The 137,345-nt window shown below is 39.1% G+C and overlaps 5 protein-coding genes across 5 annotated transcripts; 3 read left to right on the plus strand and 2 right to left on the minus strand.

The window, feature by feature from the left end:
• Positions 1-10,113: 10,113 nt before the first annotated feature.
• On the minus strand, positions 10,114-32,295 carry LOC134659878 (protein C-mannosyl-transferase DPY19L1). Its single transcript, XM_063515585.1, has 12 exons — positions 32,105-32,295; positions 30,353-30,603; positions 29,428-29,636; positions 28,428-28,485; positions 25,760-25,879; positions 23,990-24,649; positions 16,844-17,037; positions 16,241-16,347; positions 15,671-15,833; positions 12,107-12,232; positions 10,385-10,543; positions 10,114-10,282 (listed from the first exon to the last, which is right to left on the minus strand). Exons 1-12 carry the CDS (start codon positions 32,202-32,204, stop codon positions 10,114-10,116), a joined length of 2,316 nt encoding a protein of 771 aa, XP_063371655.1. The 5' UTR covers positions 32,205-32,295.
• A 999-nt stretch (positions 32,296-33,294) lies between these two features.
• Positions 33,295-48,547, minus strand: LOC134659879 (trypsin-like). Its single transcript, XM_063515586.1, has 10 exons — positions 48,538-48,547; positions 45,252-45,355; positions 43,893-43,990; positions 39,664-39,797; positions 38,634-38,785; positions 37,699-37,808; positions 36,543-36,695; positions 35,299-35,428; positions 34,477-34,608; positions 33,295-33,495 (listed from the first exon to the last, which is right to left on the minus strand). Exons 1-10 carry the CDS (start codon positions 48,545-48,547, stop codon positions 33,328-33,330), a joined length of 1,191 nt encoding a protein of 396 aa, XP_063371656.1. The 3' UTR covers positions 33,295-33,327.
• Positions 48,548-52,946: 4,399 nt separating this feature from the next.
• Positions 52,947-70,123, plus strand: LOC134659524 (uncharacterized). The gene is made up of 9 exons (XM_063515188.1): positions 52,947-52,969; positions 53,771-53,862; positions 54,206-54,344; positions 55,352-55,420; positions 56,501-56,611; positions 66,098-66,276; positions 67,460-67,599; positions 68,448-68,582; positions 69,972-70,123. The coding sequence occupies exons 1-9, from the start codon at positions 52,962-52,964 to the stop codon at positions 70,098-70,100; spliced, it is 1,002 nt and encodes a 333-aa protein (XP_063371258.1). The 5' UTR covers positions 52,947-52,961; the 3' UTR covers positions 70,101-70,123.
• Positions 70,124-83,741: 13,618 nt separating this feature from the next.
• LOC134659539 (uncharacterized) lies at positions 83,742-93,336 on the plus strand. Its single transcript, XM_063515204.1, has 3 exons — positions 83,742-83,768; positions 91,482-91,572; positions 92,988-93,336. The coding sequence occupies exons 1-3, from the start codon at positions 83,750-83,752 to the stop codon at positions 93,325-93,327; spliced, it is 450 nt and encodes a 149-aa protein (XP_063371274.1). The 5' UTR covers positions 83,742-83,749; the 3' UTR covers positions 93,328-93,336.
• A 10,021-nt stretch (positions 93,337-103,357) lies between these two features.
• Positions 103,358-133,294, plus strand: LOC134659521 (trypsin-1-like). The gene is made up of 10 exons (XM_063515184.1): positions 103,358-103,441; positions 104,150-104,256; positions 105,174-105,268; positions 112,911-113,035; positions 126,020-126,168; positions 129,090-129,202; positions 130,728-130,880; positions 131,509-131,635; positions 132,014-132,145; positions 133,123-133,294. The coding sequence occupies exons 1-10, from the start codon at positions 103,381-103,383 to the stop codon at positions 133,288-133,290; spliced, it is 1,230 nt and encodes a 409-aa protein (XP_063371254.1). The 5' UTR covers positions 103,358-103,380; the 3' UTR covers positions 133,291-133,294.
• Positions 133,295-137,345: the final 4,051 nt, after the last annotated feature.

The raw sequence follows: 137,345 nt of genomic DNA on the forward strand, positions 1-137,345 counted from the left end.
GTATATAATTATAATAACAGAACTATCAATACGAAAAATCAAGAAATTATTCATCCAGAATTAAGAATTTACCAAGGACCCATATGCCGGGATAATATTTTAATTTATTTTATAATATCCTTATCATATGAGAGTTTCTTATACTATACCGTGTTTGAATTAAAATGAGTGTTTTATTAATTACAAAATTCGTATTAAATGTACAAAAAACTAATTATTAATATAAAATAATTTATGTTAGAAACACTTATAATAATAATATAATAATAATAATATATTGTTTATTTCAAGTTTTAAACTCATACAGTACAATACAATAAATTACAACACTACAAAATAATATAAAATTTAAAATACAATGAAGCAGAAGTTATAAATGTCCCTTGTCAGATTTTTATACCTACATATTATTTGCCGTTTTCGTCCAGGTGCACGGCTGTCCAGTGCTTTAGGATCTTATTGCTCGGGTTGACTGTAAACAGCGCCAGAATATCATTATGCCCTTAAAGTCTCAGATTACGCAATTTTATACTGTCGGCATTGTCAAACTCATTGACTATTTTTGTTTTGATTTTAATATGTGGTCAGCCGTAAAATTCTTAGCATCAGCCTTAGGTATATTGATAAAATATATTTTCACCTCAGCAGCTCGAACAAGGGTACTTTGCTACTTAAAAACAGTGAGCAAAATCGCATTTTGCTCACTGAGTGAGACAAAATGACATTCAATGATTCAAGTGACCTTAATATTCAAATGTCATTTCAACATGCGGGCTCTAATACAAGTTCGAAATACTTGGATTCTATTATCTCTGTCCCTTTCACGTCTTTAGCAAAAAGAAAGAGACAAAAAAAGGTTCAAACTACATTCAACGGTACATTGACGGTTTATAATAGACCCCCGAAAAACGTCAGAACGCATCGTTCCAAAATACATACGAATATGGATTCTTAATAATTAATAAATGAAAATAAAATTTAAGATTTCATAAAAACTGAACGTACGTTATTTATTGTACGATTAAAATAATGAACTCAAAAAATACACAGAATATCACGTAAAATAAATAATGATAATTTTAAGAATCTCCACTATAGTTTACAAATACATAGTAAGTATCCGCAATTCGGACCGTATCTTACAATGTTTTTTTTTTACAAAAAAAAGTTGTCGATTGAAGGTCGTTGTTTCCATATATTACCTATTTAGGTAACTGAAATTTACTACGTTTTGTTTTTGTGTTTGATTGTGGCAATTCAACTTAATTGTTAGTATATCTTAAGAAAGCATGAGTGCATAGGTAAGTGATGAAGAAGGATTAAATTTTTCAGGTTGTCTAATATGTTCTCACTGCTGAGGTGAAAAGTTTTGTGAACTACACGAGATCAAAGTTATTTACATCTCGTGCGCTTTTGAGTCCCTTACTACGCTCAAGATTCTAAATTAGATTCACGAGCGTAGCGAGACTATAGAATCTTTCGCTTTCACGGGACTCAAAATAACCACTCGAAGAAATATCAAACTTTGATCTCTTGTTGTACAAATAACTAATTCTTTAAAAACATCATATTTCATGCTAAGTAACAGAAAACAGTCAAATATTATACCGGAAATGCTAGTCCCGAAAATCCCGAAAGAACCGGGATTTTGATTTTGAAATCCCGGTTCTTTGCTTGGCTCTAAATCGCGGGAATTCCCGGTACTTTCGGTTCCGGTATTTCCCGGGAGCAAACCCTAATCTCCACCGACAAGAGCAAATTTCTAAAGTTATGATGATGATGATGAAGTATATGAACGTTTCAGCGGCTCACTGTTTCTGGGACGATGAGGTGGGTGCGTTGCGTCCAGCAGTGTTCGCGGTGGCGGCGGGCAAGCTTCTCAGACCCTGGGAGACCGAGGGAGAGACCTACACGCAGCATTCAGACGTGAGTCCAACCTGATTCTGATTTTTATGGCGAGAACCGGAAACTCCCGTTTTTTTTTATAGATTTTGACTAGTACCATTACTTACTGGAAACACACTACGCTAGTCCAACCCACAAACTGATACGCGAGAATGGCAGCAGTCTTCGATAGGTACCTACTTAATTCTTAAGTGTTACTGGATTTGTCCCTCAGCCGGCGTATTATGGATATTTTTATCCACATGAAAAAATAACTGTCACCTTTTAACACCACGGGATAGAAAGTGACTGACACGGTTTTATCACGCTGTCACCACAGACAATCCAACCTCTAGACATAGCATAGTCGCGCTACCCCCTCTGCCATGTACATACGGTAGCGTTACTCCATCTTCGAGTCAATCCCGTGCCGTGATTGGTCCGTGTCTTTGAACGGACCAATCACGGCACGGGATTCGCTCACCTCTTCCCCCCGCACCCCCGTATTTTTGGCAGCATCGGTTTCATGAAAGAATTGGCCTAAGCTCAGTCTAGAGGTTGGATTGTCAGTGCGCTGTCACGTAGACAAGAACGACCATCATATCCGTATAGGACGGTACGAAATAGGACGCGTCCTCACACTGGACGAATTCCATAAAGTACCTAAAAGTAGGTCGGGATGTCAAGTGTACCTTTCGGCTGATTATATTGAATTTTCAGGTTAAAGACATTAAGATCCCTCCCCGTTTCCGCGGCAGTAAGACCAGCTTCCAGGACGACATCGCCATCGTCCTCCTGACCCAGTCGTTGAAGTACGCTCCAGGAGTCAGGCCTGTCTGCGTCAGCTTTGACCTTGACCTGGATGGGACGCATCTCACCAGCGGGAACCTAGGAAAGGTATGAATTCTTGCTAATAATAGTGGCTCTGTAAGGTGTAGAACAGAGGTATGTTGCGAATTGCCGCATCCGCATCTGCAACCGCGGAACTACCGCATAATTTTCAACATCCGCATCCGCATAAAATCGATGCGGAGTTTAATGCGGATGCGGATCTGGAATAGGTCACGTCTTAGCATCGGCGTAAGTGCTAGACTGCTAGGTAATTTAGTCATTAGCCAAAAAACCTATTAGAAATGAGCAGTCAAGCGTGAGTGGGACTTAATGTATGGAACGCTTGGAACCCGAGTCCGACTCGCACTTGGCCGGTTTATTGAAATAAAAATTACTAAAATGTAATATTTGACGTTTTTTATGTACCTATCTTGACATCCGCTTAAAAATCCGCATCCGCATCCGCCTTTTAAAGCCTGAACCGAAAAGGATATAGGATAGTTCTTAGTTAGTCGTAGACGAAGTCACGGACAGAAGCTAGTCCATAGTATTTAACCAGGGATTTCCTAGAATAGTAATTTTTGTGCATCCGCGGCCACGCTCCTTTGACTCCAAGTGTTGACCCTGTCGAACGATCCTCGTAATCGAAATATGTTAAGCGCTATTTTAATATCAATATTGTGTCTCCAATTTTCTACGTATCTAGATCGCTGGCTGGGGTCTAACGGAACCCAACGGCCCGCCGTCGCACCGTCTCAACTACCTCGAGCTACCTTATGTGGATATCGAGGAGTGTCTCCGCACGGCTGAAGACAGCTTCCTCAAGTACATCACTAGTGACAAGATCTGCGCGGGGGATCAGAAAACTGGTGAGTATTTCACAAGGATCTCGAAATTCGTTGAGACGAGTAATTTCTGGTATGGTGTGCATGCCAAAGAGATCAAAAGCTCTCCAGTACGGAAGTCAGCAGATTCTAACATAATTCTGTCTTTTAAATTTTCTGCTTCTTGGTCACAGACGTATAACTTGAAGCCTCCTTCCTTTATGGTCGCTGGTAGTGCCCATGCTATCTTTTTGGACAGGCTGTTTGCGCCCTGCCATAGAGAAAAAAATACATAGAGTGCTCACTCCATACATCAGTTTTAGTACCAAAAAGACTATTAGCATCTAGCATCGAGTAGCGGAACTATCAGTACTGCTACATCTATTGTCAAGTAGCAGTACTGATAATAGTTCCGCTACTCGATGCTAGATGTAGACACTGAAATTAAGTCTGAACTGATGTATGGAGTGAGCACTCTTGTCTTACTATATTTCTCTATGGCCCTGCCGACATCAGAATTCTTCTCCAACCTAGCGTTTTTCCGGCCTAGCGCCAGGGTCCGCTTTCCTGCTCAATCTTTTCCACTTTCCCGGTCTTCGGCATCCAGGTGTGAGATTGTTCACTTCTATGTCCGCTGTCACGACGTCTAGCCAGCGCTTAGCCAGATCTATGGCCTTGGACGGTGAGCTTGAGGCATCTATTTCCTACATAGTCTACCGGTCTGCGGCTTATATGGCCATACCATCGGAGACGACTTTCCTGCCGCTTAACCGCTACGTCACGGATTCCGAGGCTGCCACGGATGTGTTCGGTACGTATGCGATCTAGTCGCGTAACGCCACACATCAATCGCATCATCTTCACATCTCCGTGACGTGAAGCAGGACGTGCGTGAAGTTGCTGCTGTCTTCCGAGTACCATATATACACATACTTACTTGACTGGCGCGATGACCCAAAATGAGTCTTGGCCTCCAACACAAGAGCACGCCACTTTGCTCGGTCCAGAGCGGTATCACGCCAGCTTTCGCCGACGCCGAGCTCACGGAGATCTGCCTCCACTCTGTCCGCCCAACGATATTTAGGATGACCAACAGGACGGTGTCCCATTGGTCGACCCAAGTAAGCCCTTTTGGCTGCCCGATCTTCAACCATCCTTTCGAGATGGCCAAGCCACCGGAGACGATGCGCTTTGGTTTCACCTATTATGTTCGGCTCGGCTGTTAGCTGTTCTATTTCGGCATTCTTTCGGATCCTCTAACTGCCATCTTCTCTTATGACGGGTCCCAGAATCTTCCTTAACACCTTACATTCTGTGGCTAAAAGGCTATTGTATTTTAGGGTTCTATTATATAATACACATAATAGAATGTATCAATAAATTCTAAACTTGTGCTAAAGCCCTAAATATTTTCCAGGACGAGCCCTTTGCCGCGGCGACAGCGGCGGCGGTCTCATCTACTACACATCAAACATCCCTTACATACACGGTAAATGAAAATCTTTATTCTTCAACTAGCGAGCTTTGCACGGGTTAACAAATAACACATAAACCTTCCCCTTGAATCACTATCTATTAAAAAAAAACCGCATCAAAACCCGTTGCGTAGTTTTAAAGATCTAAACATACATGGGCGTTTTTTTTTGTTGTCCCTACACTTTTTTTTCAAATTTGGGATTTTTTATGTTATTTCTACTCAGAATCACGAGCTCTTTCTATCTTTCCAAGGTTTTTATTTCCATTCCGTCACCATTTTTCATAGACTTTGTATGGCGATGGCGGAAATCGCCATCGGATCGCGTAATGGAAAGATCGAAAAATGTATGGAAATTTTACCGCTTTAGTCGCTTCCCACATAGGGAAGCGACTTTGTTTTATACTATGTGTGATATATTATAGGTATAGCTTCAACTGCGCCACGTGACAATAACAAATGCAACGCGTACGCTGTTGCCAGCTTTACGCATGTGCAGGCGCACCGGCGGTTCCTGATTGGTCACGTGCCGGATATCAGGGAGGGGTGTGAAGAGTTGTACGTTAACAAAACTGCTGTTGAGCAGGTACGTAATAGTACATTACATACCTAGGGAGGTGAATTCGTGAATGCTCCAGATCGCAGGTGTTTGTGGCCCGAACCGAAGGCGAGGGCCATAAATATGCGATCTGGGGCTTTACGAATTACCGCCCCTGGTCTATCTAAAGTTTTACGTCTTGCCTTGGCCAGGAAGTAAGATTTTCTCCTCGCGTAGCGTAGCGGTGACGGAAAAAGTTTTGACTGTTTGAGCCGTAATCCGGGTAGCCTAGTGGTTATGGCGTCGAATTCAGATGCTGGTTGGATTCTAGAACACTTGGTCTTACACTTTTTTCGTCTATGACATTTATTTCTGTCTATAATTTAGGTATAATCTGGCACACACAGTTTGTCAGTAGAAAAAGGCGGTAAATTTAAAAAATGTACGCGTAAGGGTTGTCCTCCCATAGAAAATTAGAATTTCGCGCCTTATTCTACTGACAAACTGTGTGTGCCAGAGTATAGTAATGTGTCTAATCGTCAGGTGACAAGCAAAAGTCACTAAATACCACCACAAGTTCATAGCCATAGTGAACCATATTAGTACGAAAAGAAGGTTGATTTTTGTTTAAATATTTTATAGTAATTAGTGACTTTTGTTTGTCACCTGACGTAATTAGAATGACATTAAATCAAAATGTTTTACATAACAATTTGAGTAAGCTCGCCTACTGTCTTGTAATTTTCAAACAAACGTAAGGAAAATCGTAGTGTTTCATTATAAAACGGAGGTGCCTATACTGTTTAAATGTTATGTTATAAATTACAGAATGAAACAGAAATTAAACCAGAAGACGCCAGCCTAACGCCAAGTGATCCACAAGCTCAAGAGGAAGATAGAATATCGACGAACATTGCACTTGAAAATGGAATGTCAAATGTCTCTGATCCACAAATATTGGCAGCAAGTCAGAATGACAAAAACGAAGAGGCAAATACTGGAGAACCGATATCTTTGACAGTACCCAGTAAAAAGGACAAATATGGAGTGTCAAATATAGGAGAAACAATTTCAAATCCGACAGTATCGAGTCAAGATGAAAATAATGAGGAGTCAAATATTGGAGAACCGATATCTTTTACAGTACCCAGTGAGCATGACAAAAATGGAGTGTCAAATACAGGAGGCATAATTTCAAATCCGACAGTATCAAGTCAAGATGAAAATAATGAAGAGTCAAATATTGGAGAACCGATATCTTTGACAGTACCCAGTGAAAATGAAGAAAATGGAGTGTCAAATACAGGAGAAGCAATTTCAAATCCGACGATATCAAGTCAAGATGAAAATAATGAAGAGGAAAATATTGGAGAGCCGATATCTTTGGCAGTGTCGAGTGAGAATGACAAAAATGGAGTGTCAAATGCAGGAGATACAATTTTAAATCCGACAGTATCTAGTCAAGATGTCAATAATGAAGAGTCAAATGCTGAAGTACCAATATTCTTGATAGTACCGAGTCAGAACGCTGATAATAGAGAGTCAAATACAGGAGAAAATATATCAAATCTGACAGTATCTAGCCAGAATGACAAAAATAGAATGTCAAACATTGGTGAACCAATATCTTTGACAGTACCGAATCAGAATGACGATAGTAGAGAGTTTAATGCTGAAATACAAATATCAAACTTGACAGAAAGTCAGACCGATAGGAGACCAATATGGGAGACGAATGAAAAAGAGAAGGAGATAGTGATGAATGTGGGGATTGGAGAGAGAGGTGTAGCAAGAATATCGGTAGATAACACTACTAGGACTTTTTTATGCAACTGCTATTGTAATAAGTGAAAATAATAAATAGATTTGAATTAAATAAAGAACATAACTGTTAATTTTTTTTATTTTACGTGACAGCAAACGTAAAATTTTTGTAGACATTTTCTGGAAATAAAGCACATTAATTTATTAAGAAATTTAGCGACCCGCTCCGGCTTCGCACGGGTTAACAAATTATACATAAACCTTCCTCTTAAATCACTCTATCTATTAAAAAAACCGCATCAAAATCAGTTTCGTAGTTTTAAACAGATGTTTAAGATAAAAGATGTTTAGTTTTAAACAGATGTTTATGCTTATCTAAAGAAGTATACATAGGGACAGACAGCGGGAAGCGACTTTGTTTTATACTATGTTACATAGACTACAGTAGTGATGTAACATTTAAGCAATAAATTAAGCCCTAGGTACTAAAACAGAATTAAAGGAACTATCATAGGGATCAGGGATGATGCGGATATTTAAAGGCTCACATCCGCGGATGCGGATGTCAAGATTAGGTTCTTAGAAAACGTCAAATAATACATTTTTAGTATTTTTTTATTAAAAAAAAAAGCGAAACGTTTAGTATTTGAGCAAGAATATAGGTGCGTTATATTTAATAAACAGTAACTTGGCCGACTTTTCTGGATCTAGACGATTTCGTTATAGGTAATGACGAAATTACCTAGCACTTACGCCGCCGCTAAGACGTTCCTGTACCGACTTGTTCGACATCCGCATCCGCATAAGCTCCGCATCGATTTTATGCGGATGCGGATGTTGAAAATAATGCGGAAGTTCCGCGGTTGCGGATGCGGATGTTCGCAACATCCCTGATAGGGATCATCATTCGTAATGGTGTTTTATACAAAATAGCCACGCTCCTCCCCGCCCCGCACGGAATTAAAGTCAATACATCATTCGCCGCGTTAGGTATAGGTACTTATTTTGTGGTAGGTATATGTCTACCTACATATTGTTCTATACGCAAATAAAAAGACGAATGAAACTGAACAACCATTTAATTTAAGTACAAATAACCTTAACTTAGGTACCTACATTAATCACATCACGATTGGGTCACCCAGTATATGCTTTTATTTATATTCGAAGTAAAAAATTAAATGTAATACATATAATACAGTTTATATACTTTTGAAACTGAAGCTAAAACTAAATAGGTAAATAATTGTATTTTTATTTTTTTTCTTACTCTTGAAGCCATAAGACATTCTTTAGGCCATCTACTTAAGCTGTAAAACTATTTTGTTTATAAATCTGTCGACAACCCGCATATGACCCGTTTACAAAAATAAATATATAATTATAATATAACATATGTAATACTTATTCAATCTTACTTAAATGCGTTTTTATACACAACTTTATACAAGTAATTAAAAAGTTAATTAGTCAGAAAATTACGTAAAATTTCAACTCAAAATATTTCACAAAATTAGTATTTGAGGTGTCAAATTTTATATTTCGCAATAATTTACGCGCCTTAGTACGCACATGTGAATGTGACACCTCTCTGGTGTGAAGCGTCCATTACTGACAAAGTCGGAACGATCTTAGGGTGTTACTACACCAATCGATCGATGGCTTTGGTGTGGTAACACCCTTAGGATAGTAAGTAGGTTGAAAAAAACATATTCAACATTTTTGCAAATAAATAAAAAGTTGAAAAATTCACCGACTCGGGCGAGACTTGAAAAAACGACGACTTTTTTACAACTAATCTTCTACATCAAATTTGGCTATAGATAAATTGTAACACTTAAGAATTATTTTCATAGTTAGTCCTTTAAAAATATTAACACTTATTCACTATGCCCTTGAGAAAGAGAGAATGATAGACGCGTCTCACTCTAACTGGTGCGTGGCCAGATCGTCGATCCCGGCCGGCTGTCAAGTGTCAAAGCTACGAGGCATGTACCTGAAAAAGAAACAAATATACTATAAAACTAATTATTTACAAGCAAAGCTTTTCGCAAAAAAAATCTCCACTTTTTAAATTGGTTAAAACCTTTACAAGTGTCATAAAAACGAATGCATTGAATTCCCATTCTTCAGAATCAGCTCAGTAGTTTTGTGCGACCTATCTAAAGCTTTAGATTGTGTAAACCACAGTGTTTTTAAAACCTAAATAGATCAAAGGACTTGTGTTAGACCTCATTAAATCATATCAAGCACATAAATATCAAAAGGTCAAGTCAAAAGACCTGAGAAACCGAAATGAGAAGTTTTTGATTTTGTAAGCACTGCATCGGAGTACCACAAGGATCAGTTTTAGGCCTCGTGTATGTCATTGATGCGTCCAAGATGACATCGTAGAATGGAGTACCACGAGGAACTGTTTTAGGTCCAGTAATATTAATGTATTTTAATGACCAGAATAGAACCTAGACCTCAGATTGTGAATAATAGTAGTGGCTACCCTACGCAGAGTTTCGCGTAATATTCCCTATTCTCATTATGCAGAACCAGCTCAGTAGTTTTGTGCGACCTATCTAAAGCTTTCGATTGTGTAGACCACACAGCACTATGGGAGTGCCTCAACAAGGACCTGTTTTAGGTCCAGTAATGTTAATGTATTTTAATGTCCAGAATAGAACAGTACCTGACACTGTAGTCGTGGAGCCGGAACACGGCGTAGTGGTTGTTCCGGAACACGGGGTAGTTTTGTGCGACCTATCTAAAGCTTTCAATTGTGTAGACCACAGCACTATGGGAGTGCCTCAAGGACCTGTTTTAGGTCCGTTACTATTCGTCATGTATCTGATGGGACAGTACCTGACACTGTAGTCGTGGAGCCGGAACACGGCGTAGTGGTTGTTCCGGAACACGGGGTAGAAGTGGTCCTGGGTCCCCTGTAGCAGCGCGTGGCAGGCGGTAGTTTTGTGCGACCTATCTAAAGCTTTCGATTGTGTAGACCACAGCACTATGGGAGTGCCTCAAGGACCTATTTTAGGTCCGTTACTATTCGTCATGTAGCAGATGGGATAGTACCTGACACTGTAGTCGTGGAGCCGGAACACGGCGTAGTGGTTGTTCCGGAACACGGGGTAGAAGTGGTCCTGGGTCCCCTGTAGCAGCGCGTGGCAGGCGCGCGGCCCGCGCCTCCCTGGGTACTCCGACTCCCAGATGTCCTCGAACGAGCAGCCTTGCCTGTTATAGTTGGTCAAACCATAGAGAAAAAATACATAGAGTGCTCACTCCATACATCAGTTTTACTACTAAAAAGACTATTAGCATCTAGCATCGAGTAGCGGAACTATCAGTACTGCTACTTGACAATAGATGTAGCACCGACCGGAAAGTCTTATGCTGTTGAGATAAGACTTTCCGGTTGGTGCTACATCTATTGTCAAGTAGCAGTACTGATAGTTCCGCTACTCGATGCTAGATGTAGACACTGAAATTAATAGTGTGAACTTACTTAACTTACAATCTTACTACTTATAATCTTACAGTCTTACTATATTTCTATATGGTCAAACCAATTTGTCAGTAATTAAGAACAAAAAAAACTATACTCATCCTTTTCTTTTGGGTGCTAGTACTAGTGTAAAACAAAGATAGTATGATTAACTCTGTCTATGTTTGAAATGAGACAGTCCTTTGACAAAATATAGATTTTTTTTATAATTATTTATTTACTAACTTTTGCCCGCAACTTCGTCTGCGTGGAATTCGTTCCAGCAGTAAGAGTAAGTATAGCGCCTGGATAAAATGTAATGGCAATAGTTTTGAGCATAATATGCTTAATTGCTTACACCAATTACCAGGCAATTCATTAATTTTCTCATTGCCACTCCCCTTTTCACCCTCTTTAGGGATGACTTCCGACATAAAAACTATCATATGTCCTTCCCCGGGACTCAAACTATCTCTATGCCAAATTTAAACTAAATCCGTTCAGCGGTTTAAGCGTGAAGAAGTAACAGACAGACAGACAGACACACTTTCGCATTTACAATATTAGTATGGATATACATGGTGTCTCTGACCATGGGGCTTTAAATCCAGGGCTTGATTTTACTCTCTAAACTGAGCTGCTTTTACTATGGGACCAACCCTAAAATCGGGGAAAAATTTTTGGCTTTTCCATAAACGTCGACATTTGATTAGCCAAAATGTATGAAAAAGTAAAAAAATAATTCGGGATTTCGGGGTTGGTGCCATAATAAAAGTACTTAGCTCAGTTTAGCGAGTAGAATCGAGCCCTGGATTTAAAGCCCCATAGTCAGAGACACCCTGTATAGTATGGATTTGATCAGGACATGGGAAAGTCTTATGTTTAGGTACATATATATTCACGAAAATCAAGAATGAATTTGTCTATAGGAGAATAGTGATAAAATCGGTGCACCAACACTATGGACGTGGTCTGATATAAATATATTGTATTGTATTGTATTGTATTGTATTACCATAGAGAGATAGTAAGACAAGAGTGCTCACTCCATACATCAGTTCAGACTATTAATTTCAGTGTCTACATCTAGCATCGAGTAGCGGAACTATCAGTACCGCTACTTGACAATAGATGTAGCACCGACCGGAAAGTCTTATCTCAACAGCATAAGACTTTCCGGTCGGTGCTACATCTATTGTCAAGTAGCAGTACTGATAGTTCCGCTACTCGATGCTAGATGCTAATAGTCTTTTTGGTACTAAAACTGATGTATGGAGTGAGCACTCTATGTATTTTTTTCTCTATGGTATTACCGAGTCCTGCCGTAGCAGTACTTGTTCTCGACGATGAGGTAGATGGCCTTGAGAGCCGTCAACTCTTTATACAGATCATCGGTTGTGAATTTTCCATACGTTTTATATACGGCGTAAGCGCGGGCTCTGAAAAAAAAAATAGACACTAAGAAATCCCATTTCTGGGCAAAGATAATTGTAATAGAGAGGTAAAGTCTAAGAAAAAAACGTGCCCCTTAGTTCGACATCCAAAACAGATGGCGCTGCACTGCGCCATTTGTATCGAGGTCGCTGAATTGTCAAACGTCGATTTTTAGGGTTCCGTACCCAAAGGGTAAAAACGGGACCCTATTACTAAGACTCCGCTGTCCGTCCGTCCGTCCGTCTGTCACCAGGCTGTATCTCACGAACCGTGATAGCTAGACAGTTGAAATTTACATTTTTTTTAATAATTTTATTAAAAAAAATGTGTATTATTTTAATAAATTTACATCACAGATGATGTATTTCTGTTGCCGCTATAACAACAAATACTAAAAACAGAATAAAATAAAGATTTAAGTGGGGCTCCCATACAACAAACGTGATTTTTGACCGAATTTAAGCAACGTCGGGCGGGGTCAGTACTTGGATGGGTGACCGTTTTTTTGCTTGTTTTGCTCTATTTTTTGTTGATGGTGCGGAACCCTCCGTGCGCGAGTCCGACTCGCACTTGGCCGGTTTTTATTGACAGAGTTACCGCAAAATGTATGTACATCACCATCTCGTTTACATGTCAAATTTTAAGAACGAAATTGTCTTACATTTTACGCATCTTACTCATATAATGGGTCTCTTTTTGGGTCGGCGGTTAAAAAAATGCAATATAGAGTATTTATATTATATTGTATTGTATTATATTGTATTGTATTGTACCTTGCCTCCTTATTCTCGTAGTGTGGATGCGCCACTAAAATGTCATTCAATAGAACTTGCTAACTATGTAAACAAACCGCCATACTAAAATTGACACTAAATGTCAATTTACTAGTAACTTTTGTTTACAAAGTTAGCAAGTTCTATTGAATGACACTTTACGGGCCACCGCGTGGCTAGCATGACTGTGGCCAGTATGGGCATGGCTGTGTATTGTACTGTATTGTATTGTATTGTACCTCGCCTCGTTATTCTCGTAGTGAGGATGCGCCACTACGGGCCGCCGCGTGACTAGCATGACTGTGGCCAGTATGGGCATGGCTGTGTATTGTACTGTATTGTATTGTATTGTACCTCGTCTCCTTATCCTCGTAGTGTGGGTGCGCCACTACGGGCCGCCGCGTGACTAGCACGACTGTGGCCAGTATGGGCATGGCTGTGTATTGTACTGTATTGTATTGTACCTCGCCTCCTTATTCTCGTAGTGTGGATGCGCCACTACGGGCCGCCGCGTGACTAGCATGACAGTGGCCAGTATGGGCATGGCTGTGTATTGTACTGTATTGTATTGTATTGTACCTCACCTCCTTGTTCTCGTAGTGTGGGTGCGCCACTACGGGCCGCCGCGTGGCTAGCATGACTGTGGCCAGTATGGGCATGGCTGTGTATTGTACTGTATTGTAATGTATTGTATTGTATTGTACCTCGCCTGCTTATTCTCGTAGTGTGGATGCGCCACTACGGGCCGCCGCGTGACTAGCATGACTGTGGCCAGTATGGGCATGGCTGTGTATTGTACTGTATTGTAATGTATTGTATTGTATTGTACCTCGCCTGCTTATTCTCGTAGTGTGGGTGCGCCACTACGGGCCGCCGCGTGACTAGCATGACTGTGGCCAGTATGGGCATGGCTGTGTATTGTACTGTATTGTAATGTATTGTATTGTACCTCGCCTCCTTGTTCTCGTAGTGTGGATGCGCCACTACGGGCCGCCGCGTGACTAGCATGACTGTGGCCAGTATGGGCATGGCTGTGTATTGTACTGTATTGTATTGTATTGTATTGTATTGTATTGTACCTCGCCTGCTTATTCTCGTAGTGTGGGTGCGCCACTACGGGCCGCCGCGTGACTAGCATGACTGTGGCCAGTATGGGCATGGCTGTGTATTGTACTGTATTGTAATGTATTGTATTGTACCTCGCCTCCTTGTTCTCGTAGTGTGGATGCGCCACTACGGGCCGCCGCGTGACTAGCATGACTGTGGCCAGTATGGGCATGGCTGTGTATTGTACTGTATTGTATTGTATTGTATTGTATTGTACCTCGCCTGCTTATTCTCGTAGTGTGGGTGCGCCACTACGGGCCGCCGCGTGACTAGCATGACTGTGGCCAGTATGGGCATGGCTGTGTATTGTACTGTATTGTAATGTATTGTATTGTACCTCGCCTCCTTGTTCTCGTAGTGTGGATGCGCCACTACGGGCCGCCGCGTGACTAGCATGACTGTGGCCAGTATGGGCATGGCTGTGTATTGTACTGTATTGTAATGTATTGTATTGTACCTCGCCTCCTTGTTCTCGTAGTGTGGATGCGCCACTACGGGCCGCCGCGTGACTAGCATGACTGTGGCCAGTATGGGCATGGCTGTGTATTGTACTGTATTGTATTGTATTGTATTGTATTGTACCTCGCCTGCTTATTCTCGTAGTGTGGGTGCGCCACTACGGGCCGCCGCGTGACTAGCATGACTGTGGCCAGTATGGGCATGGCTGTGTATTGTACTGTATTGTAATGTATTGTATTGTACCTCGCCTCCTTGTTCTCGTAGTGTGGATGCGCCACTACGGGCCGCCGCGTGACTAGCATGACTGTGGCCAGTATGGGCATGGCTGTGTATTGTACTGTATTGTATTGTATTGTATTGTATTGTACCTCGCCTGCTTATTCTCGTAGTGTGGGTGCGCCACTACGGGCCGCCGCGTGACTAGCATGACTGTGGCCAGTATGGGCATGGCTGTGTATTGTACTGTATTGTAATGTATTGTATTGTACCTCGCCTCCTTGTTCTCGTAGTGTGGATGCGCCACTACGGGCCGCCGCGTGACTAGCATGACTGTGGCCAGTATGGGCATGGCTGTGTATTGTACTGTATTGTATTGTATTGTATTGTATTGTACCTCGCCTGCTTATTCTCGTAGTGTGGGTGCGCCACTACGGGCCGCCGCGTGACTAGCATGACTGTGGCCAGTATGGGCATGGCTGTGTATTGTACTGTATTGTAATGTATTGTATTGTACCTCGCCTCCTTGTTCTCGTAGTGTGGATGCGCCACTACGGGCCGCCGCGTGACTAGCATGACTGTGGCCAGTATGGGCATGGCTGTGTATTGTACTGTATTGTATTGTATTGTATTGTATTGTATTGTATTATACCTCGCCTGCTTATTCTCGTAGTGTGGGTGCGCCACTACGGGCCGCCGCGTGACTAGCATGACTGTGGCCAGTATGGGCATGGCTGTGTATTGTACTATTGTAATGTATTGTGTTGTACCTCGCCTCCTTGTTCTCGTAGTGTGGATGCGCCACTACGGGCCGCCGCGTGACTAGCATGACTGTGGCCAGTATGGGCATGGCTGTGTATTGTACTATTGTAATGTATTGTATTGTACCTCGCCTCCTTGTTCTCGTAGTGTGGATGCGCTACTACGGGCCGCCGCGTGACTAGCATGACTGTGGCCAGTATGGGCATGGATCCCGCAAAGGCCGCTTTTGCTCCTGTCTCTGTTGAGATCCAGTTGAGGAGTTCTTCTTGTTGGTAATCGCTGAATTCACCTGAAAATATACATTTACAGTAGGTACATATAGTGTTACTTTTCCGCACCAGTGCGGGAATTAGTACTTTCCGTGCTTATGTCGAAAGTATATATGGCCATATTTACTGTAAAACGTTGTAATCGTGTCGATTTAAAACACTCCCTTCGGTCGAGTTTTAATTCATCACTACTCGTTGCGAATTTCCTAATTTCCGCACTTGTATCGTAATAACTATTTTTTTGATAGTTATCAATATCAAAAAAATAGTTATTATTATTACTGCCCATCGGCAGTGACTTGGGATGCCGTGTTATATTTAGAAGGCGTTTATTTTAAGTTTATTTATAGATAGTTTGTATTATTATTTTTAAGCTTATTTAATGTTTCATGTTATAGTTATCATTAAGTATCAAAAAAAAAATTACCTATATGTGACATTTCAGCGCTCATATTGACGCTGAGGCGGTGCGCAAGCGCAGCGCAGCCCGCCACCCAGCACAGTGGCAAGTATTTTTGTACCGACAGAGGCACCCTGTTGAAAAACAACGCTGTTAGATACTTTTTACGATTATAAACTTTATTATTACGCCTTATCGTACATCGACAAATGCCAAACAAAAAGAAAAAAAAACCGGCCAAGTGCGAGTCGGACTCGCGCGCGAAGGGTTCCGTACTATTACGCAAAAAACAAACCTGATCGACTGATATCATTCATAAAAATTTGTAAATACCCTATTGAGCCACTTGGTATAATAATAAATAAATAAAGAATAAATATTATAGGACATTCTTACACAGATTGACTAAGTCCCACAGTAAGCTCAAGAAGGCTTGTGTTGTGGGTACTCAAACAACGATATATATAATATACAAATACATAAATACATAGAAAACACCCAAGACTCAAGAACAAATATCTATGTTAATCACACAAATAAATGCCCTTACCAGGATTCGAACCCAGGACAGCGGCTTAACAGGCAGGGCAAATATACTGTGTGTTGTGGTATACTGACTTAGATACGTACTTGTGGTTAGCGTTTACGGCGAGAGCGCTCACAACGCACAACTGCATACCCAACAGAAGTTTGAGCCGCATAACTAGAGCCGCTAGGATCGCGAACACACACAATTGAGCCACTTGGTACACCACGGCTGGCTCAACTTTGAGCCGACGCATATAACTCACTGTGGAATCGGTCATGTCCATTTCTACGTCGTTCTGCAATAGAAAACATCTATAGTATAGTATACACAAAATAGTTATTTAGGATACAAGTGCGGAAAAGAGGAAAATCGAAAATCGAGTGGCGATAAATTAAAACACGACCGAACGGAGTGTTTTAACCTTTTGGACGCCAATGACCGATATATCCGCACCGCAGGTTAAACGCCAAAGACCAATTAATCGGCACAGACCACAGAGCAACATCGACCTACGTGCATATGCATAACGTTCAATTTCAGTTTTGACACTTCGGTGACGTGGCGTGGCGTCAGCGTGACAGCTTTTGTGTTTGACACGGCGTCGAAAAGGTTAATTGCAATCCGGAGGTCGCGGGTTCAAACCCCGGTTCGTACCAATGAGTTTTTCGGAACTTATGTACGAAATATGATATTTACCAGTCGCTTTTCGGTGAAGGAAAACATCGTGGGGAAACCGGACTAATCCCAATAAGGTCTAGTTTAGCCTTATGTTGAAAGGTCAGATGGTAGTCGCTTTCGTAAAAACTAGTACCTATGCCAATTCTTGGGATTAGTTGCCAAGCGGACCTCAGGCTCCCATGAGCCATGGCCATAGAGAAAAAAATACATAGATTGCTCACTCCATACATCAGTTTTAGTACCAAAAAGACTATTAGCATCTAGCACAAGGACCGGAAAACCCCTCTTTACGCTTAATCCTATCCATTCGGTAACCCAATCAATTCGGTTACCTTATCATTCGGTAACCCTATCATACTGTTACCTGATTGTAACGGTAAGCTTATTGAAACGGTAACCTTAACCGTTAACCGAGTTAATCTCAAAACCCCATCGCGTTAGGGTTTTTGTTAGGGGTTTTTAACCGGTTTTTATTCAGTTATGGTAACCTTTATTATCGGTTGCTTATTGGTTTGCTACATTCGTATTTAGTGATGTGCCGTCAGTCAAATACTAACTAACTTAACTACATATTTTATAATAGTTTATTTTGTTATTTTTGTCAATTTTCTTAATTTTGCTTATTTTAATGTTTTTGTTTATTTTACTTATTTTGTTTATTTTTTTATTTTGTTTATTTTACTTATTTCATTCATTTTATTTGTTATTAATTTTGTTAATTTTATTAATTTTATTTATAATATTTATTGTATATATTGTATTTATTGTATTAATTTTAGTTTATTTATTTTATTTATTTTATTTATTTTATTTACTTTATTTACTTTATTTACTTCATTTACTTCATTTACTTCATTTACTTCATTTACTTCATTTACTTCATTTACTTCATTTACTTCATTTACTTCATTTACTTCATTTACTTCATTTACTTCATTTACTTCATTTACTTCATTTACTTCATTTACTTCATTTACTTCATTTACTTCATTTACTTCATTTACTTCATTTACTTCATTTACTTACTTTACTTACTTTACTTACTTTACTTTATTTACTTTATTTACTTTATTTACTTTATTTACTTTATTTACTTTATTTACTTTATTTACTTTATTTACTTTATTTACTTTATTTACTTTATTTACTTTATTTACTTTATTTACTTTATTTACTTTATTTACTTTATTTACTTTATTTACTTTATTTACTTTATTTACTTTATTTACTTTATTTACTTTATTTACTTTATTTACTTTATTTACTTTATTTACTTTATTTACTTTATTTTATTTATTTTATTTATTTATTTTATTTATTTTATTTATTTTATTTATTTTATTTATTTTATTTATTTTATTTTATTTATTTATTTTATTTATTTTATTTATTTTATTTATTTTATTTATTTTATTTATTTTATTTATTTTATTTATTTTATTTATTTTATTTATTTTATTTATTTTATTTATTTTATTTATTTTATTTATTTTATTTATTTTATTTATTTTATTTATTTTATTTATTTTATTTATTTTATTTATTTTATTTATTTTATTTATTTTATTTATTTTATTTATTTTATTTATTTTATTTATTTTATTTATTTATTTTATTTATTTTATTTATTTTATTTATTTTATTTATTTTATTTATTTTATTTATTTTATTTATTTTATTTATTTTATTTATTTTATTTATTTTATTTATTTTATTTATTTTATTTATTTTATTTATTTTATTTATTTTATTTATTTTATTTATTTTATTTATTTTATTTATTTTATTTATTTTATTTATTTTATTTATTTTATTTATTTTATTTATTTTATTTATTTTATTAATTTTGTTTATTAAACCTAACCTAACCATTGTTCATTAATTTTTGTCATAAGCATTTATTTATTTAATTTTATTGTTAAACATTTTTTTTTACTCTATTAAACATTTAGAAGACCTGACGTATTTTCCTTTAGGTATATAGTTAAATGTTCCCAAGTTTTAATTCAGGCGTTCTGGGTTTCTGGCTTATATTGATATAGCTTGCATTTTTATACTACATACATTACTACTTAATTCCTTTTACTCTTTCGGGTTTAAAAAAATCCCGTGAATTGGAGAAGAAAGTTTTGTTGGAATGTAAAAAGCATACTAAGTCTCAAGTCTCAGAGTTGGACTAAAAATAACTTGAATAAGAAGAAGAATAAGAACATACATTTTATTCTTATTCCAATCGATTTGAATAAGAATAATTCTTACACTCGTTATTTTAGAATAAAATAAAAGTTAATAAATCATGTCACTTTTATTTTATTAAATGAAAAATAAAAAACGGAATATTTATTCCAGGTGTAGGATTATTCTAAATAACGTTTTATTCAATTAGAATGTTAACTATAGATAGATAGTAAAATGAATGTTCGGTATTAAAACCTTCTCCGTTTAGTTATATTGATTTTATACATTTAAAACATTGACATATTAAAAGAGTGTGACTTTTCTATTTAGATTTGCACCAAAAACATGTATTCTTTATTAATAAATAAGAAACAACGATGATACGTGTTTAAATATACAATACATAATCCACTTCAATTTCACCCCTCTTTTCAATGGTCGGATTGATTTGATTTTTTTTTTAGCGTAAAAGATTTTATTGTGATAGATAGGTACATTTTTTGAAGTCTTCGAAACGGTGATGATAATTTTATAATGAAGCTACATATAAAGTAAACTGCGAAATTATAATTATGATGGTTCAATGTATATTTCTTTGCGTATTAAGTATGTATGTATTTTGTTTATGATTCCTATCAGCCTTGAGGTCATACGTGTGCTATCTCTTTCACACCTACGGAAAGTGAATGAGATAGTAAATTACTGCAGGTAAGAAAAGAGTCCTACGCTTATCACTAGATTTGCAGAAAGTTGCAGGCGTGTTTCCACTTGAGACCGTCATTTATTACTCATTGGTAATAACAATAGGATTAAGTCGTGGCGTGGTGAATTCTTTGTCAGCATTTGCTAAACACGTGCGGCAAGCGTTGTGTCAAACGATATTAATATCTGTTAATTTCCGTCTAAATAATAAATGCAAATTTTAAATATCAGAAGAACTTTTAAAAACACCATAAGTCTTGGTAGTAACTCGGACACTGAAACCACATACTAAACATAATTCGAAAACAGAAAATAAACATGAGTATTTTCCCCATTTGTTCCTGCCCAACGTGACCGCCGCGATACATGAGGCGGGGATATATGGGAATGATTTAAATGAAGCGCCTATTCCCATCTGTGCCCGGCGGGGAGAAATAGGAATACACCATATCGAGCCATTCCTTATCCTACCTTTAAAAACATCTTTCTTAGGGTTCCGTACCCAAAGGGTATAAACGGGACCCTATTACTAAGACTCCGCTGTCCATCTGTCTGTCACCAGGCTGTATCTCATGAACCATGATAGCTAGGCAGTTGAAATTTTCACAAATAATGAATTTCTATTGTTGCTATTACAACAAATACTAAAAACAGCATATAATAAATATCTAAGTGGGGCTCCCATACAACAAACGTTATTTTTTTGTTGGTTTTTGCGTAATGGTGCGGAACCCTTCCTGCGCTAGTCAGACTCGCACATGGCCGGTTTTTTTTATTCATAGCAGCTGAATTGTACCTGATGATTTAGATCACATTAAAAGAAATACGGGTATCGTCCAATACCAAGACTATGCGGCAGTAAATTAAATTTGTAAGATTTTATTGCATAAAATCAGGTATAAATTAGACAAGAAACATAGTAGTTTCTTGTCTAATTTACTTCTATCTATACGTAACGCCTATACGGCACCCAGACTGCATGTTTAATCTAGGAATATTATTTAGAATATAAAATCATGATCTTGGGGCACGGCAGTGCCCCCGCCAAGTCGAGCGCGAAGCAAACACTGCCGTACCATCCTTTACTGGAACCATTTCGCCGCATTTTCAGGCCCCTATTTGAGAACCTCTGGATAAGACCAGAACGCAGAAATTTTCGTCATCCAGTAAGTTATAATCACATACTTAAAATCCAATTTCAAGTCTGTAGGTCATTTAGTTCCGAAGTTAAGCGAAAGCAAAGTTTCGCATTTATGACACTCATTCACTCATGATCATCAGAATAGAACTAGTACTTCCCATAAACTCAGAGAGCTGAAATTTGGTACAGAGTTAGGATTTAATGGCCACATAAAGGGTACACCTAAAAATATTGCAATATCACTCACGTTTTAAAGATCTAAGAACTGCATAAGTAAGTTTGTAATCCCATATAAATATATGATATTACAAATTTACTGTTGCAGTTCATAAATGAAGATATATTTAGTTATGATATGTGTATACATAGTATGGGTATGAGTACCCGAAAAGAAGGACTGCCTACAAAAAGAGATGAGATCCCTTAAAAAAACATTACATGTAAAAAGGTGCAAGTCTCGCAACGCTTTTACTACAAAAAAGTTTTGAGATGTAATGTGAAACCAAGTCGGTTATTTCAATCAGTGCCAGGGGGTATTAAAACCGTATCAATAAGATATCTTTAATTTGTAATACATATAATGACTTGGCAATCGCACATAATGCTTTACTCGTACCGTACTCGTAAATATGTGTAATGCTCAAACTGCAATTAGCGCTAGCGTAATGTTCAATTAGAATTATTTTAATAGGTGACGATGATCCTTTTGCCATTATGCAGCCGTGCGATGGCCAAGTCATTATACGTATTACAAATTAAAGATATCTTATTGATACGGTTTTAACACCCCCTGGCACTGATTAAAATAACCGACTTGGTTTCACATTACATCTCAAAACTTTTTTGTAGTAAAAGCGTTGCGAGACTTGCACCTTTTTACATGTAATGTTTTTGATGGGATTACATTTATTTGATTAAGAATTATTCTTATTCAATTTTTTCACATACTAATTATTTCCGATCAAATTTATTTAAATAATTTTGACGGGAATAAAATCGACATGATTTTATTCTTAGGAATTCTTATTTAAATAATGATTTTATTCTTGAATGACCAACACTGCTTACTAAGTATGTATGTATCTATTTAATTTAAACAAAACTATTTCACCTAGCAATGTTATAGATACCCAATAAATATAATGAATTCTGGTATTAATGAAAGATTTGAAGTATTAAAATAAGTTTATTTATCACTGCTATAGATATATATTTTCTGATCGCTGCATTAAGCGGTACAAGGTAAATTACGGCTTTTAGCTCATACAAACTCACCGCATATGAAAACATTTTAAACTAAAGTCTATTTTTTTATTCGGTAGACTAAAATGACATTTCATAGTATGAATGAACATCATGTGTCATTTCATTTCATACTGTGAAATGTCATTTTAGTCTACCGGATAAAGAATAGACTTTAATTGCTTATTATAAAATAAGCTCGTAATAACTAGTACATATGTCATTTGTTAACAATGGTAAAATATCTACCACAATCCACTAGCGCATGTATCTTTATCACAAAGTGATTTTTTTTAATCACTCTATCTCTATTCTCTGGAATCTAAAGATAAATTATACCTAACTATGTACCAGTAAAATTACTAGTTAGGTAAAAATTTTTCTTTAAATCAGTCTTTAATCTGTAGGTACATACCAAGTGTGAACCCGAAAATAAAAATAATAATCTAAGTAGCATAAAATATAACTATGTAAATAATAGCAGATATTACTAGGATAGGATGTTGTTTACTTGCAACCCCTTTTCTAAACATTTCTAAACTAGAATTGCTCCGAAACACAACAATAGGAACACACAGGTATAAAGATAAACAAAGGAATAACCACGCTGCCTGCGGCTGTCGCTCCAAAATAATACTGTAATCGCTCACTTATGTTTTCAACTTTAGCTTAAGGACTCAAAGTGCAATATTGTTTGAATTGACAATAAGCGAAGTTACCGGCAAAAAAACTTGTTTGTGCTGGAGGCTTCATAGACCGCCCATGCCAACCACGGTTATTCAATAATGAGTTGAATTTAAGTCTGCGTAAAGATTACAATCGTTTGAACTGGTTCAAAACCTTATTATGAGGTAACAGAATCGACTGGGTTTTTATTTCGGTTACCGGTAACAGGGGTTAACTCGATCTGATACGGTTACCGAATCAAAGTGTTACCTTATCAGACGGTTACCGTTATGGTAGGGGTTTTTATAACCACTTCTAAAATAACCCTATGAAAAACCCCGGTTAAGGTAACCGGTTCCGGTCCCTGATCTAGCATCGAGTAGCGGAACTATCAGTACTGCTACTTGACAATAGATGTACCACCGACCGGAAAGTCTTATGCTGTTGAGATAAGACTTTCCGGTCGGTGCTACATCTATTGTCAAGTAGCAGAACTGATAGTTCCGCTACTCGATGCTAGATGTAGACACTGAAATTAATAGTCTAACTGATGTATGGAGTGAGCACTCTTGTCTTACTATATTTCTCTATGGCCATGGCAAACTGGGACAACGCGAGGCAGATGATGAATCATACGAACCTTTTCCTTGCTATCTGTATTATTTTCTATCCCGCTGTCTTCATCTTCTAGAACCTCCTTTTCCACAGTCTTTTTCTCTTCTCCAAACCACGAGTACACACGGACACACACACCAAACACAACCATAGGTATTAAACATGTTTTACACATATTCACAACAGTACTTAAAGGCAAAAAGTCAAATACTTCCGAACAAGTATATAATAAAGTGTGAAAATTTTTATAACTAGTGAATTTAGAATACAATATATCCCACACGTGAGTGTCGTCTTGTATTTCAAGAAAATCGCTTATCAAATGCTTTAAATATAGTGATGATGTGATTACTATTAGAAATCTTAGAATAACTAACCAAGATTCTACAAATAGATCGAACCTATTCTGCACTTTTATTCTAAACGAGCTGAAAAACAAACAATACGTGGAAACGACTAAGAAAAATGACGTGTACAAGGAAGTTTTCAGCATATCGTTCCCTTGTAACAGTAAGACGGCCATATGGAGACCGCAGAAGTGTGAGTGGAGGAAGATGCAGAGGGCCTTAAGGTCGATTATTCTGAGTTGCTCCATTAGGAAGAAAATTAGGGTTTGTGTGAGGAAGACGAATTGGGAGAACTGCCAGAATAGGAGACAGAGGCAGTTCAAAATGAAGATTGACACCTGAAAAAAAAATGATTTAATAAACTTTTATACAAAAAAAAACATTTTGGTCATGAGGGTCACTTTATTTAAAGTGTCCCCTACACTTTTTTTTTTCAAAATTGGGATTTTTTATGTTATTTCTACTCAGAATCATGAGCTCTTTTGATCCTAATAGGAGAAAAAGTGTCCCAAGATTTCCATACATATTTCGATCTTTCCATTCCGAAACCGCCATACAAAGTCTATGAAAAAATGGTAACGGAATGGGAAAAAACCTAGGGACACTTTTTTTTCTTTTTAAAGGAGCGGCCATGTTCTCATTAATATCTAGACAGATCTAGCAATAAGCTACGTTATTACTATGTGAATAAGGTCCATTTTACCTGGAGACGGCAGTACGTGCGACCATTCCGCAGTTGCGTTGCTTTTAGGCCCATAGTAACGGTGCGGCCATGTTTTCAATAATATCTAGACAGATCTAGCAATAAATCACCTTATTACTATGACAATAAGGTCCATTTTACCTGTAGACGGCAGTACGTGCGACCATTACGCAATTGCGTTGCTACTAGGCCCATCTGTAGTAGTAGTAACGGAGCGGCCATGTTTTCAATAATATCTAGACAGATCTAGGAATAAGCCACCTTATTACTATGACAATAAGGTCCATTTTACCTGTAGACGGCAGTAAGTGCGACCATTACGCAATTGCGTTGCCACTAGGCCCATCTGTAGTAGTAGTAACGGAGCGGCCATGTTTTCAACAATATCTAGACAGATCTAGCAATAAGCCACGTTATTATTATGTAAATAAGGTCCATTTTACCTGGAGACGGCAGTAATTGCGACCATTCCGCAATTGCGTTGCCACTAGGCCCATCTGTAGTAGTAATAAAGGAGCGGCCATGTTTTCAACAATATCTAGACAGATCTAGCAATAAGCCACCTTATTACTATGACAATAAGGTCCATTTTACCTGTAGACGGCAGTACGTGCGACCATTACGCAATTGCGTTGCCACTAGGCCCATCTGTAGTAGTAGTAACGGAGCGGCCATGTTTTCAATAATATCTAGACAGATCTAGCAATAAGCCACCTTATTACTATGACAATAAGGTCCATTTTACCTGTAGACGGCAGTACGTGCGACCATTACGCAATTGCGTTGCCACTAGGCCCATCTGTAGTAGTAGTAAAGGAGCGGCCATGTTTTCTCGCTCGTTCGGAGCCCACTGTACCCGGGTACACTTAAAACAAAATAAAAGTTCAATAAATACATATTGGTAATAAGTTCAACTAAAATAAGGACGTTCCGTGTTCCTAGGGTTCATCCACATAGTACGTCACAGCAACAGGGGGGGGGGGAAACCCAAGTGTGACAGTAGGTACGTATTACTACTAAAAAAATCGAAATTTTGTGTGATGTAATAGGGTATTTGACTGTATTTAAAATAAATTATTTTACAGTACATATGGTGCTACTTTCCCGAACTATTCGAACTAGGAACTAGTGCGGGAAATAGCACTTTCCGTGCGTATGTCGAAAATTTATAGTGCCATATGTGCTGTAAATAAACGTTGTACGATACACGTGCGAATAGGTAATTCGCAACTCGTGTCGATTTAAAACACTGTTTTAATTTATCGCCACTCGTTTCGAATTTCCTCTTTTCCGCACTTGTATCGTAAATAACTACATATTACACCATACATGACATACAGCACCAGAAGATTAATAGAAAAACGTAGACAGCAGTTATTTTTAGACACAATTTCTATTTTAAAACCCGTATAAGACTATAAAGAGTAGGTTATATGATTGTGACGTCACATGCTAGTGTTTCATATAAATTCCATAGAAGCAAAATCGTTTCGACAGTTCGAAATAAAACACTGATTTGACTAGTAGACAAATACCCTATTAATCGCTTCAAATCTTGTATCTTTTAGAACCACATATCGGTGTCTGATTGATCTGTTTGTAGTGTAGTGAATAACGCTCATTTCGAGGCTTAAAGACTCGAACCCTTAAAGGGGCCCACTGATTAACAGTCCCCTTAAGACTCTCGAGGCTTAACGCCTCAAAGGCGGCAAAGACGATTTCTTACATCGTAATAAATACAATTGTCAAAGTCAAGATGAGTCATTATTCGAGTCTTCAAGACTAACGAGTCTTGAGAGCTCGAGTCTTTAAGCCTAAAAATAAATTTTTGGCAAAAAATTCTTTTTTGGTACACGCTTTTATCGCTAACTGTACTTTTCTTACGACAGACAACTAATACTCATCGAGACAATTCTAAAAATCCCTAACACAATTAGGTTGCGTCCATTACATAGTTACATATAGGTCGACCTATAAAAGCGTGTTAATAAGCGCCATACACAACACTGTCTGTTTGGCATACTTCGGTATTTCCGATGACAACGTAATAATGCTAACATGGAGCTCATCTGATGTAGTCGGAAGGTAGCCAAAGGAATTCCTTTGTGGAAAATCGTAAACACGTTGGAAAAATTTGAAAACAAGCGCATTGCTCATTTGAACAATCCCGAGAAGTACTTGATATGAAATGAAATGCGTTTATTTACTCAACATTATGTATGGACATAGAGAAAAAAATACATAGATTGCTCACTCCATACATCAGTTTTAGTACCAAAAGACTATTAGCATCTAGCATCGAGTAGCGGAACTATCAATAAAGAAACTGCTACTTGACAATAGATGTAGCACCGACCGGAAAGTCTTATGCTGTTGAGATAAGTCTTTCCGGTCGGTGCTACATCTATTGTCAAGTAGCAGTACTGATAGTTCCGCTACTCGATGCTAGATGTAGACACTGAAATTAATAGTCTAACTGATGTATGGAGTGAGCACTCTTGTCTTACTATATTTATCTATGATAATGTCAATATGCAAAGTACAATCGACAATAAGAGTGTGTATCAAAATAGTGAATTTACGATATAAGTGCGAAAAATAGTGAAAATAGTGCGAGAAATTTGCAACGAGTGCCGAATTTTAAAACACAACCGAAGGGAGTGTTTTAAATCGACACGAGTTGCGAAGTACCTATTCGCACGTGTATCGTACGTTTTACAGTGCATATGGCAGTTTAAATTTTAGACATACGCACGGAAAGTGCTATTTCCCGCACTAGTTCGGGAATAAGCACTTTCCGTGCCTATGTCGAAAATTTTATGGGCCATATGTACTGTAAAACGTTGTACAGTACACGTGCGAATTTAGCAACTCGTGTCGATTTAAAACACTCCCTTCGGTTGTCTTTTAATGTAACCACTCGTTGCGAAGTTCCCACTTTTCGCACTTGTATCGTAAATAACTGTTAACAGTAACTTGTTATTCGTTCAGATTTTTGAAGTGAAAACTTCTTTAGCGGCGCTGTGCAATTTTTGAGGTGGGGAAAAAATATTAAACTCGAGACAGCGTAAGACGATCACGTGACCGTAAGATTTAGATGGCATTTAAATCAATAAAGAAAAACTCAATGACGTTACATGAAAAACTGTTACATGTAATGTCATTGAGTTTTTCTTTATTGATTTAAATGCCATCTAGTGAGTTTCGCTCCAACTGGTATTAATATAACTCGAGTACTAACAGTGATGTGCTTAGGGGTTTCAAGTAATTAACGCTAACTAACGCTAGATGGCGTTAACCTCAATTATACATAGTGCTGCAGACATTTTGCAGTAGTAATTGAGTTTTCACTTCTGCCGGCACTCCCGGAGTGCTACCCGTTGTTTTTTTTTAAGTACATTTATTTTATTTACCTCAATATGGTTCGCGAAGTACTGCGCAACGGCTAGTAGTCCGCCTAGGACGCTATTGCTGTAACAATAGAGGTCATTTTAGATCGCAGATCATATAAAACCGGCCAAGTGCGAGTCGGACTCGCGCACGAAGGGTTCCGTACCATTACGAAATATTTTTCAGCTTGTGAGATTTTTATTATTGTATGTATGTTAGTTTGTAAGGTATGTGTCTATGGGCTGTAGTTACCTGATAAATTGATAATAAATGTTTTTTTTTTTTTTTAATTATGAAAAAACGGCAAAAAAAAACACGTCTGTTGTATGGTATATTTAAATATTTATTTTATTCTGTTTTTAGTATTTGTTGTTATAGCGGTAACAGAAACAGAAATACATCATCTGTGAAAATTTCAACTGTGTAGCTATCACGGTTCATGGGATACAGCCTGGTGACAGACAGACGGATAGACAGATAGACAGACAGACAGACAGACGGACGGACAGCGAAGTTTTAGTAATAGGGTCCCGTTTTTTTCCCTTTGGGTATGGACCTGTAAAAAGCGTAGGTACCTACAATATTTTTATACCCACATAGTTTTATACATGTTTTACAAGGTACAGTCAGCAGCAGAAGTTGCTAAACGAGCGAGGTGTTAAAAATTACCTCGACACTTATTCTATTAACAATAAAGTCGCGTCAAGATCATTTTGAACACTTCGCCCGCTTAGCAACTTCTGCTGCTGACTGTACATACCTCAAACTATATGCCGAGAAGAACAGAAATGCATAAAGTCGCGTCAAGATCATTTTGAACACATCGCCCGCTTAGCAACTTCTGCTTTGCTACAGGTAGCTAAAAGTACATCCGTTCGGCCCCAATTTTGGGGAAAGCCATAAGCCGCGCGTGGCGCTGTCGCCACCTAGCGGCCATATCTGTGCTGATCGTAGCAGACGCGTTTTGTTAGAGAGTGAGTCTTCTGTACTTAGTACTATTATTTATTCTGTGACTGTACATACCTCAAACTATATGCTGAGAAGAATAGAGCTGCTACCAACAACCCGGCCAACCACCAAACAGCCTCCAAATAAAACAGAATAGGTTCGCCCAGGCCCACACAGCTTTGCACCGGTTCTATTTCATCACCGCGGTACACCAAGTGACACTGCCGATACGTCGAGGTGTTCAACCACGGTTCTAGGTAGCGGTACATCGCTCCTATCAGGACCTGGAAAAAATTGTCAATGTTGAATTTGTAGTAGTAACAGTTGTAGTAACACATGAGTTAATTTACAAAGTGAAGTTTAAATTAATTTTTAAAAAGCAGAAACGTCTGCGAACGATGCTATTAAGCTTAGAATAACCCCTAGAACCATATGGTGGAAGATTTGCTGATATAGACATAGAGACATATAGTAAGACAAGAGTGCTCATTCCATACATCAGTTTTGGTACCAAAAAGACTATTATTTTCAGTCTACATCTAGTATCGAGATCTAATGCTCAACAACATAAGACTTTCCAGTCGGTGCTACATCTAGTGTCAAGTAGCAGTACTGATAATTCCGCTACTCGATGCTAGATGTCGACTATGAAAATAATAGTCTTTATGGTACCAAAACTGATGTATTGAGTGAGCAATCTATGTATTTTTTTCTCTATGAGGTCTTTGTGGCTCAGTTGGCAGAGCGCTGGAGTATCAATTAGAGATGCACCAGATATTCCGTTACTATCCGGTATCCGGCCTATCCAGCCCTTATTTTAATATCCGGCTGGATACCGGATATTTTAATATACTATCCGGCCGGATACCAACTTTGCTTGATTTCGGATTAAACAAATTGGATTTAAGAAACATTCAATGTTTATCGCGATAATTATCAAATACTATAATTAACTGGATAATTTCGAACCCTGCCTAAAGCGATTACTGTATTAACTTACCTCCGGAGCGATGTTGAATCTGTTAAACGCATTAACCTCCTTTGGGAACTCTACGAGCCGATCATACATGAGTTTAGACACTCCGGCGATGAACGGTCTCTCTTCAACCACGGTCTTGTAGTACGAGTAGTAGAAGCCCATCTCGGTGCGGAGTGCGATCTCCCGCTCCATGGTCGAGAGATGAGAGAAGTTGAAGTTGTTCTCGAAGATTGTTGAGACGTACAGGTAGTGGAGATAGCCGAGGGACAGAGCTGGAATGATGAGTTACATTAGAAACATTGACATAGATATCTAGGGACTGGCTTTACGGGCAATAATAATGAGGCATGACAGGGGCCAGTACAGCGGTGTGAAACCGCTACAACGCGATTGGTTGATGAGTTCGCATCACGCGCGCGATTGGTTGACGAGTTCGCATTACGCGCGCTATTGGTCGCAACTATTCACCTAATCTTTTATCTAAGATTTCGATTTGATGTCCTAATCGGCGAACTCGCTCCACAAACCTTTTTGCAATTGACTTTGGGCGCACTACGTATGCAAGAAATAGCTTCTTAGCTAGAGCGTGTAGAACTTATAATGAAAAATTTGCTGATATAGATATATTTCATTTATCATTACAACAGTTTGTTTCTGCAATAAAAAGTACAGTTAATAATAAAAATAATATCCATTAGTAATTATATTATTACATCATACTTGCCAACGTTTACATGTTGTTGTTATGTGTGTTTTTTCAATAATTCAAGTTAGGTATTTGAGTTTTGCATGTTGTAAATTCTATTAATGTTAAAATAGGTTTAAGTTTAAATTGTATTAATGTTAGCTTCTGAGCAGCATAACTGTTACTATTCATTAGTGGAAACTGTGTGGCTTGTCAATGTGTTATCTGATTTACTATGTGTGTTGTTTTTGCCTGTTTGTTTCCCAAAGGTTTAAATAAATAAATAAATAAACTAGTCGCGTCAGACTGCACGATTGGCTGGAATTCGTGGGTAGCACCGCTGAACTAGTACGATGTTTAGTGCCCCATTAGCCCGTCCTTAGATATTATACTTCAATGAGAAACCAGCTTTTGCCAAGAAAGGAGGGTGGGGTGATTTGGCTATTTGACCAATAAGGGCAAGTGTGTCACCGGATAGGTTATTCTAAGTTGTATCAGGCGTGTCTCACTCCGCGATTTCGGCGCTTTCCTACAGGTAGCTAAAAGTACATCCGTTCGGCCCCAATTTTGGGGAAAGCCATAAGCCGCACGTGGCGCTGTCGCCACCTAGCGGCCATTTCTGTGCTGATTGTAACAGACGTGTTTTGTTAGAGAGTGAGTCTTCTGTACTTAGTACTATTATTTATTCTGGTGGTTGTATAACTTTTACTATAGCATGTAGTCTGAAATCTTTGTGTGAAAAAAGTCATTGCCGCAAAAAGTACAATACAATACATTTGATATTTACATATAAACATGGTGAGGAAACCGGAATAATCCCAATAAGGGCCGGACCGGATAATCTCTAGTTTACCCACTGGGTTAAAAGGTCAGATGGCAGTCGCTTTTGTAAAAACTAGTGCTCACGCCAATTCCTGGGATTAGTTACCAAGCGGACCCCAGGCTCCCATGAACCGTGGCAAAAATGCCGGGGCAACGCGAGGAAGATGATGTACAAATAAGATTAGAAGGTGAAAAGGCTCTCCAAAGTTCAAGGCTCTCTAAAAAACTAAATTAGACTCAAAACAAACATAATTATAATTACTTACCAATCAGACCAACTAAAGTGTATCGTATAATTTTCTCAACCGAATATCGGACAGGTTTTTTTACGCTCTCGGCATTAGCCGGAATTTCTTCCTTTTCCATGGCTGGTTTTTATTTAAAACATTTTATTTTCAAAGCAAATATTATAACAAATATCAGGTGATTTTTATTGTATTTGATGGACGATTTGACACTAATGAATGAATGTCAGAATGTCAATGTCACTGATGTGACTGATATATAGCTTTTAAATCAAACAGGGGAAAATGCATACAACAATACATTGCTGTTAGGTACTCAGTTTTGACAACAGTGACATCTGTGTTTTAGATCTCGAGCAAAGTTTTCCTCGAAAAAATAGATTAAAAAAAAAGAGTAACAGTTAATGTCACTTTATGCATGTAACATCCATGTTTAAGCATGATTCTATTTTAGCGCGATGGTTAAACACAAATTTCTTTAAAATAATCTATTTAAGAAAACAGTTTAAAATACAAAAATAAGATGGCGCCACATTTGCATACGATCGTATGATAGTGATGTCAACATGCAGCATGTACAACATATGTACAAACATTATTTACCTGTGGAATCTCAAACAGCGTTTATAAAGTTTGCTACTCTTTAATTACCAATTTCATGAATCATGAAATGAAAAAAATATATAAAAGCACTTGTTTTTACACGTATAAGTATGTATATATTTTAAAACAAGTAAATATTTCTACTTAATAAATTGCTTGGATTTAACGTTTAATTAGGTAATTATGGCCTCTTTTCTTACCTAAATAAATTCTGGCACAATATAAAATAGTTTTAAAATAAAAAAAGAAAACTTAACTTTTTTAGTGGCTTCCAAGAATTATTTTGACGGGAAATGGCCAGTTAATATAAATATTTAAACCGTAAATCAAAAAGGTTGAATAACAAATGCAGTTAGCTGAAGTGAAGGGCAACACAGAACTATTTATGATTTATAGTTTGGGGACTGATTCATTTCAAATAAAGATAGAGAGAATCATACTGTATCCCCATTTAGTAAATTTCATCGAAATCGTTAGAGCCGTTTCCGAGATCCCCGAAATATATAAGTATATAAATAAATAAACAAGAATTGCTCGTTTAAAGGTACCTATATAAGATAAGGTAAGAACTTAATAATTATATAGGATAGGAACAATGAAACGACCGGTTTTTCTTATAAATTGTAATTTATTATAGGACCTCAAGGCCACACAATGCTTTCGATCCAGCTAGCGTAATGTGACACCCTGGTATACATGCCGGGCCTGCCGACCTGCCCGCAGTACTTTCCGAATGACGTCACACCGATCACGGTGTACATGCAGTGGATGCGCGCGTTGTTTATCTGGAGAGGGCCTCCGCTGTCACCCTACAAAATGAAAAAAAAAAAAATTAATTATAGGACATTCTTACACGGATTGACTGTCCCACAGTAAGCTCAAGAAGGCTTGTGTTGTGGGTACTCAGACAACGATATATAATATACAAACAAATAGAAAACACCCAAGACTCGGGAACAAATATTTGTGCTCATAACACAAATAAATGCCCTTACCGGGATTCGAACCCAGCCGCGGCTTCACAGGCAGGGTCACTAACCCACTAGGCCAGACCAGTTATCAAAAATAAGTCAGTCAGTTGTCAGTTGTAATAAGTTTTTGGCAAAAAATAAATTTTTGGTACCTACAAGCTTTTGTCGCTGACTGTACTATACTTACCACAGGCAACTAATACTCATTGAGACAATCCTAAAACCCCCAAAACACAATTAGGTTACGTTATTGTTTCATCACAGAGTTCCTATGGCCAGCTCGTCTCCATCATTTAAATGTTACAAGGAAGCATAGCCTTTTACAAAATGGCATTCCGGAAAATCGCTTGTAAAATCGCAATATGAAGTTAATGACTAAAACTACCTGACAGGTATCCTTATTGTCTTCATTCCCATGCTTGGCGTAGCTAGGCATGGGTGAAAGGGGCTTTCGCCCACGGCCTCGCACTTAGGGGGGCCTCGCAAAGCCAACCTGTTTATTACCTTGGGAAAACACATTGAAAAGGGCCTCGCAGATGTGGTTTTCGCCAACGGCTAGATTGAATCACTGGTCCCATGGATACCAGATCTGTGTGCGTTGATTATAAAGACTTTTACAAGATGGCGGCCGTTCCGGAACTTCCGTAAAATCGCTTATGAATTTCAAGTTTATGACTAAAACTACCTGACAGGTATCCTTCTTCTCCTCATGGCCGCCATAACAGATTTGCTTGCGTTCATCATAGCCTTACAAGATGGCGGCCGTTCCGGAATTTCCGGGATATCGCTTGTGAATAAGAAGTTAATGACTAAAACTACCTGACAGGTATCCTTTTTCTCCTCATGGTCGCCATAACAGATCTGCGTGCGTTCATCGTAGCCTTGTGTGAGATGGCGGACGTTTCGGAATTTCTCCGTGCACTCTTGCGGGGTGAACTTTTGCAGTGTCACCTGAAAATAAAATTATAATAATAATAGGCCTTTACCATCTGTGTCAGATGTTTAAGCAGCATCCCGGTTACGACACTTGTGTTCGTGGCTGTAAAGCCCTATACGAGAGAGGATCCCTCGGCCACACACGCAGCAGGTGTATGCTCCCCCAGGTGGGCGGGGGTTGGAGGCCTGCTCGTGGCGCCTCATGCGTTTTTCTTTTAATGAGGAAAACCAGGCATCGTCGTGCTTGGATTGACCATCATGAATAGCACGACGCCACATGGGTCGGTCTTCGGCCAGTTTCTGCCATTGGTTGCATGAGATGTTAAAAGCAACCATGTCACGTTTCGCGCAATCTTTAAAGCGCAGTATTGGCCGCCCGACCGGTCTTTTTGCATCCGCAACCTCTCCTAGCAAGATTTGGCGTGGCAAACGAGTTCGTTCCATTCGATACACATGCCCAAGCCACCTCAATCGTCTCTTCTTCAGTGTGGCTGTGATACTGGGGAGCTGTGCCTCTGTACTACTTAGTTCTATAGATAGTTGGTCCAACCCAACCAATTCGTCAGTTAATAGAAACAAAAAAACTATAGGTACTCATCCTTTTCTTTTGGGTATGAAAATAGTATGATTCTCTCTATGTTTGAAATGAGACAGTCCTTTGACAAACTATATATCTACATCTGTAGTATTTTATGTGGAACTCACCTTCTGCAGAACGTCTAGAACTTCCCCCAAACTTTTGTTGTGCCCCCAACCCGTGGCGGCGGCGCGCGAGTCGTCCACCGTCTCACCGATGTCGAGGCAGGCTGGGATCGCGTTAGGGCCCAAAATTATCCTGAAATAGGTATAGATACAAATGATAAAATATATATAATAATAGGGAGATACTGCAATGACACGCTGCAAAGATTGTCAGATGTAATTTTTCGCTTAGGTTAGCAAGTTGAAAATTATTCTTTATAAATGATTGTGGAAGTGGAAGGTAAACGTGCCTTTAATATACTTCAAATAATAAAATTGCGAAGGAGAAAGAGCGAAAGCAAAACTAGCGGAATAAAATATTTTATATTGACATTAAGAATAACAAGTAATTAACAACCTCTACATGTCTCTAGCGACTCAATGCGCTTGCGGGCGGCGAGTGTAATAGGTACTTTACAAAATTTGTTAGTAATAAAATACAATCATCATCATAACCACATGATCAATGGCCAGCATGGGGTACATCTTCGAATGAGCAATGGGGTCTTGGTTGAATTATTGAATAAATTAGATAAATCTATTGACGTATATCTCAGGACGGGCCACCGGCACTAAAAATGGTTATAGTTCAGCGGTGTCACTCACGAATTTGAGCCAATCATGCAGTCGAACGCAACTAGTTGCGACCAGGGATCGGAACCGGTTTTTTGCAAAAACATAGAAATAACCATATTTTTCGAATTATTTTATACTCGAAATGTAGCACTCAGTTGTGTTTTTAGGTAACGACTTCGTATTATTAGATTGCCCAATTAGAAATGAAGTAATTAGCAAAGAACGAAAAAATACCGTTTCCGTTCCCATACAAAAAATACCGGTATCCGATCCCTGGTTGCGACGAATCGCGCGCGTGTTGCTAACTCATCAACCAATTGCATTGTACCGGTGTCACACCGCTGTACTAGCTTCATTCATGCCCCATTTTTATTGCCCAAAAGCACTGGGCGGACACGCTATACATCAAAAATCATTTGCGTTTATGTATGCGCGGCACGTCTGTACACGCGTCATTGTGTATGTGTGGCGGGTAAGTCGCTTACTGAGAGCACGGCAGAAGTCCGCCAGATTCATGTCGCGGGGCGAGGTAATGCGAGTCGGGGCGGAACGGTGCGTGGCCGTTCTGTATGATGATACTATTACTTATTCTGTGCCGAAAGGTCAGTCCGTCATGATTAAAGGCTACTTACGGCGTCTCAGTCTCCAGCAAGGCGATGTCGTGGTACTTGGAAGGCGCCTTGTACTGAGGGTGTTTGATGATCCGCTTGACGCGATGCTCGCGGCGCGAGGGAACGTCCTCCGTCATGCGGAGCAGCCCTACCTTCACCGTTGTTACATCTCCACTGTAAAATTGTAAGTGTAAGCGGAGCGGGGCGTGCGGCGTGCATGTTAAACAAATGCAAGCGTATAGGAGCGGCCTTAGTGCACGCTGCTCACATCACGCGTGAGCCCGACGCCACGCTGCACGCCCCGCCGAACGCTCCGCTTCGAGCGTTCACTCAGGCCTTACACTAAGTCAATTGATAAACAAGACGAATACTGTGTGTCGACTTAGTGACATCCCTCGTCAAAAGTTGATTAAATAAGACCATGTGTTGGTAGTTTGAAAAATTTACGCAGCTAGATGTTGATGTCAACTTTAGCTAGGCTTTCTTGTCTAATACAGGGTCATTTTTGAACCGTTAGCCATATTGTGCGAGGTGATTAGGTAGGTCATAAACGGTTCTATGGGACCAACCGTCGAAACGTCGACATCCACTCGACCAAAATGTATAAAACTGGTCCCATAGAGAAAGTTGTTCAGTATAGCCTACCTAATCACCTCGCAAAATATGGCTAACGGTCCAAAAATTACCCTGTATAACCCGGCAACCTTCAAATCAAGGGCGAACAGGTACCTTCTGGGCAGTCTCGCTCCATCGTAGGCCACGTCTTCGCCTCGGCTAGTCTGTGGCCATGAGTAAGCCCATTTATAATAAATAAATGTATAGGGTGGCATTCAGTATAGTATAAAAAAATTAGTTCCAGTGAAATTCCGCAACATGGCGCGTGATAATATATTCCTGATCAGGCTTTACACCTGGCGGCCTCTGCGCTGTTGTCTTCGGTCCCACACGCGCCTCCCAAAGGTCCGGGATGCCCTGGTCTCGAGACATATAGATTGTCATAGGACTGCCTCATTTCAAACATAGACAGAGAGATACTATCTTTGTCTTACACTAGTACTAGGACCCAAAAGAAATGGATGAGTATAGTTTTTTTGTTCTTACTTACTGACAATTTGGTTTATCCAACTTATAAAGACATAATAGTAGGGATAGGGATATGAAAGCAAAACACACTCACATTCTAGGTGCAAAAGTACAGTGTCCGGCCGTCAATATGAAGTTCTCACTGATGATAGTTCCGCCGCATACTGTGGAAGTCGAGGAACCGTCTCCGTGACTCAGCAGCGCCTGCGTAAAAAAATATGTTGGTAGGTACATGAAGCGCTGGTGGCCTAGTGGTAAGAGCGTGTGACTTTCAATCCGGAGGTCGCGGGTTCAAACCCCGGCTCGTACCAAAGAGTTTTTCGGAACTTATCTGCGAAATATCATTTGATATTTACTTTACCAGTCGCTTTTCGGTGAAGGTAAACATTGTAAGGAAACTGGACTAATCCCAATAAGGCCTAGTTTCCCCTCTGGGGTGGAAGGTCGGATGGCAGTCGCTTTCGTAAAAACTAGTGCCTGCGTCAATTCTTGGGGTAAGTTGTCAAGCGGACCCCAGGCTCCCATGAGCCGTGGCAAAATGCCGGGACAACGCGAGGAAGAAAAAGAACACAAATCTGGTGAGTACTAAGTATTCTCGTTTCGCATACAGCGACGAAATCTATATAGACTCTCAGTACCTTTTGACTTCTAATAAGTTTTTGGAAAAACTTTCATTTTTGGTACAAGCTTTTACCGCTGACTGTACTTTTCTTCCCACAGGCAACTAATACTCATCGAGACAATTATAAAACCCCAAACACAGTTAGGTTTCGTTGTTTTATCACTGAGTTCCTAAGCCCACCTCCTGTCTCCATCAGAAATACATACCTTATTGGTAAATATAAACATAGTACATTTTACACGCCATAAACTTAAAACTATTGAGTACTTAATTATGTTCATTAGATCAGTTGTGCGAGTATTAGTTGCCGCGGCCCGTGGAGTCCACGCCACGCTCGCACGGGTACACCAGCTGCTCGCACTACTCTATGCATGCGATCAGAGCGCCCAGCACTACTGCTAGCTCACCATGTGCGGGAACTCGTCCCGCTTGGCATCCTTCCCACCAACGATGAGCTCGTCTGCGTTGTGCGAGCAGTAGTTACCGCGACTCTTCTTACCCGTGTAGTCCACGCCGCGCTCGCACGGGTACACTAGTTGCTCTTGGTATTCTATGCACTCTGAAATTTTTGAAATGAATCATAGGGTAACATTCCTGCTGCACTACTGGTACTGAACGCGTTGCTGTTACTGTCAATTTCCATAGTAAAATGAACAGTAGTCCAGCTGCGGTTGGAAATGGACTGTCACCTTTAGTCTACTTCAATCGTGGTTGCGTAACATCCGAGATTGGACCGGGATTAAAAGGGTGGCCGAACACTTTCGCCTCGCCAAGGACAAACAAAATTATGCGGAGCTGACTGCTAACCTTAGGGCAGCGGTCGGCAACCTTTTAGCAGCCAAGGGCCACATAGTAGCTAACGAACTTGACGCGGGCCGCACTTTGTTAATATTTATGACTTTATCAGACATTGTCGTTTGTCAATATTACATACAAAATAGCCAGGGAGGCTCGCGGGCCGCAAGTGAGAGGTTCGCGGGCCGCATGCGGCCCGCGGGCCGCCGGTTGCCGACCGCTGCCTTAGGGTAACACCAGTGGGGCGACATTCCTTCTTTCGGGCATTCTCGGCTCCGTTCGGCTCAGCACATCACAACTTGACGTCCCTATACGTGCACGACCACAGATAAGATAATGAATTTTGACAACCCTAAATAGCTGAAAGGGATAGTGTCATACATTAGAAGGACAGCATGATTCGGCCCTGAATCGCTGTCAAACTTCGGTTTTGTAGGAAGTGTCCTTTCTGTACGTATAGGTAGTACTATTATTTATTCTGTAGTAAACAGAATTAGGGCTAAATTAGACGGCGCGCGAACTTGTATACGATTTTAGTAACATTGCGGACCATTGAGGTCCAAAAATTCAGCCGACCGATCAAATAACGCAATGTAATAAAACTCGCATGCAAGTTCTCGCACCGTCTAAATGAGCCCTTACTGTCAAAAGCCTTCCTCCCAGTTTTGGCCACGGTATCTTTCTGAGGTACGGGGGCGCACGTGCCCTCCCCTATGGCTCCAGGGACCAGCTCCTTATAGTCAGCAATGGGGGGCGTGTATTCCGTAGTGGTGGACCTATAACATGTCATAAATCACTGCATAGTATGAAACAAAGTCGCTTCCCGCTGTCTGTCTGTCCCTATGTATGCTTAGATCAACGGATTTTGATGCGGTTTTTTTTAGTAGATAGAGTGATTTAAGAGGAGGGTTTATGTATAATTTGTTAACCCGTGCGAAGCGGGGCGGGTCGCTAGTGTATAATTAATTAAACTGTAACTGAGCTGGAACCAGTCATATTTACCGGACAGTCATATTTACCGCACAGTCATATTTGACGACTAGTCTGGCTTAGTGGGTAGTGACCCTGCCTGTAAAGCCGCCGCGGTCCTGGGTTAACCCGATAAGGGCATTTATTTGTGTGATGAGCACATATATATGTTCCTGAGTCCAGCCAGCCTATTATGGATAGCTTTATCCATCTTTATCCACGTGATAAAATAACTGTCACTGTTTAACACCGTGGGAAAGAAAGTGACGGACACCGTTTTATCACGCTGTCACGTAGACAAGAACGACCATCATATCCGTACTGATCGTTTTCTATGTATTTATCTATATATATATATATAAATGCACGTGTCCTGACTGATTGACTGACTGACTGACTGACTGACTCATCAACGTAGAGCCGAAACTACAAATGCTAGAAAGTTGAAATTTGGACACTAGGTTGCATTTATAAAATGTATAAGAGCTAAGGAGCGATTTTGAGAAATTCAACCCCTAAGGGGGTTAAAAAGGGGATGAAAGTTTGTATGGGGTTCAAGTTTTATTTTAAGCTAGGAAATTGAAACTTTGTAAAAATATACTATATTAAAAAAACAAGAAAATTAATTTCTGCGTTTTCGAAAATTCATCCCCCAAGGTGGTGAAAAAGGGGTTGAAAGTTTATATGGAGATCAAATATTTTTGTGAGTGTTGGACTTGAAACTTTGTATATGGGGATATTATTATAAGACAGGAAAAGTAATTTCAGCGTTTTTGAAAATTCATCCCCTAACAGGGTTAAAAAGGGGTTGAAAGTTTGAATCCATTACAAATGCTTTGAAACTTCTTAGAAAGGCATAATAGCCGATGACAAAAAAAAGTAATTGCGACGTTTTAGGTAATTCAACCTCTAAGGGGGTAAAAAAGGGGATGAAACTTTTTCCTGGGGTGCAAATTTTATTTTAAGCTAGGACCTTGAAACTTCGTAAAAAGGTATTAAATTAAAAAACAAGAAAATTAATTTCTGCATTTTCGAAAGTTCATCCCCGAAGGTGGTGAAAAAGGGGTTGAAAGTTTGTATGGAGATCAAATATTTTTGTGAGTGTTGGACTTGAAACTTTGTATATGGGGATATCATTATAAGACAGGAAAAGTAATTTCAGCGTTTTTGAAAATTCATCCCCTAACAGGGTTAAAAAGGGGTTGAAAGTTTGAATCCATTACAAATGCTTTGAAACTTCTTAGAAAGGCATAATAGCCGATGACAAAAAAAAGTAATTGCGACGTTTTAGGTAATTCAACCTCTAAGGGGGTAAAAAAGGGGATGAAACTTTGTCCTGGGGTGCAAATTTCATTTTAAGCTAGGACCTTGAAACTTCGTAAAAAGGTATTAAATTAAAAAACAAGAAAACTAATTTCAGCGTTTTTAAAAATTCATCCCCCAAGGTGGTAAAAAAGGGGTTGAAAATTTGTACGGAGATCAAATATTTTTGAGAGTGCGGGACTTGAATCTTTGTATTTGGGGATATTATTAAAATACAGGAAAAGTAATTTCAGCGTTTTGTAAAATTCATCCCCTAACAGGGTTAAACAGGGGTTGAAAGATTGAATCCATTACAAATGCTTTGAAACTTCTTAGAAAGGCATAATAGCCGATGACAAAAAAAAGTAATTGCGACGTTTTATGTAATTCAACCTCTAAGGGGGTAAAAAAGGGGATGAAACTTTGTCCTGGGGTGCAAATTTTATTTTAAGCTAGGACCTTGAAACTTCGTAAAAAGGTATTAAATTAAAAAACAAGAAAACTAATTTCAGCGTTTTTAAAAATTCATCCCCCAAGGTGGTAAAAAAGGGGTTGAAAATTTGTACGGAGATCAAATATTTTTGAGAGTGCGGGACTTGAATCTTTGTATTTGGGGATATTATTAAAATACAGGAAAAGTAATTTCAGCGTTTTGTAAAATTCATCCCCTAACAGGGTTAAACAGGGGTTGAAAGTTTGAATCCATTACAAATGCTTTGAAACTTCTTAGAAAGGCATAATAGCCGATAACAAAAAAAAAGTAATTGCAACGTTTTTGGAAATTCAACCCCTAAGGGGGTTAAAAAAGGGATGAAAGTTCGTCTTAGGGTGCAAATTTTATTTTAAGCTACGAACTTGAAACTTTGCAAATAGGTATTAAATTAAGATACAAGAAAACAAATTTCAGCGTTTTTAAAAATTCATCCCCCAAGGTGGTAAAACATGGGGTTAAAAATTTGTACGGATATCAAATATTTTTGAGAGTGCGGGACTTGAATCGTTGTATTTGGGGATATTATTAGAAGACAGGAAAAGTTATTTCAGCGTTTGGTAAAATTCATCCCCTAACAGGGTTAAAAAGGGGTTGAAAGTTTGTATGGCGTTCAAATTTTATTTTAAGCTAGGAACTTGAAACGTCGTCAAAATATATGTTATTAAAATACAAGAAAACTAATTTCAGCGTTTTTGAATATTCATCCCCTAAAGTGGTGAAAAAGGGGTTGAAACTTTGTATGGATATCAAACAATTTTTCGAACGCGGGACTTGAATCTTTGCATTTCGGGATATTATTAAAATACAGGAAAAGTAATTTCAGCGTTTTGTAAAATTCATCCCCTAACAGGGTTAAACAGGGGTTGAAAGTTTGAATCCATTACAAATGCTTTGAAACTTCTTAGAAAGGCATAATAGCCGATAACAAAAAAAAAGTAATTGCAACGTTTTTGGAAATTCAACCCCTAAGGGGGTTAAAAAGGGGATTAAAGTTCGTCTTAGGGTGCAAATTTTATTTTAAGCTAGGAACTTGAAACTTTGCAAAAAGGTATTGAATTAAGATACAAGAAAACAAATTTCAGCGTTTTTAAAAATTCATCCCCCAAGGTGGTAAAACATGGGGTTGAAAATTTGTACGGATATCAAATATTTTTGAGAGTGCGGGACTTGAATCTTTGTATTTGGGGATATTATTAGAAGACAGGTTAAGTTATTTCAGCGTTCATCCCCTAACAGGGTTAAAAAGGGTTGAAAGTTTGTATGGAGTTCAAATTTTATTTTAAGCTAGGAACTTGATACTTCGTAAAAATATATGTTATTAAAATACAAGAAAACTAATTTCAGCGATTTGAATATTCATCCCCTAAAGTGGTGAAAAAGGGGTTGAAAGTTTGTATGGATATTAAACATTTTTTCGAACGCGGGACTTGAATCTTTGTATTTCGGGATATTATTAAAATACAGGGAAAGTAATTTCAGCGTTTTGTATAATTCATCCCCTAACAGGGTTAAACAGGGGTTGAATGTTTGAATCCATTACAAATGCTTTGAAACTTCTTAGAAAGGCATAATAGCCGATTACAAAAAAAGTAATTGCAACGTTTTTGGAAATTCAACCCCTAAGGGGGTTAAAAAGGGGATGAAAGTTCGTCTTAGGGTGCAAATTTTATTTAAAGCTAGGAACTTGAAACTTCGTAAATAGGTAGTTAGGTAGTAGGTTTTATTAAATAGAGGACATGAAAATCTTCTAAGGGGGTTTAGAGGGATTACATCGAGGACAATTTTATTCAGTTAGGGGCTTGAAACTTCGTAGGTTGTGAAAGACAAGTCTCATGCGTCGTATAATATTAATAATTAAGAAATGATTAACCGTCCTACCGCAATCTCTTGCTGCATAATGTTCTAAGCTAATGTAGAATATATAACCACCAATATACAAATCCACGCGTACGAAGTCGCGGGCAACAGCTAGTATATTATACATATCGTTGTTTGAGTACCCACAACACAAGCCTTCTTGAGCTTACTGTCGGACTTAGTCAATCTGTGTAAGAATGTCCTATATATAATATTTATTTATTTATATTTACCACACAGTCATATTTACCGGATGAAAGGCGTGGTGGCCACGAAGCGGTCCTCGGTCCCGCCGACATCACGATCAGTGCAGCAGATTATGGGCTCTCGACCCTTGAATCCGCATCGCTGGAAAAAACAAACACAAAAAAAATTAAGGTCTAAAATATATGAGATAAATACACTACCATAATATCCGTATATGTCTTTATGTAACGTCTTTTATAAACGACTGTATCAAAACCATAAAACAAAAATACGTAAAAAAGGTAAATTTATACAAAAAGTACAACGTCAATGTGGCAAATTCCGTCATAGGGACTATTCCGTCCACGAGCGTATATTTCTTTGATTTTTTAATCGTAGGAAAAAAAAACATCTGCTTTTGATTGCTGAAACTAAAAGCAATCGCTGCTTTGTCGATGAAATTATCCATTTTGTTCGTTGTTCGAGAAAAACGCTAGTAGACGGAATAGTCTCTATGACGGAATTAGCCACATTGACCTTATATATGACACCGTAAGATTGTGAACCCGTTAGTTTATAATCTAACGTAGGTTTGGTTAGGTTAGATTATAATCTCCCTACCGTCAGTTTATAATGTAACTAGCGAGATTATAATATGACGAGTGTTTACAATTTTACGGTGACATATATAAATAAACACTTATATGAGTAGAAAACATCCATAACTCAGGAAATATATTTATGATAAACACAAAAATAAATGCCCTTACCAGGATTCGAACCCGGGACCTCATGTTTCAGGCAGTTTTTGAAAAAGGAAACACCAAAATTTTGTTCCTATATCGCCCGTCCTAATGTTGTTAATAAAATGTCAAAAAATCAAAAATAAAACTAACACTTATAGACATCTCAACCGGCCCCATAAAACTTATGCATGTAAATTGATTATTACTTATTAGTAACCAATTTTTAAGTATTTTTCCTGATATTCGTAACTTGTTTGTTTAGATTTATTTAGTTTAAAAATAAAACGATCCTGCATACATAATGTATTCCGATGAATTAGTTACAGTCAGCAGCAGAAGTTGCTAAGCGGGCGAGGCGTTCATAATTACCTTGACACGCTCTTATTCTCTTAACAATAAAGTCGCGTCAAGATTATTTTGAACACCTCGCCCGCTTAGCAACTATTGCTGCTGACTGTACAGTCAAAGAATTTAATTTCCGTACCATTTCGTACCTTGTCACAGTGACCATCCATATGAAGTCGCTATTATAGGGACCTTAAAGGTGACAGTCCATTTCCAACGAAAGCTGCACTACTGTTCATTTTACTATGGAAATTGACAGTAACAGCGACGCGTTCAGTACCAGTAGTGCAGCTGCGGTCAGAAATGGAATGTTACCCTAATGGTAAACATACCTTCGCACCCCTCAATTTCCATCGATCCGCCAACACGGACGGGCAACCGTCAGCGAGTAAGCAGACACCAGGGACGCCATCATGGTTGCAGTTGTCACCTAAACCTAGAATCAGTCAACTTATTTAGGCTCTAGGTTTTTTTGTGTACCTACCAAAAAGTTAAGGTTAGGGGGGGGGGGGTTAGGGGTAGGTTAAGTTAAGGGCATCGTGTTACCGATAAAATGGAGGTGCGAACGTTAGGATACCAATTCATCATGTTCCTTGCGTTGTCCCGGCATTTTGCCACGGCACATGGGAGCCTGGGGTCCGCTTGGCAACTAATCCCAAGTATTGGCGTAGGCACTGTTTTTACGAAAGCGACTGCCATCTGACCTTCCAACCCAGAGGGTAAACTAAGCCTTATTGAGGGCGTTGGAATACTAATTGTGACGCTTGTATTCGCGTTTGACCCCAACGACATTTTTAGGGTTTTGTACCTCAAAATGAGAAAACCCTTACCACTTTTTTGTCCGTCCATTCGTCCGTCTGTCATGACCCTATATACCGGGAACGCGTGGAGGTATCGAGTTTTTTTAATTGTAGACTGATGCCATTTCTTTTCTGATCAAATCGGTCGATTTTTTCATCCCGTTGGGGGCCGATTTTTGAAATTCGATCGCTTGATTTCGTCACTCGAAAATCGGTGGAAAACGGCGACATGCTGATTATTGAAATACGAGCGATAGAAATTTGGAATCTAGTGGTATTGGCCACTCGATTTCAATTCTATTAGTAGAATTAAAAATGCCTAGTAGTGGTTCAGGCGGAGTATGTCACTTTCTTAGGACGTCACATTCTGAGTTTGTCACTTTCTGACTTTGTCACTTTCTGAGATCGTCACATTCTGAGTTCGTCACTTTCTGACTTTGTCACTTTCTGAGATCGTCACTTTCTGAGTACGACACTTTCTGAGGACGTCACTTTCTGAGTACGTCACTTTCTGAGAACGCCACTTTCTGAGGACGTCACTTTCTGAGTTCGTCACTCTCTGAGTTCGTCACTTTTTTAGCATAGGTACGATTTAACAGTATAATATACCTGCACGAAAGATGTATACTGCCAGCAACCAGATTAGCTGCCGCTGTGACATACGGTCGTTTTTATATCCTACATACCAATACCAATCTCTGTTTGTCTTACGCCTGACTGGTAGAGAATTCCATTTGGCAAAACGTCCTATGTGTCGTGCAATAAAGTGAAAATAGAGAAATAAATAATAATAAAAAACAATCTAATTATGTTTCAATCAGAGTATTTAATTCAGAATAAGTACTTAGAAACTACAACCACCAAAACATTTAGCCACAGATTGGAGTTAGGCCGGCAACAGCTTCGATTCAATACACATAAATGTTTCGCACAGTAGGAACCATGATTTTATCATTCGCCGCTGTGATTAGCTCGTGAAGGTATCACGGCAAGCTCGCTGACACCAGTAGAAGGTCATTCCAATATATTTACATTTAAACGGACTGCCGCTCCTTTCGTGACAACATATTCTTCAGCATACCGCGTCTTCTGTCATGTCTCCATAAACTCAAACGTCTTTTTTTCTGATGATAGTGTAAATTTTGGATACCTATCTGCGTATAAAATCAGCATTGCAGTTTTGTTTCAGACAATATTTCTTCTCGTGTCATCTGTGGAGAATAGGCGTCAATGGATTTTCTCTTCAAAGCGTTGCCGAATTTCAGAATATATGTTCAGCCATCAATCACTTCTGCGTATGGAGTGATCCATACTCTCATAGTTCTCATGTTCTTTATTTGTTTGTTTTCTTCCTATATGGGTTACACGATGAATTTTTAAATTATTATTACATTATACTTTTAGCCTGACAATAAAAATCTAGCATGTCGCCGATTTGACATCGCTGATTTTTTTCTATTTAAAATGCGAAACTACAAAAAGGTTATATATAAGTAGTTTGTCAAAGGACAGTCTCATTTCAAACATAGACAGAGATAATCGTACTATCTTTGTCTTACTCTAGTACTAGCACCCAAAAGAAAAGGATGAGTATAGTTCCAACTATAATTAGATAATATGGTGCGCTAGCTTCGACCCGCGACTTCATCTGCGTGGAAATATGATGATGATAATAATTATGTCCTTCCCCGGGCCTCAAATCATATTCATGCCGAATTTGGCCTACCATTCGATAAGCATGCTATATACCTACACGATAAATTTAATCATATTTCTTAGAATGTCATACATATATTCGATTCCAAGGGACACTTTTTAGTAACGAGAATAAGTTAAAGAGTAATTAAACCAAATCAACACATCCCACGCCATTACATAGAATGAATGACATTTTATAAATGGACGTCTAGAGCCAAACAAAAAAGTATGGCAGCAAAATACTTTTCCACGATGCTCCTGTTGATGGTAACAACGCTCACTTCAAAAAAAAAAACATTCAAACCACTAACGACATACTGTTTTAAACACTAAGTATCAAAATTGCAAAAAGAACTGCGATACAGTAAAAACTTTTTATTCCAATGACTTTAATTGTAACATACCCAAATGACTTATGTCAAAAGTGAATAGCGAACGAATATGGAATGAATAGAGTCGCTATGGATTATGTTTCCATATTCATTATTAAGTACATATTTATTAGATGGTATTGTATGAAATCTAGAAGAGCACCAATTTACAATTAGCTTACGTGATTGATCTAATAAAACAAAAGGTAAAACTACGCTCAATTACCAGGGAAAGTTTGTGTAAAAAATGAAGCGATAATTCACCACGAGCTATCCCTAAAAGTAATTGGTTTTTCAGGTGTAAAAAGTGGTGGTGCTGTGTCTACGGAAAATAAAGAACTAAAATATGACTATTAGTCCTGCCAAATTGTTCTTGTGTTCATAATAATAAAGCTATATTGTTTCTAGACATTTAATAAATGGCATCGAAGAATTTTGGGAGGAAGTGGTTGATTCAATAAATAAGTATTCGCAGTAAAGTGTCAATTATTATGTTTCTGTTTCTATCGATAATATGCATAATTGAGACATTGCAGTAACTTTTAATATTTTGGCCTGACGTTTCAAGTCTGCTTGTGACCTTGAACGTTACGTCACGTCACGCCAAATATTATTTAAAAGTAAGTGCACTCGTTTAAGTCGATCGACCAAATACCGGTGTCGAAAGGTGTCATTCATAAGAGAATTAAAAAAAAAATCATTGTTTGAATAAAATATAGTTTTATTCACTTCTCTATTCCAAAACATACAGAACACCATTTTGCTTAGTTCTTTCATTACTTCTACATACTTCACACAGTAGGTAGCATTTTTTACTAAAACTTTACTAATTCTCCAAGGCTAAAATTCTCATACATTTCACGACTCTTCTCTTTCCGTAGAGACTTTAGAGTTAGACCAAGATAAGTCTGATGGTAACCGTACTGTTCGGAAAGAGAAGAGTCGTGAATGTATTGGGCCCTATACAATATAGTCAATATACATTCCACGACTCTTCTCTTTCCGTACAGAGTCTATATAAGTTACGGTTTGAGCTGTATATTATACTACTCTTTGTGCTGTACTCTGGCGGCAGAACATTTCAGTAACTCACTATTTATATTTACATAAAATTATGTATGGATGTGATTTGAGGCCCTGGGAAGGACCTAATTATTGTTTATAAATCATCATCATCATCATTATATTTCCACGCAGATGAAGTCGCGGGTCGAAGCTAGCGCAACATATTATCTACAGTTCGTTAACTCTAATGACCTTCGGATTTTAGAAAGATACTTACATCGGGTATCGGCGGTAACACGCGAAAGTGATACTGCTGTTCTGCTTTCTTACTCACTCACAAAAAGTTTTAAACTTACCGCAAAAAGTTAGGGATACCTATTGTCTCAACGTAAAATAAGCCCTAATTTAATGACGTTATCCTTAATTTTTGGTTGATGACTATATTGATATTTGAGTTTTTGTCATATTCTATATAAAATAGAATCAGAATTTGAAAGCAGAACGTCACACCGTCATTTACTACTTCTGGCTGAAATTATATAGAGTTGTAATAACAGTCACATTTTTTTTGTAGGTAAGTAAGTATATTTTATAGTTTGTGTTTTTTATTTTATCTCTAGTTTTAATTCAAATTTACTCTAAAATAAAAGAATAAATTAAAACAATAATTTTAAATTTAATTTGTAAATATAGTAAATACTTAAAAGTCACATATTTTAATATGAATTTAAATATTTACTTACCTACTAGTTATGGTGGTATTAACTACTCTATACAAGGTGGTACAAACCACGATGTCCTAAAAAGATTCAGTACACTTTTTCGCTAGGATCAATGTTTTAAAATATATTAAAGTGGGAAAGTCACGTATAATTTATTCTAAGGTTGTTATTTTTTAGTTATTCGTAAATAACTCGTAAACGGTAGCCCACAGCAAAAAAATATATTTTACGTAAATAATCTATTTGAGATTTCTTATAAAATAATGCTACTTTTTTTCGCTAGGATCAACATTAAAAAAGATATTTTCTATTTTCTATTACGCGATTACGTCCGATTTTACCCGAAAAACGAAGTTCATTCTGAGAGTTAACGGACTGTAAAGTATAGTTGGTCAAACCAATTTGTCATTAAATAAGAACAATACAAAATATACTCATCCTTTTCTATTGGGTGCTAGTACGTAGTAGTAGTAGTAAGACAAAGATAGTATGATTATCTCTGTCTATGTTTGAAATGAGACAGTCCTTTGACAAACTACTTATATATAACCTTTTTGTAGTTTCGCATTTTAAATAGAAAAAAAATCAGCGATGTCAAATCGGCGACATGCTAGATTTTTATTGTCAGGCTAAAAGTATAATGTAATAATAATTTAAAAATTCATCGCGTAACCTATATAGGAAGAAAACAAACAAATAAAGAACATGAGAACTATGAGAGTATGGATCACTCCATACGCAGAAGTGATTGATGGCTGAACATATATTCTGAAATTCGGCAACGCTTTGAAGAAAAAATCCATTGACGCCTATTCTCCACAAATGACACGAGAAGAAATATTGTCTGAAACAAAACTGCAATGCCGATTTTATACGCAGATAGGTATCCAAAATTTACACTATCATCAGAAAAAAAGACGTTTGAGTTTATGGAGACATGACAGAAGACGCGGTATGCTGAAGAATATGTTGTCACGAAAGGAGCGGCAGTCCGTTTAAATGTAAATATGTTGGAATGACCTTCTACTGGTGTCAGCGAGCTTGCCGTGATACCTTCACGAGCTAATCACAGCGGCGAATGATAAAATCATGGTTCCTACTGTGCGAAACATTTATGTGTATTGAATCGAAGCTGTTGCCGGCCTAACTCCAATCTGTGGCTAAATGTTTTGGTGCTTGTAGTTTCAAAGTACTTATTCTGAATTAAATACTCTGATTGAAACATAATTAGATTGTTTTTTATTATTATTTATTTCTCTATTTTCATTTTATTGCACGACACATAGGACGTTTTGCCAAATGGAATTCTCTACCAGTCAGGCGTAAGGCAAACAGAGATTGGTATTGGTATGTAGGATATAAAAGCGACCGTATGTCGAACAGCTAATCTGGTTGCTGGCAGTATACATCTTTCGTGCAGGTATATTATACTGTTAAATCGTACCTATGCTAAAAAAGTGACGAACTCAGAAAGTGACGAACTCAGAAAGTGACGTCCTCAGAAAGTGGCATTCTCAGAAAGTGACGTCCTCAGAAAGTGTCGTACTCAGAAAGTGACGATCTCAGAAAGTGACAAAGTCAGAAAGTGACGAACTCAGAATGTGACGATCTCAGAAAGTGACAAAGTCAGAAAGTGACAAACTCAGAATGTGACGTCCTAAGAAAGTGACATACTCCGCCTGAACCCTAGTAGTGGAGATATTATTGAACGTAATAATACACGAAATCGAGAGGTCGATATTCAAAAATTGGCCCCCTGGACTAGCCGTTACCCTTGTGCCTATTTATTAGGGTTCCGTACCCAAAGGGTAAAAACGGGACCCTATTACTAAGACTCCGCTATCCGTCCGTCCGTCCGTCCGTCCGTCCGTCCGTCTGTCACCACTGTCACCAGGCTGTATCTCACGAACCGTGATAGCTAGACAGTTGAAATTTTCACAGATGATGTATTTCTGTGGCCGCTATAACAACAAATACTAAAAACAGAATAAAATAAAAATTTACGTGGGGCTCCCATACAACAAACGTGTTATTTGACCGAAGTTAAGCAACGTCGGGTGGGGTCAGTACTTGGATGGGTGACCATTTTTTTACTTGTTTTTTTGCTTGTTTTGCTCTATTTTTTGTTGATGGTGCGGAACCCTCCGTGCGCGAGTCCGACTCGCACTTGGCCGGTTTTTTTTTACTTATTCCAAAGCATACCTTGCGCTAATCCGTGCCCCACACACAAACACAACCACACGAGATAAACAAACATGTTACTAAAGACAAGTTGCGCATGCGCAGGATCTTGTGCGACTGACCTCACGCAAGGATACCTACAGGTCTTTCGGAAGATGCTGTTTTCTGTAGGGTTCCGTAGCTTTCATTGACGTATATATATCTCAGGACTGGCCTTACGGGCAATAAGAATGGGGCATGAATGGGGCCAGTACAGCGGTGTGACACCGCTACAACGCGATTGGTTGTTGAGTTCGCATCACGCGCGATTGGTCGCAATCGCAACTAGTTGCGTTAGACTGTAGGATTAGCTCGAATTCGTGAGTGACACCGCTGAACTAGTACCATTTTTAGTGCACCGAGTGCACGTCCTGAGATATATGTCAATGGTAGCTTTAGATTTTTTTCTACTTCAGCGGTTGTCAATGGGGTATTTGAGTGTGTTTAATATAAATAATTTTACACCATGCATGAAATAAAGCATCAGAAGATTAATAGCAGTTATTTTTAGACACGATTTCTATTTTAAAACTATAAAGAGTAGGTCATTTGATTGTGACGTCACATGCTAGTGTTTCATATAAATTCCAAAGTTAGCAAAATCGTTTTGCAAGTTCGAAAAAAGAAACTGACTTGACTGGTAGTCAAATACCTTATTAAATACTGCCAGGACTATCTAAATTCAGAACCAAACATTCGGCCGAATATTCGTATTCGGCATATCTCTAGTTTTATTTTAATTGTTTTATTCGTGATTTATCCTTAACTCATTACCCATATTAAACTCGGAGTCGGTTAGACCGGCTATTTAAATGACCAGTGCTCATCTCTTGCACTTATCAATATGTATAATGTCAAACCCTATTCCCAATTCTACCTTAAACCTTTAAAATAAGGTTCAAAACAGCTTAAATCCAGTGCCCGCTATTGCATGAAGTTGCTAATACGCGAACAAGTCCCAAACCAGAAATATATAACCAGTTACACTTATACATCCATAAAGATTTTGTCAAGCTAAAATCAACCTTAATTATGGAAAATTAAGATTGTTATAAGTTTTTACAAGTGTATTAAGGTAAGTTTGTGTTATATAGGGAAAACAAAACACCGATTCTGTTATTTTAGCTTCAATTACCTATACGAGTAATAATAAGTCTGAGATGGCCATGAGTGGACAATATTAGTGTATTTAGTTTAGTGATTAAGTATACATTTAACTGTGAAAAATGATCAGGTAAAGTCAATTTAATTAATAACATAACCTCAATTGAAGTAGGAAAAACCTGTATGAACTTTGTTAAGGAAATAACTAATATTATTTTAATGTATGCTACGATATTTATGATGTTGTATCATTTGTTATTGTATGTACTTCTGTAGATATATACCAGTACTGTTATGTGTAGGTATATGTGTGTATGAAGAAATGGTAATCATCATCATATTAATTGAAATTGTCTAATAGCTACATTGTATACATAAAAACAAAAAATAAAATGTAGGCAGCACATAGGTACTTTTGAACGCGCACTGTAAATATATTATAATCCTGTAAGTTTTTTTTTTTCAACTGTAATATTCTGTGAACTGAGAAACTTACTATGGGGCTAAGTTGGTCGACCAGGTCCTACTTTATTAGAGATGTATACAGTCTCTAAATGTCGAATTACACTATAAAAAAATATATACAAACAACAGACAAATAGGTACCTAGTTACTAAGATTCTTTAGAGATGTAAAAGTCTCTAAGTGTCAGATATAAAATATTATATGTATAATAAAAAATCGATCATCAAATTATCCTTAGAGATGTAAAGGGTCTCCAAGATTTTGAATTGAATCCTAAACTTGCAGGTTAACTCTCTTCAGCGATAAGGCCGCCTGTTGTTTACCTGTTTACCTCTGTCTTCATGTATTATTTGCGTTTCCATGTACATTTATTCTGAGGTTATGCAATAAAGAGGATTTGTATTGTATTCTATTGTACTGTACTGTACTGTATTGTATTGTATTGTTATCTATTCGTATCTTCCAGGCTCTTGGCGGTGCTGGCGGTGGTCCAGTATGCTGTGGCTGTTACGGAACCCTCGCTGGATGAGATTATTAACGAGATCTTCGGGATATCAGGTGGGAACAGTGGAGTCGCGTGAACCGAATTTCGCAAATGCGGGCATTTTTCTCTGTCACTCTAATTACGCCTTCATTGGAGTAAAAGAGAGAGACTTGCGAAATTCGGCCCGACGGCAATAGCGCCAATAGCGACTAAAAATCCAAATGAGTGAAACCGTTGTCGTCTAAACAGTTTAAAATATGTCTCACGAAAGTTAAATTTCGGGAACTTTCGAATTGGAAACTTGCGTGAAAAGTTTCTCATGGACGTTTCCAGAAATTTCGGAAATTTTGAGAATGATCCGCTCCTTGCACATTGCTAAACACCCCACTCTTTTCATTTTGCTCTGATCGTTTTCAGAAGACGAAGATGACAGCAAAGTGGGGCTCCCGGGCTGCAACGACCTCGAGGGCTCCGGACGCGGCTGTCAGGAGTGCTATTTCTGCAACCACAGCCTCATACAGGACAGCAGAATCAAAGGAGGTCATGTGGAACTGCAGTACGTATAGTTAGCATCTAGGTCTAAGCTTGAGCTAGCTCTCATCGTGTCCTGTGTCAACCTTGAGGGCTCAGACCGAGGCTACCAGGAAATTCTGTAAACACTCCCTCATCCAGGACAGCAGGATTAACTGAGGTCATGTGGAACTGCAGTAAGTATAGTTAGCATCTAGGTCTAAGGCTAGGTCTAATGCGTTTCCTGTGTTGACCTTAAGGGCTGTCAGGAATATTAGTAGTAATAGTAGTAAAACACTTCATTGTACAAAAATCAGAACAAAACAGGAAAAATAACATTCGTCATTAGTACAAAGGCGAACTTATCTCTTTAAGGGATCTCTTCAAGTTAACCTTACAATAATATTTCCGTAACCACTCCCTCATACAGCAGAATCAAAGGAGGACAGGTGGAACTGCAGTACGTATAGTTAGCATCTAGGTCTAAGCTTGAGCTAGCTCTCATCGTGTCCTGTGTCAACCTTGAGGGCTCAGACCGAGGCTACCAGGAAATTCTGTAAACACTCCCTCATCCAGGACAGCAGGATTAACTGAGGTCATGTGGAACTGCAGTAAGTATAGTTAGCATCTAGGTCTAAGGCTAGGTCTAATGCCTTTCCTGTGTTGACCTTAAGGGCTGTCAGGAATGTTACTTCCGTAACCACTCCCTCATACAGCAGAATCAAAGGAGGACAGGTGGAACTGCAGTACATATAGTTAGCATCTAGGTCTCAGGCTATAGGTCTTGTGTTGACCTTAAGGGCTGTCAGGAATGTTACTTCCGTAACCACACCCTCATACAAGACAGCAGGATTAAAGGAGGGCATGTATAAGTACTCTGTAGGTACTAGTATATTGTCTGCTTCAAACCCTCTGGTGTTACAGTATCAATCGCTTACCACATTTCCCCGTATTATCGCCATGTCCATCCGTCTGTCTGTCTGACTGTCAGTCACTTGACTATTGTGTTATTCAGATAATAACTAATTTTACTTGTTTTTCCATAATTTTCAGATTAAAAGATTCGTCATGCGCCACCACCCAGATATGCTGCGTCCAGCAACAAGACCTTGTCAACTACAGGTACTCGGCTTTAATCAAAATAGGTATATCGATAATACGTTAGATTTGAATTTTGAATCATAAGTTGGGAGATTTTTGTCTATAGCATAGAAAAAAAATACATAGATTGCTCACTCCATACATCAGTCTTATGTTGTTGAGCATAAGACTTTCCGGTCGGTGCTACATATTTTTAGACACTGAAATTAATAGTCTTTTTGGTACCAAAACCATAGAGAAAAAAATACATAGATTGCTCACTCCATACATCAGTTTTAGTACCAAAAAGACTATTAGCATCTAGCATCGAGTAGCGGGACTATCAGTATTGCTACTTGACAATAGATGTAGCACCGACCGGAAAGTCTTATGCTGTTGAGATAAGACTTTCCGGTCGGTGCTACATCTATTGTCAAGTAGCAGTACTGATAGTTCCGCTACTCGATGCTAGATGTAGACACTGAAATTATTAGTCTGAACATATGATGATACATCAGTATGGAGTGAGCACTCTTGTCTTATTATATTTCTCTATGCCAAAACTGATGTATGGAGTGAGCACTCTTGTCTTTATATTTCTCTATGTCTATAGGTAGGTTCTTATGGTACTATGCTTACAAATAAATCTGGCGGCCTAGCGTAGGTGACTAAGCGCTCTCACTTCGACAACGAAACGCTTTGTGTCTCTCTATCACTCTTCTATATTAGTGTGACAGTGACAGTTGCGTTTCGCTCGCTACGGAGCGTTAGCGATTGGCATGTTGTCTACGGGACCTGTATATTTTATACATAACATACATATACTGTATGTATACATACATACATACATATAATCACGCCTATTTCCCTAAGGAGTAGGCAGAGACCACGGATTTCCACTTGCTACGATCCTGACATACCTCTTTCGCTTCCGTTACTTTCATAACATTCCTCATACATGCTCGCCGGTTTAGGGTGCTCTTGACCTGGCTTTTCTTCAGGATTTCCCCGATCTGAGAAAGTCCGCCGAGGTCTGCCCCTTCCAACTCCCTCTTCTACTTCTCCCTTATACACTCTTTGTCTGTCATATTTTATACCTATAAATATTACGTTTATACGCAGATTAAGCGACGCGTGCGGCATAAATAATCCAGACGGCAAGCCCCGCAAGCGGCGCTCCGCCCCCCGCGCTGTGTTACAAGGAGAGTTCCCTTGGCGGGCCTGGGTTTACAAGTACGTATATCTCTCGTTAAAGGATGACTCCCGTTAGACCGGGCCGTGTCCGGGCCGGAGCTTCCGGAGCTTCGTTTTCTATGGGAAGCATCACGTGATCACCTGTCATAGAAAAGTAAGCGCCGGAAGCTCTGGCCCGGATACGGCCCGGTCTAACGTATAGCTACAGAAAACTGTCTACACCTATGTGTGTGTCTATATCTAACTATTCCTAGTAAGTAGGTCTGTTCGTATTCCTCACATAGGTATTCATAAAATAAAATAAAATAAAAATAAAAATAAAAAGCCTTTTATTTCATGAACATTTAAAAATTGTTTACATACCTATTTGATTTATGTTTTAAATAGTTATTTAAGAACCCCGTGTTCACAGGTGAAGGCCTCCTCCAAAGCCCTCCATGGCATAGCTGAGAGCATCTATGCTCTTTGTGTGTTGTTGTGGCTGGTCGTATACCTATTGCCTAATATTAACCTAAATTGTTCATTACAAAACCCGCAAACTAGAAAGAAATACCTTGAATACTAAGATCCCCTTCAGTCGCGTATTTCGTACATGATTCCAATGGATAGTGTAACAATTACAACTTGAAGCACACTTTTTCATATTTTGCCACTTGTGGTCTCGTTAAATATATAACCCACTATAAATTTTTTGCTGTTTAGATTAATAACTTGCGTAAAATAACTATCACAAGTTGAAACTAACCCAAATATGTGAACTTTTGGCATTAGAATAACAGTGACATTGACAGTGTGACGTTCGGTCGTATTGAAGTCTGAACTCCTAGTACAGCGTTAATACAAACAGTCCAAAAACTCCTAAGATTTTAAACTTCCCGCTATGTTTTGAGTATGTTTGCTACTGGTGAACGTAGAATACTTCCACACGGGAGTGTTTTTCGGAAAGAGACTAAAAGTATCCCAAAGTAAAATAATGCTTGCAGGTTCGTGCGTGTAGAGGGGCCATAAAGCGTTCCTTTTTATTACAATTTAGTCTACTCAAACTGACTACCCGATTATTGCCTGTGAATGTGGGCGTAGACGTCATTGAGAATATCTCCGTCTTTCTCTAAGACGCAAGCGTGAAAGGGATAGATCTTGGTAGCATCGAACTTTAAGACTTTTGACCTCTTCCTCGGTTATGGTAGCCTGGTACTTTTGGTAAACATTTGTCTTAATAAATCACTGGTCGTCGGTTGCATATCGCTAATAGGTACGGGGCAAATAACCTCTTCCTCAGTCATGGTATCCTGGTACTTTCTGATTAATGTTTGTCCCAGTATGTCGCCGTTATGTCGCCATTATGTCGCCGTTATGTCGCCATTATGTCGCCAGTATGTCGCCAGTATGTCGCCATTATGTCGCCAGTCGCCAGTATGTCGCCGGTATGTCGCCAGTCGCCAGTATGTCGCCATTATGTCGCCATTATATCGCCAGTATGTCGCTAGTATGTCGCCAGTATGTCGCCGTTATGTCGCCATTATGTCGCCGTTATGTCGCCATTATGTCGCCAGTATGTCGCCATTATGTCGCCGTTATGTCGCCAGTATGTCGCCATTATGTCGCCGTTATGTCGCCAGTATGTCGCCAGTATGTCGCCATTATGTCGCCAGTATGTCGCCATTATGTCGCCATTATGTCGCCAGTATGTCGCCGTTATGTCGCCGGTATGTCGCCATTATGTCGCCATTATGTCGCCAGTCGCCAGTATGTCGCCAGTATGTCGCCAGTCGCCAGTATGTCGCTATTATGTCGCCAGTATGTCGCCATTATGTCGCCGTTATGTCGCCGTTATGTCGCCGTTATGTCGCCAGTATGTCGCCGTTATGTCGCCAGTATGTCGCCGTTATGTCGCCAGTATGTCGCCGTTATGTCGCCAGTATGTCGCCAGTATGTCGCCAGTATGTCGCCAGTATGTCGCCAGTATGTCGCCAGTATGTCGCCAGTATGTCGCCAGTATGTCGCCAGTATGTCGCCAGTATGTCGCCAGTATGTCGCCAGTATGTCGCCATTATGTCGCCAGTATGTCGCCAGTAAAAGAGTATAAAAGGCAGGAGCGGACCGCCGGTATTCATTCATTCTTCATAGTTAAGGTTTTAAGTAACAAAAAAAGGTCGAACCTTTTTTTGCTTGATTAAAGCATGAAACTTGGCACAGTTGTTCCTTATATCAAAATAAGCCGATTAAAATCGGTAGCCCGAGGGACCCACCGCTTAAGCCCGAGAGGGGGGGGGGGGTCAAGTAGCGCCCCGCCCGGCTTCATTCTAAAAATTCTAACAGGCCCCGTTTAGCTAATAGGTCATATTTGGTATCAATTTCGGATAAATAAATAACGTAGAATTCATTTCTGGTATAAAAAATTGCAATTTGTTGAAAAAAATAATAAAAAAACACAAAAAATCTAATTTTTCAAGTGTAATTTTTGTTTTTTATTTATTGTCAAAATTAAACTGCTTGGTTTTTCTACATACAAAAAATATAACGATAAAGACTATTTAATGTAGATTTTAAAAACATAACTTTTACTTACCTTTATGAAAAAGAAATTGCATTAAAAAAACATATATCGTCCCGCGCCGGTGAATATCTTGTTACCGACGTAGCCATCGATATAGACAACATCCGAAGTACACACTCTGGAGACCGACTAAATGTGTTTTTTATTATTGTAGATCATATATTAAAGATAGAAAGCCGTACATAATATTTGATTAGAAAAAAAAATGTGTCGTTCAGTGAAAAAAGGGACCTTGGAAAAATTTATCATAGAGCCTCTCTTTTGTATAGAAGCATAGTTAATTTCAACCACTCCATGGACTCCATGGTCCCTGTTCTCAATGAATAAGAAGTAAACTGTAAGTATTATTTAATCTACTTACTTATTACATTATAGAATAATTTGCCAGTAACTGGCCGCTTTAATAACTAGCCGCTCTAAACTAAAAATGAATTCTATTCACCTATAAGCAGAATTCATTTTAGTATAAGGTTCCAAAAACTGGCCAGCTTTCAATAACTGGCCACTGGCTAGCCTAAAATGAATTTTTGGTTTTGGGTGGCCAGTTACTAAAAGTGGCCAGTTACTGGCGAATTACCCTACCACACTAATTTTGCGTCTTGTGTCGTAATAGAGTTCCTTCCCCAGACACATAAATGCGTACATTTCATCATTCATGTAGTTGCATCGCGTTTTCTATTCCGGTTTGCATTTACTTCTGGTCAGTTTCAACCATATTCTGACCAAAGCAGGTGTCAGACCAGTGTGGAACCCGTCGTCTGCTTCTTGCTTCCATTCCCAAGAAGTCACACGGACTGAGCAAGTTTGACGACGAACTAACGTCTGAACCTAAACATCAACCCCTCGGTACACTGCGCGTAATAGGGCATTTATATGGCTCCCTTTTGTTAGAAGTAGGTATACATTATGGAATTTAATAATAAAATAATTTAGCAGTGACTTAATCTCATAGAACAGGTATAACATTATACAACTCTTCATTTCAATATCCCGGTATAACTTGCCTTCTTCAATATTGCAATATTACCGATCATATAATAACATTTTAGTATTTTAGGGGAATGCTTTTAGCCACTGCTATTGCTCCATCTTGTAAGAGCTTGAATCCTTGTAGTGGTTTGGTTGAACTCTGAACAGATTCCATGCTTCGAATTCACTTTTTCTCCCCTTTCCACTGAATGCTCGAAACAGGGGTAAGACTTCCGCTCTTTTAGGGTAAATAAAAGATAGTTTACTTAGCTTATAGAATAGATAATTTTATTAGCTTAAAATATAATTCCCTGACCTGGATGCAATGGTGTGTCATGTGATATAATTGTGTTTTCCACTGTGTCAACGTGAGCCCACAATTCCTGTAGTTGGGGAAATATTCGTACGCATGAATCTAGTCTAGCTGCTATGACTACGTTCGTGTCTACTGTGCGTATCAATACCTTGCAATGACTGTTTTACAGCATCTGCAACTAGGGCCATCATATTAAATGAATCGGACTTTTCATGGTTCTTGGAGTATTCGGAATCTCACGAGGAACATTACTTGTGACATGTTTCTCTACACAATTTCGCGATGGCATAAATAAGGACTTTTAACTCTTCGAAGTTTTGTCAACACAGTGTCTCAAAATGATATACCTAGTGGTAAAGAAATGAGTTTCACTAAAAGATCAATGGTTATAAGTGAAGCTTACCGTCATGGTAAATTAAACTCTTATTTATTTATATTGGGCCCTGAAAAACCAGGAGTCGTACTCGTATTCCAAGCATTCTCTCGATCGACCATGTAATACTGTAAGCTCAATAAGACTTGTGATGTGGGTACTACATGATATATATCATATATATTTGATACATATACTCAAAACATCCATAGGTAATTCAGGAACAAGTATTCACGATAAACAGACAAATAAATGCCTTCTAGAATTTGAACCCGGGTTCCCTATTTAATATAAGGTGTATAAAAGTGAGATCTAAGCATGGACCCTTTTTAGCCTGGCCGATACAAGGATTCAAGCTCCTACAGGATGGAGCAATAGCAGTAAATAAATAGCATTCGCCAAAACTTTATTATACCTTTATATGATGATAGGTGAAATAACCTTGTAAAGCAAAGTAAAGTGATACTTACAGATAAAGCCGTTGCTAAATAATTAAAAAATGCCCGAAATAATTCTTTACATGAATCGACTACTGAAATAGAAGCAGCCTTATCAGGATAGGATTATATATTTGGGGTCAGACTTTAGTTCCTCTTTAAACTTGCTCAGTCCATCTTCTTGGGAATGAAAACAAGGAGCAGACGACTGTTTCCAAACTGTTCTGACAACCCTACTGTGGCCAGAATATAGTTGAAACTGACATATATACGTGAATGACGAAATGTACCCATTCATGTGTCGGGGGAAGGAACTGTATTAATACACAAGACGCAAAATTAAAGTGTGGTATAATGTAATAAGCAAGTATATTAAAGAATACTTACAGTTTACTTCTTATTAATTGAGAACAGGGACCATGGAGTCCATGGAGTGGCTGGCACTAACTAAATACGAGTATGCTTCTATACAAACACGAGGCTGGCTGTGATAATTTTTTTAAGGTCCCTTTTTCACTGAACGACACATTAAAAAAAATTGTACGCTTTTCTATCTTTATAATAGAATCTACAACAATAAACAATACATTTAATCGGTCTCCAGAGTGTGCACTTCGGATGTTGTCTATATCGATGCCGATGTCGGTAAAAAGATATTCACCGGCGCGAGACGATATAAGTTTTTTTTATGCAATTTCCTTTTAATAAAGGTTAGTAAAAGTTATGTTTTTAAAATCTGCATTAAATAGGCTTTATTGTCATATTTTTTGTATGTAGAAAAACCAAGCAGTTTAATTTTGACAATAAATAAAAAACAAAAATTACACTTGAAAAATTAGATTTTTTGTGTTTTTTTATTATTTTTTTCAACAAATTGCAATTTTTTATACCAGAAATGAATTCTACGTTATTTATTTATCCGAAATTGATACCAAATATGACCTATTAGCTAAACGGGGCCTGTTAGAATTTTTAGAATGAAGCCGGGCGGGGCGCTACTTGACCCCCCCCCCCCCTCTCGGGCTTAAGCGGGGGGTCCCTCGGGCTACCGATCTTAATCGGCTTATTTTGATATAAGGAACAACTGTGCCAAGTTTCATGCTTTAATCAAGCAAAAAAAGGTCATTTCACTTAACACCCTCACTATCAACCATCGGCTAGCAGTGACTCTGGTTCTCGGGCGTTTAAATATTCGGTGAGCAAAGTTCCTCTACTACTGTTACTATGTTTGTTTTTGCCGGGAATTATCCTGGTGAATTTAAACGTGGAAATGGTGTCTGTGTTTGGTTTTACGGGGACAATATCGTCGTAAAGCTGATCTTAGACTTTTGTGGAGATTCTTTGTTACCGTGTACGGGATTTAAATATAGTGAAGTTTCCTACGCAGTGTTTTTCTAAGTGCCGCCACGTTATGCAGGGACAATATCGTTGCATAGCAGGGACTTGGAAAGCGTGTCTGTGTTTAGTTTTACGGGGACAATATCGTCGTAAAACTGAACTTGGGCTATTGCGGGGATTCTTTGCTACTGTGTGTTGTTATAGTGAAGTTTTCTACACTGTGTTTTCTAAGTGCCGTCACGTTATGCAGGGACAATATCATTGCATAACAGGGGCTTGGAAAGCGTGTCTGTGTTTGGTTTTGTGGGGACAATATCGTCATAAAACTGAACTTAGATAGCGGTGTTTAAGGGAATTTCACTTCTGTGTTTAGTTAGTTTGATTTTGTGAGTAGTTTGGTTCGTAAAATTGAACCTAGTTATTTTTAGTGTTTTACTATGGGGTCTTTTGCTATATAGTTTAAAACCAGATCATTGTTTGGACTGACTGTTTGTCCGACTGGACCGCTCACCCCTTGCGGTGTTAAATGTGAGCTGTCTAGGAGTCTTTTTGCTCCAAGATGAGGGTTATCTTGGCACCTTCTCTTTACCAACATAGAAGGTGAAAAACGTCTCCCTCCTTAGCTCTCCAATGTCCAGCTGTTAGATGAATAATGGGGATGTCACGTGCGCATCATCCGGAGTAATCTGGGCCCATTTGAAATCTACAGTATTTGGAGGCTTCGTATATTAAATATATTTATTTATACCACTTATATACATAATAGGGCCCTGTCTTACCCATGTTGCCACCCTGCCTTTGTGCAACCCGCCATGGGGGGAGACAAGTCCACGAGCTGTTAGGTTGCATTCTCGGAATCGCTCGCCGAACTCTTACAGCTTCTTAGTAGGGATACACTTGCGTATATTCCAAAGTACCAGGTCGATGGTAAGTACGAACTGTGCTTTGGTTATACTAGAGTAGGGACAAGGGTAGGTTTAGGGTAAATTCACACACTAATTATTCGGAATTTAGGGTTCGTTTTAGTCTTGGTCTGTAAAACTGATGTATTTTTCTTCTTAAGGGACTTCAACTACGGTCTCGCTATACTAAAATTGTGCGTAAATAGGTATAGGGTTTGAATTGCTTAGATCTTCCAATATTTAAATTATTTGGGGAAAATAATTAACGTAAAATCTTATCTCTATTTTTATTTATGAAGTTCTGGTTTTCTGGTGTAAAGACGAGGTACTGAGTATTACAATCATGTTTCTAAGGTATTTACACAATAAAATCATAAATATCAAGTTGGGATTAGGAACACAGTCTATTCGGAGATAGGAAATCGACGACTAGCTGTTTTAGGGAACCTTTGGCAGGCAAGAGTAATCCAAAGGATATTTTGAGTGAAATAATGCTCATCTTGATATTTCAGTCTCATAAAATATAGTATATTTTTAATAAATAAACTTAGTACTTCGTTTATACTTCTAAAAGACTAGAAATACAGTTTATATTTTAGTTCTGGGGAATGGAAATGGGATTCGCATCCCTAGTTTTTGTAATAAAAAGAATAGTAATTTTGATGACTGATGGATACTTTGACACTTCTTTCCATAGCCATCTAGGTACGCATAGGTTCCGAAGTGTTGGTCATAGCCCGTCTGGCTAAAGAGTAGGGTAGGAGTTCCAATTGACCTTGCTGATTGGACTAGGAGCCCCCAGTCCTGCATCGAGCGTATGGGTAGCATATTTCGTATAGAAGCTGGTAGTTAATAATATTAACTTGAAATGCTAGGTGTAAATGGGCTTACCCCAGGAGTGCTACTCATATGTTATCCCTGAGGCTTAATAGATTGTAGCAGGCTTCTACCAACCCCATTTTTAAACTCATTTTACCAAATATATTTCTTTTATATCAGTATCATCATATATGCTGCATTTACCTAAATAATATCATTTGAAGTAAAATATAACTCCATTTACATTACACTAATAAATTCTGGTAACTTTTGGTACTATTTCTGTATTTTATCAAGTTATTCATTAACATCATAATAAGCGTGCTTCCAATATCATAATATACTTTTCCTAAAGTCCAGGTAATTGTAAATAAAATCAGAGTCCAAAATTTAGCTGATACTCATTAAAGAACTTAGGGTACCGCGGTTCACTTCGAGGGGTCCTAACGCTAGACTAGACGATCTCGACTAAATCACATGGCCAAATTTCAGGGGTAAATCTAAAGGGGTTGTTTATATTATGGTTACTTAAGTAAGTATTTAGTAGGTAGTGGGGGGTTACATTGTCTTATTTTTGTATGGTTAATCTTTTGTATTTTTTTGATGTTTAGCATACTGCGCTCCATTCCGCGCTGGCGAGTCCTTAATTTTTCCATAGCTTTTTGAGTAAACCTCCACGTCTGACAGCCGTATGTCAGACAAGGTAATAAGCATGTATTCATGACTTTAGTCTTCAAGGTATTCATTAAGCAACCATAAATAACAAACAATCCTGGTGGCAAGCCCCGCAAGCGGGGCTCCGCCCCCCGCGCTCTGCTACAAGGAGAGTTCCCTTGACGGGCCTGGGTTTACAAGTAAGTATCCATCATCTTCTCTTCTCTCCTTTAGCTCGTTGGATGGTAATTGCTGGATGCTGAGTATATGCAATCTTCCAATGCACTAATCATGTAAATCAATCAACAAATAAGAGGATTTGTTTTCTACCTACCAGCTGTTTTGAACAAGCTGCTATTTCGCTAGTCTTGGCGATATAATAGCGATATCCACAGATTAGATCTTGTCATCTTATATCAGCTGAAATACACAAATTTCTACAATTACCGATCTGCACTGACTTCATTCAACTATTCCATGCAATAGGGATGATGACACATGTTGAATTTTATAACAAAATCTAGTAAAATATATAGCAAACGAGCAATTTATCACAATAATGTGGATATTAAAATAAAATATTGAAAAATTACAAAAATACAGGACCTGAAAGTTTCAAAATTTAAGTTTTTTTTAACTTCCAAAAACTATAAAAGTAAGGGTACCATTCGATTCCTTACATTTCATCCAAAAAAATATTGTATAGCAACTATATACATAAACGCAATATTTCACCGACAAAAACGCAATTTTCTTGTTTTGTCCATACTACAAGATGGGCTCCCAGAGACCTTGACGTCACGTTCCCTTGCCGTTTTGTATAGGGCGTTTCGCGAGTGAAGTGCGACTGTCAGCCTTTGACTACAATTTCTGACTTTTGTGTTACTTTAATGCAATGGGTCCCATATAGACATTTGATCCTAAAAACAAACCCGATCGATTGATGCCATAAATGAAAATTAGTCATGTAGCCTATTCCTGGTAATCAGAAGCTTAGAATATGGGCTCAAACAGCGTTAGTATGTCAAACCTGACAATATGTGTGTAAGCTAGAGTCTGTGCGGAAAGAGAAGAGTCGTGGAATGCATTGGGCCCCATACATTCCACGACTCTTCTCTTCCCGCACAGACTACATATTTTGCCTTTTTTGTTGTTTTCAGAAAGAACTCCCTCACCCCGCTCTGCGCCGCGTCATTTGTCCACGAAGACAGCATGGCGCTCCTGACCCTGGCTTCTTGCGTCCAGGGTCTGTCTGCCGAGGGTCTGGATGTGTCGTTCGTGAAAGGAGGCCAGCGAGCTGCTGTCGGCAAAGTCACTGTACATAGCGGCTATAAAGCAGGTTAGGATTTTGAGTAAGCATTCCAGAGTGTCGGGTACGTGACGCTCTTTTTTACTAAGGTAACTAATTTAACCATCTTCCAAGGATCGTAGCGTCATGAAAATTGGCAGCTGTATGTAGTTCTGATGACAATACAATAATATGGTACTGTCGAACTGATCTGATGATGGAGACAGGAGGCGGCCATAGGAACTCTGTGATGAAACAACGCAACCTAATTGTGTTAGGGGTTTTTAAAATTGTCTCGATGAGTATTAGTTGTCTGTCGTAAGAAAAGTATAGTGAGCGATAAAAGCTTGTACCAAAAATTAAATTTTTGCCAAAAACTTATTCACACTTCTGATAACACTAATAAGCCGATATTTGTGGCATTATCTATGAAAAGGGACCTTATTGTCGATGGCGGTTACGCCGCACAGCGTCGCGCGGCATTGTATTTATATCGGAGCATCGTTAATAATGGCGTAAGCGCCATCAACAATAGGGTCCCTTTTCATGGATAACGACACATTTGGAAGATAAAATTTGATTAAACTTCTAAATTCAAAGGTATAGGTATAACACATATTTCTGCAGGTTATTAAGGTACAGTCGCCATCAGATATATCGGAGCGGCCAAGGTGTTCACAATGTCTGAACACGCACTCTAACGCCTTGACAATAGAGGCGTGTTCAGATATTTGTGAGCGCCTTTACTGCTCCGATATATCTGTTGGCGACTGTAGGTAGTTGCCATACGAGTCACGTCCCCGAAAAAGGAACGGCGTCTTTTTCAGGATTTCTGGTACATTCGCTGACTCAGGAACTGTTACTTATCCTCTAGCCCAGCGGTTCTGAATCTTATTTTTTTTACGGAACCCTTTTGGAAAGCGAAATACTTGATGGAACCCTACAATACGGTCGCGGCATAGTCAAATTTTTCGAGGCGACTAAAGCATAGTGTTCTAAATTCTTGCGGAACCCCTGCAGGGGTGTCGCGGAACCCTAGGGTTCCGCGGAACACACTTAGAGTATGGCTGCTCTAGCCGCCCAGTGACCTATAAAAAGGTCTCCTGTTCCATTCTAATTTGAACTTTGTGTTGACAAAATAAAATTTCATTTTGCTTGGCAAGGTTTGACGTATGGGCGGTTAGAGGTTATAGTAAACTGTTAAATAACGTTTATGTTGTTGATTATGTTCCAGGTCAAGACACCAACAACATAGCCATCCTGAAGCTCCTCTCACTAGAATCGACACCGGCTTGGGCCTCCCCGGCCTGTCTGCCTCTGGCCCCGCCTTCGCATGCGGCCCCCTGCCTCACCACCTCTGACAAGGATATCCGTGTAAGTGTAAGGCCTGAGTGGACGCTCGAGTTGGGCGTGCAGCGGGGCGGGGCGTGCGGCGTGCATGTTATACAAATGCAAGCGTATAGGAGCGGCCTTAGTGCACGCTGCTCACATCACGCGTGAGCCCACAGCCACGCTGCACGCCCCGCCGAACGCTCCGCTTCGAGCGTCCACTCAGGCCTTACACTAAGTACTGTAACTTGATGATCTGGAAGTTGGCACCTGGCGGCCTAGCCAAGGTGACAATCGCTATCGCTTCGCCATCGAATCGCTTTGTGTCTCTCTATCACTCTTCCGTATTAGTATGACAGTGACAGTTGCGTTTCGATCGCTACGGAGCGTAAGCGATTGGTATGTTGTCTACGGGGCCTGGCGGCCTAGCCAAGGTGACAATCGCTATCGCTTTGCCATCGAATCGCTTTGTGTTTCTATCACTCTCCCACATTAGTGTGACAGTGATATTTGCTTTTCGTTCGCTACGGAGCGTTAGCGATTGGCAACGTTGGCTACGCGGCCTGGTCACGGAATTACCACAGATTATGATATTTTAAAACCGCCATTACTCAAAATGTTACTAAAGTGACTAGACATGTTCTTTCCGTGTACCCTTTACCTAATATCACAGAATAAATAATAGTACTAGGTACAGAAGACTCACTCTCTAACAAAACGCGTCTGTTACGATCAGCACAGATATGGCCGCTAGGTCCTGGTGGCGACAGCGCCACGCGCGGCTTGGCTAGCCACCAAAATTGGTGTGGAACGGATGTACTTTTAGCTACCTGTAGCAAAGCAACGAAATCGCGGAGTGAGCCACGCCTGCTAATATTTATATTCCGTTTCAGCTAAACACCATAATACCTCTCCGCACAGCATGCACGGAGGCCCACGAAGCCCCGCCGGACTCCCTGACATGTGCCGTGGCACCACCCAAGGACTATGAACCGGAGAAGGCTGCAGGCCTCTTCTGCAAAGAGCAGGTACTTACTTCGGCATAAAAATAAACAAGTTTCAATTGCGGAATAAAAATCATGTTTCAGGCACTAAGTAGATAGATAGAATCCTCACCTCAGTAAAAAGATACACAAGAAAAGAACAATTGATTAAATATAGAGGCAGACAACAGGCGGTCTTATCGCTAAAGAGCGATCTCTTCCAGACAACCTTTGGGTAGCGGAAAACAGAGAAATAATCGAAAAAGTAGGTGTTGCAAAAACATTATGGAGCCTACGTTTACATATCACACACAATCACATTGAATAAACATATACATATACGAAATACAAATAAGTATATACCTATGTCATAAGTAGTATTTTGTAAATCGAGACCAGTACGGCTACCACCAGTTTGGCACTGACATAAACGCCGTCGAGAACGTAATTTACTTTCTATACATCTCGCTCGTACTCGCATATTAGTGCAAACGAGATGTATAGAAATTAGAAAGTAAATTACGTTCTTGATAGCGTAAATGTCAGTTTTGACACTGTCAGTGACTCATGGTACGGGCTCAGGGGCCCGTTTCTTAAAAGCTTGTTACTTGTAATACAAGCGGATGTCACTTTTCGATAGATTTCATTAGAAAGGGACTTCCACTTGTATTATTTACAAGTTACAAGCTTTTGAGAAACGTGCTAATCGTCAATCGTCTAACGCAACTAAGTTGCGACCAATCGCGCGCGTGATGCGAACTCATCAACCAATCGCATTGTAGCGGTGTCACACCGCTGTACTGGCCCCATTCATGCCCCATTCTTATTTCCCGTAAGGCCGTCTAGCATTTTTTTTAAATTCAGTATTCAATTCTTTATTTGCGAATATAGACAAAAGCCATGCAAATACAATAATAAAATATCAAATAAATACTTAATCAATCAGTCAACAATAAAAACATAAAAACAATAACAAAAACAAACAAAGAAGAAATCCAGAAATAAAACATTACCAACAATTAACAAATAAATTAGAATGCTTAATTAATTGTAAGTATAAATAAAGAGAGATTGTCAAAACAGTTATAATTTGGTCCAGAATTTCATAAAATATTCGTATCAATAAGAAGGATTTAGGACTAGGATTTTACCCTATATGAGCCTATATGAGTGTCCCACTGCTGGGCAAAGGCCTCTCCCCTTGATTTCCACGACTCCCGGTTTGGTGTTTCCTCCGGCCAGTTGTTCAGGAAGTTGTCCAGGTCGTCCCGCCATCTCCGTTTGGATCTGCCACGTCCACGTCGCTCTACCGGCATCCACTTGGTGGCTAAGCTAACCCGTCAAGCATTAGGTATATCAAATTTATATGTAGGTAATATGTAATTGTCATCGATATTTTTTGTTTTTAATACTTAACATGACCGTTTGTTTCAGCATGTGACGACCCCGTTATACATCCTTCACGGCCTAGCCATATCGAGACAGGATGACTCGGTGACCACCTACGTCAACGTGTGGCATTTTACCGACTGGCTCAAGAACCAGCTTGGGATCGCTCATTAAATTAGTTTACACCTTTATAGTTACATGCTGCACGGCCTAGCCATATCGAGACAGGATGACTCGGTGACCACCTACGTCAACGTGTGGCATTTTACCGACTGGCTCAAGAACCAGCTTCGGATCGCTCATTAAATTAGTTAACACCTTTAGTGTAAGGCCTGAGTGGACGCTCGAGTTGGGCGTGCAGCGGAGCGGGGCGTGCGGCGTGCATGTTAAACAAATGCAAGCGTATAAGAGCGGCCTTAGTGCACGCTGCTCAAATCCCTTGGGAGCTCGACGCCACGCTGCAAGCCCCGCCGAACGCTCCGCTTCGAGAGTTACATTATGCACGGCCTAGCCATGTAGAGACAGGATGACTTAGGACTTAGAACTACCCATGCACTATGTCAATGTGTGGCATTTTACCGACTGGCTCAAGAACCAGCTCGGGATCGCTCATTAAATTAGTTTACACTTTTATAGTTACATCTTGCACGGCCTAGCCATATCGAGGCAGGAATGACTTAGGGACTACCTACTATGTCAACGTGTGGCATTTCACCAACTGGGTCAAGAGTCTCAAGAGCCAGCTTGGGGATCGCTCATTAAATTAAATTTAGCTATTTTAAATCTATAAACCTGTGTCAGTTTAAAAATAAATGATTTTAAAGGAATGTAATAAATATATATTTCTTTCTATTTTTATATAAGTACCTAGTAGGCTAGTAGCTATATCTAGGCAGGATGATTCGGTGACCACCTACGTCAACGTGTGGCATTTTACCGACTGGCTCAAGAACCAGCTTGGGATCGCTCATTAAATTAGTTTACACCTTTATAGTTACATGCTGCACGGCCTAGCCATATCGAGGCAGGATGACTCGGTGGCCACCTACGTCAACGTGTGGCATTTTACCGACTGGCTCAAGAACCAGCTTGGGATCGCTTATTAAATTAGTTAACACCTTTAGTGTAAGGCCTGAGTGGACGCTCGAGTTGGGCGTGCAGCGGAGCGGGGCGTGCGGCGTGCATGTTAAACAAATGCAAGCGTACAGAAGCGGCCTTAGTGCACGCTGCTCAAATCCCTTGGGAGCTCGACGCTACGCTGCACGCCCCGCCGAACGCTCCGCTTCGAGCGTCCACTCAGGCCTTACACAGTTACATTATGCACGGCCTAGCCATGTAAAGACAGGATAACTTAGGGACTACCTACTATGTCAACGTGTGGCATTTTACCGACTGGCTCAAGAACCAGCTCGGGATCGCTCATTAAATTAAATTTAGACCGTTTCTAATGGTTTTACTTACGTAAGTAGGGACACAGCTATACTAGAGAATGAGAGATGAATATCGTTATCTCATTCTAACAAATAGCTTTGTCCCTACTTACGTAAGTAAAACTTACAAGTGTAATTCAGGCCTTAGCTATTTTAAATCTAAACACCTGTATCAGTTTAAAAATAAAATATTTAAAAGTATTTCTAAAGGTCTTTTATTTTAATATTTTTTTCTGAGTTATGAATGCTTCTATGTGGGGTTAGGGTTTGGGGGTTTTCAGTATCTGGTATCTTTATTTATTTTTTTCGAAAAACCATCAATTATGGATTATTTAGACTCAGAATCACTAGTAGCTATAGAATGAAAAAAAGTGTCCCTACTTTTCCATAAAAATTTTGGATGTCAGTTTTATCAACGGTCCATATAAAATATATGTGAAAATGCGTTACAAAACTGTCATTTTTTTGACGCTTTTTTTTAATCGATAGTCCTCATGATTCTGAGTAGAAATACCTAAAGCAAAAATTATTGATATTTGAAGAAAAGTAAATGGTAACCTTAAGCCCTTGCTACACGGTCGCCGACAAGCCTTCTAACCGTCTGACCTTGGTCTGTCCTTGATCAGTTTTGGTCAAATTTTGTTGGAAACAACTGTCTACACGGTCCGTCCAAACCAAGGCCACGCGGTCTGAGGGGCTTGTCGGCGACCGTGTAGCAAGGGCTTTATTCTTATTCTTAATTGAAAATGCCCATATACCTACAGGGTCAAAGATTAAATAGTATTTTATGCAACCGTTGTTTAAGAGAGGTCAAAAAAGGCGAGTGGCGTGACTAACAATTTGAGGCGAAGCCGAAAATTGTTAATAAAGACGCCACGAGTATTTTTTGACTCAGTTAACAACGTTGCATACAATACTTTTTCTACGACCAAGCACTTTGAAATAAAATTGTAAATTTAACAAATATTTTTAATTCAAGAAGTAGCAAAAATACCCTCCATTTTTCACGGGCGGGAAAATAATGAATGAATGAATGAAATAAAAAAAAAACATGTCTATGGTTCACTTATTTGTCAGAGATGACATTTAAAATAAGGTTGGCAACACTGTATTTCATTGAATATTTTTTAAGTGGTCATTACACGAAGTATCGTAAAATCGCCAAAAAGATAGGTACTGCGTGTATGCACAAATTCTTTTTTGGGGAACAGACTAAAGACTTGTCTTGACTGTAGGGTTTTAAAGGTGTGTGCACGACCCTTTAAATGACAAATAAAAGTACGGGAGTAGAAAAAGTATTTTAATGTACAATACAAAACAAACCCAATAGTTACATATAAGGAAAGCCCTAATCGCGGCCATTAGGCTCGGTGGAATCCGCCGCAACATTGCATTTCGTAACTAGCATAGCATAGAAGTCATAGAACAGCTAGTCCACTTTATCACAGACAACATAAGATTTTTTCTGGTACCTTGTTGTACATTTTGCTGCATTTGTCACCCTCTTTTCACTTTCTCCTCTCATCTACTCAAAGGTTAACTGGAAGAGATCCCTCAAAGGGATAATTTCGCCTTTGTACTTCTTACTAATTGTATGTTATTTTTAATATGTCTTTTTGTACAATAAAGAGTTTACTACTACTACTACTACTACGACATATAAACGTTTAATTGGATGTTTTAATAGGTTTTTGTTGTAATATACTAAGTAAATTAGAATTATAGATGTTAATTAAAAAATTGGCATGATTTCAAATAACATAAATATCGATTTAGACCCAATGGTGCTTTGAGTGACATCTCTTGAATTTTTCTGGAACTAATCGAGACTTGTATGGGTCTGATACTCTATTATATAATTACTTTATGACTTTATACAGGTTTGGTTATAGCTGACCAAACTCTTGAGGTCATACTGAACAACTTTTACTATGGGGCCAACCCCGAAATCGCGAAAACTATCTGCTGTCTCATACATTTCGGTAAATCAGTCAATGTTTTCTATAAAACAGCTGATTTATTTTCGCAATTTCGGGATTTGCTCCATATAGTTGGTCAAACCAATTTGTCAGTCAGTAAGAACCAGGTAAACTATACTTATCCTTCTTTGACGAACTATAAACTGTATGGCTACCATCAGTTTGGCACTGACATAAACGCCGTCGAGAACGTAATTTACTTTCTATAGGTACATCTCGCTCGTACTCGCATATTAGTGCAAACGAGATGTATAGAAATTAAATTACGTTCTCGATAGCGTAAATGTCAGTTTTGACACTGTCAGTGACTCATGGTATAAGTCTCATGGTATGGTGAATGTTTGCGCCACGTATTAAATACTTAACCTATGAATTCTGACCTCCTTGTCGGGTTTTCAATATAGACGGCAAGGCGATAATAAAAAGAGAAAAAATGTCACATGTCACATCAATACATGTAAAATAAAACTCGATTCGATATATTGTGTGTTGAAGAAAATGAAACCAAAGGGATCCCTATAATTAAGTATACATACAACAAAATAAAGTGCCGCCGAATCAGTGGAGACTGGAGACTCTATAAGGAGGAAAACGCAGAACCAGTGCATGTAAGTTTTTCCGCATCCCCATTTTTTGGTCCTTCGAACCGGATTCCAAATTTACCTTTAAAAATATTACATAATAACCTTGTTGCTCACTGAATCGCGTAGGTACAAAATATAATTTCGGATTTCCTTTCGGTTTCTTAATTTTCAAAAAAATGTTCCCGTCATAATTCTATTTCAAAGTACGGTCAGTAAACTAATTTATTTTTATTGTCTGTTATTTTATTTAATATTTCATTTACGCGTAGCGTGTGGGATTATTCATCACGCTACCTTATAAATGCGTTACAAATAAATTTCGTATTTTATAACTGTCATATTGTGACATAATTTTCACGGAACATTTTCTGCATGCCATTTTCGTTATATAATTTCAGTGTATTTTAAGTTACTAAATACACTCAACTAAACTGAAAGCTACGGGTAAATTATTCCTGAAAGCCTCAGTTTTTCATAAACTGTAATTAACCTATTGCGAAGGTTACACTTGTATTAAGGTATTATACAAGCGGAACGTTCGTATTTACTTCATTTTCCTTCGACTTGCATTAAGGTATTATACAAGTTGAATATAATTTATAATTATTTGTGCATCTTAGCACAAATTGTTCATATTTTTTCGTGCTGTCATAGTAATAACTAGGTAACCATGGCAACGCGACTTAAGCTCGCGGAAGCAAAACGTGCTCAATGTTTCATGCGTTTACAAAATATTTATGACATGATTCCAAAGTTAAGCAGTGACAAGAAGGCTTTCTCGCAGTTCATCGCGCAAGCTCGATTGGTCGATCAACTGAGAAAAGAATTTATAGAGTTGATGGATGAAGTCAATCTTCTGAACTTGGAGTTGGACCCGGAGTACATCGTCAACTACAACGCAATGAATGCGTTTGAAGATCTCTACTGCGTAATCAAATGTCAAATTTCAAAAATTGATGCACCTGCTCCGAGCCCTTCGACATCCAGGGATTCGAGCCATTCATGTAAGGACGACTCCATTAAAATCCCTCGGATTGAACTTCCTTCTTTCGATGGAGATATTCAAAACTTCCCATTCTTCTATGAAACATTTAAGCGTGTCATACATGAGAATAAAAAACTTACGGATTCTGAGCGTGTTCATTATTTGTTTAGTCATTTGACAGGAAAGGCAAAGTCGATCTGTGCGGGAGTTATACCTGCCGCAGAAAATTACAACACAGTTTGGGAAGCATTGATCGCGAAATATGATGATAAACGCGCATTAGCTACGTCATATTTAAACCAGCTGTTTTCGATGAAACCTGTCAACATCAACGGTCCTTCGGCATCTAATTTAGAAAAAATAATTGATTCGTTTGCTGCTACTATTTCAGCAATAAGACAACTCAAGCTCGAAAACTTAAGTGACTTTATTTTCATTCACCTGGGTCTTAAGTTATTAGATTCAGATACCACAAAGAATTTCGAGATGTCTATTCGGAATTCTTCTACAATGCCTACATATGACGAATTCATTTGTTTCGTTAGGGAACAAGTGAAGATTTTATATCGGACATCGCAACGAACGCCAATTAAGGCTGAAAGCGGCTCCGCTGCCAACACTAGCAGCGTGCGAGCTCCCCTCCCTCGCACGCCCCAAGCGTATGTTAGCACGCAAGGGCATGACAACGGAAGTTCATGTGCTATGTGCAAGAGTAATGATCACTCGCAACTTTATAATTGCAATAATTTCATGAAACTCACGCCTAACGAAAAATTTAATTTCGTTAAGGAAACTCACGCGTGCACTAATTGTCTGAACACGCATCATACTGCATCGAAATGTTCCTCGAAGAAAACTTGTCGTAAATGTAAAGGCAAACATCATACAACGTTACACTTCGAAAACTCAAAACCTGCAATGAATAACAACGAGTCCAAGTCTTCATCTAAGGATGATAGTGAAGCTAGCACAAGTTCATCCGTAAAGGACAACGGTGCCTCTGTATGTACTCATTCGGCATCGGGACAGACTACATCACCCTTGACGGAAATTCTCGCCACTGCTCAGGTACTCGCTAGTGGGCGTAACGGCAAGGACAAGGTTTTGAGATGTCTGCTGGATCCAGGATCACAGAAACATTACGTTACATTGAAGTGCTGCAAGAATTTAGGTCTTCCTGTACACAGCAGCCCAGTGACGTCAATAAATGGATTAGGTGGAACAACGATAACACAACCCATCCGAGGAAATGTCAACTTAACATTTAGGTCAAGATATGATCCTAAACATCAATATACTATCGAAGCGCTTGTTTTAGATGAGATCACGCCTGATTTACCGACCTGTCATATTGATCAATCTGCAACTGATCTGTTTGATAATTTACATCTAGCAGATGACTCTTGGGCGATTCCAGGTGAAATTGACGTACTTCTTGGTGTTAAGTTATTCACCAAATTGTTAATGTCAGATAAAATTGAAAACGAGCCTGGTTTGCCTGACGCTTTAGAAACTACACTGGGGTACATCATACTAGGCGATGCTCCCGCAGTTAACGCCTCCTACTCAGCAGCTGGGTATTTTACTTCGGTTGATGTCGGAAATTTAATGCAAAAATTCTGGGAAATTGAAGATTTGGATGGAGGAGTGATTCATAGTCCAGACGAGAAAAAAGCTGAAGATATTTTCAAGAATACAATCAATCGTTTGGAAGACGGACGTTATGAAGTAGCACTTCCGTTTAAATTGGACCCAAGCAATTTAGGCGATTCTTACAAGACTGCTGAACGCAGATTTTTAGCGCTTGAAAGAAAATTCGTCAAGCAACCTGAATTAAAACCAGCTTATGATGAAGTTATCCGTGAACATATTGATAAAAAATATTTATCTGAGGTTCCAAATGATAAGTCAAATGATGCTTATCACATACCCCACCACGCAATTGTCAAAATTGACAGAATAACCACAAAGGTTAGAATTGTGCTGGACGCTAGTGCACAGACCACAAGCGGTTTATCGTTAAATGACATACTTCACGCAGGACCAAGTCTTCAAGCTGACTTGTTCTGCATTCTCCTAAACTTACGATTGTTTGGTATTGCTATCACGTCTGATGTACGTCAAATGTATCTGTGTATTGACGTACGGGGGGAGGATCGTCCTTATCAGCGTATACTTTATAGGTTTAATCCTGAAGAAACTATAAAGGTATTTCAGTATAATAGGGTAGCCTTCGGTCTACGTAGCAGTCCTTTTCTGGCACTGCGAACTGTTAAACAGTTAGTAGCTGATGAAGGTGATAAATACCCACTCGCAAAGGAAATTGCATCTCGTGATATTTATATGGATGATGTAGCCAGTTCCGTTATTGATGAAGACCAAGCTATGCAAGCGACTAAACAACTGCTGGATTTGTTCTTGAAAGGTGGATTCCAACTGGCAAAGTGGTCGTCAAATTCTACAGCTGTTCTGAAAGAAATACCGAAAGGACTACATTTATCCCAAAGTGTCACCTTCGACGATGATACAACGTTGAAGATTTTAGGTCTGCGTTGGTATCCTGGTGAAGATGTATTCAAGTTCCAGGTTAGTCCCGACGATCGACCGTGTAGTAAAAGAAACATTCTTTCATCGGTAGCTCGACTATTCGATGTTCTGGGCCTAGTTGCCCCTGTAATTGTGTTCGCTAAGCTTCTAATAAAGGAGTTATGGCTTTTGAAAATTGATTGGGACGAATTGCCGCCTGATCATATTGTACGCCAATGGCAACAGTTCCAAGGTGAACTACCGCTACTATCTAACATTAGCATTCCCAGACATATTGGTGTCATTGAAAACTGTTCATTAACTATAGTCGGCTTTTCAGATGCTAGTGAAAGAGCTTATGGTGGAGTGGTTTATGCCTACGTCACTTTTCCTAATGATGACCGAGGTGTCATTAATTTAATTTGCGCTAAATCTAAGATAGCGCCCGTGAAGGTTGTCAGCCTAGCAAGACTGGAATTATGCGCAGCATTGCTATTGTCACAACTTATAAAAAGGGTGGTTGATACCTACTCAACCAGATACCCAATCGACTCTGTGTTGGCCTTCTCCGATTCAACAGTGACACTCTGTTGGATTCATTCGTCGCCTCATCGATGGCAAACTTTTGTGGCCAATCGAATTACCAAGATCCAAGATAACTTATCAAGCGATCATTTTTATCATATTAAGGGAACAGAAAATCCAAGCGACTGCCTGTCTAGAGGCTTAACTCCAGCTCAACTGGTGATCCATCCTCTATGGCTATCAGGCCCTCCATGGATGAAACTCCCGAAAAACGAATGGCCGATTCAGGCGTTTATACCAGACGAAGTCAACGTTCCTGAAGAAAAAACGGTTTCTTTAGTGACTTGTGACAATTCGAACGACAACTTAATTTATGATTTGTCTAAACGGTTCTCGTCATGGGTTAAATATGTACGCACAGTTGCCTATATCTTAAAATTTATAAAACGATTACCTAAAGGCCCTATTAGTGCTGATGACTTAACAGCAGCCGAATTAGAAATCGTACGAGCTCTACAAAGAGTTTATTTCAGTCAACATATTTTAGATATGACCCTGAAAAAAGGGTTTACAAAAGCTTTAGCAAGCCTGAAGCCATTTATTCAAGATGGAATCCTTCGCGTCGGAGGACGTCTCAGTAATTCTGATGAAGATTACGATTATAAACATCCTTTGTTATTGCCACGTCGTGATCACATCATTAACCTACTGGTCGATTATTATCATCGACACCATTTACATGCAGGACCTGAAACTCTTATATCTATTATACGACATCGATTCTGGATCATAGCAGCTCGATGTATTATTCGTCATCGCATTCATTTATGCAATTACTGCTTCCGGACCAAGCCAAAGGCTAACTCCCCAATGATGGCAGATTTACCAGCGTGCAGGGTAAATCAAGTTGAGAAAGCCTTTATACATACTGGCTGTGATTACGCTGGTCCGTTGTATTGTACACCTGTTCGACGAAGAGGCGTGAAGAGTCAAAAGGTTTATTTGTGCTTATTCACATGTCTCACAACGCGAGCAATTCATTTAGAACTTGCAACTGACTTAAGTACAGCAAGCTTTATGTCAGCATTTAAGCGGTTTTTATCCAGACGTGGTCCTGTAAAATATATGTACAGCGATAACGGAACCAACTTCCAGGGAGCCAATACATATTTGCAAGAACTTCATAATTTCCTTGCGAATGAGTATCGAGACGCTTGGGAAACTGAACTATCAGCCAATAAAATAATTTGGCGATTTATTCCCCCCAGTGCTCCACATTTTGGAGGATGTTGGGAAAGTAACGTTAAATGCGTCAAATCACATTTGTTTCGTACGATAGGTAAACAAATCTTGTCATTTCAGGAATTAATGACAATTCTATGTGAAATTGAGGCTTTATTAAATTCTAGACCGCTATCCGTGTTAAGCTCTGATCCAGCTGAACCTTCCGCATTGACGCCAGCTCATTTTCTTAATGTTACTCCATTGAAATATCTTCCAGCTGCGTCTGTTGCGGAGGTAACATCTGATCATCTTTTGCAAAGATATCAATTATTAGATCGCTTAACGCAATCATTTTGGAAGAGGTGGCGCGATGAGTATTTGCACACGTTGCAAACCAGACAAAAATGGAATACTCCTTCTCAGCCTATTAAGGAAGGAACTGTTGTAGTCATCCTTCAAGATAATGTTATGCCTCTACATTGGCCGTTAGGTCTTATAACTCAACTCTTTCCAGGCAAGGACGGTATTGCCAGAGTTGCTTTGGTTAAAACAAAATCAGGCACACTTAAAAGACCTTTGGTCAAATTATGTCCTTTGCCTTCTCAATAATATAATTTCATATTTCTATTAGTATTTAGTTATCTCTCTCAAGTTATGGAGGCTTCATATGTTTATGTCAATTTAGTTTTCTCTGAGCAATAAGGATGCTATTATGTAGTAAATGATTTATTTTAAATAACTTTTTGAAAGCTATTCCTTTCAAGGCCGGGGGAATGTTTGCGCCACGTATTAAATACTTAACCTATGAATTCTGACCTCCTTGTCGGGTTTTCAATATAGACGGCAAGGCGATAATAAAAAGAGAAAAAATGTCACATGTCACATCAATACATGTAAAATAAAACTCGATTCGATATATTGTGTGTTGAAGAAAATGAAACCAAAGGGATCCCTATAATTAAGTATACATACAACAAAATAAAGTGCCGCCGAATCAGTGGAGACTGGAGACTCTATAAGGAGGAAAACGCAGAACCAGTGCATGTAAGTTTTTCCGCATCCCCAGTGACTCAAGCTGTACTATACAGGCTCTGAAGTAATTACTCAAACAATTTATTTTTAAACATACTAAACAATACAGCCCTTATCAGGCGCCGACACAAAAATAACAAATATATTTTATTATAATTAGAATTTCAAATACGGAATTTAATTATTTTTATTTGAACCTGCTAATTGGTTTCTTAAATGATTGTTTAACATGTTAATTACTCTTTGTTTACATCTTAAACGTAAATACCTATAGGTAATACAAATTTTACATTGTTATAGTGACTTCCCAATTATCGATTGATATTAAATAAATAAATTATCCATACTCATATTATAAAAGGAAGTCTGTCTGTTACCTCTTCACGCTTAAGCCGCTGAACCGATTTAAGTAGATGAAATTTGGTATAAAGATTGTTTAAGTCCCAAAAAAAGACATAGGACAGTTTTTATGCCAGAAATCAGCCCTTAAAGAGATGGAATTTTGTATGGGGATTTAAAAACAACTGCATAACAAACTTTTCGATAGGAACTGTCACTCCCGCGCGGTCTAGCACCGGCGCTGATGCACGATATAGTTACACGACGACGGCGACGATATACATGTTTATATAGATAAATACATACTTACTTATATACATAGAAAACACCCATGGCTCAGGAACACATTTTTGTGATAAACACACAAATAAATGCCCTTACCAGGATTCGAACCCGGGACCTCCAGATTCGTAGGCAGGGTCACTACCGACTAGGCTAATAGGTTGTTAACGCTTAGAGAGAGTGCCCGAGCTGTTCTCAGCTGTGTTCGTTGCGCAAATGCGCAAGCGGCTACGGTCAAATAGCAAAATGATGTAACTTACATATGTGGTTTTTCTAGTTTTTTTGTACGAAACTGCGTTATTCCGGCATTTTCAATTCAATTCAAATAATTTATTTTGAAACATATGTCCAATACTTGTTAGTAACAAAAGTTTACTTAGAGCTAGTGTTTTGCCACGGCTCATGGGAGCCAGGGGTCCGCTTAACAACTAATCGCAAGAATTGACGTAGGCACTAGTTTTTACGAAAGCGACTGCCATCTGACGCAGAGGGGGAACTAGGACTTGTTGGGATTAGTCCGGTTTCCTCACGATGTTTTCCTTTACCAAAAAGCAACTGGTAAATATCAAATGATATTTCGTACATAAGATCCGAAAAACTCATTGGTACGAACCGAGGTTTGAACCCGCGACCTCTGGATTGAAATTCACACATTCATACCGCTAGCTAGCCTACATCAAATAAAACGAATACCTAACATACCCATATGCACTAACATTACTAACATAAAACCATTTTGCATAATATGTATAACAAAATAATTGCCATAAAGGTTAGATTAGCCTAACCTTTAAGGCAAGTCTTTTGTTTTATTCACAACATAACTACTTAAGGTAGGTAATTATCGTAAATAACATTTATTAACCACGTAATTATTTCGCAGTCTATAATTAATAGCATAAGGACGGAATTTCCTTCTTTGCAACTTTAAAATAAGTACCTAATTTAGCAATTACTCTAACTGTATTTGGGTCATTATTTGATTTGGTGTAAATTGGCAGGTCCACGGTAAAAATTACTCTAATTAGTATGTAATTTATTTTGTAAGAAACGTCTGTGAACGATGGTATTAAGCTTAAATGGTTATTTACGATACAAGTGCGGAAAAGAGGAAATTCGCACGTGTATCGTACAACGTTTTACAGTACATATGGCACTTGAAACTTTCGGCATACGCACGGAAAGTATGATATTTCCCGCACTAGTTCGGGAAAGTAGCACCATATGTACCTACTGTAAAACAAATTTAAAGTGGAATAATTCAATGTCTTGGGTGGGTTAGGGCTTCCGAAAGGCTTATATAAGTTATATATGATGGCAATATTTGCTGTATTGGACCTAATCGATAATAATAATAACCTACACAGAGGCCTCGGGCGACCAAAGGGCTGGCCACTATTTCGCACAGCGAATTAATATTGAGCTATACAGCGAGGAAATGCGGCCAGCCTTCTGGGCACCCTGCCCGTTGACGGAGATTTAGGCCAAATTGTTTACCTGTAGCATAAGTTTGTAAGTTAGTGTAGTGTAGTGGGTTTAGTAATATAAACTAAGAAAATATAAACTAGGGGGCAATACAATTTAAGCAAGGACCCAACGAATGTTTTATGAAATATATATATAAAAGAAATTATAACTTAAAACAACATAAATCATTCATTAAATAAGAAATGTATTTGGTCCTTAATTGCATTTTTATATATTTTTTTACTTGTAGCGTTTTGCTGTTTGACGGCAGCGCGGGAGTCGATCATGATCGCACGCAACTACAACACGGCTGTTACGAGAGCTAGGGCTGCACATGTTGTCGATAAATCGCTGGGTGAGAATACGTTTGTGCCATACGCCACTTACATTGGTTTAGGAGAGCGAAAAGAAGCAAAAAAATACATTTCTCGAAAAGTTTTACATTTAGGAAATATTGAACTTATTTATCATTTAGGCACATATGTTTACTATTTATAGTACTAAACAAATATTGTGAATATAGTGGTAATCATGAAATAAAAGCACTTTTATTATTGCCATATCCGTTTTTGATGAGTAAATGTTAAACGTACAATGTATGATATGACACAAAAGTTTTGGATATGTCACATTTTTGTGATAATTTTCTGTTAATAGAGTGTAATTATCCTATAGTAAAATGCGGATATGGCACAATTTTTTTGAAAGATATGTTTTTTCAAAAACCGATTAGTGTCAATTATAGCATATTTTTTGTTATTTTAGAAATCATTAAAAAATGATTTTGCTCAAAAATAGATATGGCACAAACGTATTCTCAGCCGGCGAAATAATCGATGGATTCTCATTGTACTTGTATTCATTATCCCCTGAACCATAGGCGATATACGTGTGTAGAAACGGCGTACAATTTTAAGTTATTAATGTTGTCAATGTCATGTGAGTATTAAGATGTATAATTTGTTAACCCGTGCGATTCCGGGGCGGGTGACTAGTGTGTAAAAAATTGGAATTTATTGTAAATCAATGGACTAGTTTAACTTGGTATATTTTATTACTTTACGTTTTACTGTTGGATGACTGGATGTCAGATTATTTCATATAAATATTCCAATCATCGTTTTCTTTTTTACCAGAAAACTTTAGGTACAGTCGACGTCAAAGATGTTTATTTTTTTGCACCTTAACTCCTTTTTAATAAGGCGAAAAATATAAACCTATCTTTGACGTCGGCTGTAGGTACATATTTAAAAAATACCTAATTATAAAATCGCGCACATCATTATGTTTATTATTATCGATAATATCGGTGACATCACTACCGATTAATCGTTGAACTCTCGCTATCGTGCGCTCAGTTTGTTTATATCTTGAGGAACACGAACTCGCACCGATATTGTCATAACAATTATTAACAATAATACCGATATTCATTGTTGGGATTCGTGAAATGGACTTGGACATTTGCAGTAAGTTTTTTTAATTTATAAATATTTATAATTATAAATAAATATATTAGGGGACATCTTACACTGATCAACCTGGCCCCAAACTAAGCAAAGCTTGTACTATGGGTGCTAGGCGACGATATACCTACTTATATAGATAAATACATACATACATAGAAAACACCCATGACTCAGGAACAAATATTTGTGTTCATCACACAAATAAATGCCCTTACCGGGAATCGAACCTAGGACCTCGGCTTCACAGGCAGGGACACTACCCACTAGGCCAGACCGGTCATCACAAACTATTATGTGAAACTGTTTATTTACCTACATAATACATATACATAATATATGTAAAGTGAGTCGTGAGGAAACCGGATAATCCTAATAAGGCCTAGTTTACCCTCTGGGTTGGGCAGTCGCTTTCGTAAAACAAGTGCCTACGCGAATTCTTGGGATTACTTGCCAAGCGGACCCCAGGCCCCCATGAGCCGTGGCCAAAAGCCGGGATAACGCGAGGAAGATGATGCATGATACAGGGCTATAACCGCGAAAATCGAATATTTTGTCCTTTTAAATGGACATCAGGACTTAGGAGGATAATCACTACATAACATTGACTTTAACTTTTTTTTTTCAATTACATGAATGTGTTTTTATTGACAAGCAAACAAACTTTAACTTGTCAGTCGGCTATACAGGGTGATTCATGAGACGTGAGCAGGACTAAGCCTACACAATCAGTAAATGTAAAAGAATCGTTCACCACAAAATTTAAGTAAAACAATCACGCTTTTTTTCTGTTATTATACTTTTTGGTAACGACAAATTTCATTATCTACAATCATGGATACCCTACAACATTTAATTAACAAAGATAAAACCTTTTTAACCGTTATGACAGCACTTTGAATATGAAGAAAATAAAATGTCACACTTGAGTGATATACGATTTTTCAAAAGTAACCAGACTCCGATGACATTCAATTTGGCACTTGTTTTGGATTAAACAAAGAGGGTGACCATAAATGTCGTAAATAAATTAAAAATTTTTTTTAACAGTATTAAAATAAATTAAAGTTAATCTCATAAATACTGGTCCGAAACAGTTGTTTATAACTTACTGTATGCCTAGGCTTGATCCTGCTCACGTCTCTTGAATCACCCTGTATACAAATCTTGTTGACTCTATCTGAGGGCACCGACGCAATTAAAAAAAAAACCATAGCGTCAATGACTTTTGACGTCATCGTGTTTTGAGACTTTGTCCTACAAATGCTGTCGGTTTTTGGGGTTCCATACCGACAATGTTCGAGAAGCACTTTTTTAGATTCAAAGAATTTATATGCATAGAACACATGCAGTTATGAGAAGGTGTTACAAAATAAAAGATTTCCGTGCATTCCGTCTGCATGCAGTAAATATTGTAAAAACAGGCAATATTTATACAAAAGCATAAAATAATATAAATGGGTCAATCAACTGTTTCTTGTTGTTATTCTGTCGCATCAGCGACGAGACAATAGTAGCATAGATTGTTAGAAGAACTGCTGTACCATATTCTACTAACACGCTCAGTAGATGTCCCATTATGGGAAGGTCTTATAACTACCATAAAATGCAAGTTTGGTTCATTTAAACACGAAAAACCTAGAATTTTAAGAGTGACTCAGGAGACCGTAACCATAGCAACGTGTGACAAGAAAAAGTTGATTAACCCAAATATAGGCAAAAATGGATTAATCAATGTCAAGCTTCGATCAACACGGGCTTCCGACAGGTCGGAAGGGATAGGCCCAAGCGATATCTTGACATTCAAATCATTCTGCCATTTTTCGCGGGGGGGAACGTGCACACAGTCGCACTTCTCACACACTTGCATACAAAATCCAATCTGTAATGACGACACAAATACATAGAAAATGATACCCTACACAGACAAATCTTGCACACCTCGATCTGTTTTTGTGTACGGACGAGTCACAAGTGTCACAACACGCACACTAACACATTTTCGTCAAGAGATGAGAAGTCGGATTTCTTGCTCGACCGATCCGCAATTTGTACTGGGCGAGAAAAATCGATAAATCCAGCAATTACATGAGACTAAAATATAATAATTGTGTTTAAATATAATTAAACGTATGGCATATAAAAAAAATATTACGTGTGAAATATAACACCTTCTTTTTGTAAATTTGATGTCCCCGATCTCTTTTTACAACAAAAAACCGAGCAATTAGGCATTTTTTCTGCTGCTGTGTTCACTCGCGCGTCTGGACTCGGTCTAGTTAAAAATCCGAGCGCAACTAGTTTTATTACCCGCGCTAGATCAGTTGATCTTGTACCTAGGCAGAGGGGAAACAGTGCGAATGCCGCATCCCTTCAAGTCTTTAGGGTTCCGTACCTCAAATAATAAATTATAAATAATAATTCGAACTATGAAATTTGGCAAGTTAAATATTGTCTTACACTACAAGTACAGGGATAAAATCGGCTGTATTGGGACTTTGTCCAGTCCTCTCTTGTACGTTTATAATGTATGGAGACTCCTCTACCATCTTAATAGTTTCTCTAATCCATACTAATATTATAAATGCGAAAGTGTGTCTGTCTGTCTGTCTGTTACCTCTTCACGCTTAAACCGCTGAACAGATTTAGTTGAAATTTGGTATGAAGATAGTTTGAGTCCCGGGGAAGGACATAGGATACTTTTTATCTCAGAACTCACCCCTTAAGGGGGTGAAAAGGGGGTGGAAATTTGTATGGGCAATCAATAACCGCTGAACCGATTTAGTTGGAATTTGGAATGGAGATAGTTTGAGTCCCGGGGAATGACGTAGGGTAGTTTTTATCCCAAAAATCTCCCTTTAAGGGGGTGAAAAGGGGGGTGGAAGTTTGTATGGGGAATCGTTAAAAAGCAGATTGGGTAAAAATATATAAGATACCCAAATTACTAACTCCACGCAGACGAAGTCGCGGGCAAAAGCTAGTCAAAGAATAGTTACGGTTAAATACCAGTTTCTATTATGACAGTTTGATCTTTAGATATGTTTGTAAGATAGCAAAGTTGCAACACGCAGACCTTGTACAGATTTATTAAACAACCAGTTTATAAACGAGTTAAAAGTCAACTCTTATTCCGTAATTCTATAACGTCACCTTATACGTTTATTTTAACTAGAAATGGGCCGAATGTTCGGTAATTATTAGGCGTTCGGCAAGTTTTCTAATGTTCGGCTGAATTCGGTTAAAGTGCCGAATCATTTTTTGACTTTCACTGTGTGTCTAATTTGAATTAAATTCTCAAACATCGAATTTTTGGGGCCGAAAATTTAAAATGATACTAAGGGACTGTAGGGAGTCCCTATAACGATAGATTGATTATTTTTTACTTTACCAACTAAATTAATAAAAATGTGGCCGCCATTTTCCGTTTAGTTGAAAAAAAAACCTGACAAAGACCAAAAGTTGGGGAATTAGTGGGACAACAATAGTAAAAATAATTATACCTCATTTATACAGAAATTAATTGGTTTATTAGAAAACATAATTCCCCCAGATTCCCAATGAGCCACTGAACGGTCGACGTCTTAAAGGATAAGTTTTTAATAAAATAAACTATACTTAAATAAAAAACAATAAAGCTTTTTTAAGCAAGACATATAATATATTTTTTCTACTCCCATACTTTTATTTGTCATTTAAAAGGTCTTGCACACACCTTTAAAACCCTACCTTATAGTTGTTAAGACAAGTCTTTAGTCTATTCCCCAAAAAAGCATTTGTGCATACACGCAGTATCTTTTTGGCGCTTTTACGATGCTTCGTGTAATGACCACTTAAAAAATATTGAATGAAATACATTGTTGCCAACCTTGTTTTAAATGTCATCTCTGACAAATAAATGAACCATAGACATGCTTTTTTTTAAATTATCTCGCATTCTTTTTCCGCTCGCACCCTCCATTTTTGCTACTTCTTGAATGAAAAATATTTGTTAAATTTACAATTTTATCTCAAAGTAAGTGCTTGGTCGTAGAAAAAGTATTGTATGCAACGTTGTTTAATAACCGAGTTAAAGTTAAAAAATACTCGTGGCGTCTTTATTATCAATTTTCGGCTACGCCTCAAATTGTTACTCACGCCACTCGCCTTTTTCGACCTCTCTTAAACAATGGTTGCATAAAATAGGTACTATAATATCATAAAAAACCTCATACTTAATCCAAGACATTCATTTCCAGCGCCTTAAATGGAAACAGGAAATGGGTAGCATTTTTAAGAGCAGACTTGCGGATTTTAATTAAATATGACCCTGCTAAAGCACTTGTTTGTGACCTCAGTAACCTCAGTTAAATATCACGAGTTTATTCAGAAATAAATAAACATTATAGGACATTACACAAATTGACTAATCCGAGCTACTGCTCAGAACACAAGCCAAGTCAAGCTCAGTCAAGAACACAAGCCTTCTTAAGCTTACTAGCTTAAGAAGGCTTGTATTCTAGGTACTCAGACAACGATGTATATATTATGTATATACAAATACATAGAAAAACACCCAAGACTCAGGAACATATATATCTGTGTTCATCACACAAATAAATTCCCTTACCGGGATTCGAACCCAGAACATAGGCAGTGTCACTACCGACTAAGCCAGACCTGTCGTCGAAAGTTATAGAGTCGCCATCCTGTCGCCAGATATATCGAAACTGCCAAGGTGCCCACAAATATCTGAACACGCCTCTATTGTCAAGGCGTTAGAGTGTGTGTTGCTGTGTTGACATATTTATGAGGACCTCAGCCGCTCCAGTTTGTCTTATTTATTTAACCGTATGTCGTATATACATAAACATTCTCAAACAATATGTAAGCAGCTAAATAAAGTAGCTAAGTTTGTCTGATAGCGACTGTACAATAGATTATTTACTTAATTATTTGCATCGCAACTGATTATGATAATGATTGATTACAATAATTATATTTACCTACTTATTACACAACTAGTAGGTATATTTTTATATCTCTCTGACGACAAAGAAAAAACAACGTTATCAAACTATGTGGGGCATTATCTATGAAAAGGGACCTTATTGTCGATGGCGCTTACGCCGCACAGCGTCGCGCGGCATTGTATTTATATCGGAGCATCGTTAATAATGGCGTAATCGCCATCGACAATAAGGTCCCTTTTCATAGATAACGTCACATATGTATCATTGTTTTTGTATCGACGAATAAATATGAATGACGCTGCTTTTGTTTATATTAAACAATTAACAACAAACCCGTTATTGTATACGAATGTATCTTTGTTGAATGTTAAATAGGTTCATTATTATTTTTACCATACGGTCGAAGGAGGGTAATATTTTTTACGTCACCCTAGGCTCGTAAGTGGGACTTTGTTCCCGCTACGCGAGAAGGAAATCTCACTTCCTGGCCAAGGCAAGACGTAAAATTTTATACAAACCACGGGCGATTCGTAATTAAAAGTTAATTAAGTCAAATTAATTAAGTATCGAGACATTACCTTACTGGTTTACCGATACTTTTGTAATTTTAAGTTTAGTTATAAAAAAAAAACATAAAGCCCCAGATCGCATATAACACCTGCGATCTGAAGCATTTACGAATTCACCTCCATACCTAGTATGTAATGTGCTATTGAACTTAATCTATTAATGTATACTTGTATAGTTACCTATAGTTAAGAGTAGTAAAGTAGTGTAAAAGCCTCGAACTACTTGAATGTTGTTACGCACCGTGCATATATATTATACATGTCTACTGTACATACTTATGTAATTAACTTTACTTACTTTGTGTATGAATGAATGAATGAAAGTTTATTTCAGGCACTAGTGGCCCATACATAAACATGTACCTTAAAACTAGCATACATAGTTATTATAAAATATAGTTATGTTATTATATAACATAGTTATTAGGTATGTACTGTAATTGGTGTGTCTTATGAAATAAATAAATAAAATAAAATACACATAATGGATTTATAACCTTTTCGCCGCCACGTCAATGAAGTACCTAATGTGTCATCAAAGCCACGTCAAAAATTGCATGTAAACAAACCTGACCAAAACCACGACTTGATATGAAGTCTTGGCGTCTGGGGCACGAAATGTACTGACTTTATATCAAGTCAATGACGGCGAAAAGACCAAATGGGGCACCGGCCCGTGCTGCTACAAAATAGTCCTAAAAGACCTTTCCTAATGACTTTTTCGTTTCCAAGTATAAGTAATGAACTTTCGCAATCGCATTTTTGTTATAATCTTTCTTTATCTTTATTACATTTGTGATGATTTAAAGATTTGTTATAATCACGTTTGAGATAAGGATATATTCATGTTGCAATAAAGTAAGTACCTATTGTTTTCACCTCAGCAGCTTGCATAGTGTCCATGGACATTAATTCAATATGATTTTGCCCTTAAAAAAACCGGCCAAGTGCGAGTCGGACTCGCGCACGGAGGGTTCCGCACCATCAACAAACAATAGAGCAAAACAAGCAAAAAAACGGTCACCCATCCAAGTACTGACTCCGCCCAACGTTGCTTAACTTCGGTCAAAAATCACGTTTGTTGTATGGGAGCCCCACTTAAATCTTTATTTTATTCTGTTTTTAATATTTGTTGTTATAGCGGCAACAGAATACATCATCTGTGAAAATTTCAACTGTCTGGCTATCACGGTTCGTGAGATACAGCCTGGTGACAGACGGACGGACGGACGGACAACGGAGTCTTAGTAATAGGGTCCCGTTTTTACCCTTTGGGTACGGAACCCTAAAAAGCATGCCTTAACCTTTTCGACGCCGTGTCAAACACAAAAGCTGTCACGCTGACGCCACGTCACCGAAGTGTCAAAACTGAAATTGAACTTTATGCATATGCACGTAGGTCTACGTTGCTCTGTGATATGTGACCGAGTAATCGAACTTTGGCGTTGAACCTACGGTGCGGATATATCGGTCATTGGCGTCCAAAAGGTTAATAAAGGCATTATAAATATTGTAAATACTCGTATTTATCATCTGTATGTTCATCACAAATAGGTAAATGTTGTCTAAGTAAATAAACAAGTATTTAAATATAACAATATAATATATTAAATCGTCGTCTAGTACCCACAACACAAGCATTATTGAGCTTATTGTGGGACTAGATCGATCTGTGTAAAATTATGTATAGGATATTTAATGATTAATCTTCCTATAAACCCTACCTACACCTTATAAAACAAAATCCCCCGCCGCGTCTGTCTGTCTGTATGTTCACGATAAACACATAAAATACTGAAGGGATTCATACAGTTTTACCTATCAATAGTGATTGTTGAGAAAGGTTTTTTTCATCACACTCGCTCAGTAAATGTGGAATTGCGCGCAGGCTTAGCGGGAGTAATAGAAAAAGCGTTTTCCCTAGGGAGTAATGAAGTTTCTAGTACCATAATTAACCGTTTTTTGTCTTTATACTTCATTTTTGTATCGCAAGTGTGATGAAAAACATTGTGTGTAACTCGGGGCGTAAAAATATTGCAAACTTGAGTCTATAAATCGCTCCGGTAAGCCGTCGCGATTTAACTTACCTACTCTCATTTGCAATATTTAACTTACGCCCAATGTACTATTGTGTTAACTCGTACGAAGCCGGGGCGGGCCAGATTTATAAAAAATGTATATTGTTTTGTTTTTGACAGATATGCTGACGTCACCAGAAGGTCTGCAGGATTGGTTCACGGAGTTCGATGGTTGGGTATGCAGGTTCAATGCCAGCTTCAGGTTGTCAAGGTAAATTATAGCTGGGCAAACCAAACTGTCAGTAAATAAGAACAAAAATAAAAAAACCGGCCAAGTGCGAGTCGGACTCGCGCACGGATGGTTCCGCACCATCAACAAAAAATAGAGCAAAACAAGCAAAAAAGCGGCCAAGTGCGAGTCGGACTCGCCCATGAAGGGTTCCGTATTTAGGCGATTTAAGACGTATAAAAAAAAACTACTTACTAGATCTCGTTCAAACCAATTTTCGGTGGAAGTTTACATGGTAATGTACATCATATATTTTTTTTAGTTTTATCATTCTCTTATTTTAGAAGTTACAGGGGGGGGGGACACACATTTTACCACTTTGGAAGTGTCTCTCGCGCAAACTATTCAGTTTAGAAAAAAATGATATTAGAAACCTCAATATCATTTTTGAAGACCTATCCATAGATAACCCACACGTATGGGTTTGATGAAAAAAAATTTTTTGAGTTTCAGTTCGAAGTATGGGGAACCCCAAAAATTTATTGTCTTTTTTTTCTATTTTTGTGTGAAAATCTTAATGCGGTTCACAGAATACATCTACTTACCAAGTTTCAACAGTATAGTTCTTATAGTTTCGGAGAAAAGTGGCTGTGACATACGGACGGACAGACAGACATGACGAATCTATAAGGGTTCCGTTTTTTGCCATTTGGCTACGGAACCCTAAAAACGGTCACCCATCCAAGTACTGACCCCGCCCGACGTTGCTTAACTTCGGTCAAAAATCACGTTTGTTGTGTGGGAGCCCCACTTAAATCTTTATTTTATTCTGTTTTTAGTATTTGTTGTTATAGCGGCAACAGAAATACATCATCTGTGAAAATTTCAACTGTCTAGCTATCACGGTTCGTGAGATACAGCCTGGTGCCAGACGGACGGACGGACGGACGGACGGACGGACGGACGGACGGACGGACAGCGGAGTCTTAGTAATAGGGTCCCGTTTTTACCCTTTGGGTACGGAACCCTAAAAACTATACCTACTCATCCTTTTCTCTCGGGTGCTAGTACTAGTGTAAGTGTAAGGCCTGAGTGGACGCTCGAAGCGGAGCGTTCGGCGGGGCGTGCAACGTGGCGTCGGGATCACAATTCACAAGTGGCCTCCTCTCACGCGCGAGAGGTCTTGGGATAGTCACCACGCTAGCCCAATGCGGATTGGGGACTTCACATACACCTTTGAATTTCCTCGCAGATGTATGCAGGTTTCCTCGCGATGTTTTCCTTCACCGAAAAGCTAGTGGTAAATATCAAATGATATTTCGTACATAAGTTCCGAAAAACTCATTGGTACGAGCCAGGATTTGAATCCGCGACCTCCGGATTGAAAGTCGGACGTCATATCTACTCGGCCACCACCGCTTTTTACTAATATACTAATAATTACATTTATTTTTCAGGTCGCTTCCAAGACTTCATGAAAACGCCGATCAAGCTCAAAAATGCCAAAACTGTGCCAAGGAACAGAATACTGAAAATAAACATGAAATGCAGCCAAGTTCTGAAAACATAATCGTGAAAACACAGCCAAGTACTGAAAATCCAACATTCCACGAATTAATTGTAAATGGACTTCTAATTGCACAGAAAAGGAAAGATAAGATAAAAAATAAGACAGATTTTTTGAATATTTTCAAAGGGAATGATGATTTTACGCACTACGATTACGTATTGCTGTCAAATGTGAAGGAAAATGGGAGGAAACATTTTTATAAATATATATTACGGTCTAAGATTTGATTATTTTGTTTTATTGAGCTTGTTGCAAATCACTACACCTTATAAAACAAAGTCCCCCGCCGCGTCTGTCTATTTGTGTGTTTGCTTGCGATAAATTCAAAAACTACTGAACGGATTTTCATGCGCTTTTCACCTATCGATAGAGTGATTCTTGAAGAAGGTTTGTATTTGTTAACCAGTGCAAAGCCGGGGCGGATCGCTAGTACTTAGCTATTAAATAAATAAAAAAACCCTACGCAATTAGGTATGCCAAAAATGCATTACATCATTTTGGAAAAGAGCTGATACTCTTCAAACTGTTGGATCGATTTTTATCAATGATAGCAAAGAACCACCGCAAGGATACTCGCTTTGTAAAAAAGTTTGTAATATCTTGAAATAAAACGCAGGTTACACAATTAATTAATGCTGTATTCCTTGTGTTTTATTCTTACTAACTAGACGCCATATTAGTTCGGGGTTCGGGGACGCCATATTAGTTGTAGAGCTACGATGCCACAGACAGACACACAGACAGACATTGGCGTCAAATTCGTAACACCCCTCTTTTGCGGCGGGGGTATATAAAAAATGGCATGCAAGTTTAGATCATCGGTGGCTATAGTTCGTTGTTTTAGAATTAGTAAAGTAAAAGACTACGCGATCATGACGTGTCTTTTAATTGACAAACGCTTTTTAAATTCAGTAACTATTACTTATGAAAGTAAAAGAATGTAAATAATCGTATATGATTCATAATTGTTAATACATTTGCCGTGACTTATTTTTCAAAAGTGTTTTTCAATAAAAAGACACGTCAAGATTGTTTACCTTTTTTGATTTTTCAATACTAAATAAAACGAACTATAGTTGGTCAAACCAATTTGTCAGTCAGTAAGAACCAGGAAAACTATACTCATCCTGTTATTTTGGGTGCTAGTACTAGTGTAAGACAAAGATAGTATGAATCTCTTTATGTTTGAAATGAGACAGTCCTTTGTCAAACTATATACTTAAGTAGGAGCAACGAATTTAATCGATCGCAAATGTCGCAATGTATTGAAAATCACATGCTATATGCTATTATCGCTGACACACAGAGAGACCATTTGTACGCGTGTGATAGAGATAGAAACAGACGGATCAATGTACGAAATACCTTAAGCCCCGTCTCCATATCGCGCGGCAAACCATCGAATCGAACATTGGCTCGCACGGCAGCTGCGCGTAATGGATACCGGGTGCATCGAGTTGGCTCGCGCGGCAGCCCGGTATCCATTACGCGAGGCTGCCGCGCAAGCCAATGTTCTATGGTTTGCCGCGCGATATGGAGACGGGGCTTTATGCTAACTGTCCTTTCTTTAGTCTTTGGTCAGAGTTTAATTTAATGACATACATTGAGAATTAAGAAAAACAGAACGCCTGATTAAAATCATGTAGCATCATATAGCATATCAAATTATTTTCACTCTTAATAATATTCTTACATAGGTACAGTTAAGTGTTAAAATATGGCTGCACACATCATACCCAAAAATATGTCCCATAGCCCTTATGTCAGCGAATTAAGAACTATGGGACATATTTTTGAGTAAGTTATATGCACCCATAAATCTATGTAATCATCGAACCTGCTCACAAAATTTCACGAGCATCGGCTGAGAATTGCGACCCGCAGAGGAGATCATACGGACATACGAAAGCATTTTTGTCCAAGCTGAAACGGAGGGCTTCGCTAACGCTCGATCAATAAGCTTTCTTGATCTTGTGGGCAATGACTTTAGGCCGTCCAAAGGGTTGAAAGTACCTACATAATTCGCAAGCAAGGATCGTTCAAAAACAATAATGTAATACCTATATACATATATGTACCTATGCTTGTTTGATGCAAATAAACATTCATTCATTCATTCATTCATTCATTCATTCATTGAAGCAAAATAATGAACCGTCCAAAGAGTTCAAAGTTCATAATTCGCAAGCAAGCAAAATAAGTCGAAATTCTCAAGCTGTATTGATTTTTGTTAAGCGTTTTCGCAAAGGTCAATACAGTTTTATTTTATATGAAGTGTACCTATGTACATTAACACTATAGTCCCGCTGGAAGTGTTAATAATACTTAAACAGAGATGGCGCCACCATTATCGATGGAAGTAATGGACTAACAGTGTTGCTCATTATCGAAATGGCTTCGCTACGATTATGGAAATGGTGTTCATGAGGTTTCGAAAGTATGGCTGGCATTACAAATACAAAATGCTATGCTATTGTTTAACCGATTCGGTGCGGATGGCACGACAGGCGTGTCTTCAATGTTTTTAACGTGTGGCGTATGACACGACAGGCGTGCCATCATATTCTATGGCGTAAGGCACGCCTGTCGTGTCAAGAAATAATTGTTCGCCGCCACAGCCAAGTTTTCCAAAATGGAACACGCAACGAAACGGTTAAATAGAAAGATTGACTAACGCTAGAATGGTCCGGGTCCGGGCCAAAGGGTTCCGATACTTAGATTTCTATGACGAGTCATAAGTGATCACTGATCACGTGATGCTTTCTGTAGAAAAAGAAATGTCGGACACCTCGGCTCGGACTCGGATCGTTCTAGTGTGAGCTAGCTATCATTTAAATAACTATTTAAATTTAGGAAGGTGTAGCAAGCACTTTACGCTTACCTGGAGCCATGAAAAACGAAAAAAAACAAACCAGCCAGGTGCGAGTCGGACTTGCCCACCGAGGGTTCCGTATAAATTAAACAATTATTTTTTTAAATTAATTTACACTTTTTACATTTTTCACTGTATTTGTAGTGTAAGATGATATTACTTGCCAGATTTCATTGTTCTATTAAGGCTTATTATTAACCGGGCAACTAAAATATTAAACAGGAACTTTCATTGGGCATATAATAATATAATTTGGCTCTGCATTCATATTTTAGCGCCAAAAAAAATATATTAGCCTCAAATATAAGAATCATATTATTAAAAAAACTGGCAGCAAAATCAAGCCACCCAAAAAAATTATAGGGAACTTAAAGTGATAGGTTGGCATCTAAAATAATAAATTGGCAACTAATATTGTAAAGCGATCATAAAATTTAGTTGTCATCTAGTTGTTCACATCTAAGTAATCGACTAATCATAACTGAGCATATCGTTTCAGCTAGGTAGTATTTTAACACGAAAGCAGTTAAATTTAATGAATATTGGTCACTTTTTTACACAAAACACCTCAAATTAATTTACCAATACGCAATGGTCAATATACTTATAGTCGAAATTTATAATTATGAAACGCCTAATGGCCATTATACCATTAGATCTTTAAATTTTTAATTACTAATTTCAATAGTTACCATTGTGTTCTGCTAGAGTCAACAGATAGGTGCGACGACGAGCGAAGCGAGGAGGAGCGTGTTAGGCTGACCGTATAATGACCAAACAAAATATTTTAACACAACTTCATTTTTTAATTAATAGATAGCCGTTTTCTTTTTAATATGTGCTTCATAAATGGTCTCCAATATTGTATTAATTCAGTTGCCAAATAAATACTTGGTACCTGCCTAAAAATAATCAAATGCTGTAACGGCATTAAAATGCAACTCATATTGATATATTTTAAGGCTCCGTTTTTGTTGCCAAACTATTAATTTTAGTAGCCATTTCAATTTTTTTAAACTACCCAAATTCGATTAATTAGTTGACCGGTTAAATACGTGCCTTCTATTAAGTCAACGGGAAGTAGGTACCCTATTAATTTTGATTCCCTTGAGAGTGTTGAAATTAACGTTTTATACGGCCGTTTGTATCTTTATTTTTCGTTAACTTTGAAGTTTTATTTTTTCACAGCTTTTAGGGACTGTAGACTTGATACCTCCACGTGTTCCCGAGGTAAAGGGTCTTGACAGACAGACAGACGGACAACAAGGTGATCCTATAAGAGTTTCGTTTTTCCTTTTGAGGTACGGAACACTAAAAATTTTATTTTTATTAATAAATAAAAATACCTTTTAATACAGTGCTTTTATTACAGATCTCTCTTATTTGCCTGATGTTTCTTTAATAAATACACAGCATTTGACTCTACTAGATGTTCAGGAGATATATTTCCATACGACACTGGGTTCACAGCAGACAGGGTCACTCCAGGGTGGGAATATGATAGGGTCGCTGACACTGGAGTCGATTTTGGGTAAATAGGGTCTATTTTGTACTTTAACATGTTTTTTTCTGAAATTAAGGGCACGTGCGTGTGTATAAAGACTTAGTACATTTTTATTTATTTATTTGTCTAAATACGTAAAAAACTTAAGAAACTAAAACCCGTTCTGTGCCATGCCACGTCCAAAGGTCCCCACCACACTATAGTTCGTTTTTTTTTGCATTAGAAATAAGGTAAACAATCTTGATGTGTCTTATAATTGAAAAACACATTTTAAAAATAAGTTACGGTAAATATGTAACAATTATGAATCTAATACAATCTTTTATAGTCTTCTGCTTTCATAAGTAATAGTTATTGATTTAAAAAAAGTGTTTTTCAATTAAAAGACATGTCAAAATCGCTTACCTTCTTTCAAGTTCTTTCTAATGCTAAAAAAAACGAACTATAGCCGCGTTACCCCGCTGTATGGCGATGGAGACCTGTTGGACAAGCCATGACTCAGAACGGGGGTCATTCCCCTTCTCCCTGAAGCGCTTGGTCGTTGGCCGGTCCCATATTGGGATACCCTCCTCCAATTGAGGGGGGATTTAAATCTTCTCGGGGCAGAGGTGTAGGGTTGGAGCCGGTGTAACTTTATTTGACGTTCATAAGCGCATTGTAATTGTGCCTACTTTAATAAACTATCTTTTATCTTATCTTTATCTTGCCAAGCTCTCGGAAGAGCTCACGCGCCTCCTGTCCCCAGGCACAGGGCGGACACGCCATACATCAAAAATGATTTGCGTTTATATGTGTGCGCGGCACGTCTGTACACGCGTCATTGTGTATCTGACGGACTTCTGGCATGCTCTCAGTAGAGCGACTTACGCACACGTTCATGTCGCGGCCAGTCGCGGGGCGAGGTAATCCGAGTCGGGGCGGGGCGGTGCGTGTCCGTTCTGTATGATAATACTATTACTTATTAACTCTGTGCCCCAGGACCCGGCTGTCTCGACGGCGACAGGCACGAAGTCATAGGTGACTCCCAAGGCAGAGTATATTTTAAGACATGTAATTCGATAAGTACCTATACCTGCACTTTATATTACTAATCATTCACCACACCAGCTCTAGCAATAATTACTATTTCCCGATTTAAATGAAGTGTTTTAAGGGAGGTAAATTCGTGAATGCTCCAGATCGCAGGTGTTTGTGGCCCGAACCGAAGGCGAGGGCCATAAATATGCGATCTGGGGCTTTACGAGTTACCGCCCGTGGTTTGTCTAAAGTTTTACGTCTTGCCTTGGCCAGGAAGTGAGATTTTCTCCTCGCGTAGCGGGGATAAAAACCCACTTACGGGCCTAGGGTGACGTAAAATACTCACCTACCACTTTTAGTGTTATTTCCTATATTATTGTTCTGTGTTTAAATATAGTTACACAGGGTTGAGGCGAAAGCTGGTACCTTTTAGGCCGAGGCAGTTAGGGTCACCATGGGTTTGGTTTCATTTAGGATCCATGTTGCTATTGATCGCAGGCCTGAAAATTTGAACATACCTTATGACCTTTTATTAATGTAAGTATCTGTATAGGTTGGAACCATGGTTGGAACTAATACATCTTCACTACATAGTATAAAGCAAAGTCGCTTCCCGCTGTCTGTCTGTCCCTATGTATGCTTCACAGACCAATTCTGTGGTATGCTTAAATCTTTAAAACTACGCAACGGATTTTGATGCGGTATATTTAATAGATAGAGTGATTCAAGAGGAAGGTTTATGTATAATTTGTTAACCCGTGCGACCCGGGGCGGGTCGCTAATTAAACATAAAATAGCTTAACCTTACATGACAGTATGGAGTGGTTTTCTCGTATGTTTGTTTATTCCATTACGGATATCTAATTAAAAGAGAAATCAATTAAGGTAATGAAGCAACCAAACAGTACGATGACTTCTGTGTCAACGTCAAGTACGTCAAAAACATAAATCTATGTCAAAAACCATAGAAGGTCCTACTAATCCTACCTTCTATGTATGTCAAAAACACTTTTCTTACTTTTCTTTATAAAGTAATAGAGGAGGAGGTTCTGATATAAATATAACCAGAATAAGTATAGTTGGTCAAACCAAATTTGTCAGTCAGTAAGAACCAGGAAAACTATACTCATTCTTTTATTTTGGGTGCTAGTACTAGTGTAAGACAAAGGTAGTATGATTCTCTCTGTCTATGTTTGAAGTGAGACAGTCCTTTGACAAACTATATCTTTGGTAGTAATAATGTTCAATGCTCTTTATATGTATGTACCTATAGTGCGTCAAGCAAATCTTGTCAGTAGCAATGTACTGCAAATTAAAGTAGGGTAACACCACGTAACACTCAAAGAGCAGAATTGCGCTAGGAAAAGCAGAAATGTACATCGAACAAAACGTGTTTATTTTCCGCCTTTCATACGTCAGTTCGGGTGAATTATCATAACCTCAAATTTTAGTAATGTTTACCGTCAACGAGTATGATTGTACATTGTAGGCACCTTAGCTTTGCTTGAGGTCATGCATAATCTTGGTATTTAATGGTGACAGCAGAAATTTCTCTTGAAATAGAAACGATTCAGAATGTAAACAATAAGATGATGGCTGTCATTCACGATCCACATTCCACAGATAACACACAGATGACACGCGATTTTGGAATTATTCGAACACAGTGTTGCTAACCCGCGATTTTTCAAATTTGCCGCCTTTTACTACTGACAAGATTTGGTTGATCCAGTATATATGCTCATTGCAACCTTGCCACAATATCAAATAAAATAACACTTATCGAGAGGTCAAGAAATGACTTGAGGAAAACGGCCAGAATAATATTACCTTTGACCACAGGTGGACCTTATATATTTACAAATTTACAATAAGGCACCTACATTATTACTTTACAATGTGGACGATGCGGCCATGAGATATAGAATATCTTTATGTAGGTATATCGAAGCCTTAAGGGGCCCACTGATTACCAGTCCACCGGACGGTATCGGCCTGACAGTTAGAACAAAAAGTTGACAGTTCCGAACAACTGACAGGCCGATACCGTCCGACCAACCAACGGACTGCGGGCTCAGCACGGTTCCATTTTTATCGACTATGACTATGCCCGTCACTTTCGCACCTACATACTTGTTAGAACGTGACAGGCCTAGTGATAAACGATAAAAATGCGACCGTGCTACTAGGGTGGTATTCAGTGGGCCCCTTTAGACCCCTTAGAGCATACAGTTCTGAATGGAGTAGCATTTCAGTAACTTACCCCTCTGTCAATGTGCAAAAAAACGTATAAAGGCATTTTCATGTGTGATAGATATGTGGCTTTCCATATAGAAGGGTCCTTACGCTTCATGTGCAGTAAGGACCTTTCTAGCAGTTTCTGTTGGAATTTCAGATAAAAAGGACCTTATTGCGCTTGAAACATAAGGACCCTTTTGTAATGGAAAGCCACAAATGTTCGTGTGCGTTAAAATGAGATGGTGTTAATTTTTGTTTACTGTCCAGAAAAAATAGTATAAAATGGATCCACTTGACTAAATCCCTATTATTCGTTCATCATAGGTACAGTCGCCATCAGATATATCGGAGCGGCCAAGGTGTTCACAATATCTGAACACGCACCCTAACGCCCTGACAATAGAGGCGTGTTCAGATATTTGTGAGCGCCTTAACCGCTCCGATATATCTGATGGCGACTGTAAATAAATAGGTGATAACTAATACCACCTAATACTATAAGGAGGAGGAGGAGGTTTAGTAACTAATAAACTAAAATACTCGCCACTTGACTAAATTACTAAGTCCGAACCTTACTAGCCCTTAAGAAGCGTGAAGATGGCTCCAAGTCACTTAATTACTACTTACCCACTAATGACACCGTCCGCCATGACAGTTGTCAGTCTGCGCCAGCGCCGAGCCGCCGCGTGCGCCGGACCGTGATTCATTTGTGACCGTGACCTCTGCTTGTGGACATTGCATTAATGCTAAGTGATTTCTGTGAGAAATAGAAGATTTAACTAAGATTTTTGTATAAGACATGTTGAAGTTTACTTAAAATGATAACGTTTGAGTTTGAGTTAGAAAAAGTTTTAACAAGTTTGTTGTTGTTTTGACACAAATAAGCAGCTATGTTTTTTGTGTTGATGTTTGAATAAAATTACAATTAGATGGGCCAAAGTCCCAAGAATAGTCGGACCAAGCTAATTATTTAATGACAAAGTGGGGAAATGTCATCGTTATTGTCAAATTTCTATGAAAATATGACGTTTTTAATGACACTGCCTGACTTTGCAATCAAATCGGTGCATATGTTATCTTATACTGATTACATGCTGACTACCGATGGGGCATGGAGGTGACCATGTCTGTTCAGCGAAAATTAGAATAGAATAGAATATATATGATAATTGTCAAGAGGGCGCTATTATTCTCATGTATAGGGTGACATTACAGTGTAGTATGAAAAAATTAGTTCCAGTGAAATTCCGCAACATGGCGCAGCCTCAATAGATCCTGGTTCACCTATAATAGTTTAATACGGTACGGTTACAGACTTTAATAAAATTGTTGATCCATTCATAGCATTTAGGGTTCAAGCTAGTTTGGTTGTCAATCCTAACGGTATGCATGCCCAATGTAAAGTGAACCCTACATGTCTCACGTCTCAACAATGAAGCCCGTAACTGGTACTTCATATAAAGTTATCAGATTGATTGTTTAAGCTGTTTGTACCTTAATGATATTTAAATTATCATTAACAGCATCCTGTTTCTTTAAGTTTAGCATTTTCCTTATATTTTGGACACGGAGTCCTATCATGGGGCCCTTGCGGGTAGGCACTAGTAGGCATTAGTAGGCACTAGTAGGCACTAGTAGGCACTAGTAGGCATTAGTAGGCACTAGTAGGCACTAGTAGGCACTAGTAGGGATTAGTAGGCACTAGTAGGCAGGAAGGAGCAGGAGCCCCCCCCCCCCAGGAGCTCAAATCCATAATAAATGCGAAAGTGTGTCTGTCTGTCTGTTTGTTACCCCTTCATGAGCACGTTACGCTTAAACCGCTGAACCGATTTAGTTGAAATTTGGTATATAGATAGTTTGAGTCCCGAGGAAAGACATAGGGTAGTTTTTATTCCAGAATTCATCCTTTAAGGGGGTGAAAAGGGGGGATGAAAGTTTGTACGGGGAATCGATAAAAAGCAGATTAGATTAAAAATAAGCTACCCAAATGTCTGACACCACGCGGACGAAGTCGCAGGCAAAAGCTAGTTTTACATACAACGTCTGCTCCCCCCCCCCGTCCATTCCAATTCTGAGTTCAATTGTGAATTTAAACTGTTCACGGTTTTGAACTGGTTTTGATAAGACCGATTGTCTTGGTGGTTGGCGCGCATCTGACCGGACTTTCACTTCATTTCGCATTTCGCATCGATCAGCGTGATCGATCTTCAAGGGCGTGTCAAAATTAAATCAAAACCTAACAAATTGCGTAATCACAATCGGGTTCACGGCGGTCAACGTCCAAGATATGTTTACATATTGACAATACAGTTATTAACAGTTATGTGTATCCACAGTGTGTAATCTAAGTCATACTCCGGTTTGGCGTGGTAAAACATTACTAACTTATAACTTATAGTTTGTCAAAGGACTGTCTCATTTCAAACATAGACAGAGAGAATCATACCATCTTTGTCTTACACTAGTACTAGCACCCAAAAGGATGAGTATAGTTTTTTTGTTCTTAAGTACTGACAAATTGGTTTGACCAACTATAACTTTGTACCGACTTGAACAGGATATAGCGAGGGGGTGATATTTCATAGAAATTTGCTATGACGAGAAATTATAATTAAGAATCGAAAACAAAACTAAAGTAATTAAAGAAACATGATAAAAAAACTGTCGAGTGCTGTAGTGCTGTGCTTCGTCTACGGAGTGGCGTCTCAAGGTAATATATTCTTTATTATATAGTTTTTTCATTACTTCATAATCATTTTATTAATATCAAGAGGACGAGTGTTGAAGTAATCTTATACCTAGTCAACTAGGGAACAAATGTGACGTACCACGGCAAAAGGTACCTTATGGCCGCTGGCGCTTACGTCGCATAGCGCCGCAATAATATTGGAGTGGCGTTAATAATAGCGTATGCGCCAACCGCCACAAGGTACCTTTACCCGTGGGACGGCACAAATATTTTGATTAGTGTTTTAAGTAAGTAGTCACACTACTATAATATATAAATTGAAATAGACATACAATAAAGATTTGGTCACTTTTTAAGAAAAAACGGAACCTGTCTGTTTGTCTGTCTGTCCGTCTGTCACAGCCTATTTTCTCGGAAACTACTGGACCAATTAATTTGAACTTTGGTACACATTATGTAAATTAGTGACCCAAAGATAGACATGTAAACAAATGGAAGTAACGTAAACAAATGAATTTTATACATGGGGGCCACTTTTGGGGGGTAAATGAGACAGTTAAAAAAAAAAAGTTTTCGACAAAACGGCGTGGCCCCGTTAAATCTGGTCTTGTGTCGGATTCGGCAGTTTGCCCCGGAACCTCCGAAACACTACACGCTTCGGCCACACGAGGGACATACATAAATGAGGGTAGTAATTCCTAATAACCGACCATAGACCATAATTTCCAGCTCCCGGTGACGGGTGTTTCCAAGATGGCGTCCCCGGCGTGTGCAGACCACTCCGTGACTGTCAGGCCGTGACAGATAACCCGAGGAGCCAGTGGTGGAAACTAGCCGTAAGCACTATACCTACATTTTATTAAAATAGGTACATAAGAAGCCTTTAGGCATTAAGTCCCCCATTTGTACATTTTATTTGTATTTTATGCAATAAAGTTTAAATAAATAAATAAATAAGACATTATAGGTATCATATTGAAAACTTTCGCGTTTTGAACAAATATTAACTCACATTTATAGACGGGTCTATCGCAAAATTCACAAAAAAAACAAAACAAATTCGCTAATTCACAAATTCGCAATTTTCGCGATAGACCCGTCTATAAATGTTAGTTAATATTACGTTAATTGTATACACTATAGGAGATTGCAAGAGCATAGATGAATACTTATTTCTCTATGCTCATAAATTATAAATCTTGACATCATTCCCATTTTCGTCGCTTTTTAGGGTTCCGTACCTCAAAAGGAAAAAACGGAACCCTTATAGGATCACTCGTGCGTCTGTCACAGCCTATTTGGAAACTACTGGACCAATTAAGTTGAAATTTGGCACACATATGTAAATTAGTGACCCAAATCAAATATTTATATTTTTTTATAATTGTAAAATACTTAGGTTAGAAGTTATTTAACCTTTTAACTTAACCGCCAGCAATTTTTGATCGAGCGTGCTCGTGTCGCCACCGACAGTAATTGTACCACGCAGAGTAAGGTTGGCATAGTTACGGGAGTTATAAATGTGCTGTAAAAACCAAATCAGTTCTTTGTCTTATTTATCAGACTGTGGCGAAATGAGCTGGATATGTAATGTCATAAAACCAAAAAATGACCATTCCCCCGCGACGCGACACGAGTCCGACTCGGACTTGGCCATTTTTTTGATCATTGTCATGCAATCTTGTACACTCTAGATCTGTGCCTATACCATACCTTGCCTTGTCACAAGATTAATTGTAAACTTGTTCCTCAGAGATGCGGCTTCGAAGGGTTCGAGGTAATAATCTGCTGCGTGGAGCAACCCAGCACCACGTCTGCGAGACCCGTCGCCACCACGCCTCGACCTGGGTACCACTATATCTTTCTCTATACTGATCGCATCCATACGCAACGTACTACGTAGGCGAACAACACGCGAATGCGAAGGGAAGCGATGCGGCGCGGGGTGAATCAACCCTTTGATACCTATAGAAGTGTCCTACTTGGGCGATCTAGTCGCGAATGCAAACGCCGTAGGCTTGCCGCGTCGCGTCGTTTCAGGCCAACGTTCCAATCGCTTACGCTCCGTAGCGATCGAAACGCAACTGTCACTGTCGCACTAATATGGAAGAGTGATATAGACACAAAGCGATTCGATGGCGAAGCAATAGCGATTGTCAGCTTGGCTAAGCTAGCAGGCCGCGTAGCCAACGTGCCAATCGCTCACGCTCCGTAGCGATCGAAACGCAACAGTCACTGTCGCACTAATATGGAAGAGTGATAGATAGAACAAAGCGATGATAGCGAAGCGATAGCGATTGTCACCTTGGCTAGGCCGCCAGATCACATCCTTAGGCCCTCAGCACACGAGGCGTAGGCCTGAGCGTCGCGTAAGCGTGACGTAGAACGAGAGCGCTACAAGCACGTGGGTCGTTCTACCGTTTCGTGCCGATTTCGTGTCCGAGCCCACATGAAGCGTTAAAATTATATTTTTTTACTTGTGGTTATTTTTAAAAGGTATGTTTATGTGGTACGAAAAATGCGCCAGTTTTGGAATTTAGCTAAACCTAATGATCTATTAAATAAAAATTAAAAACATGCGAAAAATTCATTTCCCTCGCACCTAAAATGGCGTACCATTGGGTTCGAAAATTAAAAAACACTATTATTTGCAGATAAACCCTACTTTCCATTATTGTTTATAAATAAGCACATAATCAGTATTATAATGGTACATGGTACGTATTTTTAAAGTTAAATTATCATAGAGAGAACGCACTTTTTAATTTTGTCACGCGAAAGACTTCATTTTCACTCTAAAAAATTGCCACTCATGCCAAATCTAAACGCGCCTTTATTCACGAATAACTGTGATTGCTACGTGTTTTTACTACCTTAGTCTACCGCAATACGTCAACGAAGGAGGTTTCGCGCTCTTGATTTACGAGTAATTTAGGTTCTCCTCACCGGAAAGGCACTTTGTCACGGTTACTACTCATTTTTATCCATTAAGTAATTTGGTGCTATATATATATTGCAAAAAAATCACCTTGTTAATAATCTGTTGGCATTTTGGTATATCTTCATTACTTTTACTTGATGACATTCTAGCCTTAAAGACTATAAAGAAATTTAAAAAAACCGTCGAAAGTTCATTCCACTCCAATTCATCCCTCTCCATTTCTTCCAATATTGTCGGGTGAAGGAAATGAACCAGTTTGGAAGGAAATGAACAGTCGAAATGAACGACGTTTTGGACAACCTTTGAACGAAGGAAATGAACTTCCAGTCGTGCGCGGTCGGTCACACGTCACGTTATTAACTCCCCGTATATATCGTTAAAATCAAGCAAAAATGGTGGAAAGTGACAGTGAAATCCTAAAAAACTTAATCATGGACCTACTAAAGCCACTTGAACAAAAAATTTGTGATATTAGTTCTAAATTAGACGTGATTTTCGATGAAATACGCGAAATAAAATCCGACATTCCAGTTAAACTACCTGACGGCTCAAATCTGGTTAGTGATAAGGAAGACAAAGGCGCACAATCCACACCAAACAGCGGCGAAACAACACCTACGAGTCGTCCCCCTCTCACACACGCACCCGCGCCTAGGAAGCAGCGCGCCTCCGCCGCGCGTACGAAAGAGAGGCTTGCAGCGCAAGGAACGAAACCGTCAAAATTCAAAAAAATCAAAACATTTAACCAGCAAACGGATGATCAAGACCCCGCACCATTACCACCGCCGACCGCCACACAAACACAAAAACAAAAAGAAATTGTCGACCACTCTTTAAAAAAAGTCATTGTCAACAACAATGAGCCTGTAAACAAAACTAACTTGAGAATAAATGTAACGTCAAGCATAAGTACCGCGGACGAATCAACTCAACAGTCAGATTCAGATAACTGGGAGACCGCAATAAGTCGTAAACATCGCCGTCGCAAGCACAACACCGCTCCTATGTCCATTAAAGGCTCCGCCAAAAACACCCAAGTAGGTGGAGTTGAAGTCCGCAAGTACGTACACGGATGTTTCTTCAGAAATGACTCAACACCAGAGAGTATAATTAGCCACCTAAACAGCATACGCGACGGCTTCCAGTATACAGTGGAACAAATCCCGTCAAAAAGGGACACCTACAAGTCTTTTAAAATAGGTATTCCCATAACTGTGTACGATGACTTCATCACAGCAACGGCCTGGCCAATAAATACATGCGTCACGGAATGGCGGCCCTTTCTCCGACCCAGGGAGACAAGGTCTCCCGAAACCAAGTAAGTCAGTGCCTGCCAACTCACCTACGATGCAAACGAACGACAGAACCTCCCAAAATTCCATTCCAATAAGCATCCTACACCAAAACATTAATAGACTCGCAAATAAGACCTATAAAATGGAAGCGGAACTCCAGGTGCGCGGACAGGTTGACGTACTTTGCCTAACGGAACACTGGTTACAATCCAACCAAATACTAGCTACCAACATTCTTAACTACCAACTGCGTGCTCATTGCTGCCGATTGTCCAGGACGGGTGGAGGAAGCTGTATTTATGTAAGACCGGACATCCCATGCATAGAACGGAAGGAAATAACGGACCTATCTGTGGAGTCTCAGTTCGAGGTATGTGCGGTTGAGTGTATAGGACTAGAGTTAGTTATCGTGTGTATATACAGACCGCCGAGTGGTGATGTACCATTGTACCTAACTATGTTAAACAATTTACTTAATTTAAATGTAATTCAAAATTATAACGTAATAATAATCGGTGACATTAATATTGACCTTATGACTAAATGTAATAATTCTAAATATTTATTAAATACATTAAAACAGTTTGGCTTCAGACAATTAGTTAACGAACCTACTAGAATAACGAATAACAGTAAGACTTGTATTGACCATACATATTCAAATATAATGAAATCAAATGTAAAATCTATATCCTGTTATGACATGCATTTGTCTGACCATCTATGTATAAATGTTATTATTGACATTCAAAATAAATCCTTGCCACAAAATTGTCATATTTTAAAAAGAACATATACTAAACAAAGGAAGTTTGATTTTTCACAATGTCTAGACTTATATCAATGGGAAGAAACACTTAAAAAAACATCATGCCCAAGTAAAAGTATCGAATTAGTTATGAATGTGATCAAACATCATTTTGAACTTTATTTTCCCTTAAGGAAACAACTAGTTAAAAAACCTGTAAGTAAGTGGGTCAACGATTCCATAAGGAAATTACGTAATAATATAATAAAAACCAAACATAACTTAATGTATCATAGCGACAGCGTCGAGTCTCGCGCTGACCTGCAACGTCTGGAAACAGACTACTGGGCGAAGTTACGGCAAGCACGTAGCAATTTTATTAACGGTCGCATATCTAACGCTAAGGACGATATGAGTAGGAGTATATGGCGCGTCATCTCCGCAGAAACATGTAAAAATAAAAGGGGAAATGCTATTGATGTACTTGTTAGCAGATCGGCGGGCGACTGTGTCAGCGCTCGCGCCGCTGCCGCCGCCGCGCTGTTAAACCGGTATTACATTGATACTAATATAAACAATGCCACACCGTGCACCCGGACCGCGCTAGTATATCTCTCACAATACCTATCCGCTGGATGTCCGACCTTTAAATTTGAACCGTTTAGGCTAGATGAGATGAAAGTCGCATGCAAAAAAATCAAACGCAAGGAATCCAAGGACATTAACGACATGTCGACCCGCATTATCGACTATTTGCCTCCGACCGTCATCTCTCTGCTCTTAATGCTGTTTAATAAATGTGTATTCTATGGAACCTACCCAGAAGTTTTTAAACAAATAAAAGTACAACCTGTATACAAAGGGAAAGGTGAAATGCACGTGCCTAAGCATTACCGTCCTATCTCACTTATACCGGTAATGTCTAAAATTTTTGAATATTTATTAAGTAACAGATTAATGAAACACATTACATCTAATGATCTCCTAAACCGTCAGCAATACGCGTACCAGCCTGGTCGATCCACCTCGGACGCGGCGCGCGACGTCGTGGTGCGAGTGATGGCGCACCTCGAGGGCGGGCGGCAGGTCGCTGCCATCTTCTGCGATCTGTCGCGCGCCTTCGAAATGATTGACCACAAACTTCTCCTCGCCAAGCTATCTATATATGGCTTCTCCGGTAGCTTCCATGACGTCATCGCCTCGTTCCTGGGTGACCGCAGACAGAGTACCTACGTCCTTAATGCTAAGTCTAACCTTGAACAAATAGGAAACTGCGCAGTGCCCCAGGGATCGGTAATGGGAAACAACCTATTTTTACTATTGGTTAACGATATTACCGCCGCGTGTGGTGACCCCGAGTGTATAATGTTCGCGGACGACACCTGCCTTATAGTAAATGCTGATGACATTGACGGGTTAAAATTTAAGCTAGAGCATGTAATGTGCCAAATGACAAAATGGTTTTCGGCAAATGGAATGATACTCAATGTAGAAAAAACGAATATAATACATTTTAAGTTAAGAAAAAGTAACATTCCACTGAGTATAGTGACAAACAATACTCCCGTTCCACAAGTCGACGCCACCAGGTACCTGGGCTTCGTTATCGACTCCGGGCTGACATGGTCTCCGCACATCGACTATGCGTGTGACAGGCTGTCCTCGGCGTGCTATGCCCTCTCGAGGCTGGCACCAACGTTAACGAGTGAAAACTTAAAAAAAGCCTATTTTGGCTATTTTCACTCCATTCTAATACAGGGTGTCGATCTCTGGGCGGCATCCGCTGGCCGGGATAGACTGTTCAAATTGCAAAAAAGAGCGTTGCGCATCATCGATCGAAAGCCTACTGATCACCCGGCTCAGGACCTATTTAGGAAACATCGAATCCTGACTTTGCCCTGCGTCTTTATCTTAACTGCCTGTAAATATGTTCGGACCAACCTACACAATTATAAAACGTACGGTGACAGGAATAAAAGACTATCACGCAGACAACACCTTCTAGTAGCACCCCGTCGACGACTAGCAAAGGCCCGCGCGATGCTCGAAGTTGCCGGACCTAACCTGTATAACCGTGTCCCTGTGGACATTCAAAATTCGTCTAGTGATGCCATATTCATCAAAAAACTTAAAAACATGCTCATTGAGTTAGCATGCTATAGTATAAACGAGTTTCTCCAAAGGGATCGTTGCACTCACTTATAAATTATATGCCTAGTCATAAATTATATAAAATAGTTTTCTAGTTTTAAGATATTGACGTGTAAACTTACTTTATGTTTATAAATAAAAGAATCTGAATCTGAATCTGAATCTGAAACGGCTTATCATGGTCGTGTCCGAAATATAATATTCTGGCCCACTTCATTATTTAAAAAAACAGCATCTGCCCTTTACAAAGACGGCTAAGTCACATTACCTACATCGATACTGGATACTTTAAAATTATACCTCAGTTCTTTCCCGAATAATATATTTTATCATAAATAACGATTGTTTTTTATAAAAATTTGTAGATAATTTAAGCTTTTTTAATTTCATTTATGTAAGCAGTTTTTTACATTACAAATCTCATTATTATATGTTTCTAGTTCTGACAAATAATGAGACCGAAAACGAATACTGAAACATCGTAAAAAGTATTGTTAAAAAGTAGGTTATTATATTAAACAGGTCAACAGGGTAGATATACTTTTAAAAAGCCAAGATATTTATGGTTCCATCGTTTAAAATATTATCACTTTGATTTTAAGCAATAAAGTTAATTTATATTTAATCTAATTTCATTTCCTTCTATTCGTGTTTCATTACCTTCCCTTGCTTTTTCATTTCCATCTGTGCCTTCATTACATTCCTTATTTGTTTTCCAAAAGTATAACTATAGTGCGTCAAGCAAATCTTGTCAGTAGCAATGTACTGCAAATTAAAGTAGGGTAACACCACGTAACACTCAAAGAGCAGAATTGCGCTAGGAAAAGCAGAAATGTACATCGAACAAAACGTGTTTATTTTCCGCCTTTCATACGTCAGTTCGGGTGAATTATCATAACCTCAAATTTTAGTAATGTTTACCGTCAACGAGTATGATTGTACATTGTAGGCACCTTAGCTTTGCTTGAGGTCATGCATAATCTTGGTATTTAATGGTGACAGCAGAAATTTCTCTTGAAATAGAAACGATTCAGAATGTAAACAATAAGATGATGGCTGTCATTCACGATCCACATTCCACAGATAACACACAGATGACACGCGATTTTGGAATTATTCGAACACAGTGTTGCTAACCCGCGATTTTTCAAATTTGCCGCCTTTTACTACTGACAAGATTTGGTTGATCCAGTATAGTATATAGGTGCCTTTCTTAAAATAATATACACAATACGTATACACATTCACAATATCAAACTCTACACTGTAACTTCAAAATAAAAAAAATCCCAAAAAAGTGGCAAATCGGCACGAAACGGTAGAACGACCCCGTACACGTTCAAACAAGTCCGCACCCGAAGCGTAGTCGTAGCGTAGCGTGAGATCTCTGTCGTCATTACGACAGGCAAAGGTGAAGAACTTTGTATGCAAACAGAACGATCACGCTTACGCGACGCTTGGTGCCCATTTTTATCGACTATCACTATGCCCGTCACTTTCGCACTTACATACTTGTTAGAACGTGACAGGCATGGTGAATGCGACCGTGCTACTAGGGCAGAACACTACTTCTCTCGTATTACGTCACGCTCACGTCACGCTTACGCGACGCTCACGCCTCACTCACGCCTTACTCACTTCGCTGGCTTGGCACGCCGCCGCCGTGCCACGGGTAACCGGGTAGTCTAGGCATCTCCCGCGAATACAGAGGATGCTTCTGGTTCGATTGTATTGATAAAAGATATTCAATGAGGTTGGCTGATCGAAGTATTTTAATGCCTAGAATTATGCCATTTTTTTTTTAAATGAAAACTTCTTTAGCGGCGCTGGGCACTTTTGAGTTGGGAAAAAAATGATAAAACAGCGTAAGGCGATCACGTGACCGTAAGGGGCGTAAGATGATTACGTAAGGTTTAGATGGCCACTCATAATTTAGATGGCATTTAAATCAATAAAGAAAAACTCAATGTTATTTGACATTTAGGTATGTTGCGGACTCCTTTTCAAGACTCTTTACCTATATTCAAATAATTTGACGTTGTCATGGCAGTATGTAAATAAACATGTCAATGAAAAAGTGTGATCTTATTTGAGAATGATAATAATATATAATAAATAAATAGAATACCTCCGCTAATCGTGTTACCGGGCGTCGGTAACATAGTGAGGTGAGTTTTCACTTCTATCGGCACTCCCGGAGTGCACCCGTTGTTGCTTGTTTCATATTATGGCCTGGATGCCAGCCCTTTAAGCCAAATTTCATAGAACAAAACTAGAGAAAGGGGCAAGCTATGATGGCGCCATCTATGCAAACTTTTGACAGTTTCTCCATTTATAAAAGTTTCTGTTAAACAGGACAACAACGACGGAATTCTTCGTGCCAGTCTACGACTATAGTCCCAACACGCCTATAGTTGACGAGTGTGCTGCCGTGGAACCAGACCGAACTGCGGCGAAGACTGGACGGAAAGCTTGGGACAGTAAGTTAATTATAGTTTCACTAGCGACCCGAGCTTTGTACGGGTTAACAAATTATACATAAACCTTCCTCTTGTATCACTCTTCTATTTAAAAAAACCGCATTAAAATCCGTTGCGTAGTTTTAAAGATCTAAGCATACACAGAGACAGACAGACAGCGAGAAGCGGAGGTAAGGTAGCATTATGTTGAATGTCCATGTCAAATTTCATGTTATTTCAGAATGTCGTTAGACCGTAACTTCTATTTGAATGGCGACGGCGAGGTTTGTGTCAGTCATAATATTTTAGCCAATTCTGCTGCCAAGTAGCGTAACATATTATGACATCAACCATAATAGACTAGGAATCCTCTAGACGGAGTTTAGAGCAATTATTTCATGAAACCGATGCTGCCAAAAATACTGGGGTGCGGGGGACGAGGTAAGTGAATCCCGTGCCGTGATTGGTCTGTACAAAGACACGGACCAATCACGGCACGGGATTCTGACACTTTGACTCGAAGATGGAGTAAAACTACCGTATATGTATAGTGGCAGAGGGGGTAGCGTTACTATGCTCAGTCTAGAGGATGTCTTGTCTGTGACATCAACAGTTGCGAAACAAAGCAATGTCGGACAATACGAACTTGCTGTCAAACGAAGCGTCAAGTAGGTAGCGGAATTTATCAGTACTGCTAGTATCATACCAGATTTAATAATTTTACCTATATTTAATAAGCTCAAATTAACAAATTGATTAAACATACAAATTATAAACTAAAATAAACCTAAGAATGAGTAAAACTAACTTAACAAATAAAATATTACGCCCCCCACTCTGATTGTCCCCCGGATCAAATGTGCCAAAAATACTGGCGGCCTTAAAGCAACACGGAAGGGATGCGGCATTCGCACTATTTCCCCTCTGCCTAGGTACAAGATCAACTGATCTAGCGCGGGTAATAAAACTAGTTGCGCTCGGATTTTTAACTAGACCGAGTCCAGACGCGCGAGTGAACACAGCAGCAGAAAAAATGCCTAATTGCTCGGTTTTTTGTTGTAAAAAGAGGTCGGGGACATCAAATTTACAAAAAGAAGGTGTTACATTTCACATGTAATATTTTTTTTTACATGTCATACGTTTAATTACATTACATTACAATTATTATATTTTAGTCTCATGTAATTGCTGGATTTATCGATTTTGCTCGCCCAGTACAAATTGCGGATCGGTCGAGCGACAAATCCGACTTCTCATCTCTCAGAAAACAATAAAATTCTTTGACGAAAATGTGTTAGTGTGCGTGTTGTGACACTTGTGATTCGTCCGTACACAAAAACAGATCGAGGTGTGCAAGATTTGTCTGTGTAGCCACTCAGTTGCTTTTGGATTTCAGAAACGGTAGCGTAAATTGCTTCCCCGTTTTATGGAAATGTCCGCGCGATGCAGTGTTTTATTGAAAAATTAATTACTTGGCGTCTAATGAACCATTTGCTATGATTTTTTTACACAGAATAGTTAATAAAACAATGAATCTGATTCCGTTGCTTAATGTATGGGTAATTATAATAAAAATAATTATAAAAAATGCGTAAACTTGACACACTAAAAAAGTCGAAACCTTCAAGCAGACATGTATTTTTTTTAAAAAAACTAAAGCGATAACACCTATTTTATAGTATCGTAAAAAAAAGTAGATCAGTTCTTCTTTTATTTAGTACCAAATACCATATAAGTGTTTATTAAAAATCCTTAAATAAACATCATTTCATTTTTTGACACGTCACGCAAGAAATACGCAGGACGGATCGAAATGTTTCGTTGATTCATGATGTATTTTTGAATGGTTAAAGAGACTCGAGTACGGAAATATAGTTCTAATAAGAACAAGTAACTAATAATCTTTAATTAGAATAGTCACATTTTGCAATTATCGCATTCATTACAATTTTACAAGTGTAAATAACAAGAAAGTATTACGTACCACCGTAGTTTCGGGTTCTTTTGCCGATAAAAACAACACAATACCACATTTTCACTATAAATTTTTCACATCATTAATCACAGAATGTTAGAACAAAACCATATTACACAAAAGAAAACTGCTAAATACGGAATTACACTAATTTAAACGTAAATAAACAAAGCCGGTATGAAAACAGCCGCAACACGTGACCGAGCGCCGGGAGGACTGGCCGCCATGTTGAAATAATGGCCGCCGTTGGTGACTAGGGTCGGGGCACACACAGCGCGTTCGGCACAGGTCGGTCCAGCATTCGAAAAAGTATGCAGACATTATTTTCAGTCACCGTCATATTTTACCTACGTTTGATTTATTTTATATTTGAGTAAACCCATTACATGTTATTTAATTTTGAATAAATTATGCATCTAGAGTTACATAATTTAAAGCACCTATTAGAAAGCATTATATTTATTATATTTTAAAGTTTGAGGAATATGCGCTCTTACGCAGTAATAAACGACCTAATGTGGTTGGAACGAAAGAAAAAGAAAATCTCTCTGTATGAACCACGACGTAGATGAATGTGATTTAAAAACGCAAATTGCCTTATACGTTTAGTGTCAATTCGAGCATCCAGTCGCTAAATTACCTACCTATGACAAATTATACGCATAATGGCCAAACGCATATTTTGTCGTAAAATAAGGTAAGTACATACTTAGGGTACGTTCGTTGTGTCAATTCGAGCATCCAGTCGCTAAATTACCTACCTATGTCAAATTATACGCATAATGGCCAAATGCATATTTGACGTAAAATAAGGTAAGTACATACTTAGGGTACGTTCGTTAGTAGCCCCACGAAGTGGGGTGTCGTCGATCAAACTGAGAACAGAATTATCAAATAAGTATTGGTAGATGCAGTAATGGTAATATTGTTCATAATGACGCGTATTGGTCATTTGCGTATGTCTTTCTGAGTGTTAAATGAAATAATAGCAGTATAGTATTACATACTTCATACGATTTATATAACTTCGCATTTTGACTAGTTTTGATAGCCTTACCGGTGTAAAGGTTATTTTAAACGTCAAACTTCGATGAAATTATGACTTTCACTTAACACGTGCACAGGCGCGGCTATCAAAGTTGTGGCCAACATAGCTTGGTCTGTTTCTACTGCGTAGAGACGGGAGGGTTTTAATAACTGATAAATGTGAAATGAGTAGTACACAAAATGTAAATATCTTGAAATTATTTATATTATATACAGATTACAATTTTAGGCTTCAAGAACTCTTCCACGTATCTAAATTTGTAGATATCACAAAATAACTTCGCCCATAACATTAATCCAACGGAAATAAAATGTATCTTCATTGTCGTAGGGTCTATTAAATAATAACAGTTTGTTAAGAGGACGCGAAAAAATGCTAAATATAAGGGAATACAAAAATATATTACGCCGTGCAGAGGGCCTACCGCGAACCACGTTCGACGTGTTGGCTCTCTGTCGCACTTGTAAATTCGTACGTAAGTGTGACAGGGAGGCAACACGTCGAACGTGGTTCGCGGTAGGCCCTCAGTTCTCGCGACGGAATATTCCTACATTGCGGGAAATTTAACGTGTACCTCTATAATTCTGCACAATGATTTTAATTTAAAATTTTGTTAAGAGACAGCCCTCGGCTATAACAAAATGTATATTACAGCTGTACTGCTTTAGAATGCAAGCAATCGACACACAAAATACTAACATTTATACTGCAAGTAGGTTCTTTTATAACTCAATAGGTAAATCACATGAAAAAGACTGGGCTGTTTTACAAGTCAATAGGTACATTACATTAAAAACACATGAAGACGTAAATACAACAGCCAATACATGGGCTCTTTTACAAGTCAATAGGTACATTACATGAAAAACACATGAAGATGTAAATACAACAGCCAATACCTGGGCTCTTTTACAAGTCAATAGGTACATTACATAACAAACGCATGAAAATGTAAATACAACAGCCAATTACTGGGTAAATATTACATATATAAATATATAATTATCTTTAAAACATTTAAAAAAATACAGAGAGAGATTTAATAGTATAAGCTGTTCTTGCAAAGAGAGGCATTACCAGCATTACGGCGCTTCTCAAACAGAGGAGGCTGCGTTGGCTGGGCCATATACACCGTACGGAACCAGAAAGGTTACCACGCCAAGTGCTGATGGATGAGTCAGATAGCACACGCAAAAAGGCCTGTGGGGCGCCCGATGTTAAGATTTAAGGACTCCTGCAAGCGCGACATGGAATGCTTTGGCATCGGTACAGACGGCTGGGAGGAACGTGCTGCATTGAGACCCGAGTGGCGTCGGGACCTATGTGTGGGAGTGAAGAAGCACGATGAAGTGTGGCTGGAAAGCTTGAGACATAAGAGGGACAGGCGTCATCGGGCTGGTAGCCTGGTCTCGGATCCAGAGGCTCAACATACTCATACCATACATGCGACTTGTGCGGCAAGAAGTGCCGTGCAGCGATAGGCTTATATAGTCATAAGCGGAAATGCATTGGCCGTCTCAACCGCTCTTGACACAGCGTTGCAACAATCATCCGTCAGGGATTCAGTGGCCATTGATGATGAGTAGTTATAAATAAAACTTGGAGAGGTAAAAGGTTCCTGATGTCATTATACTAAAACTAATATAATTAAGTCTCTCCAAGTGTCAAATAAAAAATGTATTAATCAAGTCGTATAAACGTAACAGTGTTAACGGTAAGGTTAACAGTCTTATAAATTAATGTTACAGAATATATAACTAGTATACAGGGTGCTTCCTGTAACAGGAGCAATAAATTAAACTGTAGGCTGTACTCCTCAAACTGACCAACATTTGTTCAGCAACTCATGTTTTGATTTTTATTACACTTTAAAGTTTATTCTAAGACGCAATGTATTGCAAATTTTGTTATGTTTAAAGCGTGACAAGCAACGTCAAACACACTGATGTCAGCGTACATTGAAGGCAATATTTATTTTGTATGAAAAAGAGGAAGTATAAAGGATTCATAATTTTTAAAAGTTGCTGAACAAATGTTGGTCAGTTTGAGGAGTACAGCCTTTAGTTTAATTTATTGCTCCTGTTACAGGAAGCACCCTGTATATCCAATAAGTCAAATGTATATTAAACGTACGTACCTACAATATTCCAGATAGTGTTGTATATTTTTTTACCTTCTCCAAATAATCTAATATTTCGTATGGTAGTCCTCGAAACATATATCTAAGCAAAGGGTTACATCACATTGCTTACATATATATATCGAGCGAGACTGCTTACACCATACGCATCGTGCATTCTTCGACGCCCCTTGGCCGACGAAATGATTTCCTTGCAGTATTGGTCTTATTTGTCCGCTTGGGCCCTGTATGATCGCCTTCGTTTTCACTACAGGATTGCAGTGAACCCGAGGTGGCAAATACGCTTTAATTATTTCGTCGGCCAAGCGTCGCCGAAATGCCCGATTGGTAATATTATTTTTTCGGCTTTTAAATATGACGAACGCATTATGGATCGTCACATTTAAAAGTCGACGAAACATTTTTTTATACCATGCTATATTTTTCGACCTTTCAATGGGGTGCGCAGATAGCAACTGGTCTTTTCTATCCACGCCGCCTATTGAGAGGTTGTAGTCAAGTACTACTTGGGGCTTATACTTGTAGCGGCCATATTTCTCCTTTCCACCCACTTCGCCGTCGTGGAAAGTAGAAATCATGGCCACTATATTGGTGTCACGCCACAACATAACACTTACATCCTGAGAAAAAGATTGAACTAATTCCCCGGCGCGCATTTCCGTTTTTGCAATAGATTTGATTGCTTCGGGAACAAACTCCCGGTTTACCCGGAGTGTCCCGAAGCAATCAGTCTTTTGGGATTTGAGGTAGCGCGCTAATAATGGAGAATTGTAAAAATTATCCATTACTAGGGTGTACCCCAACCCCAACAATGGTTTTGCAAGGCCATGCACAATTTGTGCAGTAGCGTTGGTTGGAAGTGGCGGCAGCGAAGGCGCAGAAGTCGTCGGTCGGTCGGTCGGTTTGTCAATATGTCGTGTCGTCTCTCTCTGTTCGTGTTCGTCCGTGCTGCCGTCAGTAGTCTTGTCCTCCTTTCCCGTATACACGAAAAAGCTCCACAAATAGCCGGTGTCGGACTCGCACAGCTCGTAACTTTTAACGCCAACTTTAGCGGCTTTGGTGGCGATTTTCTGTGCAAACGAGAGCCGACCGTGCCATTTGAGGAGCGATTCGTCGACCGCTATATTTTGGTTCGGAATATATAGCCTGCTGAATTTTTCATTCAAGTAATCCAGTACAGGCTGTATCTTCCGAAGCTTTTTTTGTCCGCATGTCAGTCCTGTCGTGTCAGTCGTGTTGTCAGTAAAATGTAGCAGTCGCTTAAGTAAAGTAAATCTGTTGTACGACATTAAGTTATTAAAATATTTAAGGGTGAGATACCCATTTTCCTTGAAGTAGTCAGCTTCTACGCTCAAGGGTGCTAGTCCTTGAAGCATGAGTATTGCAAGGAAAACGAGTATCTCCTCCTTGTCGGTATTTGTCCATTTTATGAGTCTAGAGTGTTCTGTCGTAATCTGGTCTATTAATAAATTTGAATGTTTGTTCGTCTGTCTTACTATGAGGTCTAAAAGTTCGTCGTCAAAAAATTTGCGGAATATGTCCAGTGGAGTCGTGTCGTGGTCAATGTTAAATGTAGGTCCAGGTGTGGCTGTGAACGCCTCTCGCTGTCCTTTAAATAAATTATGGTCACATGTCCAGTCAAATGTCAAATGGTCAATCGGTAGCAAAGTCGACATAGCTTTGTCTGCTTCTGCGTCTTCGTTTGCCAGCCATTGGCGGGCATCCTCAGGAAGATTTGCGGGCACAAAAGCGGATTCTTCCGATATGATGTCGACGGGAGTCTGTTTGTCTTCATTATCTAAGTCATCATCCTCGTCGTCATCGGATTCTGCGCGTAGAGTGTCGCACCAGCTTTCAAAAATGGCATCGGCTTTCGCGGTTCCGTAATCTAAAAATTGAAAAAGGTATGTGATTCTGTACAATAAAAATAAGTGATAAATGTTACCACATAAATTGTCTGATGAATAAATTAAACATCTATCATACCCAATCCTGTAATAATTGAGTTAATTTTCACGTTCGTGTTTTTTTTCGTAATATCTGAAAAATAAATTAAATAATTAAAAAAATCTTGTTTTGATCCGTACCGACATTTTGTTACTTGTGTTTGTTCAATCAGCGCATTGTTTGGCTATATAATATTTTGCATTCAATTGCTGATGTACTTACAATAAAGCAACTCATATTGTTTATAACGTAATGAATAAATAGGACAAAGATAGATTAATTAAAAAAAAGTCACTGTAAAAGTTAAGTTTCTTTCGGTTTTCTACTCAATAGTGCTATCTCCTTGAAACTTCGGTAAACTCACATATCGGCCCTTGTTTTTATTTGTGTACCTTAACTATCACAAATTAGTAAAAATTAAAACCCGTTACATTAAATACCTGTTTATAAAAATAAGTAAAAGGCCATTCGATCGTCATTAAATTGCCCGCATGTTATGCAAATATGAAAATGTTGCGCTGGGTCAATTTAATAAAAGCGCCAGTAGCCATCTGAGTGGTTACGAATTAGATGTATAGGTACGAACTTTAATCTAAATCTGTAAACATGTCAAGGAAATATTAATGTATTCACACTTACTAGGATTTTCATTTTCCTTCGCTGTTTGAGGTTTTTGGATCCTGATCGTGGAAGTTGGGACGGGCGTTTTATTTCCTACAATATAATCAATAATTAGCAAAAAAAATTCAGAAATACATATGCCAAAGAAACACTTGTATATTGGCAATTACTTGGTTTTGTAGTTTCCTTCGATAAACAGCTTTTTGAGTTCCTGGGCGTGCACAACGGCGTGATAGGTGTTTTTTGCCCTAAAACATATTCAAATTGATTAAAAAGGTAATAAGAAATTTACTTTTGTTCACTAAAGTAATGCATTTACAGATAAAAACCACAACTTACTCAGGTTGCCTGTAGTCCAGTCAACACGTAGTGGTGAGTAACCCGGGACTTCCACGACACTATCCAAACTGACAACGCTGCAAAAATAAAGTTATGTTACAAACCTATGAAATACATATTTGGAACAAGTTTCCAATACCACAATAAAATCATCTAAATTACCTTGTTGGAGTATCACACTCTGGCTCGATTTGGTGAGGAGGTGTCGATAATCCTTTTGTGCTGGCTGGGTAATCTTCTCTGTAAGCAAAACAAGTAAACGTAATATGAGAATAACATGCATTATGATATCAATGATTATGTATGTACAAGACAAGCAACTTACGTTATCTCCCATGACATAATCTTGCGAGCTGGAGGTGTCGCCGGCGACCCAGGCATTAACCGGCAGGGGGTTCTGTTGGGCGATTGTTTCCTAAAACACAATTGTTTTCTTTTAATACAGTTACTTCGGTGTATACATACCAATATGCTACTAACTGTGGTTGCAGATATCTTACCTCATTTGCTTGCGAGGAGGAGCGTCTGGCAACAAGAACCTCTCCAGCTGCTTTTCCCTCTTTTTGCCCACGTACATGTTCCGGGTCTCCGCTGGAAGCGTAAGAAGCCTCTTCTTAGTTTCGGCGAGTCTTTTTAAGACTATCGCCTTTTCCTCTTCATATGATCTACAAAAATACATTTATATATTTACAATACCTCTCAGTGTCGCATTTTGTTTCTGTGAAAAACATATAACTCCATACATGTAAAACTGATTTGCCTTTTTGGCGAGCATAGTTACATCAGAAGCTTATTTTGAAAGTAATTAAAAAATGATAATCTATTGATTCCTCCCTTTCAAAATAAGTTTCTGATGTAACTTTATTCATATTTGAGTAAATAATAAAATGTACCTAGAACTAGGACCCGGAACAGGCGATGGTGGAGTTCGCTCTTCGGGAAATAATTCCCTGGGCTTTGCCACTCCCTTTCCTCGTCCGCACCCTCGCCCTCGCTCGCGTCCATGTCCACGACCCCGAGCTTTGGGTTCTCCTTTTTCATTCGATTTTGATTTCGCTGGTCTGTTTTTAAATCATGTAAAATAGGCTACATAAGCACGAAAAAACCCGCGGGCCCACACACACACCGCATGCAAATCTATTCCGCCAACCAAAATATGTTTGACGTGCAAATATTTTGACACAAGGTATATATGAATGGTCATATATACGTACCTATATTATACCGACTATTTTATACGTACCTATATATGGATATATGTACGCATTAAATACTTTGTATAATACGTGGAAACCGAAAAATTGAGTTAATAATAAAATGTACCTAGAACTAGGACCCGGAACAGGCGATGGTGGGGTATCACTCCTTCGCTCTTCGGGAAACAATTCCCTGGGCTTTGCCACTCCCTTTCCTCGTCCGCGCCCTCGCCCTCGCTCGCGTCCACGTCCACGACCCCGAGCTTTGGGTTCTCCTTTTTCATTCAATTTTGATTTCGCTGGTCTGTTTAAATCATGTAAAATAGACTACATAAGCACGAAAAAACCCGCGGGCCCACACACACACCGCATGCAAATCTATTCCGTCAACCAAAAGATGTTTGACGTGCAAACATTTTGACACAAGATATATATGAATGGTCATATATACGTACCTATATTATACCGAGTATTTTATACGTACCTATATATGGATATATGTACGCATTAAATACTTTGTATAACACGTGGAAACAGAAAAATTGAATCCCCGCATATTGAGGCCAAAAAAAATGTTATAAATGAGTTGGTCATAACTTCGAAACTAGGTGAAATTCTGACACATACAATCCAGTTTAGTCAATATATATAGATAATACACACACCATCTGAGTTTTTCCATTTGTTCCCACCACCATATACAGGGAGTCTAATGGTGCTCCCACACTGGGCTGTTATAAATGTTATATAACACGGTATGATAGAGACACACCTTCAAATATATCAGTTGGTAACGCATAGACTTCAAAAAGGATAATATTTTATTTCATCCTTTTTGAAGTCGGTTTTCTTTTTTGTGTAAAAAGTTTTTATTTTTCAATTTTTAGTTTTAACGCATTGTTAAGAGCGCGACGCATGAATGAAAAACGAGATCACGTTTAACATTAAATTCGTGTACCTATTACTTTAATAAATATGTAATCAGGAATTTTCTCGAGTCCGTCTGGGAAATTATAATTCCTGTCACTATCACTACACTAAATCCATCCTCCGCTCCGCCACTGACCCAATCCCTCAACCCCCCCGATCACTCAACCTCACAGCGCATCAACCCCTGATCCAGGAACCCCTCGACCCAGAAGCAACAGTACTTCAACCGCCAGTCCCCGACCCCTTAATCCCTAACCCTAACCCCCGATCAGTAGCCTTACCAGCTTACCACGAGTTTGACATTAATATATTCGCTAGCGTGTGTGTAACTTACTTTCTTTGCATCTCGCTCGTACTGGCATATTAGTGCGAGCGAGATGCATAAAAAGTAAGTTACGAAGACGTTAATAGCGAATATGTCAATGCCAAACTTGTGATATGGCTACTGATCAGGGGTAGTGTCGAACTCATGGTAAGGCTACAGTCGCACTACATTAAATTGGTGGTTTTCCGAAGCAAATGCTCGAGTTACTTTAGGAAACACCGAAATCACTTTACACGTGCCTTTAAAAATTGAGGAGTTCCCTCAATTTCTCATGGATTCCATCATCAGACTAGAACCAAAAATAATACGGAAACACCTTGGAGGTAACTTCTTCCAAACAAAAAAAGAATTACTCAAATCGGATCACAGGTACCGGATTAATCGCTGAACATAGTACATTTTTAAAAATCATCATCATTATCATCAAAACAATCATCATCATCAGGTCTACTTCATCAAATTGGTGGTTTTCGGGAGAAAATGCTCGAGTTGCTTAAGAAAACACCCAAATCACCATGCATGTGCCTTTAAAAATTGAGGAGTTCCCTCAATTCCTCATGGATCCCATCATCAGAACAGAACCAAATTAATATGGGACCAACTTGGAGGTAGCTCCTTTCAAACAAAAAAAGAATTACTCAAATCGGACCACGGATGTCGGAGTAATCGGTGAACGTACATAAAAAAAAATAGCCTAACCCGAATACAGAACCTCCTCCTTCTATGAAATTGAAGTCGGTTAAAAAACAGAATAAAATAAAGATTTAAGTGGGGCTCCCATACAACAAACGTGATTTTTGACCGAAGTTAAGCAACGTCGGGCGGGGTCAGTACTTGGATGGGTGACCGTGTTTTTTGCTTCTTTTGCTCTATTTTTCGTTGATGGTGCGGAACCCTCCGTGCGCGAGTCCGACTCGCACTTGGCCGGTTTTTTTTTTTCACATTTAGTCGGTTCGATTCCCAGAAGAAGAAAGTATTTATTAGAATATCTTTCAATGCAAGTATTAGTAACTTTTAAAAATAACTTAAGGTCTTCTTTTTAGCAAAATATTTTATCTACGTTATTTAAGGTACTTTTCCTTCATGTGACATAGTCTGGGGACACCCTGTATATGACCATGCACTAATAAAAGATATACCAATAACCATGTGCAAATAATGTCAGGTTTCCCCAAAACACAATCTTAGTAGTTGAAACATTAGTAGGAACACATAACAAGAATGTACCACACGGGCACGCAAAGCGTCTAGTGTGCCTCATGCCTTACGACGTCCGAGCGAGACGTTCGCTAAATTGCTTTTGGTAGCTAGAGTTACCAGCCGCCCGGCACATACTTACAATTGTTTCTTTCGCTAATCCTGTATAACATATCACAGGTTTAAATGATTTTATGATTATAAATGAAACTTAATATTTAGACTATTTAAATAACAATATTTTATTTGAAAAATATGACTTATTCTTCAAAATCTTATCTTATTTCAATCGCAAGTAACCGAAAAAAATCACCGTTTAACTACTTTGAAGTGAGATAGTAATTCATAATTCTACATTAGAACTGAAATATACATTCTATCTGTTAGTTAGATATATACATAATCGTTTGGTATAACATTTAGATAGTAAAAGAGTAATTAAAAATACTTACGGCATTTTTAAAACACTGACCACTTTTCCGCAACTTCACTTTCGCACAACTTTGAAACCGACAGCTGTTTTAAATATTTTTATTTTATCATGTTGGCCATATGTTGGCAAATTTTTTTTTTCTGTATTGCCATGTTATTTGTCTATGCTCGAAACATAGTTTAAACCGCTTCCAAGCCGCCAGTTACAGATAAAAAATCAAAAATCGTACAATGGTCGTCTGGTAGCTCTGGCTACCAGAAGCAATTTGTAGGTGTTCAAAGTTGGTAGCTCTAGTTACCAGAAGCAACTGAGTGGGTAGTAGGTGTCATTTTCTATGTATTTGTGTCGTCAATTCAGATTGGATTTTGTATGTAAGCGTGTGAGAAGTGCGATGTTCCCCCCCCGCGAAAAATGGCAGAATGATTTGAATGTCAAGATATCGCTTGGGCCTATCCCTTCCGACGTGTCGGAAGCCCGTGTTGATCGAAGCTGGCGGCATCACCCCGCTGAATGGCCAGTGATATCTGCTATATAGTTGAAAACGAAACGAACGCAAAGTCTAATGCTCAACAATTTTCAGCTAATATTATTTATTTATTTATGTTAAGGAGAACCAACAGCTATAAAGTTACAATTATAACCGGATTTCGACGCACTCTGCTTATAATATTAGTTGTAAATTGTTTTAGGACTACATGTTTCGTCTGTAGCGACACTTGTGACATCTGCTGTCAAGTAACGGTACTGATAAATTCTCTACTTGACGCCAGATGTCGACTAGGTGTAAATAAATATACAACAATTGCTTGTTTAAAGGTATAAGATATTTCTCTATAGTTTTTTTGTTGTTCCAGAATGCATTGACTACCAACATGAACTAGTGTATCCCTGCGAGCGAACGGCCCTTTCAGGCAGCATGGGCCGCGCCAACCGCTGCAACCACAACGTGGATGAACTAATCGTGGGAGGAACCAACGCTAAGAGAACAGAGTTCCCTCACATGGTAAACATACAGACTCTCTCTCTCTTTCCCCCCTCTTCCTCTCTTTGTCAGGCAGCATGGGACGCGCCAACCGCTGCAACCACAACGTGGATGAACTAATCGTGGGAGGAACCAACGCTAAGAGAACAGAGTTCCCTCACATGGTAAACATACAGACTCTCTCTCTCTTTCCCCCCTCTTCCTCTCTTTGTCAGGCAGCATGGGACGCGCCAACCGCTGCAACCACAACGTGGATGAACTAATCGTGGGAGGAACCAACGCTAAGAGAACAGAGTTCCCCCACATGGTAAACATACAGACTCTCTCTCTCTTTCCCCCCTCTTCCTCTCTTTGTCAGGCAGCATAGGACGCGCCAACCGCTGCAACCACAACGTGGATGAACTAATCGTAGGAGGAACCAACGCTAAGAGAACAGAGTTCCCTCACATGGTAAACATACAGACTCTCTCTCTCTTTCCCCCCTCTTCCTCTCTTTGTCAGGCAGCATGGGACTCGCCAACCGCTGCAACCACAACGTTGATGAACTAATCGTAGGAGGAACCAACGCTAAGAGAACAGAGTTCCCCCACATGGTAAACATACAGACTCTCTCTCTCTTTCCCCCCTCTTCCTCTCTTTGTCAGGCAGCATGGGACTCGCCAACCGCTGCAACCACAACGTTGATGAACTAATCGTAGGAGGAACCAACGCTAAGAGAACAGAGTTCCCTCACATGGTAAACATACAGACTCTCTCTCTCTTTCCCCCCTCTTCCTCTCTTTGTCAGGCAGCATAGGACGCGCCAACCGCTGCAACCACAACGTGGATGAACTAATCGTAGGAGGAACCAACGCTAAGAGAACAGAGTTCCCTCACATGGTAAACATACAGACTCTCTCTCTCTTTCCCCCCTCTTCCTCTCTTTGTCAGGCAGCATGGGACTCGCCAACCGCTGCAACCACAACGTTGATGAACTAATCGTAGGAGGAACCAACGCTAAGAGAACAGAGTTCCCCCACATGGTAAACATACAGACTCTCTCTCTCTTTCCCCCCTCTTCCTCTCTTTGTCAGGCAGCATGGGACTCGCCAACCGCTGCAACCACAACGTTGATGAACTAATCGTAGGAGGAACCAACGCTAAGAGAACAGAGTTCCCTCACATGGTAAACATACAGACTCTCTCTCTCTTTCCCCCCTCTTCCTCTCTTTGTCAGGCAGCATGGGACGCGCCAACCGCTGCAACCACAACGTGGATGAACTAATCGTGGGAGGAACCAACGCTAAGAGAACAGAGTTCCCTCACATGGTAAACATACAGACTCTCTCTCTCTTTCCCCCCTCTTCCTCTCTTTGTCAGGCAGCATGGGACGCGCCAACCGCTGCAACCACAACGTGGATGAACTAATCGTGGGAGGAACCAACGCTAAGAGAACAGAGTTCCCTCACATGGTAAACATACAGACTCTCTCTCTCTCTTTCCCCCCTCTTCCTCTCTTTGTCAGGCAGCATGGGCCGCGCCAACCGCTGCAACCACAACGTTGATGAACTAATCGTAGGAGGAACCAATGCTAAGAGAACAGAGTTCCCCCACATGGTAAACATACAGACTCTCTCTCTCTTTCCCCCCTCTTCCTCTCTTTGTCAGGCAGCATGGGACGCGCCAACCGCTGCAACCACAACGTTGATGAACTAATCGTAGGAGGAACCAACGCTAAGAGAACAGAGTTCCCTCACATGGTAAACATACAGACTCTCTCTCTCTCTTTACCCCCCTTCTTCCTCTCTCTGCTAGGCAGCAATGGGACGCGCAAACTGCTACAATATTAAAGTGGATGAACTTATTGTGGGCGGCACCAACGCTAAGAGAACAGAGCTCCCTCACATGGTAAACATACTCTCTCTTTCCCCCCCTCTTCCTCTCTCTGTCAGGCAGCAATGGGACGCGCAAACTGCTACAATATTAAAGTGGATGAACTAATTGTGGGCGGCACCAACGCTAAGAGAACAGAGCTCCCTCACATGGTAAACATACTCTCTCTTTCCCCTCCTCTTCCTCTCTCTGTCAGGCAGCATGGGCCGCGCAAACTGCTACAATATTAAAGTGGATGAACTAATTGTGGGCGGCACCAACGCTAAGAGAACAGAGCTCCCTCACATGGTAAACATACTCTCTCTTTCCCCCCCTCTTCCTCTCTCTGCCAGGCAGCAATGGGACGCGCAAACTGCTACAATATTAAAGTGGATGAACTAATTGTGGGCGGCACCAACGCTAAGAGAACAGAGCTCCCTCACATGGTAAACATACTCTCTCTTTCCCCCCCTCTTCCTCTCTCTGTCAGGCAGCATGGGCCGCGCAAACAGTAGCAATATTAAAGTGGATGAATTAATCGTGGGCGGCACCAACGCTAAGAGAACAGAGCTCCCTCACATGGTAAACATACTCTCTCTTTCCCCCCCTCTTCCTCTCTCTGTCAGGCAGCATGGCCCGCGCCAACAGCAGCAATATTAAAGTGGATGAACTAATCGTGGGCGGCACCAACGTGAAGCGAACTTCCCTCACATGGTAATAGTGACACTCTCTGTACCCTCCACCTTCTTCTTTCTCTCTCTTTCTCCCTCTCACTCTCTCTCACACGCATATTGTTATAGTAAGACATGCTGCAATCTCTGTCCCTATTACAATCCCCCCTCCTCTCTATATAATATCTCTCATAACAACGGTCGTAGCTCTACGTGGTGAACTGAACGTGAACTGGTTTTGATATGACCTTGAGGATCGTCTTGGTGATTGGCACGCATCTCACTCACGAACTTCACTTCAATTCGCTTGCACCAATCAGCGTAAACGACCTTCTAAGTCGTATAAACTCAAGATCATAATTCAAATTCGAAATCGTAACAAGTTGGTTAGAAGCGAAATAAAAACAGAGGGTGTTTTAGGTGCTGCTTGGCTACGGGCAGTCGAATGGTACAGCGGTGTGGCAGTGCGGCGGGACACTGCTGAGCGACCGGTTCATACTCACGGCAGGGCACTGTACTTCAGCCAGAGATGTGTGAGTGGTTGTTAATTACTGCTTGTCTACTACTACTACTGGCAGAAGCACAGCGGTGTGGCGGGACACTGCTGAGCGACCGGTTCATACTCACGGCAGGGCACTGTACTTCAGCCAGAGATCTGTGAGTGATTAATTGTTACCTATAATGAAATGGTGCAAATGTATTATTATCTTCGATCAACACGGAAGGGATGCGACATTCGCACTATTTCCCCTCTACCTAGGTACAAGATCAACTGATCTAGCGCGGGTAATAAAACTAGTTGCGCTCAGATTTTTAACTACACCGAGTCCAGACGCGCGAGTGAACACAGCAGTAGAAAAAATTGCCGAATTGCTTGGTTTTTTGTTGTACAAAGAGGTCGGGGACATCACATTTGCAAAAAGAAGGTGTTACATTTCACATGTAATATTTTTTTTACATATCATACGTTTAATATTACATTTAAATACAATTATTATATTTTAGTCTCATGTAATTGCTGGATTTATCGATTTTGCGCGCCCAGTACAAATTGCGGATCGGTCGAGCGACAAATCCGACTTCTCATCTCTCAGAAAACAATAAAATTCTTTGACGAAAATGTGTTAGTGTGCGTGTTGTGACACTTGTGACTCGTTCGTACACAAAAACAGATCGAGGTGTGCAAGATTTGTCTGTGTAGTAGGTGTCATTTTCTATGTATTTGTGTCGTCATTACAGATTGGATTTTGTACGTAAGTGTGTGAGAAGTGCGACTGTGTGCACGTTCCCCCCCGCGAAAAATGATTTGTATGTCAAGATATCGCTTGGGCCTATCCCTTCTGACGTGTCGGAAGCCCGTGTTGATCGAAGATTAACACCATTTTGCCAAGTTTTGCGACGTAAGGTAAACGTACTAGTGCTCAATATGCTAATGCTCAATAAATGACACCCTGCTGTCACCTCTATTGACAATGACTTAAGTTTCAAGATGACATGTACTGGGACCGCGTCGAGCACCATACTTAGTGTAAGGCCTGAGTGGACGCTCGAAGCGGAGCGTTCGGCGGGGCGTGCAGCGTGGCGTCGGGCTCACAAGTAATTTGAGCAGCGTGCACTAAGGCCGCTCCTATACGCTTGCATTTGTTTAACATGCACACCGCACGCCCCGCCCCGCTGCACGCCCAACTCGAGCGTCCACTCAGGCCTTACACTTAGTCATACGTGCAACTTTTACAATGAGACTATCCCTAAATCAAAATTCCAAAAAAAAATGGGCATAACTATTTTTTTTATTAAAAAAATACGGTACTTAATTTCGTTGTCTATGGACATAAGCAATATTCGTGCGTCAATTCTTATGATTAACCACGAAAACGCTAAAATGAGAAGGGTTTCCAGCGACGGTAGCACGGTCGCGTTTTCGTCGCTTGTCACCATGCCTGTCTCGTTCTAACAAGTATGTAAGTAAGAAAGTGACGGGCACAGGCGATAAAAATGGAACCATGCTGCGCCCGCAGCGGGCTGGTGTGAGTTTTATATTTCGAACTTCTATTCCAGGGGACCAGTGGCCTACGCGATCACCGGCACTCTGAAACGGACTGACGACGTGTCCGCCTCTCAAGTGCACAGAATCAGACGGATCATCAAACACCCGCAGTATAAGGCACCTTCCAAATACCATGACATTGCTCTGCTAGAAGTTGAGAACCCGTAAGTATAAGTGTAAGGCCTGAGTGGATGCTCGAGTTGGGCGTGCAGCGGGGCGGGGCGTGCGGCGTGCATGTTAAACAAATACAAACGTATAGGAGCGGCCTTAGTGCACGCTGCTCACATCATTTGTGAGCCCGACGCCACGCTGCACGCCCTGCCGAACGCTCCGCTTCGAGCGTCCACTCAGACCTTACACTAAGTGTCGAAGCAAAGTAATAACCCAAACAGCCGTAGACAATAGCCACCATCACTACATAGTATAAAACAAAGTCGCTTCCCGCTGTCTGTCCCTATGTATGCTTAGATCTTTAAAACTATGCAACGGATTTTGATGCGGTTTTTTTAAATAGATAGAGTGTTTCAAGAAGAAGGTTTATATATGTATAATTTGTTAACCCATCGAAGCCGGGGGCGGGTCGCTAGTAAAATCATACATTACAGTCTCAAAATCAGCCATACTCAACCGTATTTATGAGTGCCACGTGTGCCAATAAAGAGTATTCTACTATCTATCTACTATTTTAGTGTTCATGTTAGGTACCTATTTAGGTATTGTAATTTTCGGTACTATCCAATAAACTCTTTTTAGGTAATATTTTATTAAACATACCACTTGATCTGTCCCCAGGATCAAACTAGATTTCACCACGGTTCCCGCGTGTCTCGACGTCTTTGACGGAGACCATTCTAAAGCTGTAGCCACTGGCTGGGGCGCTACCACTTGGATGGGAAGCAATGCCGACTATCTACAGAAGGTACTTATACCAATTTTATTGACCTATTTAGTCACAAAAATATACCTATGAAATATCACCCCTGATATTTGATGTTACGTTAGGAAAACAATCTTCATGACCATATAACAAAAAGTATCCGTCAATAAACTTTAAATATGTGCCGCCACAATAACTAGAATATTTGATAAATAATTCAACTAATTGACAGCGCCCTTCACTCCGTCAATAACGGCTACGTTCTTAGCTATTCTAGCCAGCTCTAGCGCTACTCTGGAGAGATTTGGAACTGTTAATTTTATTTATAGCTAACAGCTGGATACTTTTGCAAATGTTCTCCCATAAAAGAGTTTTCTCCTTACCTCTACCCTCCATAACTACCTCTTTAAAAATTGGCAGGTGACACTGAACAAGTTTAAAGATGAAGAGTGCAGCGCCAAGTTCCGGCCCAGCCGAAACATCCAGAACGGCTACGACCCGGACACGCAGGTCTGCTACGGAGACTACACGCAGTCCAAGGATACTTGTCAGGTAATTTAATACATTTTTTGTACAAGAACATCTACCACTAAAAACCTTAATAGTTTAACAAAATTAGATAAGTAGCTCAGTAGATAACATAAAAAGATAATACAAATTATACAAAGGACAATAATCATCAAGTCATCAACACACTTCTAAGTGCAAGGCCTGAGTGGACGCTCAAGTTGGGCGTGCGGCGGGGCGGGGCGTGCGGCGTGCATATTAAACAAATGCAAGCGTATAGGAGCGGCCTTAGTGCACGCTGCTCACATCATGCGTGAGCCCGACGCCACGCTGCACGCCCCGCCGAACGCTCCGCTCCGAGCGTCCACTCAGGCCTTACACTTATTCCTGAAATAGTAGCGCGTTGATGTCTTTTATTGTATCTTTGGCGATACATGATTGGTCGAATTCATTACAGTTGACTAAAGCGTTTCGTAAGAAGTCATTATAGCTGTATACGATCAGATCAGAATCAGATGTCGATGTTTTCTATGGAACAGGCATTTATTTTCACCATTCTAAAGTTGGTTCTTTAGAATCGGCTTCTTTAGAAAGGCTCGGACACCGCTTTTTTGTTATTTAAACTAGCGGCTCGCCCGGGTTAACAAATTATACATAAACCTTCCTCTTAAATCACACTATCTATTAAAAACCGCATCAAAATCCGTTGCGTAGTTTTAAAGATCTAAGCATACATAGGGACAGACAGACAGCGGGAAGCGACTTTGTTTTATACTGTGTAGTAATATCCCATCAGATGTCGATGTTTTCTATGGAACAGGCATTTATTTTCACCATTTTAAAGTTATTAAATTTGGTAATTTAATTTGTATTTTGTAAAAATGTATTCTGCAGTTGGTTGCTCCGGACATCGCTTTTAGTTTGTTATTTAAAATAGTATTTATATAGCTGGTCAAGCAAATCTTGTCAGTAAAAAAGTAGAATAGTATTTTTATTTCTAAACGAAAACTTATTCTTTTCAGGGAGACAGCGGCGGCCCGCTCACCATCCAAAACCGTCAGATCCACTGCATGTACACCGTCATTGGTGTCACGTCGTTTGGCAAGGGCTGCGGGACCATCGGGGACCCCGGGATCTATACTAAAGTGTCTCACTACGTCGATTGGATTGAGAGCATAGTCTTCGCTTAAAAGCTAAAAAATATATGGTTTTCTGGAAAGTCGGTTTACGGACGATAATTTTGCGTGATAACGTAAGGGTAACATTCCATTTCTGACCGCAGCTGCACTACTGGTACTGAAAGCGTCGCTGTTACTGTCAATTTCCATAGTAAAATGAACATTAGTGCAGCTGCGGTTGGAAATGGACTGTCACCTTTAGTGTAACGCCTGAGTGGACGCTCGGATTGGGCGTGCAGCCGACGCCACGCTATATGCCCCGCCGAACGCTCCGCTTCAAGCGTCCACTCAGGCCTTACACTTATAAGAAAACATTGATGAAAAATTGCATACTACCAACTAAATGCGTACTAGTGACGTTACTATGGAGATCCGTCCACAACGTGACACTTTTTCGTGCATGCTACCGGTGTTCATCGATTTATAAGACGTTATCATTATCACGTCAAAAGTTGTGATTAACTTTATGACTCAATTTGTAATGTGTAATAAAATGTAATTAAATGTGTGTTTGATGTGATGTGTGAACTTTTATTTTAAAATTTGGTCATTGTTTAGTATCCTGCAGACATTTTTAGTCATTATTTTACATTTTTACTAGCAGAACTTTTAGCAAAATTTTTAGAGAATGTTAGATGTCGCCTACGAAATAACTCGCGTTTTGGTAAGAAAACTGATGTATGGAGTTACCACACTCTTTCTTTACTTATATCTCTCTCGCTGCACTGAAGCAGTAAGTGTAAGGCCTGAGTGGACGCTCGGAGCGGAGCGTTCGGCGGGGCGTGCAGCGTGGCGTCGCGGGCTCATGCGTGATGTGAGCAGCGTGCACTAAGGCCGCTCCTATACGCTTGCATTTGTGCACACCGCACGCCACGCCCCGCTGCACGCCCAACTCGAGCGTCCACTCAGGCCTTACACTAATGCTGGTGCAGTCTCACTCCGAACAGAACCTTTACTCGTGCGACCTCATTATAGAGAGCGATAAGAAAACACCGAGTTAATGTTCCTATTTAAGGATATTGCAATTTCCAAGCTTCTGATGCACTCACCGCAAAAACAATTACGTTCGATAACAACCACTTATATTTATAACCCGCCCCGGCTTCGCACGGGTTAACAAATTATACATAAATCTTCCTCTTGAATCAGTGTATTAAAAAAACCGCATCAAAATCCGTTGCGTAGTTTTAAAGATCTAAGCATACATAGGGACAGACAGCGGGAAGCGACTTTGTTTTATATTATGTAGTGAAGTACCACAAAAAATATCATCATCTTCCTCACATTCTAATGGCTCATGAAGTCTAAAAATAAATGTAAGTAAGTAAAAATAAATAAGTATCTGGTCGAAATATCGTAATATCATCCGATAACCTTACAAAATCAAAACAAACAAAAAGTTTAGACTTTACGTACGCCCTACATCAGGGGTTCATATTTCACCCAAATAATATTTACAAACGAACAAATCTAAAGCGACGGGTCCCGTTGTTTCCCATAAAGCTTTAAGTCATAATGTATTGTTTGTCATCATTATTATCATTAGTCATTAAAACTGAAACCGTTAACATTTCAGGATTTTCGTTAGGTTATCTTATAGATAGGTTAGGTTAGGTTAGGTTTGTTTTAAGGCAATCCTGAAAAGTGACGCGTTTCTGAACTAAATGAATTATGACTAACGAAAATTCGGGCAAACAATGCATTATGGTTTAAAACTATTTGGGAAACAATAGAGACCCTAAAGCGACTTCTAAGATCGATTCCATTGTTTTGACTTTTTTTCCCAACTTTGCACATATAATTATACTAGCGACCCGCTCCGGCTTCGCACGGGTTAACAAATTATACATGAACCTTCCTCTTGAATCACTCTATCTATTTAAAAAAAAACCATCAAAATTCGTTGCGTAGTTTTAATGATCTAAGCATACATAGGGAAACACAGCGGGAAGCGACTTTGTTTTATACTATGTAGTGAAGTACAAATGGCGGACTTAATACATTAAGGCATTCTCTACCAGTGAACCACTACGTACCTAGTCATGTTAAAACAAACACATTATTTTTCTTTTTCCGTATTCGAAATGAAAAGTAGAGTGTTTAACTCGGGTGCAAGGCATCATTTTTATCCCTTAGTTACCAATCTACTATTAAGCGCGCTTAATACGATAAGCGATAATAGGTTATAAAATAGGTGCTAAGTGTCGCCTAATTGTTTGTTGGGCGTAAGCGTCATTCTAGATCCGTGATACAGTCCGGGGATGTTGCGACTATCCGCATCCGCAATCGCGGAACTTCCGCATTATTTTCAACATTCGCATCTGCATCCGCATCCGCATAAAATCGATGCGGAGTTTAATGCGGATGCGGATGTGGAACAGGTCGGTCCAGGAACGTCATCGGCGTAAGTGCTAGACTGCTAGGTAATTTAGTCATTAGCCAAAAAAACCTATTAGAAATGAGCAGTCAAGCGTGAGTGGGACTTAATGTACTTACGGAACCCTTGGAACGCGAGTCCGACTCGCACTTGGCCGGTTTTTTGAAAAATAATTACTAAAATGTAATATTTGACGTTTTTTATGTACTTACCTATCTTGACATCTGCATCCGCGTCCGCGAATGTCAAAAAATCGGCATCCGCAACATCCCTATCGTCATCATATATATCGGAGCGGCCAAGATGTTCACAATATCTGAACACGCACTCTAACGCCCTGACAATAGAGGCGTGTTCAGATATTGTGAGCGCATTTGCCGCTCCGATATATCTGATCGCGACTGTACTTAAAATCCCCATAGCTATAAATTTCCCGAGGTGCATAGTGGCCCATAATTTCAAGCTGACTGACCATAACGTTGACGGATAAAGAATATGAAACGAGCTATTGCTATATATTTATAGGTAATTATTTTCACCACACCAGTGCGTAAAGGCCTTTTTGAGGGTTCCGTGCCTCAAAAGGAAAAAAAGGAAACCTCATAGGATCACTCTTGCGTCCGTCTGTCCGTCTGTCACAGACATTTTTTTCGGAAACTACGGAGCAAAATTTGGTACACATATGTAAATTAGTGACCCAAAAATGGACATGTAACGTGGACAGGTTTTCCTGTCATCTATAGGTAAAGAAATATTTTGTGTATCTTTTTCAAAATTTTAGACCCAGTAGTTTCGGAGATAAAAGGGGGGGAGGGATGGTCGGACAGACGGACAGTGAAGTCTTAGTACCCAAAGGGGTACGGAACCCTAAAAATGCAGGTTCCTCTCAAATGTGATCATCATCATCTTCATCTTCCTCGCGTTGTCCTGGCATTTTGCCGCGGCTCATTGGAGCCTGGTGTCCGCTTGGCAACTGATCCCAGTAATTGGCGTGGGCACTAGTTTTTACGAAAGCGACTGCCATCTGACCTTCCAACCCAGAGGGTAGACTAGGCCCGTATTGGGATTAGTCCGGTTTCCTCACAATGTTTTCCTTCACTGAAAAGCGACTGGTAAATATCAAATGATATTTCGTACATAAGTTCCGAAAAACTCATTGGTACGAGCCGGGGTTCGAACCCGCGACCTCCGGATTGTAAGTCGCACGCTCTTACCGCTACCGGCGCTTTTTTTCCTCTCAAATGTGATGACAAACATAATGTAAAACTCTAAGGGTAAACGTATCCCTTCACTATTGCCTACATTTTTATTACTTTTCGGTCGTTGTGTAAATAACAACACTTCTTCAATACGCAATGACCTACTTTTAAAAAAAGTATAGGAAATCCAGAAATACCGTGATTTGGAGTAAAACCAGAGGCTTGTAAATAGAGAAGACCGACAACCTTCAGTTCTGTTCAGTTCATATTTTTTTTTAAACATAGGTTACATGAAAGATGGTAGATACATAAATATACATTTGATCTTTATGTTGTCTCGTGCGGTTATGAAATATACGCATGCTTAAAAAACCTACCTACCTGAAAACTAGTCATTCATTAATATTATAGCTACTACAAATATCACTTCTACAAGTTACAAATTGAAATACAATTTCAATGGAAAAAATTTATAAATAGTCTTACAATTC

This window comes from Cydia amplana, chromosome 25 (assembly GCF_948474715.1).
Source record: "Cydia amplana chromosome 25, ilCydAmpl1.1, whole genome shotgun sequence".
NCBI lineage: Eukaryota > Metazoa > Arthropoda > Insecta > Lepidoptera > Tortricidae > Cydia > Cydia amplana.

Coding starts and splice junctions, on each gene's coding strand:
- LOC134659878 (XM_063515585.1), bottom strand. CDS start 32,204: ATGGAAAAGGAAGAAATTCCGGCTAATGCCGAGAGCGTAAAAAAACCT. Junction 10,544..12,106: donor TACTGCTACGGCAGGACTCG/GTAATACCATAG, acceptor CAACTATAACAG/GCAAGGCTGCTCGTTCGAGG. Junction 10,283..10,384: donor CTCCACGACTACAGTGTCAG/GTACTATCCCAT, acceptor AGCTTTAGATAG/GTCGCACAAAACTACCGCCT.
- LOC134659879 (XM_063515586.1), bottom strand. Junction 36,696..37,698: donor TGTACTTTTGCACCTAGAAT/GTGAGTGTGTTT, acceptor ACAATTTTACAG/TGGAGATGTAACAACGGTGA. Junction 35,429..36,542: donor TTGCTGGAGACTGAGACGCC/GTAAGTAGCCTT, acceptor TACCTATTTCAG/GATAATTTTGGGCCCTAACG.
- LOC134659524 (XM_063515188.1), top strand. Junction 54,345..55,351: donor GGAGGTCATGTGGAACTGCA/GTACGTATAGTT, acceptor CATAATTTTCAG/ATTAAAAGATTCGTCATGCG. Junction 55,421..56,500: donor CAAGACCTTGTCAACTACAG/GTACTCGGCTTT, acceptor GTTTATACGCAG/ATTAAGCGACGCGTGCGGCA.
- LOC134659539 (XM_063515204.1), top strand. Junction 91,573..92,987: donor GCCAGCTTCAGGTTGTCAAG/GTAAATTATAGC, acceptor TTTATTTTTCAG/GTCGCTTCCAAGACTTCATG.
- LOC134659521 (XM_063515184.1), top strand. CDS start 103,381: ATGATAAAAAAACTGTCGAGTGCTGTAGTGCTGTGCTTCGTCTACGGA. Junction 113,036..126,019: donor TGGACGGAAAGCTTGGGACA/GTAAGTTAATTA, acceptor TTGTTGTTCCAG/AATGCATTGACTACCAACAT. Junction 126,169..129,089: donor GAACAGAGTTCCCTCACATG/GTAAACATACAG, acceptor AGGGTGTTTTAG/GTGCTGCTTGGCTACGGGCA.